The 144,179-nt window shown below is 35.6% G+C and overlaps 9 protein-coding genes, 1 non-coding gene and 3 pseudogenes across 15 annotated transcripts in view; 7 read left to right on the top strand and 6 right to left on the bottom strand.

Annotated features, from left to right (window-relative positions):
• Positions 1-2,102, bottom strand: part of XTH8 (xyloglucan endotransglucosylase/hydrolase 8) — a 4,128-nt gene extending 2,026 nt beyond the window's left edge. The window contains exon 1 of the mRNA XM_085740240.1: positions 1-2,102. This exon is cut by the window's left edge and continues 85 nt beyond it. Coding sequence (XP_085596366.1) covers positions 1-111 — 111 coding nt within the window. The 5' untranslated portion in view covers positions 112-2,102.
• A 19,077-nt stretch (positions 2,103-21,179) lies between these two features.
• Positions 21,180-21,259, top strand: TRNAL-UAG (transfer RNA leucine (anticodon UAG)). Its single transcript has one exon. It is a non-coding gene; the product is annotated as a tRNA-Leu (tRNA).
• Positions 21,260-36,218: 14,959 nt separating this feature from the next.
• Positions 36,219-37,998, top strand: LOC146958705 (thiamine thiazole synthase, chloroplastic-like). Its single transcript, XM_085740239.1, has 2 exons — positions 36,219-37,157; positions 37,722-37,998. The coding sequence occupies exons 1-2, from the start codon at positions 36,270-36,272 to the stop codon at positions 37,881-37,883; spliced, it is 1,050 nt and encodes a 349-aa protein (XP_085596365.1). The 5' UTR covers positions 36,219-36,269; the 3' UTR covers positions 37,884-37,998.
• Positions 37,999-62,882: 24,884 nt separating this feature from the next.
• Positions 62,883-64,343, top strand: LOC146958704 (Oligosaccharyltransferase complex/magnesium transporter family protein). The gene has a single exon (XM_085740236.1). It carries the CDS (start codon positions 63,005-63,007, stop codon positions 64,034-64,036), a length of 1,032 nt encoding a protein of 343 aa, XP_085596362.1. The 5' UTR covers positions 62,883-63,004; the 3' UTR covers positions 64,037-64,343.
• Positions 64,344-68,743: 4,400 nt separating this feature from the next.
• Positions 68,744-71,037, bottom strand: LOC146958703 (E3 ubiquitin-protein ligase RSL1-like). Its single transcript, XM_085740235.1, has 2 exons — positions 69,967-71,037; positions 68,744-69,157 (listed from the first exon to the last, which is right to left on the bottom strand). The coding sequence occupies exons 1-2, from the start codon at positions 70,938-70,940 to the stop codon at positions 69,085-69,087; spliced, it is 1,047 nt and encodes a 348-aa protein (XP_085596361.1). The 5' UTR covers positions 70,941-71,037; the 3' UTR covers positions 68,744-69,084.
• Positions 71,038-71,842: 805 nt separating this feature from the next.
• LOC146958702 (uncharacterized) lies at positions 71,843-72,250 on the bottom strand. Its single transcript, XM_085752452.1, has one exon. It carries the CDS (start codon positions 72,248-72,250, stop codon positions 71,843-71,845), a length of 408 nt encoding a protein of 135 aa, XP_085608578.1.
• A 274-nt stretch (positions 72,251-72,524) lies between these two features.
• On the bottom strand, positions 72,525-106,180 carry LOC146958700 (uncharacterized; annotated as a pseudogene).
• On the top strand, positions 88,440-90,380 carry LOC146958701 (uncharacterized). Its single transcript, XM_085741423.1, has 3 exons — positions 88,440-88,717; positions 88,856-89,074; positions 90,324-90,380. The coding sequence occupies exons 1-3, from the start codon at positions 88,574-88,576 to the stop codon at positions 90,378-90,380; spliced, it is 420 nt and encodes a 139-aa protein (XP_085597549.1). The 5' UTR covers positions 88,440-88,573.
• Positions 106,181-109,208: 3,028 nt separating the features above from the next.
• On the bottom strand, positions 109,209-110,684 carry LOC146958699 (E3 ubiquitin-protein ligase RSL1-like; annotated as a pseudogene). The gene is made up of 2 exons (XR_015024705.1): positions 109,760-110,684; positions 109,209-109,402 (listed from the first exon to the last, which is right to left on the bottom strand). The product of XR_015024705.1 is annotated as an E3 ubiquitin-protein ligase RSL1-like (transcript).
• Positions 110,685-113,971: 3,287 nt separating this feature from the next.
• On the bottom strand, positions 113,972-115,494 carry LOC146958698 (E3 ubiquitin-protein ligase RSL1-like). Its single transcript, XM_085740234.1, has 2 exons — positions 114,380-115,494; positions 113,972-114,245 (listed from the first exon to the last, which is right to left on the bottom strand). Exons 1-2 carry the CDS (start codon positions 115,231-115,233, stop codon positions 114,173-114,175), a joined length of 927 nt encoding a protein of 308 aa, XP_085596360.1. The 5' UTR covers positions 115,234-115,494; the 3' UTR covers positions 113,972-114,172.
• Positions 115,495-120,865: 5,371 nt separating this feature from the next.
• On the top strand, positions 120,866-124,643 carry LOC146958697 (CRIB domain-containing protein RIC1-like). 3 transcript variants are annotated; one of them, XM_085740233.1, is made up of 5 exons: positions 120,866-121,065; positions 121,208-121,426; positions 121,527-121,624; positions 121,816-121,921; positions 123,969-124,643. In XM_085740233.1, the coding sequence occupies exons 2-5, from the start codon at positions 121,369-121,371 to the stop codon at positions 124,118-124,120; spliced, it is 414 nt and encodes a 137-aa protein (XP_085596359.1). In that variant the 5' UTR covers positions 120,866-121,065; positions 121,208-121,368; the 3' UTR covers positions 124,121-124,643. The 3 variants fall into 3 exon arrangements, with proteins under 3 accessions (XP_085596359.1, XP_085596357.1, XP_085596358.1); XM_085740231.1 differs by having other exon boundaries at positions 123,921-124,643; XM_085740232.1 differs by having other exon boundaries at positions 120,868-121,065; positions 121,188-121,426; positions 123,921-124,643.
• A 3,930-nt stretch (positions 124,644-128,573) lies between these two features.
• Positions 128,574-135,509, top strand: LOC146958696 (homeobox-leucine zipper protein PROTODERMAL FACTOR 2-like; annotated as a pseudogene). The gene is made up of 10 exons (XR_015031334.1): positions 128,574-128,791; positions 128,893-129,052; positions 129,542-130,159; positions 130,372-130,473; positions 131,044-131,244; positions 132,658-132,838; positions 133,898-134,166; positions 134,650-134,745; positions 134,877-135,264; positions 135,351-135,509. The product of XR_015031334.1 is annotated as a homeobox-leucine zipper protein PROTODERMAL FACTOR 2-like (transcript).
• A 1,933-nt stretch (positions 135,510-137,442) lies between these two features.
• LOC146958695 (small ribosomal subunit protein uS8z/uS8w-like) lies at positions 137,443-139,944 on the top strand. Of its 2 annotated transcripts, none has more exons than XM_085740229.1 (4): positions 137,443-137,503; positions 137,617-137,754; positions 137,873-138,033; positions 139,635-139,944. In XM_085740229.1, exons 2-4 carry the CDS (start codon positions 137,622-137,624, stop codon positions 139,731-139,733), a joined length of 393 nt encoding a protein of 130 aa, XP_085596355.1. In that variant the 5' UTR covers positions 137,443-137,503; positions 137,617-137,621; the 3' UTR covers positions 139,734-139,944. The 2 variants fall into 2 exon arrangements, with proteins under 2 accessions (XP_085596355.1, XP_085596356.1); XM_085740230.1 differs by having other exon boundaries at positions 137,614-137,754.
• Positions 139,945-144,179: the final 4,235 nt, after the last annotated feature.

Genomic DNA, 144,179 nt, shown 5'->3' with positions numbered 1-144,179 from the left:
GTCTTCAAAAGATCCCTTAGACATAGCTGCTTCTGCTGAATGATAATAAGCAGCTACTATGGCTGCAAGGAAAAGAAGAATGGAAAATGAAGAAAAGGACCCTCCATCCATTTTGGGTAGGAGGAGAATTTTGGTTCAAGAGAATGGAGGGATTCTCTGCTTCTGGATCTCTGAACCCGAGGTTTGGAAGTTCAATAAATAATGTTAACTTTGAAAATGATTTCTGCACATACAGTTGTAACATCATATGCTATTGTTCCACTTTGTTTAGTTGTTTAATAAATTTGCATGTGGCAAATGTACAAATTTGTCCATTCACTTATAACATCGTGACCCCAAAGTCTACATGTATACAATAATGAAAATTGCTAGAGACACTCTAGATCTCAAATAGATTTTACTAGTATTTATCTACAAATAGATATTTTTTCTTTTGTTGAAATTGATGTAGATTTTATTAAACTTATGTGGAAGTATTGCTAATTGCATTTACTAATATAGACAATATATTATCTAACTTGCCAACAAATTAACTTGCTGGGTCATGAGGTTCATTCATATTGGATCAAGAGTAATTATATAAGTGAGTTGGACACAATATCTTAACTCAAAATTTTAAGATATTGAGTTTATAATGAATTCTCTTGTATATTGTTAAACAGTCATTTTTCCATCCAATGTAAGATTTATGATTCACACTTGACACAACGATCGCTTCCTCAAGTGTGAGTCCATCCATTCTTATGGATATACGCTTTTTCATCCACTTTCACCATAGTTTCGGAATCGTCAATAGGACATGACACCTGACCACCATTGTTGACTTCCGCCACAAGGAGTCACTCAAAAAATCAACTTTGATACATTTCTTGGGCATGAGAGAACCTAAAAGATTATCCGCAAAAAACCAAGAGTAACCACATTTAACCCAAAATATTAAAATATTGGATTCCCGAGTTTTTTTCCTCATGTTTTGTTCAACACTCATTTTTCTATCTAACGTAGGACTTCTAACTCACATTTATCGCAACATGATTGAAATTTTAAAAAAAATTATATAGTGTAATTTTTAGTAAGAATAAATAAATGAGGGTCGTGGAATTGATCATAGTAAGTATAGGAGGTGACGCATATACAAGACAAGGGTATATTGGTGAATGAAGAACGACAATAATGCAAATGGTAATGTAAAAAACAAATGTGGGAGTGGGACCTTAGCCAGGCTGCATTTTGCAAATTGCAATGGTTGACAAGACTAGAATCTAGAAAATGCACAAGAATTTTTATTAAAAAAAATAATTGCACAAGAATGAAAGTAGAGACGGTGTAGCGTTGAGGTTCGGTGATTAATGCATGTAAGAACGTGATCCATCGTTCTGAGCTGGTCTACCAATAATGCAAACTCATGAACCTCTCGCTTTCATGCTCGACAGATGCAAAACTAGGATAATTAATACTATCATTTTATATATGAAGTGAGAAGGTGACTTGGTGGTTTTTAGGAGGAACAGATTGGAGGGTAAAAAAGTCACGAGTTCAGCTACCTCACTAACAAAATAACAAAAAAAAAACATTGATTATTGATTAAAAAAACTAACATTTAAAAAAACCAATTATTCTATCAATTATCTATGTATTATCAAATAATTAAATGTCGTCCATAAGTCATGGTACAACTGACAAAAATATCAAAATTGTTAGGTTGAACGCCGTGATTGAAGTTCAAACGTCGGCCACTGCTTCCTAAAAGTTCTCCGTTGTTGAGCAATTGGTACATGGGGATAGTCAGAAGAAAACTGAGCAGGAACATGTTAATATGATACATTATTAGCAAAATAAGGAGAATATTGTGACAAATACTAAGCAACTGTCTAATAGGCATATAGTCATATGGAACAACATACCTCATCTGAGAGCACATCAGATTTTAGGCAATCTCCTCCATCCAAATTCAGTTTGACCCTATTTAAAAGAAAGCAATGTTTGATCAACATACCTCATCTAAGAGCACATCAGATTCAGAGGCGGTATCCTCCATCCAAATTCAGTCTGGCCCTATTTAAACGAAAGTAGTGTTTGATGACATTTACAAAATTGAAAAGTGTTGTTTTTGGATTTCCAAACTATTGTATTTGGATTTCCAAATTCTATTATCTACCGAAGTTGTTACTAGGTTGAGTCACGACCAGGTCGCTCTCTTTAAGACGTTTCGTGGCACTACCCAAAGTAGTGCAAGGTATACTATCAACCACGCCGCCTCCAGGATAAAACAAGCTCAGCTACAACTGTGCGGTTAACTACTGCACTGTAGAAAACCGTTCGAGAATTACACCTTCAAATATGGTACTAAGACCACTCTTTATTACTGAAACCACTTTAATATGGTATTATTACCATTCTATTATGGTGCTAAGACCACTCAAATATGGTGTTTCCACCATTCTAACCCTTAAGTTCTCCAAACTATCAATATGGTACTATGACCACTCAAATATGGTGTTACCACCATTTCTCTTCAAATAGAAAAATATTGTTATAATATTTATATACCGTTAAGATCATTCTTGATTCCGACGGGGCATTATTATTCCAAATAGGGACTATGATCTTAAAAGTACTCTTTATTCCGAAGGGACATATATTATCGAAGGGACTATGAACTTAAGATCATTCTTAATTCCGAAGGGACATTAAACCGAAAAGGGACTATGGTCTTAAGAACACTCTTAATTCCGAAGGGACAGAAAGGAGTAGAAAAAGGAGAATGACTTGTTAAACAAGTCGAAGGAGGGAGAAGAGAGGAAAGACTCGTCAACACAAGTCAAGAAAGGGAGAAGAGAGAAAGAGTTCCCGACAACTCAATGAAACTCTTTGGTGTGTGGAATGCATTATGTGAGTTCTCTATTTATAGGGAAAATTCACAACTAATAAGTGAGAAACTTTGGGAACAAGTAATATGAGAAACTTTGGGAACAAGTAACATATTGTTATACCCTAATTTTGGACCTAAAAATACTAACTCAATTTTTCTTTTCTTGCATTTCAAGCCATTTGATATGTCTCTGATCAATTGCATCTTTCTCTGTTTCCTATTTCAATATTACTTGCAAAATTTACATAGAAGGGTATTTTAGTCATTTCCTATGTTAAAATTTCTTTTGAGTCTTTTCAACTGGTTTGAATAAGTCCTTATTTCAATTCTATGTCAAAATCCATTTCAAAAATTACATTTGAAGTCATTTTGAGTCAGTTTAGCCCCTAGGGGCATTTTTGTCCTTTCATGTGTTAAAGCCCTGTTTAAATTCTAAAATTGTCTCTGAGTCTTTTAATTTTGCCTGTATAAGCTCTTGCTTCAATTCCCAGTTAAAAATCTTTTTTAAATTGCATTTGAGTCATTCTGAGTCGTTTTGGTCCCCAGGGGCATTTTGGTCATTTCACACAAAATTTCGACAGAGAGGGGTTACTTTAAAGTACCTCATTTAAGTAGTTGGTTCGTTTTAGTCCATTTTGTGTTTTTTATTGGTTTCACTTTACGTTTATTCCAAATTACTTCTTTTAATTCAAATTTTATTAATTTTTGCACCTTAGTCCTTTTTTTTTTATTTTGCATTTTGGTCCTTCAAGTCAAACTTTTACTTTCTAGTTCTTTTTGGTCAATTGCATTTCAGTCCTTGTTTTTTACAAATTGCAAAGTAGTCCTATTTTTTGTCCAAGTTTATTTTTCAGTCCTTTTTATTATTTTTGCAGATAGGTCCTTGTAATTTTCAGTTTTGCAGAAAGGCCCTCAAGCCAATTTTCAGCCAAGGACGAATTAGTTACAGTCCAGAACAGGTGTCAGCAAAATATTGGCTCAATCATCACACATGTCAGCTATAAATAGGCCACATCATCAATCACAGAAAAAGAGATCAATCACAACGTGCCAAATCACCACAAACACTTTTCCATTTCTCTCTCTTCTCCCAAACAGATCAAAATCGTAACCGTTTTCCCCAATTCTCCAAGAACACGAAGAACACAATGAAAAAACCCTAAGTTTCCAGAACAAAGAATTGAATCGAATTAAAACTAATTCGCTGCAATTCTCAGAGATTCGAGTTCGAATCTTCATCATCGAATTGATAGAACTGAAATTCAAGTACAAGATCGAAGAAATTGTGCGATCACAGTTCGAAGAAGTGAGAAGAAGAGAAATCGAAGCAGAATCAAACCAGTTCGAAGAAGAAGAAGATCAAGCACCGATTTATTTTCGGTTTCGAAGCTTACCAGAAGAATCAAAAGCTCGCAAGGATCTATTTGTTCGAACCTCCAAGCAAATTCAGGTAAACACGTAAGACCTTCTCGTTTTTGGTTATATTCATCATCGAAGGTTCGTGTTGAAAAAATGAACGGTGAATCCAAATGAAAAGCTTGAAAAGATTCGAACAAATTGAAAACCGAAACTCTAAAACACAAAATCATGAAGATTCACCGTTTATTTTTAACTCAGAGTTCAAATTCATCATTAGCAGAGAAAACGAATCAGATTAGGGTTCGATTCCAAGAAAGCTTCAAAAATCCGAAACGTTTCGAATTTGTGAAGGTTTAAAATCAAATCCGTTCGAATCAGTGTAGATCGAAACGTTCCGAATATCTTTCTTCAAAAAAAATCAAGATCAGAACGTTTCGAACATTTTTCTTCAAAAAAATCAAAATCGAAGTGTTTCGAACATTCTTCTTCAAGAAGTATCAAAATCGAAGTGTTTCGAACATCTTTCTTCAAAGAAATATCAAAATCGAAACGTTTTAGACATCTTTCTTCAAAAATGACAAGTTCGAAACGGTTTGAACAATATCCTTCAGAAAATAACAAGATCGAAACGTTTTGTGTCCAATCTATGCTGGTTTGTGAAATAATTCATAGTTTACAACTCGAAAGCCATGAAGGAACGAGCGAAAACGATGAGAGAAGATGAGAGAAGGCGAGAGAGAACGAGAGAGTCTGAAGAGAAGAAAGAGAAACTAGGGTTTGGAATGATTCAGACCGGTCTCCCCTGTTTTTATATTGGAGTGAACCGATTTGGTTCATTCGAACCGGTCTGGTTCACTCCTGGACCTTGTGTGCGCCATCAGATCTAGGGTTTTGCCTCCTGGGTTGATCCAACGCTCCAGAAGCCTTCTGGATGACCCAGACCCATCCTGCGTTTGGGTTTGGGCCTTAAGCCCATTGTTTTTCTGTGTCTTACGAATTTTCTTGCTATTTTCACACTTTTGTTTAATAATTACACCCCTGTGTGCCTAAAATTTTTCCATAAAAATCCCCAAAAAAAATCATCATGGGTTTCTTAATAGTTTTAGTTGTTCTTGAATGATTTTACATATTAATTTTGAACTGAAAGTATATGGAGATGTGTCTTGATACTCTTGTTAGTTTAATATTTTTCTTTCGATCAAATTGTGTGAAAAACCTCCAAAAATTGCTCATGTGTTTTTTTATCTTAATAATGTTTCTTGATATCAAATATGTTGAATCTTTCGCCTCTGAAATGTATGCAATTACCTTGAGTGGTGTAGTGAATTCTTGATATCTTGTGCTTTAAGTAACTTGATTTTTTTTGTTAGAAATAAAATGATAAATACACCTAAAATCTTGCTATGATTTCTTGGCTTGTTGTTTCTATTTGATTTCCATGTTATGGCTGAAGGAAGAATACTCTATAAAATTGGCCATAATGTAGAAATTATAGGCTCCACATTTGCCATCATTTTGTAGTAAATTTTTGGGTATATTTAGCATCTTTTTTTTTGTCAAATCTAGTTGCTTGTTTAGAGTCTTTTGATTGCTATAATAATCATGATATTCCTCTACATTGTGCTACTAACCTCTTATTTCTTAAGCATTCCATAGACATCCCTATCTCATCTCACATCCATCTTCATTCTCTTGCAATTTAATTTTCACCAAGGCTTGACATGTAAAGGTTTAGGAATTTTTGTGCCTTACTTTTATGCAATCTTTTTTAAATTTCCTGCAAGACCATAGAATGTATCTAGGCCAATGATGTAATAAGGACTATGGACTCTAATAATGTACACCGACACAAGCACCGACACATGCACACACATCACTTTAGGTATATGGCTAGAATATGCATGTTTAGATGTATGTTTAGGATTGTATGTTTAGATGAATGCCTAGGATTTACACTTAGAAAAATCATTTTTCCAAAAAAATATATGAACAACATCACTCAAATCTTTTTCCTAATAAACTTTGGGATCCAAATTCCCATTGATTTTCCCTTTCTTTTCTTAAATAAAATCTTAATGAATTTTAATCATACTTTGACTTTCTTTTGCAAAATAACTAATTTAACCTCACAATTTCACAATCTTATGCCCTTGAGGCCTCTCTCTCTCATTCTTAAAAATTCCAATTTTCAAACTTAAAATCAACCAACAAAAACAAAAACATTTTTGGAAGAGAACTACGGTGGATTTGATCCCTTAAAAGGGTACGTAGGCAAGGAATCAAAATTCCTTCAATTCAAATAAAATAAAAATTCAAACACATTCTTCTCCCTCCAATTCTTCACTTAGTAAACTCTTAGGTATAAATATCACTTTCAAAATAGCATTTAAAAATAAAGCGCGCGCTTAGAAAGTAAAGACGGTTCCTATAGGATACTATAGTCGTTATGGGTGCCTAACACCTTCCCGTAGCGAAAACAACTCCCGGACCTCGATTCTCAAGGGTTTTGCTTATTTTTCCCTTCCCAAGAAAAAATGAGATATCAAAGGTTAAAAAGGTTCAAACTTAATCAATGTTTGACACCCGAAAACCAAGATAAAACACATATTACTTTGCGATTAAGTAATTCACATATTAGATCTAGTACAAAAATATCTTAATTGAGTACTAAAATATATTAAATTTAGTACAAAAATATATTATATTATGTACCAAAATATTTTAGCAAAACTTGGGGACTAAGAAAGCACTTTCTAATAATGATTAAATTAATTATTTAATTTATCATTTCCAAATAATAAAATATATATCAATATATATTTTTTCTCTAGTGCTTATGTACCCCCATTAATTAGAGGTACACCCCCACTATATAAACACTACTAATGTGTGTGTTCCATCCGATGTGGGACTTCCACTTTTTTCAATTCACATAACACTAGTTCTACCCAACATGGGAATTTGTGTTTAGTCTTTTTACTCAATTTCCACACATGTTCCAACAATCCCCCACTTGAATTTAAAAAATGGTTTCAGAAGTAACGTCAAAAACGTCTCCATAAGATTTGCTAGTAAACAAAGGTGTCGCCTACAACTTGAACCTTTGCATAGCGAGTAAAATTCTGATTAACAAGAGTTGCTTACAGCATTGAACTCTATCTCAGACATAGAACCCACACACAAACCTTTTCATAAGGTGTATTCTAAAAGCCGGTGCGTTTATGGCCTTGCACGTGTATCCCGGTTTAACGAACGCTCTAGGTATTCTGCCCCGAATCCCATAGGAACCGGCCCTTAGTTCCACATTCGTATAGGTGAGTCTATCAAGAGTACTCCTGTAGCTATGTACTCCACTCCAAATAGAGTATAGATCTCATTAAGAGTTTCTATTATCTCATCCTTTTTAGCTGCAGGAATCATGCTTTCTTACTTTTAACATAGCATGTTCTATCACTTGTGACTTGTTATTACCCATTGAACCTATTTCTTGGGATCTCCAGTCATGTAGGTCGGGTTACCATCACTTGTGATCTTTGGGCATTAGTCCCATCCTATTGGATGTGTTTAGGACTTTCTTTTTAGTAATTCCTTTCGTCAAAGGATTGACTAATTCTTTATCAGTACGTACATAATCTACTTTAACCGTTCCTTTTGAGAGTAGCTAGCTCTCTAATCCTTTATGTGTTCATGCCTTAATTATTGTCTCTAACGATTCTCAATTTTTGTAATAGCTGCAGACTATCACAATGAATTAACACTTCTGGAAACGGTTTTATCCACTAAGGGATCTCAATTAGCAAGCATCTTGTCAACTCGCTTCTCCACTAGTTTTCTCTAGTGTTCTCATCTCAGATTCATTCCATAGTGGACTGAGTCAATATCATTTGTTTTAACAAACAACTCCTCTAGTGATGCTCAATATGCAAACACTAGTCGCTAAATATTCATCTGAAAGATGTTCTATTTTATATCTTGTACCATTTAAGCACAATAGGTTACTCCTAGTGAAGTAATCTTCGAGTCATAATCTTCTTAAGGCACCTCATGACTCTTTCTATAGCATGGCAATGCTTCTCATCCGTCTACTAGTAAACTTGCACAAGAGTTTTACGACATCGGCAATGTCGGGTCTAATACATTCAGTGGCTTACCTAAGGACTGCCAATGATGCTCGCATATTTTATTTGTTTAACTCCATCTCAAGTGTTCTTACACTTGGATCATAATATATGATTGCAAGTTTACGGTGAAATAATAATATTTCCTTAAGAACTTCAACTTTGTCTAGGTCTTTCTTATCAATGTTATTGATAAACAATGATTTCACATAATTCATAACATGAATCTTTAAATCAAATATGAGCAAGTCGTCTTTATAGAGACTTATGATCGTGCAAATATTATTTGTCACTTTCATTCACTTTATACTCTTTCGATAGCATTAGAATGTCAAAATTTTCATGTCATTCCTTAAGAGTTTATTTTAGACCATACAAATAATTATCTAACTTACAAACCTTGTTTTCTTGTCCATGAATCGCAAAACTTTCAGGTTGTTTCATATAGATTTCTTCTTCTAGTTCACCATAAAAAGAGGCAACTTTCACATCCATTTGGAGTACTATCGAGTTATGAACGGCGGCTAAAGGGACTAGTACTCTTATGGATATGATTTTGGTGACTGGTGAATGAATGTCGAAGAAGTCTATATTTTTCTCTGTCTAAAACCTTTGACTACAAGGAGAGCCTTGTATTCATCAACCGTACCATCAGGTTTTAGTTCCTTTTTCCAAAATCCAAATACAACCGATTGATTTTGCAACTATGAGACAAGTCAACCAAGTGTCATGTTTTGTTAGACTCTAGAAGATTCATTTCATCGTTTATTGCTTTTTGCCATAATTCAGCATCCAATGAGGATATAACTTCTTTAAGGCTTAATGAATCTTCTTCCAATGTATAAACCAAGTTCATACTCTTTAGCATTTTTAGCTTTCTTACCTCCTTGAGGTTCTATAACATCTCGTATGATGTTTTCATAACTATTTCTAATTACATGAATGTGATTAGATATAGTGCCCCCACTAGTTCTTAATTTTTAGAAGGGAATTTAGTTTACCCCCCACTAGTGCCCCCACTATTCTTTAATTTACAGGTGTACTTACTTCATAGAAATCAGCATCTTTTAATTCTATGATCACTTTAACATTTAGGTCCTAAAACCTATATGCTTCGTTATTTATAACATACCTAATGAATACACATTCATAGGCTCTACTAGTGAGTTTAACTCTCTTGGGGTCCTGAAGCCAAATATAGTCCGGACAATCCCAAGTTCAAAAATAAGACAAGTTGGATGGTCTTTTCATCAAAAATTTCTTAATTAGAATTTTTGTTCTTAGACTTGGGTACTCTATAAATTTCAATTTTCGTTATAAAAATTGAACATTCAAGCATATTAATTTTATTTTCCAAAATTCACAGTCATCAATAAATATGATAAAAACATCATTTTATCATTTCTAATTTACTTGTCATCAAATTCACACATATCATAATTTATTATGTTTAGAGATTCATATTCTCTAAATTCTGATTTATATGAACTTTTGGTTCATATTTCTTGACTGCAATAAATAAAATTGTCTAATCATATAACGTTGGAATTAAGTCCAAGTTACTCAAGTTTAAAATTAAACGCTTGTTCACACAATAAATTTTGATATGTCAAATATTAAAATCACACAACTAATAAAATAGAAGGAGAGTTTAATTTTGAACATACCATCAAAGGTGCAATCTTTTTGCACAAGAATGTATGGTAGACAAGTCTCTCTTTAAGTCTGAGTCAACTCAGTCTTATTCAGTAGAAATCTGAAATTCAGATTTTTTTCTTATTTTTAGAACATGCAACATGTCTATATACCCAATATGCCATAAAGTTTATGGCAATTCTTGTTATTGTTTTAAACAATAACTCACGTAAGTACGAGCCAATAAAAATACTTTATCAATTCTTGTTACTGTTTAGTAACAAACGGAACCAAACATTTTCTTTTCAGCTCACATCGCTTGTTACGTGACAGTTCGCATTTTTTTATTTTCAGCTCCAAACATTTTTTTTTGGCTCGTTTCTTTTGTTCTGTAACAAATAATTTGTTTTGTAACAAATTATTGTTTCACTATATGGCTTTGATTTCGAAACCATATTTCAAACAAATTCAACGTATTTGAATTTTTTGGTGTTGTTATTTAAAACAACAATCACTTCATCGTTTCAGTCAAAAGATGTATTTCTATAGCATGATTTATCCTTAATATATTTAAGGACAACTTAACCTTAATAAGTAACTTCTTCGGTAAACATAGTAGATCGAAGCGTCTTAAAAATGTTGTTTTTGGATTTCCAAACTATTGTATTTGGATTTCCAAATTCTATTATCTACCAAAGTTGTTACTAGGTTGAGTCACGACCAGGTCGCTCTCTTTAAGACGTTTTGTGGCACTACCCAAAGTTGTGCAAGGTAGACTATCAACCACGCCGTCTCCATATAAAACAAGCCCAGCTACAACTGTGCGGTTAACTACTGCACTGTAGAAAACCGTTCGAGAATTACACCTTCAAATATGGTACTAAGACCACTCTTTAATACTGAAACCACTTTAATATGATATTATTACCATTCTATTATGGTGCTAAGACCACTCAAATATGGTGTTTCCACCATTCTAACCCTTAAGTTCTCCAAACTATCAATATGGTACTATGACCACTCAAATATGGTGTTACCACCATTTCTCCTCAAATAGAAAAATATTGTTATAATATTTATATGCCGTTAAGATCATTCTTGATTCCGACGGGGCATTATTATTCCAAATAGGGACTATGATCTTAAAAGTACTCTTTATTCCGAAGGGACATATATTATCGAAGGGACTATGAACTTAATACCATTCTTAATTCCGAAGGGACATTAAACCGAAAAGGGACTATGGTCTTAAGAACACTCTTAATTCCGAAGGGACAGAAAGGAGTAGAAAAAGGAGAATGATTTGTTAAACAAGTCGAAGGAGGGAGAAGAGAGGAAAGACTCGTCAACACAAGTCAAGAAAGGGAGAAGAGAGAAAGAGTTCCCGACAACTCAATGAAACTCTTTGGTGTGTGGAATGCACTATGTGAGTTCTCTATTTATAGGGAAAATTCACAACTAATAAGTGAGAAACTTTGGGAACAAGTAATATGAGAAACTTTGGGAACAAGTAACATATTACTTTGCGATTAAGTAATTCACATCTTACTTACTAAAGCTTAACCCCTAAAGCTAACCCTAACCCTAATATTTTCCCCCCATTTTTCCCTCCACTTTTCTAAGCCATTGGATCTTGCTCATTTAGGCGCCATTCAATTTTAGCCATTGATCATATTTCATATTTATCTCTTCTATTTTCCGAAACAACTATTTCATATTTATCTCTTCTATTTTTCAAAACAACTATTTCATATTTATCTATTCTATTTTCCGAAACATCTTACTTACTAAAGCTTAACCCCTAAACATAACCCTAACCCTAATATTTTCCCCCCATTTTTCCCTCCACTTTTCTAAGTCATTGGATCTTGCACATTTAGGCGCCATTCAATATTAGCCACTGATCATATTTCATATTTATCTCTTCTATTTTTCGAAACAACTATTTCATATTTATCTCTTCTATTTTCCGAAACAACTATTTCATATTTATCTCTACTTCCGAAACAAATTGGCCCTACAACTATTTCATATTTTTCTATAGCTCTATTTTTTTGAAACAACTATTTCATATTTATCTCTTCTTTTTTTCCGAAAGAACTATTTCATATTTATCTATTGCCCTATTTTTCCGAAACAACTAAATCTAACCCTAACCCTAATATTTTTTCCCCATTTTTCCCTCCACTTTTCTAAGCCATTGGATCTTGCACATTTAGGCGCCATTCAATTTTAGCCATTGATCATATTTCATATTTATCTCTTTTATTTTCAGAAACAACTATTCATATTTATCTCTTCTATTTTCCGAAACAACTATTTCATATTTATCTCTTCTATTTTCCGAAACATCTTACTTACTAAAGTTTAACCCCTAAAGCTAACCCTAACCCTAATATTTTCCCCCCATTTTTCCCTCCACTTTTCTAAGCCATTGGATCTTGCTCTATTTTGCGAAACAACTATTTCATATTTATCTCTTCTATTTTTCGAAACAACTATTTCATATTTATCTCTTCTATTTTCCGAAACAACTATTTCATATTTATCTCTACTTCCGAAACAAATTGGCCCTACAACTATTTCATATTTATCTATAGTCCTATTTTTTCGAAACAACTATTTCATATTTATCTCTTCTATTTTCCGAAACAACTATTTCATATTTATCTCTTCTATTTTCCGAAACAACTATTGCACATTTATCTCTTCTATTTTCCGAAACAACTATTTCATATTTATCTCTACTTCCGAAACAAATTGGCCCTACAACTATTTCATATTTATCTATAGCCCTATTTTTTTGAAACAACTATTTGATATTTATCTCTTCTTTTTTCCGAAACAACTATTTCATATTTATCTATAGCCCTATTTTTCCGAAACAACTAAATCTAACCCTAACCCTAATATTTTCTCCCCATTTTTCCCTCCACTTTTCTAAGCCATTGAATCTTGCACATTTAGGTGCCATTCAATTTTAGCCATTGGTCATATTTCATATTTATCTCTTCTATTTTCCGAAACAACTATTTCATATTTATCTCTTCTATTTTCCGAAACAACTATTTCATATTTATCTCTTCTATTTTTCAAAATAATTATTTCATATTTATCTATTCTATTTTCCGAAACATCTTACTTACTAAAGCTTAACCCCTAAACATAACCCTAACGCTAATATTTTCCCCCCATTTTTCCCTCCACTTTTCTAAGCCATTGGATCTTGCACATTTAGACGCCATTCAATATTAACCATTGATCATATTTCATATTCATCTCTTCTATTTTCCGAAACAACTATTTCATATTTATCTCTTTTATTTTCCGAAACAACTATTTCATATTTATCTCTACTTCCGAAACAAATTGGCCCTACAACTATTTCATATTTATCTGTAGCACTATTTTTTCGAAACAACTATTTCATATTTATCTCTTCTTTTTTCCGAAACACTATTTCATATTTATCTATAGCCCTATTTTTCCGAAACAACTAAATCTAACCCTAACCCTAATATTTTTCCCCCATTTTTCCCTCCATTTTTCTAAGCAATTGGATCTTGCACATTTAGGCGCCATTCAATTTTAGCCATTGATCATATTTCATATTTATCTCTTCTATTTTCCGAAACAACTATTTCATATTTATCTCTTCTATTTTCCGAAACAATTATTTCATATTTATCTCTACTTCCGAAACAAATTGGCCCTACAACTATTTCATATTTATCTATAGCACTATTTTTTCGAAACAACTATTTCATATTTATCTCTTCTTTTTTCCGAAACAACTATTTCATATTTATCTATAGCCCTATTTTTCCGAAACAACTAAATCTAACCCTAACCCTAATATTTTTCCCCCATTTTTCCCTCCACTTTTCTAAGTCATTGGATCTTGCACATTTAGGCGCCATTCAATATTAGCCATTGATCATATTTCATATTTATCTCTTCTATTTTCCGAAACAACTATTTCATATTTATCTCTTCTATTTTCCGAAACATCTTACTTACTAAAGCTTAACCCCTAAAGCTAACCCCGTGAGACCCGTGCGATGCACGGGTCGGCGTTCTAGTATTAGATTAAGTAATTCACATATTAGATCTAGTACAAAAATATCTTAATTGAGTACTAAAATATATTAAATTTAGTACAAAAATATATTATATTATGTACCAAAATATTTTAGCAAAACTTGGGGACTAAGAAAACACTTTCTAATAATGATTAAATTAATTATTTAATTTATCATTTCCACAATGAAACTCTTTGGTGTGTGGAATGCACTATGTGAGTTCTCTATTTATAGGGTAAATTCACAACTAATAAGTGAGAAACTTTGAGAACAAGTAATATGAGAAACTTTGGGAACAAGTAACATATTACTTTGCGATTAAGTAATTCACATATTAGATTAAGTAATTCACATATTAGATATAGTACAAAAATATCTTAATTGAGTACTAAAATATATTAAATTTAGTACAAAAATATATTATATTATGTACCAAAATATTTTAGCAAAACTTGGGGACTAAGAAAACACTTTCTAATAATGATTAAATTAATTATTTAATTTATCATTTCCAAATAATAAAATATATATCAATATATATTTTTTCTCTAGTGCTTATGTACCCCCATTAATTAGAGGTACACCCCCACTATATAAACACTACTAATGTGTGTGTTCCATCCGATGTGGGACTTCCACTTTTTTCAATTCACATAACACTAGTTCTACCCAACATGGGAATTTGTGTTTAGTCTTTTTCCTCAATTTCCACACATGTTCCAACAAAAAGGCTTCGGCAGCAAAGAGATCCACACCTTTAAGGATGCAAAGGACACTTCTTTTACTACTTAACGAACAAAGAAGTCAAAGAAAACACAAGTTAAATTAGTACGAGCAGCCAAGACACGCAATACCCGTTTAACAGGTCTTCTTCCAATAAGTTCTCCATGAAGTTTCTTTATTGGAACTTTCGGGAGGAGACCAGCCTCCGAACTTTTAGGGTAAGTGGGATCAAAATTGGAACCTTATTACTCATGATAAAGTCTCTTACATATATTTCCCCCGTTTTACATATATGAGCATTGGGCATAGGATAAGTGGTTCTAAGGGATGTCAAACTAGTTGGGATGTCTTATATCCTCTTTGATGTCATTATGTTCATGGTTCAGAAGAAAAAAAAAATTCAAGATGGTTAGAATTGTCATGGTTTAAGATAGTTTCACTATTATTTTTCTAAATTTGGGATGGAGAACTTTTTTTTCTCAAAGGGGATGAAGAACATTTTAATTAATTAAAGTTGGACTAATGACTGATTTACAATTGTCTTTGGGAGCCTTTGAACTTTGTATTTTGTGGTTACAAGTCTAACCTCTTACGGACTTACCACAGAGTCTGGTAGGAGTTATTACAAAACTAGTCAACTAGTGAGCTTGCCTGTTGTGCAAGCAACTGTCTTTTAGGATTTTTCAGTTTTTCTGTTATATGGAAGTTAGAGTAGTTATGATTCACAATGTGTGTATGTGAACTAGCTATTAACAATTGTGTATATAAGACAATACAAGTGAATAAACAAAGCAGTGAAAGTGTGATTTCCAATCATAAACAATTCTCTCTAATCTTCTTCTTCAACCCAAATACAAAAGTGATTAATTAAGTGCAAACAAGAAAACTATAGTGAGTTTCATCTTGTTTCAACACGAGTCAACACTTCAAGTGTAAGTATCAATTATATGTTAATCACAACATAATTTTAAGTCATTGTCAAATAATGTTATATATAGTTTTTGACGTTAAAGGAAACACGCATTCAAAGCATAATTCCAAGAGGATGGATAACAAGCATTATTCTCTATCCACTTCAAAGAAAATTTCTAACATTAAAATCTGATCATCAGCTTGAAAAACCATCGAAGCATTGAGTAGTTGCAAAAGACAGTTCCAGCATCATGTGGACCTATCAACACCTTGTTATTCATTAGAAGGCATCTCTAGTATGTCTTTTTAACTTTGAAAACTTTGAAGCCAACATGAAGAAGCTAACACAGGAGTAAATCTCTTAATACTAAACAAAAATTTGAAAGTCTCTTCACATGTGTTGCATCATTCAGTAAGTGAAAAAAAATTCTTGATGGGCAATAATTTTGTCCTTGAATGATAGTAGCATCTAATCTCCATTTTATTCCAGCACTAAAAAGCTTTGCAAATTTGTTGTCATACCTACCCGGGAGATGACGTTGGTGCAATTTCTTCAATAAATAAGGCTTGTTTTTATATTAGAAAAAACTTTAAAGTGAATTATTCAAAATGAATATCCTGTTTGAAAGATTGAAATCCAACTTTTAATGATATCAAGTTATTTGTAAATTTTTAGTTGTGACAATTTTTTTAGGATGACTGAAGGATAACAACCTGCAAAACAATAAAACAAAAGGTAAAACCTGAGGCGTGACAATGTCACTGGACTAAGGAATTATCCGCAGAATTGCGCAACTCCCCCATAATACAACAGGTTCCTCTCGGCGGTAATCATACCGAGGCTATCAAGACACGAGAAATACACACACTCAATGACTCATGCACTTAGTATTTTTGTAAGAAAATAGAAGGGAGAAAGGAAGAGCAAAGTAATTTTTTTTTTTCTGTGTGTACGTGAATGCAAATTTTTATGATATTATATAGAAAGAAAAATATTTTTATGTTGGATAACCGTTTCTCCTCCATAAAGGCAATATAATATATTCATTAAATGTGAGAAAATTGTTTTCAAGGATTGAGCACACGTTTCAGATTTTCCACAACAGAATTACACATATGTGTACACCAAGTCAATTTCATTTAGCACATTTAAAAGCACATTGAAAAAAACCAATTAAGTTTAACAATATCACCTATTAAATAGGGAGATTAATTCAAAAGAAGTTACACAAATTTGGCAAAACAGAAACGTGATGACATTGACGATGTCAACAAATTTAATTTTCAAATAAAATAAATTAAATTAATTAGAATAAAATATAAATATCTTTTGAAATATCTAAAACATACAACAATCCCCCACATATTTCAAAAGTTTTAAATTAATAAAATATATAGCCTGAGTCACTTTTGAGTGTAATGCATCGGAACGGTGTAGCAAGCTATGGAACCCGTCCTAGATTAATGAGACTTAACACACAGTGAATTGGTTTAGCAAGCTATGGAACCCAATACACTTGATGTATGCTAGAGGTTTCACAATCACATTACACCCCCACAATTCTCGTGTAATCGCTGTGTTGCGCATTTAGGCCGTGCGCGTGTCTGGTTTTCATGAGTGCTCTAGAGACCCGCCACGGTCTCATGCAAGCGGCCCCACTTGACACTCATATAGGTGATTCCATCTAGTGCATATGCTACAACCACACACCACCCTAAAGGCTTATGGTAATCTTTAAAGGCATTAAAAGCCTAACCCTCAAATTTTAATTTAATTAGCACTTCTCATTTCATTGTCATAACACTATAGGAAAAGGACAAAACAGTTTAGTGCTAACATAACTAACAAGTGACTTGTTTTTCCCATTGAACCTTTTTCATGGGATCTCCAATCATAAAGGTTGGGTTCCCATCACTTGTCCTTTTCGAGTGGCATAGTCTCATTTCCTTCGTTTTCTTCCCGGGGTTTTTGTCTACGAACTCGTTAAATTCACAAATATTGACTAAGACGTCTCTAAGTCAATTAATCTCATATTTCGTCGAGTCTATAAAAATAAACTCGGTTTTCACAATAAATTTATACAAATTTGCTTATACGAAGTAAGCAACGACATATTCCTCAATAAAATAAATCTATTTATTTTATTGGTTAAAACTCAATTATCATCATTGTATTATTTGAACACAATGGTTTATCCTCTCTAAATAATATCACATGTGCTGTCAAATCAATTTCCTTAATATGGTTTATCAAGTCTACTTAGATAAATCCAAGTGACAACATCTTCACAAAAGGAAAAACTAAATCTAAAGATCAAGTTACTATCCAAGTCTACTTAGAAAATGTTCAACCAACAAACCCCCACATTGGATTAATATAATGCAATGTGTAAATTTATTGAACAGATTAACTTATGACTAGTGACAACACTCTAACAATGGAGAAAACAAATTCCCGTAAATATATATTTTCATGTAAACGAATTTTAATAAACATAATTTTTGTGGTATCTCATGATTATTTCAAATAGTATCGTTACAAATTCTCATTTGTACACATCACATTTAAAAACTACATAGAAATGATCATATTTAGTATAGAACTTTGCCACATCCTTCTCATACAAGGATAACAAAAGCAAGGCATCACGGTTTCCAGTTAAATAAGTTAATGCTCAATTCATTCCAATATATAAGAAATTAATTTTTCACTCCACTAGTGCCAGTGTATTTCTAAAATTAAAGCTAAACTTTCTCAAATCACAATAACAGATAACTTCACAACAGCCCACTTAAACATTGCATACTATGACATCCTAACATTAATTCACATATACTCCAAAATTTTCACAAAATTCATACATATACATATATACATATCATTGAGGTGACATCAAAATATATCAATATCATATGTATATAGGGTAATTCATTTTCTCAATACCACAATATATATTTTAAAATAGTCACTGAAATCATATACACCAAGAGAGGGAATCAAATTCTGAGCTAAGAAAAATTAACATGACATCACATATGATCAAATGAGCATTAAACCAAAGATTTATTACAATGAATAAAATCACAATAGAAACAGCTCCATCATTTAAAACTTCATTCTGTCGTTGCAAAGTATTTTTTTTTTTTTCAGTTCAATTTGTTAACACATGAATAAAAAATATTTCAATCACTAGACACAAATTAAATTTGGTTGCATCGCAGACCACTTAAACTTAGCCATTATAGTAATCTCAATTAAAAATAAATAAAACAAATGGAAGATTAGAATATCATCGTAGTCCAAACATATTCAACATATACACAATCATGATTTCAACACAAAAAATAAATACTGATTGAGAGGTTGAACGCTTAGAATATGTACCTGATTCTTGTGAATGGTTTAAGAGAAGAATGGTTTGAAATTACCGATGAATTCCGCAACATAGATTGCACTGTTTCAACTCCTATTTATCCATTCAGTGCAATCACAAAGACATTGCAATCCCTGATTCCTTTAGCGGGCAAACTTGTTTCCACCATTATAATCGTCTCCAGCCATAATTCCTTAGATTGTTGTTCGCGGATGACTGAAGGATAACAACCTGCAAAACAATAAAACAAAAGGTAAAACCTGAGGCGTGACAATGTCACTGGACTAAGGAATTATCCGTAGAATTGCGCAACTCCCCCATAATACAACAGGTTCCTCTCGGCGGTAATCATACTGAGGCTATCAAGACACGAGAAATACACACACTCAATGGCTCATGCACTTAGTATTTTTGTAAGAAAATAGAAGGGAGAAAGGAAGAGCAAAGTATTTTTTTTTTTTCTGTGTGTACGTGAATGCAAATTTTTATGATATTATATAGAAAGAAAAATATTTTTATGTTGGATAACCGTTTCTCCTCCATAAAGGCAATATAATATATTCATTAAATGTGAGAAAATTGTTTTCAAGGATTGAGCACACGATTCAGATTTTCCACAACAGAATTACACATATGTGTACACCAAGTCAATTTCATTTAGCACATTTAAAAGCACATTGAAAAAAACCAATTAAGTTTAACAATATCACCTATTAAATAGGGAGATTAATTCAAAAGAAGTTACACAAATTTGGCAAAACAGAGACGTGATGACATTGAGGATGTCAACAAATTTAATTTTCAAATAAAATAAATTAAATTAATTAGAATAAAATATAAATAACTTTTGAAATATCTAAAACATACAACAGTTACATCATTCAGTAAGTGAAAAAAAATTCTTGATGAGCAATAATTTTGTCCTTGAATGATAGTAGCATCTAATCTCCATTTTATTCCAGCACTAAAAAGCTTTGCAAATTTGTTGTCATACCTACCCGGGAGATGACGTTGGTGCAATTTCTTCAATAAATAAGGCTTATTTTTATATTAGAAAAAACTTTAAAGTGAATTATTCAAAATGAATATCCTGTTTGAAAGATTGAAATCCAACTTTTAATGATATCAAGTTATTTGTAAATTTTTAGTTGTGACAATTTTTTTAGAAGTAAAATCCAACTACGCACATTAGTTTTTGCAACAAAATAAAACTCCATATATTATCCACAATCTCAAATGTCCCCTCATGTGTAATATAATGGTAATTGTATGTGAAATGTCAAATTATAACAATATTAAGCATGGATAAAAAAAAAATAAAAAATAAAACTAGCAGTTGAAATATTATTCGTTAAAAAATTCATGTACAATGCACAAGTTTTAACTTAACTAACAAAAATGTCAAAATTGTCAGGTCAGTCACCATGATCAGAACTTGAACCCCCACCCTCCACTTGTGAGTTTAAGTTTTAATGATTATTTATCATTTCGTTTATCTACCAAAAAAATGCATACACAAATTGATTTATTTAAAGTAAATTGAAGTCAAACTAACCAACCGAAATTGGCACAGAAAAAACCGAATGTGAGACTTTGAGAAGGGCACGCTTCAAGGCCTCAAACCAACATCATTTAAAAAAATCATTCAATAACCTACTTTTAGAATTGTTTTAGAAATACCAATGGTGGATTGGTCTAAGTGATAAGGAACTTGTGCTTTTTAAGTCTGTAGTCATGGATTCAATTCATATCTCATGTGTATGGAAAACATTCCGTTGGTAGAGAAGAATACACATTATGTGTCTCACATGTTTTTTGACGGAGATTAGTAATTGTTAAACGGTGGTGAAAACTTTGTACCAATATCGTATAAAAAATAAATAAATTATTTCAGAAATAATTGGTCCACTAAAAATAAATGTTCTTATGTCTTTTGATTAAACCTTTACATTGGGAAAATTTTAATCTGAAGGGAAAGCATGGAATGAATGATGATGACTTTATTTATGGCGTGTTTAGTTTCTGCATTACATAATTGATGTGGTACAAAGATCAATATTGTTATCGTATTAGTAACTTGTTGTAGAAATCATAACATCAACAAGACAGTTTGGCCGAGTGGTCTAAGGCGCCAGATTTAGGCTCTGGTCCGAAAGGGCGTGGGTTCAAATCCCACAGCTGTCATTTTTTTGCTTTTGATTATTTCTTTTGTAGCCTTATTTCTTTTCTTTCGTTTTAGTATAATATTTTCTTTTTGTGAGGAGGAGCATAATATTCTCTCATTTTTTTAAGGAATATTCTCTTTAATTCTTGTTTATTTATATAAACAATAACTACCTGTTTCACCAACGATTTTATGTCTTACTACTAATTTGGGTTTTATTTTTGTATTATCGAAATGAATATTACTCAATCTGTCCTTTACTTCTCTTCAAAAAAAAAAAAAAATTGTCCTTTAATTATAAGTCTCTTTAAAAAAAATTGTCTCTAAGTATAAGTCTTTATACAAGTTACTGAGTGTATTCCTTAAAAAAAATTACTGAGTGTATTAGTGCCCCTATTATCTTTTCTTAAACACGTCAATTATTAATGCTAATAACTTATTTTTAAATATGAAAATTCAAATCAAATACAAATCAATGACAATTTAATAAGGGTTTTTCTAACCTGTGCAAGATTGCATGGATAAGGGGTGATTTAATGCACTAGGTTTCTTCAAATCTAATTAATGAATATTTTTTTGGAAAATTGACTTTTTTTTCTTCTATTCTCAATTAACTATAACACAATTAATTAGCCTGTTTATTCTCAAAAACTGTTTTCTCTCTCTCTCTCTCCAATTTTTTCTGAAAGGCTCGTTCTTTACAAATTACTCCATTTAACTCAAATTTTTAGCTGCTTTTACATTACGTGTGCACGTTTCTATGCCATAACCAGTATCATAGGATATGCCATTGATTTTGTTTTTTTTTTGTCAGGTGAGGTAGAGAGAAAATCCAGTTCTTCTGTGGATTAAAAAGCAATGGTGGATTGGTCTAAGTGATAAGGAACTTGTGCTTTTTAACGGCCTTTTGTATATTGAATTACCATCATCATCCTCTCCCATATTGCTATGCAATTTGTAATAATAGGACTAATTTGATGAAGCTCCGTGCTGGTTATAAGGATCTTTTCGTTGAAAAGCCTGGAGTCAATTCGTCCATCTGTTATACTCGTGAACAAAAAAACAACTATAGCCTCTTACATTCCTTTGCTAATTGCAACGCAGACATGGCAAGCAAAGCAAAGCATAAGCCTATAAATTGGTACATTAATAGAGATAAAACTCATTAAATAGAGGGAAAAAAAACAATTTTCAAGAAAAAGACTCATTAATAAGATTTGAAAAAACTCATAAAGTGATGCATTAAATCACCTCTTATCCTGTGCAATCTTGCACAGGTTAGAAAAACACATTTAATAAAATCCACACACAAACTAGACACATTAAATATACTTACAACTTTTTTTAATATGTGTGAAATTAGTCAAAGGAGCTTATAATAAGAGACAAAGGGAGTATATTCAACTCAACCACAACAGTCAACGAGTATATTATATGGTTCGTCTACACATAAACAACTATCTTTGTTTTAGACTTTTAAGTTTAATATTGAACAATTCGTCTTTGATGGAAGTTATTAACCAATTGTTTTGGTTTAGATCGATATATTTATCTCTTGCTTTATTCTATTTTTTTTTAGTTTGATTAATATTGGTTTAGATATAAACACCGCAACAAAATTAAAAATCAAACAAAGCCGCATTAGTTGACGAACAATACAGTGCCACACTCAGGTAGTAGGTGTTTAGGTGCAGCTGCTCGGACTTGGCAAGGTTTACAAACAGTCCAACTGTGTGGCAGTGTTTAGCTTGCAGTTGGTAGTGTTTGTTTTCTGTTTTTCTGTTGCATGTGTCCTGTTTTGTAGCTGTATTTTCTTTGGGTGTTTCCTGCTGTCTGCGCAGGTCTGATGGAGTTTTTCTCCTTCCTGTTAGCGGTTCCCTGTGCTGTTGTGGGGTAGCCTGCTACTTCTTTTTCTTTGCTGTTTTCGCTCCCATCCTCTTTTCTTATGAGGAGGGATGCATGAATAATATTGGCCATTCAAAAAAAAAAATACAGTGCCACACTCAGACGACAAAATTACGAAGAAGAAAACCTAAATTTATATGAAAATCACTTATTTAGATTTAAATAAAGATGAAAAGATGTAGATGAATGACTTTGAATAAAAAATTGACTCAAGTCCAACAACTCAACGAAAAAATGAAAAAGAGAATCTACTGAGAAAAAAAAATTAGGGTCGATTTGTTCATGTAAGAGAGTTGATTTTTGTAGTTTTTTTATAGAATGACAAAAGAAAAAGAAGAAAAGAAAAAAAATCCTAAAAACAGAGTTCAGTCTGGGACATCAAATCTCAACACTGACTTTAACTCCATGTACTTGCAGAAAAGTACGGTAAGGAATATGTACTTGCAGAAAAGTACGGTAAGGAATACTAGGATTCTAGGGTTTAGACTGATGATTAGATGCCTTGAGAAAGCTCTCAAGAGTGGTATTTATAGCCTGCTATGGGCTTGGGCTTTGGTTGCTTGGTTCCCAAGCAACAGGGGTATTTGTGTAATTCTGGGGTTTGTTGGGCGGTTTCTAGAGGTTTCTAGAAGCTTACTGAGGCGGCGCCCTTCAGGGGGCGCGCCAGGGCTCAGGAATCCTTCTGGAGGGCGCCCAGGCCCTTCCGGAGGGCGCCCAGGCCTTTCTGGAGGGCTTAGAGCCTTCTTTGGAGGGCTCTCATGCCCTTAGGAATGTGATGACGGTCCACAGCCCCCCAAGCACGAGTCTTGGGTCAAGGCGAAGTGATGACGTCATGCGAAGAGTCTTTCTGGGATCATTTGATTCATCTAGGAATATGATGACGGTCCACAGCCCCCCAAGCACGAGTCTTGGGTCAAGGCGAAGTGATTGATGATCCGAATTTGCTGTATGTTTTGCTTTGAAGGTGGTCGCCACGAGGCGACCTCGTACGTTCCTTGTTCGTGGCGAGTTTCCCGGGGCGTTCTTGGTGTATTCACGGACCTTTGGTATTCCATTAATCGTCGATGATCGCCACGTGTCGTGATCTTAACTGTGCCTGACACGCTTCCCGAGGCGACCTTTTGGTTTTCCTTTAAAAACGATTTTTCTGGGTTTTCATTTCTCCACTTCCTATTCTCCCGACGCTTTTTGCTGCCTTCTCCTCCGGTTCTCCACTTTCTTGCTCGTTGGTTTATAGCATCGAGGGTCTGCCTTCACCGCTCTCGCAGGTACTTTGACTACTCCCTTCATTTTTCCCTTTTTTGTATTTTTCGTTTAAAGAGCGACGACGTTTAGCATAGGATATGGTTTTAATCAGAGAGTGCGACGGTGAGGGGAAACTGATCCGTCCCAGTGATCCGATTGAGAAAGAAAATCTGAGGAAAGCGTGTCTGAGGCACGCTACTGGTGTTGATGGGGTTATCAACTGGGATGCTTATTACGATGGGTTATTCGGGGAGGAATTGTTTAGCGACCTTTCGAGCGAGTCAAGTGATAGTTCAGGTCATGATAGTGACTGTGTGTTTCTGTCTGCCACTTCAGGGGCAGCTAAGGAGGACGAGTGCTGGGAAATTCGTCCATTTCAGGGGACTTCTCGCGTGGAGGGAAAGAAGTTACCTTCTAGGCTAACAGGGATGTCTTTGTTTGCGGAGGAAGTGTTGTTGGAAGATTCCCTTTACGTTGATGTGACTGCTATGGATTCGTTTCGAAGTAAATTCGATATTTCTGCCACTGGTCGGGAAGAGGATGTGGTGTTGTTATCCTGTGACCCAGACGAACGCGTGTGTGACCAGGAGATGGCGGGCGAGGGGGACGAGTCTTACTTTGTCTATACTGCCGTTTTAGAGGAATTCGGCGTGAAAATCCCTTTCACGCCCTTCGAGATGGACGTTTTGAAGTTTCTAAACGTGGCGCCCACACAGATATTCCCAAATAGCTGGGCGTTCATTCGGGGTTTTGAAATTCTCTGCAAGTCGCTAGGTCTTGAGCCTTCTGTCGCCGTCTTTTTTTGCTTTTACGGTACAAAAGACGTCAATAAAGGGACCTGGATAGCCATTTCTGCTCATTCTGGAAAGAGACTCTTCCCCCCTTATGCGTGCAATTTTAAGAAGGAATGGCGGGATACTTTCGTTAGAGTGCAGGGGGCGCCTGGGTGTTCGACGGCTTCAGTTCTGGTAAACGGCGAACCAAAGTTCCCTCTTCGGTGGACCAGTGCCCCTCAGGCGGTTAGAGGGTATGACTTGGATGCAATGTCACCCTACGAGTATGAGCTAACTCAGTTTCTGGAGAAGGTTCCCTTGACAAATATCCATGATTTGTTAAATAGGGAGGGCGACGGCGTCCGCATGGCGGCTTATTTGCGTGAGTGTCCTCTAAAAGTTTTGCATTCGTCCTGTTTCGTCACTTTGTTTTGTTTATTCACCAGAGTTTGTTCCACTTTGTGCAGGCGAGATGTTGCCCCTGACTGGTGCCGAGATGAAAAAGTACTTGGCTGATTTGGATAGGAGTAAGAATCCTGACGGCTACGTGTCCAGCAGCCCAGCAGGCGTTTCGTTGAGGAGGCTGAAGAGGAAAGAAACCGGCAAAGGCGACACTGGCGTGATCGAGGTGGATGACCTCGAAGCTGTTGGTGGAGGAAATGCTCCTATTTCGGCGGCCTCGCCGTCATCTAAGAAGGCGAGGACGGGAAGAGGATCGAAGCCAAGCAGCAGTCGCCCGCCTTCGGGAAAAGAAATTGGAGGGACTTCTTTGAACGACGACGTGATGGACTCCTTCTGGCATTCCGGATTCGACATCCGCCGGTATAGTATTTATTTTTGTTTTCTTAAGCGTTGATTCTTTTTGGCCGTTAGGCTTTTGAACTCTAGTGACCTTACTGTTTGAGGATCTTGCAGGTATGTGAAGGAACAGGTACCCTTCACTAAGGTGGACGTGGAAGCCGGAGTGAAAGCTAAGTGTAGCGACCTGGTGGCGGATATCCAGACTGCGGCGTTGAGGACTATGCTGTTGAGCCATTGCCTGGAGAGCAAGTATGACCTGGTGGAGAAGAAGCATACTGATGCTACAGAAGATGTGGAGAAGTGGAAACACAAGTCTTCCGGACTAGAAAACCGTCTCAGGGATGCGTTGAAAGATAAAGCAGCCGCCGAGTCCGCCTTGGAAGAAATGAAGCAGGCTAAGGAGGCCGCAGAGGCAGAGAGGGACGCGGCGAAGGCTGCGCTAGAAAAGTCAGAGTTGGCGGTAGATGAAGGGCGGCGGGCTCTGGCGCTTTATTTTGAGGATGGTTTTATGCGCGCCAAGGATCAGGTGCTTCTGTTTAACCCAGAGGCCAAAGTTGATGAGCTTGACCCATTCAAGATTATTGCAAACGGCGAGTTGGTGGACGATGAATAGTTCTTGCTCTTTTTTATTTGCTTTTTATTTAAACTATGTTTTTTGGTCTGTAACTTGATATTGACGGCCTCTTAGAGTGCCCTGTTAAACACTTTTGGTTGCTTGACAATTTGTGAACGCTTTCTTTATGTCATGTGGTACTCCTTTATGGCCTGATATTCCGTAAGTGTTTAAATATTTTTATGACTCTACGTTGCGATTGTTTTTTGAATGGTTCTTCAGGAGTTGTTTCTCCAAAAAAGCGAAAGCTTTGGTGTTTTGTGTTACTTTTTTGATTTCGTCGCCCTAAAATGTCGTTATAAACATTTCGTTGTCCGGCGTTTACTCTTTCATCTTTTATTCTGAAGGGATGTTTTGCTTCCCATTCTTAGGGAAGATGTTTATACTTCCAACTCTGATGGAAGGCGCCTCCTATTCTGAAGGAGGACTTTGGGCTTCCCGCTCTGGGGAAGACTTTCACTTCCAACTCTGATGGAAGGCGCCTCCTACTCTGAAGGAGGACTTTGGGCTTCCCGCTCTGGGGGAAGACTTTCACTTCCAACTCTGATGGAAGGCGCCTCCTACTCTGAAGGAGGGCTTTGGGCTTCCCGCTCTGGGGGAAGACTTTCACTTCCAACTCTGATGGAAGGCGCCTCCTACTCTGAAGGAGGACTTTTGGCTTCCCGCTCTGGGGGAAGACTTTCACTTCCAACTCTGATGGAAGGCGCCTCCTACTCTGAAGGAGGACTTTGGGCTTCCCGCTCTGGGGGAAGACTTTCACTTCCAACTCTGATGGAAGGCGCCTCCTACTCTGAAGGAGGACTTTTGGCTTCCCGCTCTGGGGGAAGACTTTCACTTCCAACTCTGATGGAAGGCGCCTCCTACTCTGAAGGAGGACTTTGGGCTTCCCGCTCTGGGGGAAGACTTTCACTTCCAACTCTGATGGAAGGCGCCTCCTACTCTGAAGGAGGACTTTTGGCTTCCCGCTCTGGGGGAAGACTTTCACTTCCAACTCTGATGGAAGGTTAGTCGAGTAATTGCGTTGAAGCCGCCAGAGCCCGTATCGTGGTTGGCGTTGTGGAATCTTAGTGCTTTCAGTGTGCGTATTCTGTTTGCATAATAGAGAAAAGAGCCATAGATAAAAAAGGAAAGGGCGCCTCGTTAAAAACCCCTGCCCTTGCAGGGGAAAAGAGTGCCACCCTAACCCTGTATTATTGATAGAGTCGAAAGATAAGAGTTTGCAGTGGTGATTTTTACATCATCCTTATTTAATACATAACAAAATTAAAATGCAAAAGGAAAGGAATCTAGCTATAATAGTGACGCAGATTGGCCACATTCCAAGTGCGAGGTACGGCGTCTCCATTCAATTCTTCCAACTTATACGCCCCGTGAGCGTACCTTTCCCTGATTCTGTAAGGTCCTTCCCAGTTTGGGAATAGCTTGCCTATTCTGGTTGGGGCGACGACCTGCTTGAGGACTAGGTCGCCCTCTTTCATCTCCCTGGGCATCACTCTGGAGTTATATCGTCTAGCTGCTCTCTGCTTGGCTGCGAATTCTCTGATGTGTGCTTGCTCCCTGACCTCATCAATGACGTCCATGCTTACCGCCATACCTACTTCATTAGCTTTTTTTCAAAGAAAATAACGCGTAAATTTATAATAGCAATATGACCCTGCACCAAAAAATGTTAGTCGCCAGGCGAAAGAAGATAGATACCTTCTTCTGAAAACGTATCTCGCCTCCATGTGGGGGTGTCGATTTCGACAGGTATCATGGCGTCAGTGCCGTAGACCATAGTGAACGGTGTTTCCTTGGTCGTAGAATGAGGGGTAGTGTGGTAGGACCATAGTACCTGTACTTATTTTGGTCGATGCATTGTTTATACACAGTATAGTAGTAGTTTGAAAGAGATTGAAAATTTTGGAAAGTTGTGGTGAGAGAAAATTGATTTTGAAATTTATTCATACCTCATGGAGTTGTTCTGCCCACAAACCTTTGGCGGCTTCTAATTTCTTTTTGATCCCGCTAAGAATAACTTTGTTGGCCGATTCAGCTTGTCCGTTGGCTTGCGGATGAATTACCGAGACGAATTTTGTCTGTATCCCTAGGTTCTTGCAGAAATCCAACACCGTTGAGCTTGCGAACTGAGTTCCATTATCTGACACTATGCACTTAGGTAGGCCGAAACGACAGATGATCTTCTTCCAGTAGAACTTCTTTACTCTTTCCGCAGTTATCTGAGCGACTGCTTCTGCCTCGATCCATTTGGTGAAGTAATCCACTCCGACTATGAGAAATTTCAGCTGCCCTGGGGCGAGAGGGAAGGGTCCAACGATATCGACCGCCCATTTGTGAAATGGCCATGGTGAGTATACAGAGGTCAACTCCTGAGCTGGGACATGCTTCTTGTCAGAAAATCTTTGGCATTTGTCACATTTCTTTACGAAATTTGAGCTATCCTGAAGCATGGTGGGCCAATAGTATCCGGCGCGGAGGAGTTTGGCGGCTAGAGCCCGCCCGCCTATATGACTGCCGCAAACGCCCTCGTGTACTTCCAAAAGGACCAAATGTGTCTCGCCTTCTCCTAAGCATCGCAGCAAGGGAGTCGTGCGGCCTCTTTTGTAGAGTTTCCCAGAAACCAAAGTGAACTTGGACGCTCGTCTTTTGATTATCTGTTCTTCCTCGTCATCGGTTGGTGTGAATGACCCCGTCAAATATCTAAGTAATGGCTCCATCCATCCTCCTGTGTTCTCGTTGACCTGAAGCACTTCGTCCATCTTCGTGCTAGGTGTTGTGATTACTTCCTGGATAACTGTCCTGTTGTTGCCTGGTCGCTTAGTGCTGGCGAGCTTTGCCAACAAATCTGCTCTGGAATTCTGCTCCCGTGGCACATAAACGGCTTCGAAGAAGTGAAGTTTCTTGGCGAGACTCTGCACCTTGGTCAGGTATTTGGCTAGCTGCGTGTCCTTTGTCTGATATTCACCTGTGATCTGGCTTGTTACGAGTTGGGAATCACTCTTGGCTCTTAAATTTTCAGCGCCCATTTCTAGGGCGAGGGTCATACCGGCTACTAAAGCTTCATACTCGGCCTGATTGTTGCTTGCCTTAAATTCAAATCTGAGGGATTGCTCGATGAGGACGCCGTCCGGACCCTCCAAGATAACACCCGCGCCACTGCCTTTTAGGTTGGATGAACCATCTACAGATAAGAGCCATACGAAAGGGGGTTGCTCCTCTGCTGGGGAGGCGAGCTCTACTACGAAGTCTGCCAACACCTGGGATTTAATACTCCCTCTTGGTACGAACTGGACGTCATACTCTGAAAGCTCGATGGACCAAGCCACCATTCTTCCGGCCAAGTCAGGTTTTCCCAGCACTTGCCTAATTGGGTAGTCTGATTTGACGACGACTCTGTGACTTTGGAAGTAGGGGCGAAGCTTTCTGGCCGTTATGACGACAGCAAGGGCGAGACGTTCTATCTTCTGATACCGCAGCTCTGCTCCTCTGAACACCCTGCTGACGAAATAAATCGGCTTCTCTCCTGTTGCTGAATCTTCGACCAAAACTGTGCTCATGGCGTTGTCAGATACCGCCAGGTACAGGAAAAGAATGGCGTTCTGGGTTGGTCGCTGAAGGATGGGCGGACTGGATAAGAACTTCTTTATTTGCTGGAAAGCGTCCTCGCATTCAGGAGTCCATTCGAACTTCTCCTTTTTCTTAATGGAGGCGAAGAAAGAGAAGGCCTTGTCGCCGGCGCAGGACAAGAAACGAGAGAGAGCGGCGAGCCTGCCTGTGAGTTGTTGTACTTCCTTGATGTTGGTGGGGCTTCTCATGTTGATGATCGCCTGGCATTTGTCAGGGTTTGCTTCGATGCCTCGTCTTGTTAAGAGGAAACCTAAGAATTTTCCCGCCTGTACCCCGAAAGAACATTTTGATGGGTTCAGACGAATCCTATATCTTCGAACCTGGTTCAATATCTCCTCAAGATCTTCAGAGTGACTGTATCCCTCCTTCGTCTTTGCGACTAGGTCGTCAATGTATACTTCCAGATTCCGTCCTATTTGTGCTGAGAACGCGGTGTCCATAGATCGCTGGAAGGTGGCGCCTGCGTTCTTCAGACCAAATGACATGACTTCGTAGTGATAATTCTTTGTGCTTGTCATGAAGGCCGTTTTTGGAGCGTCCAGAGGGTCCATCCGTATTTGATTGTAACCTGAATAGACATCCATGAAACTTAGAGTTTTGTAACCTGAGGCGTTGTCGATCAGGTGGTCGATGTTAGGGAGAGGATAAGGATCTTTGGGGCACGCCATATTTAAATCAGTGTAGTCCACGCACATTCGCCACTTCCCATTTGCTTTCTTGACAAGTACAGTGTTGGCCAACCATGTCGGGTACTTTATTTCGCTGATAAAGTGGGCTTCAACTAGCTTTTTCACTTCCTCGTTAACTGCCTTTCTTCTTTCCTCGCCCATCTTCCTTTTCCGCTGTACTACCGGTTTCACGCCAGCCTTGATAGACAGGTGATGGCAGGCAATGTCGGGGTCCATCCCTGGCATTTCTGATGGATGCCAGGCGAAGAGATCTAGGTTCTTCTTTAGTAGCTTGATTAGGGTGATCTCCTCTTCAGGGGGTAGTGACGTGCCAATCTTTGTTGTATGGTGGGCTTCCGGTCCTATGGAGACCTCTTTCAGCTCTTCAGTGGGTTCCAGGCGTTCTTGCTGGAAACCGTCTCTGGGGTCTAGATCGATCATGTTGACCTCGTGCCTTACTTCGTTGCTTGACTTCTTTCTGGTCTTTTGCAAACGCAAACTGTTATGATAGCACTCCCTGGCGAGTTTTTGATCGCCTCGAATAGTTCCAATTTTTCCAGAGTCAAGAGGGTATTTCATTACTAGATACTTTGTGGACAAGAATCCGCCCAACAGGTTGAAGGCAGGGCGACCAATGATGATGTTGTAAGAGCTGGGCGAGTTTACGACGAGGTACCTGACTCGAATAGTTTTGGCGTGCGATCCGCTCCCGAAAGTTGTCTTTAAAGTGATGTATCCTCTCACATGAACCTGCTCGCCCGTGAAGCCCGCCACAGTTCCCCTGAAAGGTTGCAGCTGCTCTGGGTCTAGTCCCATTCGATCAAATGTGTCGTAGTAAAGAATATCCGCAGAGCTTCCTGGGTCTATCAACACCCGCTTCACGTCCCACTTGAAGATTTGTAACGTGATGACCATGGGGTCGTCGTCGTGGGGTATCACATCTCGAAAATCTTTGGGCGCAAATGATACCTCTGGTTCGTGCTTCTGATCCGTTTCTTCATATTCTTGGCATAGCATTACCTGCCTCACATATTTCTTTCGCGACGAACTTGACTCACCCCCTCCGGCGAAGCCACCTGAGATAGTGTTTATGGCGTGTCTTTTTTCGTCGTTCACTTCCTCCTTCTTATTATCCGTTTTTTGTTTATTCTCGCCCCTTCTGTCCCTCACATAACCTCTTAGCTTCCCACTTTGTATTAGTCGCTCGATTTCTTGGCGAAGATGAATGCATGAGTCTGTGTCGTGTCCTCGTACCTTATGATATTTGCACCATTTATCTTCATCTCTTCCCATGACGGGGCTTCGGGCTGGCAAGGGCTCTGGGATCAGTCTTGCTTCTAAGACCTCCTTCATGATCCGCTCTGGTCTGGTATTCAAGGGTGTGAAGTCCCTTTGAGAATATGGGTTGAACGGTCGCCTCTCCGGCCTTCTGTAGGGGGCGCGATCTCTGCCAGTTGCCGGTTGATAAGGTCGCCGTTCTGGATTGCTTGCGCGCTCCTTGGCGTCTCTGGCCTTCTTTTCTGCGTTGCTCTCCTCGCCCTTGATGTAGCATTCCGCCCTGGCTATAACTTCTTCCATGGAATCCGCAGGTTTCTGGGCTAGGGATTCGTTGAACTGCCCGGCCCTCAGTCCGTTTTGGAAAGCTCCTACGAACACTTCCTGATTGGGGTTGATTACCTTGATGGTTGTGTCGTTGAATCTGGCCAGGTAGTCTCTGAGGGATTCATTCTGCCCTTGTCGCACATTGAAGAGGCTAGTTGCTGGGACCTTGCGATGACGACTGGCGGAGAACTGTTGTGTGAGTTTCCTGGTCATGTCCTGGTAGCTGAGGATGGAGAACCGTGGGAGATTCATGTACCAGCGTAAGGCGGCGTCAGTGAAAGTACCTGCTAGTAATTTGCACTTCAAAGAATCGGGAGCCCCGACAACCGCCATGCGAGTATTGAAAGCCGTGACGTGCTCCATGGGGTCGTTCTTTCCGTCGAAGGTGGATAGGTGGGGCGGCTTGAAGCCCTCTGGAACCGGTGCGTCCCAAATTTCAGCGGATAATGGTTGTGGTTCAGGGTCATCTAGCTCGCCCTGGTGTGAGTCTTCTCTTTCTTCCAGTTGCTTTTGTTGCATGGTCTCCATCGAGGCCTGAAGGGCATCGTTGTGGTCTTTCAGCTGAGCGAGTTGGGTTCGCATGGATTCTAATTCTTCGGCTGTTGCCATGATGAGAGGCTTTTCTCTAAATCGTACGTGAGGTGCGACTTAGGTTGGTTGAAAAGGATTAGGGTTTCTAAATCGCAAAGGAGTTTTACGACTTAGAGGTCTCGTTTAAGGGTTTCTGAATCACGGTTTGCGATCCAGGAAAGTGGTCAAGGTTAGTTTTACCTCTTCCCACAGACGGCGCCAACTGTACTTGCAGAAAAGTACGGTAAGGAATATGTACTTGCAGAAAAGTACGGTAAGGAATACTAGGATTCTAGGGTTTAGACTGATGATTAGATGCCTTGAGAAAGCTCTCAAGAGTGGTATTTATAGCCTGCTATGGGCTTGGGCTTTGGTTGCTTGGTTCCCAAGCAACAGGGGTATTTGTGTAATTCTGGGGTTTGTTGGGCGGTTTCTAGAGGTTTCTAGAAGCTTACTGAGGCGGCGCCCTTCAGGGGGCGCGCCAGGGCTCAGGAATCCTTCTGGAGGGCGCCCAGGCCCTTCCGGAGGGCGCCCAGGCCTTTCTGGAGGGCTTAGAGCCTTCTTTGGAGGGCTCTCATGCCCTTAGGAATGTGATGACGGTCCACTCCAATTGGGGAGCCTGTCAAAAAATCACATCTAATCTTAAAGAGCATCCGAGTTTGACCAAAAAATATGCACAATAGTTGCTCACTTGAAGTACATATTGAAAAAAAAAGTGTTAGGAATATACTTCTTTAACCTAATAATCTTCACTAACAAAGAAACGTATACCATGAAAGTGATCTGGATCTTGAAGAAGACGGAGGACTTTTAAAAAATCTGCTTCATAAATAACTCGTTGATTAAACTTGTTGATTACCAACATCAAAACACACCACGATAAATCCTAAATATGAATATTATTTTGGCTTAAATATGGTATTGGTCCCTGCAAAATAGGCCAGTTTTGGTTTTAGTCCCTGCAAAATTTTTTTATAGGTTTTGGTCCCTGCAAAAATAGGTCAGTTTTGGTTTTAGTCCCTGCAAAATATTTTTATAGTTTTTGGTCCCTGCAAAAATAGGCCAATTTTGGTTTTAGTCCCTGCAAAAAAATTTTTTATAGTTTTTGATCCCTGCAAAAATTCAGGAAAAATGAAAAATTGAAAAAAATATTAAAAAATTCTGGAAAAATGAAAAATTAATAAAAAAATTAAAAAATTCTGGAAAAATGAAAAATTAATAAAAAAATTGAAAAAAATATTTAAAAATTCTGGAAAAATAAAAAATTAATAAAAAATTGAAAAAAATATAAAAAAAATCTGGAAAATTGAAAAATTAATAAAAATGAAAAAAAAATTAAAAAAATACGGAAAAAAATTAAAAATTCTGGAAAAATTAATAAAAATAAAAAACGATTAAAAAAATAATATAATCTAATAAAATGAAAAATAATGCTAAATTCTGAAAAAAAATAAAAAAGATTAAAAAATTCTGAAAAAATAAAATTTTGAAATTTTCTAAAAAAAATTAAAATTCTGGGAAAATTAAATTTTAACAAAAATTCTGGAAAAATTCTAAATAAAATTTTAATGAAAAATAAAAATTCTGAAAAAATTCTGGATAATATCTAAAAAATTTCGAAAATTTCGAAAAAAATTAAAAAGAGTAATCATTTTTAAACAAATGAAGTTTTTCAAATTTTCATTAGTATTTTTCGAAATTTTGATTAGTATATATTCGAAATTTCCCTTATTCTCGATTTATAAATACACAAAAGTTCCCGGTTTATAAATACACAAAAATTCCTAGAAAAAATACTAATGAAAATTTCGAAATTTCGAAAAATACACAAAAAACCTAAGCTCGGTTTATAAATACACATATTTTTTTCCCTTATTCTCGGTTTATAAATACACAAAATTCCCAAAAAAAATTTTGGAAATAAATACACTGAAAAAACTTAAGCTCGACATATATACTAATGAAATTTTCCAGAATTTTTATTAAAACTTCGAAAATTTTAATTAAAATTTCGAAAATTTCATTTTTCCAAAATTTTAATTTTTTTCAAAAAATTTCGAAATTTTATTTTTTCAGAATTTTTTAATCTTTTTTATTTTTTTCAGAATTTATCATTATTTTTCATTTTATTAGATTATTTTATTTTTTAATCATTTTTATTTTTATTAATTTTTCCAGAATTTTCAAATTTTTTCTTTATTTTTTTTATTTTTATTAATTTTTAAATTTTCCAAAATTTTTTAATAATTTTTTTCAATTTTTTATTAATTTTTCATTTTTCCGGAATTTTTTAATATTTTTTTAATTTTTCAATTTTCCAGAATTTTTTAATATCTTTTTCAATTTTTTTATTAATTTTTCAATTTTCCAGAATTTTTTAATATTTTTTTCAATTTTTTTATTAATTTTTCATTTTTCAAGAATTTTTTAATATTTTTTTCAATTTTTTATTAATTTTTCATTTTTCCAGAATTTTTTAATATTTTTTTTAATTTTTTTATTACATAATTGGGGTCAGGGACTATTTCCAAAAACAAAAATTTTGCAGGGACTAAAACCAAAACTGGCCTATTTTTGCAGGGACCAAAAACTATAAAAAAAATTTGCAGGGACTAAAACCAAAACTGGCCTATTTTGCAGGGACCAATACCATATTTAAGCCTATTATTTTTTGAATCAAAGGATTATATAGACTCTTAGTTGAGACTCTAGTCTATGTTGCTTGCAATCAACGTTACAAGCAATTATGCCATCAACATTCGATAAAGATTACTAGGATCTTTAAATCGGATTCATCTGACATTCTGATCTCAATCGGACAGATGAAAACGTGTTAAGCGCAGGACTACATGCAATTTAACTGCAGACAATCTAGAATCCTAAATTCCATATATGGCATTAATAAGAAACAGAAAGAGTATAAAATGTAATAAATAATTGATGTCCCTATTTGTGATGTGTATGTGGTGGCGCACATATGGGGTACTACATTGGTTGAGAAAAAGGCAATAAGAAATATCCCAGATATCAGATGTGTATGAACCGTTGAAATTCTATCTTCATTTCTCAAAAAGCATACACTTCACTTTCGTAGATTTTTCAGTCACACAATATTTCATAAAAATCTCACACCTCATCATCTCCTTTATAAAACCCATTCCACTCCACTCTACTCACAAAATATATCAACTCTCACTAAACCTTTTCTCTTCCAAAAATACCCCTAATGGCATCCATGGCCACTGCATCTCTCACTACTTCCCTCTCCTCAACTCCCAAATCCTCATTCTTCAATGGAAGACCAATTGCTACCCGCACCTCCACCATCATCAAATCCACCCCCCAAAAAATCACCATGTCACTAACCACACCCCCTTACGATATAAACACCTTCAAATTCGCACCCATCAAAGAATCCATCGTCTCTCGTGAAATGACCCGTCGTTACATGACAGACATGATCACCTACGCCGACACCGACGTCGTCATCGTCGGTGCGGGTTCGGCCGGTCTTTCATGCGCTTACGAATTATCTAAAAACCCAAACATCAGTATCGCCATCATCGAACAATCCGTCAGCCCCGGCGGTGGTGCATGGCTCGGTGGTCAGCTCTTCTCCGCCATGGTTGTTCGCAAACCAGCTCATCTCTTCCTCGACGAAATCGGTGTCGAATACGACGAACAAGAAGATTACGTTGTCATCAAACACGCTGCTCTTTTCACTTCAACCATCATGAGCAAGCTTCTTGCAAAACCTAACGTAAAACTTTTCAATGCTGTGGCTGCTGAGGATTTGATTGTGAAGGAAAACAGAGTTGCTGGTGTTGTTACAAACTGGGCTTTGGTTTCAATGAACCATGATACACAATCTTGCATGGATCCTAATGTTATGGAAGCTAAGGTTGTTGTGAGTTCTTGTGGACATGATGGTCCTTTTGGTGCTACTGGTGTTAAGAGGTTGAAGAGTATTGGTATGATTGATCATGTTCCTGGAATGAAAGCACTTGATATGAATACTGCTGAAGATGCTATTGTTCGTCTTACAAGGGAAGTTGTTCCTGGTATGATTGTTACTGGTATGGAAGTTGCTGAAATTGATGGTGCCCCAAGAATGGTAAGCTTTTTTATTTCAATTATTTCGGCACAAGCTTAATTAAATTTTTTGTTTTTGTGATATTGAGTTAGGATTAAGTTATTTGAACTTGTATAGTGACATAGTAAGTATTTGTGAATAGTAGCTTTTGAAAATAGTTTATACTATATCGTTTGATTGTAATTATCTTTCCTTATAGAAATAGTTGATACATGGACCTGTTTGGATTGGCTATTTGGGATGACTTATGAAAACAATTTATGTCATATTAACTTATTTTCATAAATTCTCTAACATATCTAATAAAAACAATTTATAGTTTATAAGAAAACAATTTTATTTTATCTTTTGCAATAGAGCTATTTATCCAAACACTTGCATATATAATAAGTGTTTATGCTATCAGCAGTTAATTAAACTTTTTATCTAAAGAGGCCTTATGATCTACAATTTTTTGTTTATAGGCTTGTTTGGGGGGTTTAGATATTTTTTTCAACTCCATGTTGGTTGGTTTTGATGCAATTTGGAGATGATAAGGAACGTTTGATTAAGATGTGCTAACGGTTTTGTTGGTGATATTTGTAGGGTCCAACATTTGGGGCAATGATGATATCAGGACAGAAAGCTGCACATTTGGCATTGAAGGCATTGGGGAGGAACAATGCAATTGATGGAACATGTGAATCTGCAAGTGAACCAGAGCTTATTTTGGCTTCTGCTGAATCACAGGACACTGTTGATGCTTAAGTTTACAATTAAGTGGATTTAGTTTTTAGTTGTTTGGATCTACAGTTTAATTTTAGATCCTGCATGTGGTTTGGATTCAATAATGAATAAAGAAAATGTGAATGATGTGACTGTATTTTCATCTATGTTTAGACAAACAAATTGGAAGGACGTGTAGTAGATGAAATTGAATGTATGAATTATTTAGGACAAGAGAAGAAAAGAGATGGTGGAGTTAATCTATCAACATAGTAAATGTCCAAGAAAAAAAAAAGAAAAAGGCATAGATAACAACTACGCAGTCCAAAATAAGAGCAATGTTTTGGAAATAAACTAGTATATGAGATTTACTAAAAAACATGTCATGTAGAAGACAAACCATATAGTATTTTACAATTGCACGGTGGGGTACACTACACTTACTAACAAACTAGGCTATCGTCCTCAGTGAGCAAGCCTGATAATGAGAGATTGATCCTATTGCTAAGAATGAGAATCTAGTAGATGAATAATTTGAAAGTACGTACTCCACATCATGTTTTCGAAGCTAATGAAAATTGATTCTATTGCTAAGAATGGGGATATAGTAGACGTATCATTTTTTTTAAAGTACTCCACATATGTGCAAACATTTTGCAAGTTTTAACAGATTTATATGAAATTTGAAATTCGGCTTTAACTATTGTAGATATCAAAGATGAGCAAACTCTGCCACTATATTCTTGAGCAACTTTTTATTGTGAATTTAATAAGGTTAGAACAAAACTTACTAAAATTCACAAATAAATTTACACTTCATCCCAAATCGCAAATATTTTGTCAGAAAAGACTTTGATCAAGAATATGTGAATGAGATGGCTATAACTGTATTTTCATCCGTGTTGAGACAAACAATCTGGAAGAACAAATAGTAGGTGAAAAAGAATTTATAAATTACACCCTCCGGTCACTATTATAAGCAAAAATCTATTTTTTAGGTCTATTTAATAAATGATGTATATAGTCCATTAAATAGACCACATACATCATTTATTGAATGAATCTAAAAAATGAAATTTTGCTTATAATAGTGACCGGATGGTGTATTTAGGACAAGAGAAGAAGAGAGATGGTGGAGTCAACCTATCAACATGTATCCAAGTAAAATCATGCCATAGATAACAACAAAGCAGTCCAAAATATGAGCAAATATTCTGGAAATAAAGTAATAAACTATGACATTATTGATATAGTACTTGTTTGTCACTTAACCCATTGAATAAATATCTCCATATTTTTGGACATTTCTTGCCTGCTTACTATAACATGTCCTTTTGAAGACAAGCCACGAATTTAAGAATTACTATATGGTGGGGTACAATTAATTAAGAGCATTGTTATTTATTTAGAGAGTTTTTATCAAGAATTTATCAAGAAAAGGTATGAACCAATTAAATTTGTTATTTGACGGAAATCAAGGGAGGTAATGGTGTGTAATTAAGAAAAGGTGTTAACAAATACATTGTCTTAAAATTTTATTGAGAAATTTTGTCACTGTATCTATCATTTCCCTTTAATTAATTAATGAGCTTTGCTATTTGTAACAAAAACATGTTCCAGAATGATTCGCGATGCACCAGCACCGTTGGATATCCTTTTGAAATAATAGATAACTGGTTGTCACAATACATGGGTAGTTGAATAAAGATTTGGCTTAATTACAATACATGTCGTGGTGTTATCGTGATAAATAATGTCGCAATAAATAGCTTTTTCCTTAATAAATTAGGCGATCGTATTCAGTCAGCAGGCCTTCATCTAATGAAGATTGATCTTATTGCTAAGAATGGGAATCTACTAGGTGAATACCTTAAAAGTACCTCACATGAAGATTGATTGATTTTGTTGGTAAGAATAAGAATATAGATGAATCCCGAATAATTTGAAAGTATACGTTTGTGCCAAACTTTTGGATATTTAAAGGATCACTATTTAGCATCTAAAGTTATTTATACTTAGAGGATATTTTGGCAAATTTCACTGTTTTGCATCTCAAATTATTTATACTTAAAGTATATTTTGGCAAATTTCACTATTTGCCAAAATATCCTTTAAGTACACAATGATCTTTTAAGTTTGAGAAAATTATCCATACGTAGACTTTCAAATTATTCGGGAATTCCTCTATATTCTCATTCTTACCAAAATAATCAATCAATCTTCATGTGAGGTACTTTCAAAGTATTCACCTAGTAGATTCCCATTCTTAGCAATACAATCAATCTTCATTAGATAGAGACATAGAGTCGTGGTGGATGTGGACCGGCAATTAGCAATTCTCCATGCCTTAGCTGAAATCCTCTTTCAACATGATTTGGATCATAATCATTGCTGATCAACAAACTGTAGCAAGTTTACAGATCTAACGTTCTGGAAAGTTTCACTTTCTAGCAGGCTGGATTGCTCACACTAATAAGAAAATTGTTGACCATACTTGCAATATTTCGGGTCCTACGACTAGAATCAAGGAAAACTCCGTCATTTTAACAAGGAAGTCTTTGGTAATATTTTTAAGAGGGAAAAACGGGTTGAGACTCATATTGTTCACCGTCAGTTGGATATCTATTCGTCATCTGACCTCATTCGGTCGAAACAATTTTGATGTGGTGGAGCTAATGAAACTATCTTCCATACACTTACAGACTGCTCTAAGGTCATGCAAGTATGGAACAACTTAGATTTTGCATCTCAAATTCATTTTCATGAGGATGATATGTATATTTGAAAGTAAAACATTACAGGGATGATATGTATATTTGGACCAAAGTAACCACAGATGTTGTTCACTTCGTTTCCATGAATATTTTTGAAATAATTTTTTTTTATAATTTTTTGGCTAAAGTGCAACTTTGGCCCCCTATCTTTCAAAAAGTTGCGATTTTGGCCCCCTAAGTTTGAAAACTACAATTTTGGTCCCCTATGTTTTAGCCCCTTTGCATATTTGGTCCTTTTGGTCAATTTTGACCAAGTCAACGCATACGTGGCATGCCACGTGTGTAATTAATTAATTAAAAAAATAAAAAATCGAAAAAATCAATTTTTAAATTAAATAAATGAAAAAAATAATAAAAAATATTAAAAAATTCTGGAAAAATGAAAAATAATAAAAAAATATTAAAAATTTTGAAAAAAATGAAAAATAATGAAAAAATAAAAAAATTTAAAAAATGAAAAAATATTACAAAAAAATGAAATAAATTCTTGAAAAATAAAAAATATTAATAAAAATGATTAAAAAAACGAAAAAAATTTCACAAAAATTCATGGACAATTCCAAGAATCACTTATTCGAAAAAGTAATGTCATGGAAACATTCATTTCCCTAAAGAAGAAATATGTACCAAATTTGTGGCCAAGTTGTATTCTCGTCGGTGTTTTTGTGTATACTTTTTTCGTTTCCTTGCGCCTTTAGAATGTCAAATTTTCAACATTAGAAAATTCTGTAAAAGATTCTGGAAAAAATTTGAAAAAAATAATGTCAAATTTTTCAGATTTTTTAAAAAAATTTCCGTATTTTTTTTGAATTTTTTAAAAAATCTGGAAAATTTGACATTATTTTTTTCGAATTTTTTCATTATTTTTTAATTTTTTATTATTATTTTTTTCATTTATTTAATTTAAAAATTGATTTTCTGTATTTTTTTCATTTATTTAATTTAAAATCTGGAAAATTTTTAAATTTTTTCATTTTTCCAGAATTTTTTATTATTTTTTTATTATTTTTTTCATTTATTTAATTTAAAAATTGGTTTTTTTTATTTTTTTAATTAATTAATTACACACGTGGCATGCCACGTATGCGTTGACTTGGTCAAAATTGATCAAAAGGACCAAATATGCAAAGGGGTTAAAACATAGGGGACCAAAATTGTAGTTTTCAAATTTAGGGGGCCAAAATTGCAACTTTTTGAAAGATAGGGGGCCTTCTAATTAGAGCTGTCAAAACGGGCTACCCGGCCCGCGTCGGGCCGGCCCATGACGGGCTCGGGCTTTTGCGGGCCGGGCCAAAAAGGCCCGGAAGATAAACGTGCTCAAAAAAATTTGTCCAAACCCGGCCCTTTGCGGGCTACGGGCTTTCGGGCTAACCCGGTTATTTAAAGTTTTTAATTAAAAAATTACACTAAAAAATACAAATCAATGCTAAACTTCACAAATTACCAATGTTAATTTGTTATGTGCCAAATATTACATTTTAAAACAAATTTCTAATAACAATATTACATTTTAAAACAAATTTCTAATAACACATAACATAGAAGTCTAACCATACTTTCCAGTTCTTAGTCTAACCATATAAAAATGCATTACTGAACCATTGTGGAAACTAGGAAACAATGTCCAAGCTCTCAGTCTAGCAATATAACTACTGTTAAAGGAATTCACAATATGTGAAAATTGACAAATAAAAATGCAAACGAATTAAGAACTTTGTAAATTGAAAAAATGAAACTAAACTCAACTTATATCGCATACATACAATGACTTTGGCATCTTTGTCTTGCCTCCTCTAAATGAAGATTGTGCTTGGTTTGAATGTCTTGCATCAGAATCGGAATGATTACCATTTTTAAGATACTCACCATACAACCTAGTCAAATTATCCTTCACCATTTTTTTTTCTTGGGCTGGGCTGTAGGAAATTATAAATTATAATAATAAAAAATAATTATAAAATTAACGGGCCACCCGTGGCCCGGTCGGGCTGGCCCGCATCGGGCTCGGGCCTCAACGGGCTCGGGCTAAAAAGGCCCGGTTTTAAACGGGCCTAATTTTTTATGTTCAAACCCGGCATTTTTCGGGCTTTTACGGCCCGGCCCGTTTTGACAGCTCTACTTCTAATAGATAATTAAATATATTAACGAATAGTATTTATTTATAGGGTTAAATATGTTCTTAGTCCCTATAAATATGTCAACTTTTCGTTTTAGTCCCTCTAAAATTTTCCTTCGACTTGTAGTCCCTCTAAAAATTTTAATCACTACTTTTGGTCCCTATTTTTAATTTAATTTTTGTATTTTTTAATGAAAATGTGCAGAAATGTGTAAAATATTCTAAAAAGAATTAGATTTTTTTTTAACAAAACACAAATGAAATATGAATTTTTAACCGTAAAACATATAAAAATTCATATTAAATTCATGTTTTGTTAAAAAATTCTGAATTTTTTTTGGAGTGATTCTTATAATATTTTGAATTTTTCTGAAAAATTTTATTAAATAATACGAATTCTACATATGATTTTACTTTAAAAGAGGGACCAAAAGTGAAAATTGAAAATTTTATAGGGACTAAAAGTTGAAGGAAAATTTTAGAGGGACTAAAACGAAAAGTTGACATATTTGTAGGGACCAAAAACATATTTAACCCTTATTTATATTTGAAATTGATTGATCTACCATGCTTCAGACACGATTGAAACTCATTTGCTCTATTAGATTAGGACATCTATTTTGTTTGGAGTATTTTGTTTGGAGTATTGGCAGCTGATATTTGATTTGTTCAATTTTCCAAGTGAGTTATATCTTGAGGATCAAAGATGAGACAATAATATTTCTTATCAAATAATATATTTGAACTTCAGGTTCACATTTTCAGCTGCTTATTATCTCCCCTAATACTTGAAAAACTATATAATCGATCTTATCAATTATTTCTATGATCCTTCAGGATGTATCACTAAAAAATTCTTTAATAATTCATGGAAAATAAAACAAAGTTGTTTAAGTTCTTCAAAAAATATACAACAAATTTAAACAATAAGATTAATTCTCTAAGCATTCCTTCATGATTTAACTCTTTTGATGAATTCTTTCTGAATTCACATAAAATAATACTGAGTTCTTAAGGAACAACACTTTTGAATTCTCTAGGAATTCATATTGAGTTCTTCAGAAACTACTTAATAGATCTCTTTAATTTTATAATATGAGATCATCCTTGTACGATACTTCAGAAATGCATATGGAATAAATAAACACAATAATATAATACAATTCACATAATAATGATTTAATGTATCTATAAAACATTGATTCCAATTGATGGGATTGTAACAAAATTGTAATATTATAGCCTATAATCATTATAAAAAAAATTAAAACTTATTTGCAAAAGAAAAAAAATTGATTAAGAAGAATCGTATACCGTAAGCTAGTGTTGATAACATAGTATAAAACTAAAGAAGTAGTAACATGAACAGATAGAAGTGAAGAAGAAGAGACAATATTATGTTATTCTCTTCTATATTCTAATATGTTACATGTGAGCGCTGTTTACAGAGAAATACAATAACTTTGGAAACAAGCTAAATAGTCTAGTATTATAGCACATTAACCCATTTGCTATATTTACATCCAATTATAATATTTATAACATTATTTCTATTATCTACTATATTATCAAAGTTAATGACGATAAGTTTTATTTAGTATATTTAAATTTTTCACAATATTATCAATGTAATTATGTTTTATTTAATCACCTCAATGTTAAACAAATATGCACAACTTTGCAATCTTGATAATCTATCTGTCTAAACAATAAAAGGTTAACAATTCTAAGGTTGCAACTAACATGCTCATCCAACATTGTTTTAACCTAATTTAGTTGTGTTTGTTCCTATTCTCTTGCACACTTTTAGGATGTGCTGTTGGTTTCATATTTTGTAGTAAGAGAAACTATCCACTGATAACAAAAGATGAGCATGCCAGAAGATGCGCCACAAGATGCGCATTTAAAATTGTCAGGTTGGTATATTATTACACATTACATATAGTAAAAAAGGGAGGTTGTGGGACAGCGCAGACAGTAAAAAAATGTCACTTAGGTTAAAGTTTTAGTGGGTTCATTTTTGTCCATTAGTCAGGATAAAATTAAATGAAAAAAGAAGAATTCTAAGTTGAAAAGTAGAAATAATATTCATTTTAAAATATAATTTATCTGCTAAAGATTAAAGGGGGAATATAAACTAGATATTTTGTTTTGGGTTTTGTGATTGTTGCTGAGACTGCCTAGGTGGGAGGGCTGCTTTTGTTGTGATCTGTTGTTCCCCTATTTTTTGGCTTTTCTGTTAGGGCATGGCTTCTTGTTTCGTGTAGTTTCCTACTAGTGAGGTGTTTTTGCTGTGTTCTCTTTAGTTGCTAGCAAGTTCCTGCTCGGATTTGTATTGTTGCCATACACCCCTTGCACGTCTTGTGTTGGTGTTGTTTTAATAAAATTTGCCATTAAAATAAAAAAACCAAATTAGAGTTTAGTTAAGTAGTATAATATGGACTCCTATTGATTTGCTAGATTTGTGTAATACGTAGATTCCTTTAAGAGATGGGATCTACGTGAAGTATTAGATGGAATATTTGTGGGATTTTAGCTTCATTCTAATGTTAAACAAGTGATTTTGATCGATGGTTATTTTTTTGTCAAGAATACAGCGAAAATCATGTTTTTCTTTTACTCAATGCAAAATAATGACATAATTCACGACACTCATGCATTCAATGTAGTGTTAAAGGGCCTTTATCGAAATAAAATTGTGTGAAAAAATAACTGAACTTTTAAAAGAGATGCGTTCAAATGGTCTTACCCCTAATGTCATGTCTTATGGTACCATTATTGATACATATTATAAAACGGTATGTATTTCTTATGCATGAGAACTTTTGAAAGAATTGAAGAAATTTAGCATTAAGCTAATTTAATGGTGTATAATTCCATAATAATCAGTTTGATGAAACATATCAAGTTCATGAGGCAATTGAATTCTTTAAAATAATGAAAACTGATGGAATAACAACATATGCATATGCATATTCTACTTTTATCGGGGGTTAATGTCAACATGGAGAGAATTTTTGAGGTCTAATCTTTTCTTGTTAAGCCGGTAATTGATGGAATTGATTTTGATTTTGTGGCATATCATAAAGTTATAAATGCTCTATGCAAACAGACATAAAAGACACAAAATTTGCAACGAGTGCAGTTAAATATTAACAGTATTTTGCATATAAAACAAAAAATATTTAATAAAACCATTATATTAATGTTTATATATGTTATAAATATTCATGAGTTTTGAAAACTTTCAACAAAAAGATATTTAATACAAACACTACATTAATATTTTTCTTTTAAAACTTTCAACAAAAAGATATTTAATACAAACACTACATTAATGTTTTTCTGTTATAAATATTCATGAGGTTTGAAAACTTTATGATATCGGTACAAAAATTTTTGATACATTGCAAAAATTTGATTGTGTTTTGCATATAAAACAATTTTTTTAATAGAAACACTACATTAATTTTGATATTTTAAAAAATAGTCATTAGTTTTTAAAATGTTATCGTATCAACTTTCTCTATTGGTACATACAAGTATAAACACATAAAATACACAAACGACGCGATGAAAATATTTAATGATGTTTTGCATACAACATAACAAAAAATTGCAAATAAACAATACATTACTGTTGATATTATGAAAATAATAACGAGTTTTCAAAATTTTATCATATCAATTTTCTCCTATAACATAGTGTTTCACAATTACATTGGTAATATTTGCTTTTGCAAATATAAAGAAATAAAATTTGCATGGTTCATTGCATAAATTGAATAGATTTTTGCACACAAACAAATATTTAATAGAAATATTACATTAATGATGATAAATTTTAGTTAATATTTTTAAACGTTTCATATTATTACCAATATAATTGTTTTTGATGTAATCACCACAACGTTAAACAAACAAGCACATCTTTAAAATCCTGATAAACGCTTTGTCTAAACAAGGAAAGATAACGAGTCTAAGGTTAACCTGATCTTGTTTTTTTTAACTTTCTTATGAAATGTTATATTCATATTGAACGCATGACATATACTCTCTCAGTCTTTTCTGAGATTATCAAACTAGGTTTTACACCTTTAAATTTCACCCTAAACACACTATTGAAAGGGTATTGTATGAGTTAACAACTTGATAATGCTAAAAGATTATACGACTCTTGTGTTTGGGGTATCAAAGGGGTAGTTTTGACCATGGAATATTAATGAGTGGTCTTTGTAAAGGTGGTCAACTACAATATGCTATTAGGTTAATCCAAGAAAAAAAGGTTTCTCCGTATTTAGTAATGATGAATATTGTTTTGAATAATTTGTGAAAGAGTAACATGGTTAAAGAGGCACATATGAGTTCTACAGACAAATTATTGAGTATGGTATATTTTCATATGTATACACCTACAATTCACTAATTTAAGGGAGTTGAATGGCTAAACAACTTGACCAGACTTTGAAATGCTTCAAGGAAATGATATTCAATAACATCAAACCAAATAAGCACACTTTTGGAATATTGATGAACATTTTGTCTAAACAAGGAAAGCTTAAGGAGACCAAAGTTGTGTTTAACATGCTTATTCAACATGGTTTTAAGTTAGATTTAATTAGTTATACAACTTTGATTGATGGTTATTTTCTTGTTAAGAATGTAGAGAAAACAATGTTGATTTTTCACTCGATGACAAAGAATGAGATATTCTTGATACCCATGCCTACACCATAGTGTTGAAGTGTCTTTGTAAAATGAATTTGTGTGTAAAAGCAACTCAACTTTTAAAAGAGATGCATGCAAATGGTGTTACACCTAATGTCATATCCTAAGGCACCATTATTGGTACATATCCTAAAATATGAGATTTTTCTTATGTATGAAATCTTTTGAAAGAAATTGAGGATTTTGGCTTTAAACCCAATTTGATGGTGTATACTTTCATAAAAAATAGATTGATGAAACACCATCAAGTTGATGAGACAATTGAACTATTTAGATTAATGAATAACAATGAAATAAGAGTTGGTACATATACGTATTCAACAATTATTGGGGGATTGTGTAAGTCAGGAAGACTCGATGAAGTACAACATATTCGTGTGGAGTCGGTAATTAAAGGAAATGATCTTGATAGTGTGACATATCACACAATTACAAATGTTTTATCTTAGGAGGTCTATGTTAGATAAGTTTGCTTTCTCTCTAATTCATTATTCATTGAGACTTGTGGTTCACTCTAGAGTTACATTTTTTTTTATTTCGTATGTTTATAAATGTAATTGTAATTTGTTTGTGGGGCTTACTTACATGTTCATAGAAAAATCTATGGTACACAAAATACTGTGACATATTTATGGTCAGATTAGTGTCGCATATCTATGGTACACAAATCTTATTTTGTATGTTTGATTTTTATATCTAGCAATTGTAGTTTGCAACTTTGAACAATATGCAAAAGCTACACTTCCCTTTTACTATACATAGAAATAACGACTCTATGTTCACTCTTTGAAAATTGTTAAGCATTTAAACTTACCTAACTATCATCATCGTCGTAATCATCCATTCCTCAATCAATAATATTATAACTCAGTAATAAAAATTATATAACATGTTAATAATCCTATAAAAAAGAGTGAGTCATTTTAACGTTATACTTTCACTCTTTTTTACAGGGTTATTAACATGTTATATAATTTTTATTAGTGAGTTATAAAAAATACCATAGTAGTAAAACTGCCCCCTTATAGAGATTCATTTTAACGTTATACTTTCACTCTTACACGGTTATTAACATGTTATATAATTTTTATTACTGAATTATAAATTATATAACATGTTAATAACCCTATAAAAAGAGTGAAAGTATAACTCAGTAATAAAAATTATATAACATGTTAATAACCCTATAAAAAAAGAATGAAAAAATACCATAGTAGTAAAGCTGCCCCCTTATAAGAGTCATTTTAACGTTATACTTTCACTCTTTTTTAGAGGATTATTAACATTTTATATAATTTTTATTATTGAGTTATGCAACCATAACTCAATAATAAAAATTATATAACATAACTCAATAATAAAAATTATATAACATGTTAATAACCCTGTATAAATGGGGCATGAAATTATACCCTACTATATTATCCGCATCAATTACTTCCATACTATAATCATCATGATTCATAATTATTCCTTTGATTACAACATTTATCTTTGTCAGTATTACTATGTTTTATTGGTCATTGATGCATACTGCGGTAATGATACACTGCTTTGAAGAAAAGTCTTTGACCTTCTTTTAAACCTTGTATTATTGTGCAAGTGTGCGAGAGAGAAAGCCTTTAATTTTTAGCGTTTGGCTTATCTGAAGCGCAAAGTGTAGTTATGAATGAAAAAAAAATCAAGCGAGTTGGTTTGATAAGTCCATCCATATATCTCTATTAAGTTTATTATATGACCCACTTAGCACTCCACTTCACGTATAAACTTACAACTCATGATAGAGAACCCGCTGTTTAGGAAATAACATGGACTTTATGAAGGTGAGAAAAACACAAGAAGGGGGGTTGAATTGTGTTTTGAAAAAATTCTTCGTTTCTCTAAGCAACTGAATACACTGATCAGAAGCTAAGTGAGACAGCTTCTGAAGTGATGATCAGAATCTAAATGCAGCGGAATAAAACAGAGAGAGAGAAGAAGAACGACACAAAGCAATTATACTGGTTCCTTCCACAAACCGGAAGTAGTCCAGTCCCCCTTGCACTTCCAAGGAGATTTCACTATGAGTAATATCTGATTACAAATGCTCAAGCACACAAGCAAGAGACTTCCAATGCTCAAGCACACAAGCAAGAGACTTCCTTTGCTCAAGAACACAATCAAGAGACTTCCTAACTAAACAAAATTACACAGAAAATTGTTTAAGGTTGAACACTTGATATACAATCAGAGGTGCTCACAATACAAATCAGATACAGACTCAATGGACTTAAGAATTTCTAAGATATGACTTTGAGACACAGAAATTCTAAGTGAATGCAGAACAATTTCAGCAGAGGTTTGGTACTTGTGAAAATCTTGTGAGTCTTTCGTTCAGCGTTCTTGCATTACCAATTCTCTAGGTCTTCACTCCTTTATATAGAGGTGTGAAAGAGACGTTGTGAAATTGCCAGCACACCAAAGAGTCGTTGTTGAAGCTTGATCTTTCACCAATGATCTTTTGCCTGATTTGGTTGTTGTCCTATGAAGAACAAATTTGAAAACCATTCCTTATCCAAAGGAACATCTATGCAGGCGAGACCGTATTCTGGAGCTGTTTTCTTGTCTTGAAGCGCAGACACAAAACAGAGTAGTGGAGAACGTGGTTGTACAATTCGTACAAAGTACAATGTCAACGCTTTCGTCCAAATTGCAAACACACGCCTTCAAACACCTTTGAAATGACCGTTGCAAACTCCACTAATCCTTTGTTTGTGTTTTCGAATCCAATAGACAGCTTTTGCAATGATAAATCTTCAATTCTTGATCCTTTGCAAATCCAGTTGATATTCAGCTTCTGGTGAAATGGCTTCTGATGAGGCAGCTTCTGATGATGCAGCTTCTGATGGTTCAACTTCTGATGAGATGACTTCTGCAGCTTCTGATGATGCAGCTTCTGATAATGTGGCTTCTGGACCTCTTGTCTTCAGAAGCACTATTCTTCAGGAGCAGCTTACTTCAGGAGCGCTATTTCTTCAGGAGCAGCTTGACTTCAGGAGCGCCTTTTCTCTTCAGTAGCAAGTTGCCTTCAGGAGCGTCCAAGCTTCAAATTTTTGTTGTTTCCATAGCTCTTTATTTGCTCATTCAGAACCAATGATGATGTAACTTTATAATTATGGTCCTGTACACTTGAACAAATATTAGCTAGTCCAATTTACAATTTTTAATACCTTGTTATCATCAAAACTCTTTAAGGTTCATTGTTAAACACATTTTGTTCCAACAATCTCCCCCTTTTTGATGATGACAAACAAAAGTATTTAAAATTGATCAATTGTTGTTAATCTAATTAACAAGTTGACTTTGGGGTTCTGAGGTTTGTAAGCTCAGAATCTGAGGTTTGTAAGCTCAAACTCCCCCTGAGTCTGATAGTCTTTAAGGTGAGGTTTGTAAGCTCCCCCTAAGTTCTATCCAGGTTAATTAAATTCATTTTTCGCGCAATAATATTATCAGAGCTTAAAACCAAAATTGAATCATTGAAAGAATTAACTTATAGATAAGAAGAATGGTTCAATTAATTTTACTTGAATTTTGATACTCCTTCTTTCGTTCATAGCCTATACCAATAAGGTAAAAAAAAATGATAGAAGTTTTTCAAAAAATTCAAATGTCATTAATGGGGCTCAGAGCCTTTAAATACTTGTCACATATACTCCCCCTTTTGTCATTATCAAAAAAAATGAAATAAATTTAAGCATGAAAGACAAAAAGATATGAGAAAAACTCAGACATGAGAGAGTATACTAAGCAAAGAACTAAATAAATCAGAGCAAAACAAGTAAATTTAAAATATCAGAAGCAGCTAAACAGTCAGAATCAGTAAGCATTCAGAAGCAGGAGAACTAAGACAAGATGGTTTCAGAAGCAAGGACTAAGAAATTTTAAAACAAACAACAAACAAAGAAAAACACTAGGGTGTGCAACTAAGGGTTGGTTTGTTGTTGTTTCTTCATCTCTTCCATTTCTTCAATCTTCTTCTTCAACAGTTCTTCAAGTTGTTGTTGCCTCTGAAGAAGAGCTTGTTCCCTTTCTTTAGCTTCTTGCTGCTGCTGTGCCATCTGTTTCTTCAGAAGCTTACACAGCCTTGCTTCTCTGGTCAAGTAATCCGTTTCAAAGAAGAAAGGCTGGTTTGCCAGGAGCAGTGTAGAGCTTCTTACTCTCAGACTCTGATTCACATGCTCCATTACCCTTCTGACTGAAGCTTGCTTGACTCTGATGCATTTGGCCTTGATTTCTTCAATAAGCCCAGCTGCCCGGTTCTGAAGAGATGCCCAGGAGTCTTCATATGCACCTGTGAGATCAATTGTCCTTCTTTGATCCACCAGATTGTGCATCTGACTCAAGATTGTCAGAAGCTCAGAATTAATATATCCAGATTCCAGGATGTTTGTGGGTGGATGTTCAAGGATTTCAAGATCAGAATCACTGATTTCTAAATCTTGAATAGGGTTAGGAACTGGAATGGTAAGGTGTGTTTGTGTGTTTGAAGATGTAGGCTGGTCAGAAACAATGTGTGTGGTGGAGGTTGAGGCTTGAACGTTGACTAGAGAGATGTCAACATCCATGGGAGTTGGTTCTGGAGAGTGTTCAGGTAAAGGTTGAAATTCAGTTTCAGTTGGTGGTTGTTGTGGTGAAGTTGTTGTTTGAGTGTTGAGTTGGGGGTCAGTGGTAGCTATTGAAGGTTGTGGGGGTGTTGTGGGTTTTTGTGGTTCAGGTGTTTGTTGATGTGGGTTTTCTGAAACAACATTTTCAGAAGCGGCTGCTTCTGGAGTTGTTTCAGAGGCCTTTTCTGAGGTTTTGTTTATGGGTAACTCACCTGAGTAGTGGAGAGCAAGATTGTCTAAGACAGAAGTGTCTTCTATTGGTTCAGGTACAGATGGTGAAGAGGGTGAAGTGGGGATAGAGGTGACTGGAATCTGGATTACCTGATCTGCAGGGCCAACTTCAGAAGTGATAGTACTAGGTTCTTTCAGAACCGCTTCTGAAGCTTTAACAGCCACTTCCTTGACTTCTTCAGACTTCTTCTTGAAAAATTCATCACAATTCTCCAGACCTGAAGCCTTGAGCCTTTGATCCCTCTCCAAATTGTATTGAGCTTCTTTCCTTTTTAACTCAGCTAGCATCTGAACAGCTTGCCCATCAGCTTCTTTCTCCATATCAGAAGTTACTTCAACCATTGGAGTGAAGGTTAGTTCAGATGCCTTCTTCTTGTGCTCATTTGCCTTTATCCCATCAAGAACTTTATTCAGATGCTCTTCTGTGATGATGGACTCTGATCTGCCCTTACTTCTTTTTATGGGAATAGAAGCAGCCCTAATTTTCTTCTTCTCCATTCTTTCTGCTAACTTATCAGCAGCGTATTCCTTAGCCATCTTTTCCATGGCTGGAGTTACTTCAAACATAGAGTTTTTCAACTCAAGAGGAGCTTTCTTCTTCTTCAACTTGGGATCAGCTTCTTCTTTCTCTAACTCGTCCAGAGCTTCATCCAACTTCTCTTTATGGTAGACAGTTTCAGTCTTTCCTCTCTTTCTCTTAACAACTTTCAGTTGCTTGACCTTGTCAGCAGCAGCTCCAGGAGCACTTTTAACTTTCTTCACTTTAACAGGAGCAGCTTCATCCTGAGTGCTTGCATCTTCCTCCAAGATGTACTCAGCTACTAAATTGGCTAAGATTTCAGGGTTGCTTTCCTTAAAGATGGGAGGAAAGTCCCTGATTATCTCAGTCTCAGCAGTTGTCATCTCTAACCACTTTTCATCTTTAGGGGCTTCTTTGAAGAACTTCATAGAGTGTAAGCTCCTGCTACTGATAGTCCTTTCAGCAGTGGAGACTTCGAAACATTTATCAGAAGCACTCCTTGTCCTTTTTAAGAACTCCAGCACCCTTCCTTGATGAAAGATTTCAGACAACAATCTCCCATAGGGTACTTGTTTTCTTCCTCTTGTAATGCTTTCGTTTATGGCCCAGCAGAGATGATCCATTACATATCTTGGGAAGTTTATCTTTTCCAGAATAGCCATGAAGTAAATTGCTAGCTTCTGTTGATTGTTAGGTTGGTCAGATCCTCCTGCTCTTTGAAAGAAGCAATCATTACTGAATTTCACCAACATCCTGTTGTGAATCTCCATTTCAGATGGCTTTGCATCTTTCTTCCCACCCAAAAGAGTGTTGTAGTAACCTTGTAGCAGGACATCTTCCTTCCTGACTATTTCTTGGAATCTTCCCTCTGCATGCCTTCTACAAGCTTTAGCTATAACTTCCTCAGTGATGGTTATAGGAATGCCCATCACTTCAGACCTTATTTCTAAGCTGTCAAATGATGTAGGATTCATATCCATGACCATTTTCCCTTTCTTTGACCCAGCTTGTTTGCTTACAACTTTTGCAGGCTTTTCATTGTACACTTCAGCTTTTAACCAAAAGTCCTTGACCAAGTTCACATATGTTGGCCCATTTAGCATCCTGAAATACTCAGACAGCTCCTGTGTCTCTATCAATCCTTCCATGTTTACTTCGTACTTCTTGAGTGAAGTAAAATCCACCGGTGACTCTATTTGAACTATTAAGGATTCCCATGGAATATCCATAGTCTTCTCTTTGTAAATGGACCCAGATTCTGATACGCTTTGCTTGTTTGATGTAGATTCTGAAACTTTTGAGCTTGATGATGCCATTTTATGATTGACGAAGATTTGAAGAAGATGAAGATTTTAGGGTTCTAAGTTTGAGAGAATGCGCTTACTTCGCAGGAGGTTTGAGAGCAAATGTGTTTGTTGTGAGTGAGTAGTGTGTGAATTGACAAAGTGTTAAAAGTAAAACGATTGCAATTCAAAAGAGACAAACAAACATAACATTAATGACAAAATTGGGGGCGCGTGAAAAGTACTTTCAAAGCTATTAAATCATCATTGCCCTTTTAGTTATACACCAACACATACAGGCCACGTAAGAAGTTCACAGAGTAACTACCAGGTTAGTGGGCCAGAAGTTACTTTAAAAAGTAACTCCCAACGTTTCCACTAATTCAACTATTCAGAAGCAACAAATCCAGCTTTTGGACTTCAGATGCTGACGTCATCATCAGAAGCGAGTTTTCCTCAGAACCTCAATAAAGAGCTTCTATTGGACTACCGCTTCTGAACTAACTTCAGAACCTAAAATCCTATTCAGGAGCAAGCAAGCATTTAATCAGATACACAGTGCATGTTCAAATTTTTCTTTATAAAATCAAATCTTTCAACAGTTAAAGGCTTAGTAAATATATCAGCCCATTGATTTTCAGTATCAATGAATTGTATATCTAAAATTCCTTTTTGAACATAATCTCTGATAAAATGATGTTTGATTTCAATGTGCTTCGCTCTTGAATGCAAAATTGGATTTTTAGACAAACAAATAGCAGCAGTATTATCACAATAAATGGGAATACTGTTAGCAGTTATCTGATAATCTTCCAACTGATGTTTCATCCAAAGTAGTTGTGTACAACAACTAGCAGCTGAAATGTATTCTGCTTCTGCTGTAGACATAGCAATAGTTGTTTGTCTTTTGCTAGCCCAGGATATAAGATTATCACCCAGAAATTGACAATTGCCACTGGTTGATTTTCTTTCAATCCTATCACCAGCATAATCAGCATCACAGAATCCAATTAGCTTATAATCTAAGGATTTCCTATAAAGGAGTCCAAGATTAGTTGTTCCCTTCAAATACCTGAAGATTCTCTTGACAGCAGTCATATGAGATTCTCTAGGATCTGATTGGAATCTTGCACACAAGCATACACTGAATAAAATGTCTGGCCTAGATGCAGTGAGGTATAACAAAGAACCAATCATACCTCTATACAGCTTCTGATCTACTTTAGCTCCTTCATCTTCTTTGCTCAGGTTGCACGTAGGATGCATTGGAGTGTTCATCACTTTACAATCTTCAAGTTTGAACTTCTTCAGAAGCTCCTTTGTGTACTTTGATTGATGAACATAGACTCCATCTTTGCATTGATTGATTTGAATGCCCAGGAAGAACTTCAGCTCTCCCATCATGCTCATTTCAAATTCATCCTGCATTAACTTAGAAAATTCCTTGCAAAGAGATGCATTAGTAGAACCAAATATTATATCATCAACATATATTTGCACAACAAGAATATCTTTCCCAAGGGTCCTTCTGAAGAGTGTAGTGTCAACCTGTCCTCTCTTAAAATCATTTTTGATTAAGAAATTACTTAGTCTATCATACCAAGCTCTGGGAGCTTGTTTCAAGCCATATAGTGATTTCTTCAGTTTAAAAACATGGTCAGGATATTTAATATCCTCAAATCCAGGAGGTTGCTTAACATACACTTCTTCTTCTATGACACCATTGAGAAATGCACTCTTGACATCCATCTGATATAATATTATGCCATGATTAACTGCATAGGAAAGAAGTAACTTGATTGCTTCCAATCTTGCAACTGGAGCAAACGTTTCAGTGTAATCAATGCCTTCTTGTTGACTATACCCTTGTGCAACAAGTCTGGCTTTGTTTCTTGTTACTTCACCTTGCTCATTCAGCTTGTTTCTGAATACCCATTTTGTTCCAATAATGTTCTTGTGCTGAGGTTTGGGTACCAGATCCCACACATCATTTCTTTGAAATTGATTCAACTCTTCTTGCATAGCTAGGATCCATCCATCATCTGAAAGTGCTTCATCAACTGTTGTAGGTTCAATCATTGAGATTAGTCCAATCATTGACTCTTCTTGTCTGAAATGTGATCTTGTTCTTCTTGGACTATCTTTGTTTCCAATGATTAGCTCCTCAGGATGTGAAGACTTGTGTTTGAATGTGTTTCTGGGAGGATCTTCTTGATGTGAGTCATCTTGTGCTTCATCAGAAGCAGCTTCATCTTGTGCTTCTGATGTGGGTTCAGCTTTTGGACTGTCTTCAGACTCAGCTATCTGATCAGGTTCTGGAGTAGCTTCAGGAACCTGTATCTCTGCAAAACTTTCACCTTGCTTTGAAGTTTTATCTTCAAGCTCCTTGTCATCAAATTTAACGTGCATAGATTCTTCAACACAGAGTGTTTCTGAATTATACACTCTGTATGCCTTTGACCTTTCAGAGTAACCTAAAAAGATTCCTCTTTGGGCCTTGGCATCAAATTTCTTTAGGTAGAGCTTGTTGTTCAGAATGTAACATGTACATCCAAATTGATGAAAGTAAGAGATATTGGGTTTTCTTCCTTTAAAGAGTTCATATGCTGTTTTCTCCAAAATAGGTCTAATATAGATCCTGTTTTGAACATAGCATGCTGTATTCACTGCTTCTGCCCAAAAATGTTTTGGTAAATTGTTTTCATGAATCATGGTTCTGGCCATTTCTTGTAAAGTTCTATTCTTTCTCTCTACAACCCCATTTTGTTGTGGTGTTCTGGGAGAAGAGAATTCATGGAAAATTCCATGTTTTTCACAAAAAGCTTCAAATGGCTCATTTTCAAATTCTCCACCATGATCACTTCTGACTTTCAAAATTTTTGATTCTTTTTCAGATTGAATTTGAGTGCAGAAGCTACTGAATACATCACACGCAACATCTTTACTCTTTATGAATTTCACCCAAGTCCATCTGTTGTAATCATCAACAATGATTAATCCATATCTACTTCCATATAAGGATGCAGTACTCACTGGTCCAAATAAATCAATATGGAGTAATTCTAAAGGTCTTGAGGTTGAGACAATGTCTTTGGTTTTAAAAGATGATTTCACAATTTTCCCTCTCTGACATGCACCACAGAGTGCATCTGAATGATAGTCAATGTCTGGTAGCCCTTTCACAAGTTGTAACTTACTAAGCTTAGAGATTAATCTCCAGTTAGCATGTCCCAACCTTCTGTGCCACATCCATTTCTTATCATTCACTGATAGTAGGCAAATCACCTTCTGATCAGCCAGTTCAGAAAAATTGATTTTATAGACATTGTCAACTCTCTTTCCCTTGAACACAATGGATTTGTCTTCCTTGTTGATTACTGTACAGTTGGGTTTTTCAAAAAGCACATCATAACCATTATCACAAAATTGACTAATGCTCAAAAGGTTATGTTCAAGACCATCTACCAACCATACATTATTAATTGAGGTAGAGGAATTACCAATAGTTCCTGTACCTATGATCTTGCCTGACTGGTTGCCTCCAAATTTCACATTTCCTCCCTCTTTCATTGTTAGGCTGAGGAACATGGACTTGTCTCCTGTCATGTGTCTTGAGCAACCACTGTCTAGGTACCATGATCTTTGCTTTGGCACTGCTCTTAGACATACCTGCATCATTGACATTTTTAGATTTAGGTACCCATTGTTCCATGGGTCCTGGAAGGTTAGTACTTAAGGCTTTACTCTTCACTTCTTGTACCTTGTGCTGTGAGTTGGGTTGCTTCTGATTAACCATCACCTTAGGTTTTGGTACTTCAGAAGCAGTAACTGTCTTCTTCTGAAACTTAGACTTCAGAACCCCAGATTTTGGTTTCACCAGACTCTGAGGAATAGGTTCTGATCTTTTCAGGATCCTAACCTTTGAAGTTTTGGAATCAGATTTGATCATAGCCTTTGACTTAGAGTTCTTTGGCTTTGAAGTAATCTTAGCCTTAGAACTAGAAGCTTCAGGTTCTGATTGAACAACAGTTTCCAACTCAGCCCCTTCTGGTACAAAGAATGTTTTCAGACCTTCCTTGATGCATTCGCAACAAGACTTTAGATTGGTTTTCTCCAGTTTCACCTCTGGAAAACCAATTCCTCTGCCATTGTTCTTGTAAATGCTATAAATCATAGAAGCTACCCTGCTTCTGTCAATGCCAGATATAATGAAATCTTCAAGAGCAATTTCATGATTACTTAAAGGTTTTTCATTACACTTTTCTTGTAGCTTCTGACATAAGAACCTGAGCTGGTCTTCATATGTTTTACACATGAAGTCAAAGCCCCTAAGTCCTTGTTCAGAAGCTTTCAGATCCAATAGAGTTGATTTTTGCTGTTGTACCAAATCAGCATATTTTTCTTTTAAATCCTTCAACTCATTGGTTCTTACTTCAAAATGTGTAAGAAGTTCTTTAAGTGACTCAACAAGTTCATCTCTGGGAATTTTGGAATATACCTCATTTTCATCTTCTGAGTCTGAATCTGATCCAGCTTCTGAAGTTGCTGTTGCTACCAACCCAACAGCTACCTTTGCATCTTCATCAGCTTCCTCTTTATCAGATCCAGATTCACTACCCAAATCATCCCAGGTTGCCATTAAACTCTGCTTAATCTGCTTCTTGAATTTGCTTGGTTTGAGTGTAGACCTCTTTGACTTGTCCTTTGACTTTTCTCTTTGAAGATCAGGGCATTCAGCAATGAAGTGTCCAGGCTTCTTACAGTTGAAGCATCCCTTCTGATCTTCTTTCTTTGAGCTTCTGGAGTTACCCCTTCTGGAGAGAAACTTTCTGTTCTTCTTGGCCAGATATTGAAGTCTGTTTGAGAGCATGGCCATTTCAGCAGCATCTGGTTCAGAATCTGAACTTGACTGTTCTTCCTCTTCAGATTCAACCACTTTGAGAGCTTTTGATGACTTGCCTTTGGATGGAAGAGCTATTGATTTACTCTTCTTAGTAGACTCATGTTCATTAAGACTCAACTCATGAACTTTGAGAGAACTAACAAGATCTTCGACACTTAAAGTGTTTAAATCTTTAGCTTCCTCAATGGCAGTCACTTTTGGTCTCCATCTGGCAGGTAAGCTTCTGAGAATCTTGCTTACATGATCAGAAGCAACATAGCTCTTCTTTAGAATCTGTAGCCCAGAAACTAAGGTTTGAAACCTTGAGTACATCTCCTCAATAGTTTCATCATCCTTCATCTTGAATAACTCATACTGATGTACAAGCAGGAGAGCCTTTGCTTCTTTGACCTTCTTGCTCCCTTCATAATTTGAACAGAGAGAAGCAAACATAGCTTTAGCAGTGGATTTGTCACTCATCTTCATGTATTCTGCTTTGGGTATGGCAGTGACAAGAGCTCCTCTGATAATATGATGCTTCTTGTAAAGTTTCCTCAGTTCTGGAGTATGTTTCTTTCTATCCACAGCAGCTCCTTCTTCATCAAGGACCAAATCACCAACACCATCTTCCAGAATATCCCATAATTCTTCATCAAGGCTCATGATGTAACTGTAAAAGTTGGTCTTCCACCAAGAGAACTCTTCAGCATCTCCATTGAACTTTGGAACTTTTCCAACACTGGTTTTCTTACTATCACTATAATCATGTGAGACATTTTTATAGCCAGTATCACTAGAACCAGAACCATTAGGAGGGGGAGTAGTCATGTTTTTCTCAGATCTTTGACTGTTGCACGGTTAAGTGTTACACAACAGACCAAGGCTCTAGATACCAATTGAAGGTGAGAAAAACACAAGAAGGGGGGTTGAATTGTGTTTTGAAAAAATTCTTCGTTTCTCTAAGCAACTGAATACACTGATCAGAAGCTAAGTGAGACAGCTTCTGAAGTGATGATCAGAATCTAAATGCAGCGGAATAAAACAGAGAGAGAGAAGAAGAACGACACAAAGCAATTATACTGGTTCCTTCCACAAACCGGAAGTAGTCCAGTCCCCCTTGCACTTCCAAGGAGATTTCACTATGAGTAATATCTGATTACAAATGCTCAAGCACACAAGCAAGAGACTTCCAATGCTCAAGCACACAAGCAAGAGACTTCCTTTGCTCAAGAACACAATCAAGAGACTTCCTAACTAAACAAAATTACACAGAAAATTGTTTAAGGTTGAACACTTGATATACAATCAGAGGTGCTCACAATACAAATCAGATACAGACTCAATGGACTTAAGAATTTCTAAGATATGACTTTGAGACACAGAAATTCTAAGTGAATGCAGAACAATTTCAGCAGAGGTTTGGTACTTGTGAAAATCTTGTGAGTCTTTCGTTCAGCGTTCTTGCATTACCAATTCTCTAGGTCTTCACTCCTTTATATAGAGGTGTGAAAGAGACGTTGTGAAATTGCCAGCACACCAAAGAGTCGTTGTTGAAGCTTGATCTTTCACCAATGATCTTTTGCCTGATTTGGTTGTTGTCCTATGAAGAACAAATTTGAAAACCATTCCTTATCCAAAGGAACATCTATGCAGGCGAGACCGTATTCTGGAGCTGTTTTCTTGTCTTGAAGCGCAGACACAAAACAGAGTAGTGGAGAACGTGGTTGTACAATTCGTACAAAGTACAATGTCAACGCTTTCGTCCAAATTGCAAACACACGCCTTCAAACACCTTTGAAATGACCGTTGCAAACTCCACTAATCCTTTGTTTGTGTTTTCGAATCCAATAGACAGCTTTTGCAATGATAAATCTTCAATTCTTGATCCTTTGCAAATCCAGTTGATATTCAGCTTCTGGTGAAATGGCTTCTGATGAGGCAGCTTCTGATGATGCAGCTTCTGATGGTTCAGCTTCTGATGAGATGACTTCTGCAGCTTCTGATGATGCAGCTTCTGATAATGTGGCTTCTGGACCTCTTGTCTTCAGAAGCACTATTCTTCAGGAGCAGCTTACTTCAGGAGCGCTATTTCTTCAGGAGCAGCTTGACTTCAGGAGCGCCTTTTCTCTTCAGTAGCAAGTTGCCTTCAGGAGCGTCCAAGCTTCAAATTTTTGTTGTTTCCATAGCTCTTTATTTGCTCATTCAGAACCAATGATGATGTAACTTTATAATTATGGTCCTGTACACTTGAACAAATATTAGCTAGTCCAATTTACAATTTTTAATACCTTGTTATCATCAAAACTCTTTAAGGTTCATTGTTAAACACATTTTGTTCCAACACTTTACCTTGGATTACAACATTTATCTTTGTTTGTCAGTATTATTGTGCATTATAATTTGTTAGATAAATATTTCGCATGCTCTTTCACTGTGATCAAATCAAAGTCCTTATGCTTTATTGTTGAGAAAAAAATGATGTACTATTTGATGTAAATTTTCATCTATAAATTGAAAATTACTGACACAACCCTCATTGTTTTGGTCTTTTTTTCTCCACAACTTTCCTTCCAGTCATAACGCAAGTACTATTTGATCATCCTTTTTTTAGTGTTAATATGACTGAATTCCGACAAAGCTCCAGACCTGCATGAGGGGCCAATAACTTGTGTAATGAACTACTAAGAACCTTATGTTGTAGACGACGTATACACTCTCGTGTTTGTACACTTATGCTCCAAGGGTTCGACAATCATGATGAAATCTAGAACACGCGGCTATGACATATTTAAAGTCTAAAATTTCACACAGTCACACCACCCTTCCTGTAGTTATACCTTGAAAGTTTTCTTTGGACTACTCATGAACAATTTAGGGAATGCATAGAAAATCCACGTTAAGCAAGTTATTATTCACCACAATTCGTCCACAAACCTCAAAACAATGAAAACTACGTGGAAAAACATGATGAAAACAATAAAAAACAAAATGAGGAGCATGATGAAGACAATAAAGAATAAGAAGAAGAAATAGTTCCTACCAAATCACAATTCATCGAAGAACCTCAACTATGATTTTTTTTTTTTAAGAACATTCTAAATTACTAAATGGTAATCAAGCGCTGAAAAAGCAAGGTTCAAACTAACAGGGAAATGTTAGCGAGTGCTTTCGGGACTCTATTTAAACATTTTAAACGGTAAGTTTTTTTTATAAAAAAACCCTGTATTCAATACATTGAAAATTGTAATTATTGACTTTTTAAAAAAATAATGACTTTTTCCTCAAAAAAAAATAATGACTAAATTTAAAATTCTTAAAGAATGCATCAGTGATACTCGTTAACAAGATTCAAACTAATACCGAGAAGAAAAAAAAACATAAGGTTTAATCATAAGGAAAATGGTAATTATAAAAAGTTCTGCACCAAAGATTAAATTCAAATATTGAATTATAAGGAAAACGGTAATTATAAAAAGTTCTGCACCAAAGATTAAATTCAAATCTTGTCAAAAAAAAAAAAAAACAATTAAATTCAAATTTTTCTTTCAAAAAAAAATTAAATTCAAATTTTTAGATACGAGCAATTATAATTGATTGATGGACTAAAAAATCTCTAAACACTAATATATACGAATTAAATTGATGGACTAAAAAATCTCTAAACACTAATATATACGAATTAAATCCATATACATTTACATTTAATTCGTATACAGATTTAATTCATAATGTATACGAATTAAATCCATATCTACATAAAAAAAAAACACGAATTAAATCCATATCCGTAATATACTTTTGCAATAAAAATTGAGAAAAGGCCAACGTGAATTTTACAAAAATAATATCTTAATTCGAGAATTATGACGTGTTTTTGAAGGATTGAAGTGGAATTTACCAAAAGTCTTCTCCAAATTCCACACTCTCACATTTCTGCGTCTTCCCTCTCCTCTTCCTCATCCCAATCACAAAACCCTTCACGAATCATGGCTTCGCATTTCAACCTTTCACCAATGTCACTGTGCATTCTCATCATCGTGATGTTCTCTCTCTGCTTCGCAAATTCATCAAACGAAGAACGAACAAGCGAGCTTCTATCCATTTCATCAAGATCCGATTCAGGAATAATCCATCTCAACGACCAATCCATCGCTCGTTACTTAACCTCCATCAAAACCCCACGACCCTATTCTATTCTCATCTTCTTCGACGCTACTCAACTTCACGACAAATCTGAACTCAAACTCACCGAACTTCACAAAGAATTCTCCATCGTCGCTTCTTCTTTCATCACCAACAATGCAAACTCTTCATCTCTTTCAAAACTCTTTTTTTGTGAAATCGAATTCAAAGAATCGCAGCTCAGTTTCTCTCAATTCGGTGTTAACGCTCTTCCTCATATTCGTCTTGTGGGTCCTAATCATGGGTTAAAGGATTCTGAACATATGGATCAAGGGGATTTCTCCAGACTTGCGGAATCAATGGCTGAATTCGTCGAAGCGAAAACGAAACTCTCTGTGGGACCAATTCATCGTCCTCCGATTTTGTCTAGAAACAAAATTATTCTCATTGTTGTTGTGGTTTTGATCTGGTTGTCGTTTTTTGTTAAGAAGCTTTTGACTGGAAAAACATTGTTGCATGATCCTAGGGTTTGGTTGGCTGGTTCTGTTTTTGTTTACTTTTTCAGTGTTTCTGGTGCAATGCATAACATTATAAGGAAAATGCCTATGTTTCTTCAGGATCGTAATGATCCTTCGAAGCTTGTGTTTTTCTATCAGGGATCTGGAATGCAGCTTGGTGCTGAGGGTTTTACTGTTGGATTCTTGTATACACTTGTGGGTTTGCTTTTGGCGTTTATGACTCATGGTCTTGTTAAGATCAAGAGTGTTCCAGTGCAGAGGGTGGTTATGATTTTTGCTCTTTTGGTTTGTTTTCTGGCTGTGAAGCAGGTTGTGTTTTTGGATAATTGGAAGACTGGTTATGGGATTCATGGGTTTTGGCCTTCTAGCTGGAACTGAATTTTGAGGCTTGGCACAGTCTATTTGATTTCTTTTCCTCTGAAACTTGAGAATTTTTGGGTATGTAAAACTATGCATTCCTTCTAAAATTTAACAACTTTGCCAGAGGTTATATGTAGCTTATGTTATGTTATGCTAGAACTTTGCCAGAGATTATATGTAGCTTGCCGTGGCCCTTTTGTGTTAGTGACACAAATTTTAGCTAGAATTTGAGTATTTGAAAAGTTTTATAATCTGGGGAGTGCATTTTGTTTGGATGTGTTATGATTAGTAGTAACTGGAACATGTCACATTTTATTTTTCTGAATTTGTCCTGTTAAGTTGATTGTTATATCTTTCTTAGACGCGCCCTTAAAACTGAATGTTTGGACGCTTGTCTTTTTGTGCAAGTGTGTGAGATGTAGATACAACTCACACCAGAGTGTCTGAAATGCAGAGTGTAGCTATGAATGAGAAAATCAGGGGAGTTGGTTTTGATAAATCCATAGATCTCTATCAAGTTGCTTATCCTGATAAAAACTGACCCACTTAGCACTTCACACCAGAGTTTACTACTTGCACTTTAGAATATCCTATTTCTGCTTTCTCTCATATAGATTTGACAAAACAGAAGTTTAGGTCATACCTTGGCTTACGACATTAGTCTTTTGCAGTATCGCGGTGCATTTTAATTTGTTAAATAAACATTTGATACGCTCTTTCACTGATGTTCAAATCGAAGTCCTTGTGCTTTACATTGAAATTGATATACTTTTAGACACTTCTCTTAAATTAGCAGTCCCACTGTGGTTATTTTCACAAAAAACTTTGTTATACTTTTGGTTCGATAGTCAAAGTACCTGTCCACTTTTATGGTTTAGAAGATCAGACTGTGATCATTTCCAAGGTCATGCATGCATACCGGTGGTATGATACATTGTGTTGTAGAAAAGCCTTTGACCTTTGTTTAAACCAAAAACTGAATATGCCGAGACTTGTATTATTGTGCAAGTGCGGGAGAGATGAGCCAGTAATCTCTAGGGTTCGGCTTATCTGAAGTGCAGGGTGTAGCTATGAATGAAAAAATCAAGGGAGTTGGTTTTGAAAAGTCCATCCTTATATCTCTATTAAATTTCTTACATGACCCACGTAGCACTTCACTCCAGAATTTACTACCTGCACTTTAGAATATCTTTAAATCTGTTGCCTCTAATGTAGATTTGACAGAACCAGGTATTTAGGAAATAATACGGACCTACCTTGGATTACAACATTTATCTTTGTCAGTATCACGGCATTATAATTTGTTGGATATATATTTCATATGCTCTTTCACTGATGATCAAATCAAAGTCCTTATGCTTTATTGTGACATGGATATATATTTTCTTTTAGTTAATCTACTTCTCCTAAATCATAAGTCAAAACGTTGCTATTTTGAAGAAAATCTTTGTTATAATTTTGGTTCAACAGTCAAAGTACCTGTCCACTTATATGGCCTAGTACATTGGATTGTATTAATTTCCATGGTCATGCATGCTTGCACCCACTGGACCTTTTTTTAGTCCAAAAACTGCTTTACATTGCTTGTTATTTTGTGAAATTTCTTTTAAATCTGGTTGTGCTGGTTGTTGGATAGAATTTATAATAATTCCCCTGCTAAACTGCCTTTTAAAGTTAATGTTTGGTTCTCAGACTTAGGCCAATGGGTTTGATAGATAATCCAAGTTTTCCTTTTTCACACTTTTAGTCTGTCTGTTTGGTTGAGTAGGTAGAAAATGGGAAGGTGAAAAATAACAAATTATATCACCCAGGGTAATATACCTGGAACTTCCATTAATTTACTATTTTAATAATATTCTTACTTCTCTAAATCTTGCAAACATCTATTTTTACCAAGTTAATTCCTGCTGTCTCATGATGTAAAATCATTTGCATTTTGCATTCAAAGGCTCTCACCTTCCCACTTTCAGCCCACTCAACCTAGCAAACTTTTAATAACAAGCGCATCTGCACATATGACTTGGCAGTGAGTGAAAAAAAGTGGGCAGCATCATTTTGGTGGTTAGTTCTAGTGGGAATGGGATATTTGGAAGCTCAATTTTGATCTCTTGCTGAAGAATCAGCCTATGTTTGGTTGGGCGGTGGCATAGACATAATCGTGTCCCAAGGCTGGCGAAACATGAAAAATTAGAAGCTTCAAAATTTGGAGCTGTAGCGAAACACACAGTGGGTGGAATATCCCACTGTAATTACAATTAGACATTTAAAAGCCATAGGAACAGATAACAATTTCTGATACATAATCTATACGTGGGTTTGGAAATATATTCCGTCTTGAATCTTCTGAAACAAACCTATTTAATCTTGTGTTAAATGGTCAACATATTGTTAGTGTTGGGTGTTGACTTTCAACATGCCTTGGGAACTTAAGCTGGGTCTGAAAATGGAATTTGAAAGATTCAAGTTCAAGCTTTGGTTTTACTGGTTTTGTTGATTCTTTTTTTCTAGTAATGTTATGAATATGCACGTCACTTCTAATTGCTTGGCATAATTGATTTCATGTTAGATTTGACTAGTCTGTATAAGATTATCTCGGCAGAACATGGTAGTGGTTTCCGGACTTTAGTTGGTAAACCTAACTATTATTTTGATCAAAACATGTTTCTGAATATAGCATACCCTTTGCAAGAAGACACATCCATTTTTCCATGCAGCGTGTAATGCGATTCATTGTTCATTCAATTTATTCTCAATTGCCTATTGTTAAATGGTTTGTTTATGCGCACTTAGATTGCCTTCTGCTTCCTCCGTCCTCCCTTATATCTATTTTCATTTCATTGCTTTCCCTTCTCTTGCCTTTTCCTCACGAGTTTAATATTTGGTGAATGGTGATTCACCTCTAAGAAATACTTAGTGGTGCATATAGTTTCACTCACAAGAACTGGCCACACTTACTTTTGGATAGAATCCCCCTCCCCCAAAATAAAGACTTGCATCTATCCAATTTTTTTCACATGCAATTCAACTGTAAACTTCAAAAAGAGTTCAGTTTTTGGTAGTCTCATGTAAACAACAAAATCCCTCATGGAAACGAGAAAGTTTACGTGTTTCCTGATAGTTTTTTTTTTTTTTTTTACAGTCAGAAAACTTCATTCATTCAAAGGCAAAAAATAATACAATCGATTAAGAGTTGGGACATTCTCCACACCCATAAATTGAGATTAGACCTAACAATCAAGATAGTAAGATACATCCTAACGATACATCTATAAAGTTCAGAAAACAAAAAGGCAACAATACTCCAAAAACAATACCCTAACAACCAGACTAATTCCTTCCACCTATGGTCCAAGATCACCAAACTTTTGAGATCCATAGTCTTTGATGTCATCCAACTCCGGAAAAAAGATTGTGTTGTTGTTCGCGCATATTGACTATAATTGGTCTCTGTGATAACCAATACAACCATACGTTGAAAAGTCCTATGTGAGGCTGAGAGGATGTTGAGTTTGCTGATTGTCGCCATGAATTCCTTACTCAAAACAAAATACTGATAAGACGAATCCTTCACTAGCATTTCAACAAACACATGGCATATTGAGTTTTTTTAGTTAATCATATTGAGATTTTTAGTTAATTAACCATATTGAGATTTTTTTCTCTCCATCTCACTATTTTCATATCACATGAAGTACATGGTGCTTGTTTGAGAAAGGGAATTCTTGATTTCCTGTCTCTTGGGTAAAAGCACATAAGCTTTTGATAAATCCAGAGCTTTGTTTGTTGCACGACACCTTTGTTACACCCTGTGATAGTACTAATGGATTTCTTTTATCTTACCATTAGATGTTGTTTTAAAGAGTATTTGCAAAACCAAGCAACTGAGCTCGAGTAGAATTTGAAAATTGCTCTTTAGGCACATATGGTTTGCTCAGACACCCCCGAACTACTCAAAATACCTCCAACGGTAATTACCGTTCAGTGCCGAAACGGCAATTAAGTGCTGTTTAGTTCCATTGTTCACGTGAACACCACAGAGATCCATACTCATTCTTTGAGTTTGATTGATGCAACAAATTTTATCGGTTCTGCAATTAATTAAAAGTACCAACCACGATGATGGTGAATAGGTAAGGTAAGATGCAACAATAATAATGTGAAATAATTAGAAAACGAAAATAGTTGATGGGATTGTAGGGATGGGGAAAGAAGAAGTAGCAGAAGAAGATTACCAAGAAAGAAGTCAAGATGAAAATAATCAGAAAAAGAAAATGGTTTATTGGATTATAGAGATGGGGAAAGAAGAAGTAGCAGAAGAAGATTAGCAAGAAAGAAGACAAGATGAAAATGACGTTTTGGAAAGGAACAGAGTATGGAACAATGGAATTGAACGAGAACAGTAATTAATTGTCGTTGGAGTATTTTGGATAGTTAAGGGTGCCTGTGAGCAAACCATAGGTGCCTAAAGAACAGTATCCGTTCATGAATTCCATCAAGAAAGAATTATTTAAGAGAACCTGAATTTGATTCATTGCTACAACAATTCTTGGTCAGACTTTACTTACCTTTCGGTCAGACCCTAGATTATGAGAGTTCCTTTCCCCTGAAACTTTACTTACCATCTTATCCCTTGTTTTTTTTTTTTTTTTTGTGAATAGAATCTTATCCCTTGTTAAAAACAAAGGATTAATTGCTAGAATGAGAGTCAAGCCAAGAGACAATGGATAGGTAAACGAGCACGAAACTTAATTGCTAGATACAGACAATATTGTTACTGCTTAGTTGTTGTTGATTTCATTTCTTAATTACAAAAGAAAGTAATAGTGTAGCAAGTAAGATCAAGACGTGCATGATTCACGGTAAGCAATAGCAATAGCTACTTAGCACGTACACTTTCAAAAGAATCACGCAACATATTTTTCTTGCAAAACTTCTTACTAAACTAGAAATCCTGGACATCTAGACTTGCTTATATTCTGTAATCTGTTTTTCTAAACAGTTACAAACTTCCCCGATACATATCAAAACAACCACAAAAAATATATTTCATCCTTTCTTGCATCTATTTAATTTCTTTGACAACCACCATGAGAAGATGTCCATTCTGCACCGCAAGCATAGCAAAACTCAAATTTGCACCTGCAAACAAACACCACCCTTATTCAGTTATTCACTAATTCAAGTCTAAAAATAATTTCTTAATTATCTTTTTGGTCTTTTAACCTCCTTATTTTTGGAAGTTCAAGTTGGTTCTTAACTTTAAAAAGTATCAATTTGGTTCTTCAACTTGACTGTGTTAACTCATGATGGTCCTTCCTTTTAATCAAAACATTAAACAGTTAAACCCACTCCCCATAATTTCAAGCTAGACTTTTTTTACTAATAAAAATGATCGATATTGATCTTTGGAGCACTTGTTTCATGAAACGAAACCAATCCAAATAGCTCCTGCCAAATGACTTATGTCAAGACTCTCATCTCATACGTATCTTCCAATGCCACACCAAAAAGGAATTCTATAACACCACACTGGAGGACACAAACCACTACGATAATAGTTTATGTACAAGGGGTGTCCTAAATCTGGACAAGGAGAATGATTTTACAAACCTTAGATTTGAAACAAGAAGACCTTCACTAGTTTAATTCACCATGTATACAATAACAATTTGAGCTAAGGGGTTGGGTAGTTAAACTAATTTGAGCTAAGGGTTAAGAAATTGAGAGTACATAGTTCAAGTTATGGCAAAGATAACAACTAACATAACAATAACAATTAACATATTAACATTTGTCATTCAATGACAAAATTAACATAGTAAAACTAAAGGACTAAAGTGACACCCAAAAAGATGACAATACCAAAAACAAACACAATTTAAAAAAAAAAAATCAATCATTCTTTCGTTTGATTTTCTTATCTGTTTCCGAAAATAGAACAAACTGACCTGCACGTAATATGCAAACATCCATCCTTTTTTTCAACATAGAACCTGCATCTTGGACACCTTTTCCACTTTTTCTGATTAGCCAGCTCCCTCACAAGGAGATCTTCCCTTCCTCTTTCATCCACATTCATTGTTTGAAACTCCTCACAACCAACCCCAGGATGCCAAGTGACACGACACCTTGCACAGAACAGCCTATGACAAAAGGGACACTCAGATTCCCTAATATCTTGTCCATCTTCATTTTCATCTAGCATCATGGCAGAGCAATCCTTAAAGGGGCAATAGAACTTAGGAACAGCAAGAAAAAAAGCCTCACACAATGCATCATTCCACCTATCAATCAACTCTTTTGGAAGCAATGACCTGCAAGATTCAAGCTCTAACACACCCTTGCAGTTCAAACCAGGACAAGACACGTTTGTTATGTTGTCTTGGATTTTTGTAGCCACTTGTTTGACAACACATTCAGAACAAAATGAATGATAACAACTCAGGTTTATAAACATTTCATCAGTCATTTTTGTTTCCGCACAAATCTCACAAACAGTGATTGAATCTGTTTCTTCGGTAACGACCTTTGCCTGTTCAGTCTTAACAACAGTGTCAACATCAACTACCTCTGATGAAGATACTACGCAGAGCAATGAAGGTGATGTGGATGAGGATGCATTTTGGGAAATAACGAGTGACTCCATAAGGGTTTCGTTGAACAGTAACTCATCATCGACAGTTTCTGATGAAGATGCTACACACGGAAACAATGGTGGTGGTGAAAAGGAGGACGAGGATGAGTGGTTTTGGTGAGAAGTGATGACAGAGGCCATTATGGTTTCTTGGAACTGTAATGCTTCAGCGTACTTGTCATCGGAGACAGGGACGTTATGGTCAATTTCATCGTCGGAGACAACGGAGAAGTAAAAGTCGTCTACGGTGTCAAGGTCAAGGAATGAGGAGGATGGTTGTTGCGCCATTGGTGTAAGTTTTTGGGAATGGGATTCCCTGCTGTAACAGCAGGGTGCTGTAACAAGTTTTTGTGTGTTTATGTGGCTCCCTCCATTGTTTTGTTTTGGGGAAATGGGGGAGGAACGAACGAGTTTATTAAAGTGGGGTGAGTGTGAAAGCTGACTATATTAAAGTGGGGTGAGTGTGAAAGGCTCAAAGCTGAGTGGAAAGAAGCTGTCGTTTTGATGGGAAAGGGCGCAGAGAATTATTTCATTCCTCAGTGGGTTAGTTATGTTGGGGTCCAGCCACAATAGCAACAGTAATGCACCAATGGAAAATGTTGAATTTTTATCCACTAGCATGGCTATAGACAATGAAAATTGCGGTTGACACGTATGCAAAGGCCGAGAAACACATGTAAAAGGCGAAAATAACCTTCAGTAGTTAACTATCGAGGAAAAATTAAATCGGCTGCAGTTAACTATCGGAGTTTTCCTCGACAGTTAACTGCTGATGCGTCCTGAAGCCAAGGAAGAGGCACTAGCTTCATTTTCTAATCCTGTGATGTGTTTCAAACACAAAACACAACATATTGACCTGTTTTTTCTACACGCAATGGTTCAAATCACAAAACAAAATTGGCGCAAATGCACAACTTAATTAAACCAACATTTTTACCATTAAATAAAGTAAAATATCCCAATGAAAATAATGTCGTCAAAATACGAACATACAAACCAAAGTCATCAAAATACCAAAACTAAAAAACAAGTCCTAAAAAACGAACTACAAGTAATCCTACTGTTGGTCCTGGTCCTGCTGATGTTGTGCCTCCTCCTCGGCCTATGGCCTCGCCTCCTGGTAATGATCGGCGCGATCTGCTGCCTAACATCATGCAAGGCCGCATACAACTGCTGAGGGGTCATGCTCATCACCCCTGACCCAAAAACGCATCAGCATGGGCAACAACGCCGCTAACCATGTCATAGGTATCAGGCGAGCTTCTCGCCTTGTACCGCTCCCACTGCTCTGCAATGATCTGCTCCTCATTTGGAGGCCTCAGAATGTCTCCCGGAAGAAGTGACAAAATCTGAGGGTGAGACACAACGGCGTACCATCGTACATAGCCATCTGTCATACGCCATGTATGCTCTTTTGCATGCTCACCCCAATCGGCCGCCTTAAGTGTGTGAGTGCAGAAGTCGACGAAGGCCTGCACAATCTCAGCCGGTGACAGCTCTACAATCTCAGACGGTTGTCTAGGGATGGTATGGACGTATTCGTACTGCCTCAAAACCCTCTCGGGCAAGTGACGGTACACCCTACGATCACCGCACATAATCAAGCAATGACCGATACGTGACCCCCCCCCCCCCCCCCCTCTCCATGACCCTTATGGAAATTCCACCTCGCCGCAACAGGTAAATTTTCAACATAGTCGGGGTTTGGATCAACAACATAAAACTTAGGAAAGTGCGCCAAAAATCATGCCTGCACAAACCAAACAAATCACGTTTATAAATTATTACGCACGGAAAATATAACAAAAAAATAATATATAACAAAAATAAAAGTTAACAAAAAAAATAATATATAAATTTTCTTACAGTGAGCAGTGTCACGCTTCCCCCAATTTGCCTGTCTCCAGGCAAACAGGCCTCAGCTAACTCACTGTATAGGTATGCAAGTGTCATCCCTCCCCACGAATAATTACACATCCCCGCGTAGCCGTCCTCCATGGTCGTCTGATAGACCAACTCGATGCGTTTGTTGCTTCTATCCCAAAACAACAAGCATCCAACCAAGTAGAGAAGGTAAGACTTCACACAATAAGTCATAACCCTCTCCAACTCCACAGCTCCTCTGGATCCTCTGTATCCGCCAAAATGTTAGCCCTACCAAGGCTAGTCGTATATAATTCCCTCAGCTTTGGATAACTAATGTACCCACCATACTCTTTATTACAAATTTTCTCTGCCTCCCTCTTCGACGCACCCAAGTGCTTCACCAGTAGTGCCTCTTCCTCATGTTTCAACATCTTCTTTGGATGGCTCAACATCCGCCCTTCAATCTGAACATGCATAAGACATGCTGAAGGTGAGAAAAACACAAGAAGGGGGGGGGGGGGGGTTGAATTGTGTTTTGAAAAATTCTTCGTTTCTCCTAAAAACTGAACACACTGATCAGAAGCTAAGTGAGACAGCTTCTGAAGTGATAATCAGAATCTAAATGCAGCGGAATAAAACAGAGAGAGAGAAGAAGAACGACACAAAGCAATTATACTGGTTCCTTCCACAATCCGGAAGTAGTCCAGTCCCCCTTGCACTTCCAAGGAGATTTCACTAAGAGTAATATCTGATTACAATTGCTCAAGCACACAAGCAAGAGACTTCCTTTGCTCAAGCACACAAGCTAGAGACTTCCTTTGCTCAAGAACACAATCAAGAGACTTCCTGCTCAAGCACAACTGCAAGAGACTTCCTAACTAAACAAAATTACACAGAAAATTGTTTAAGGTTGAACACTTGATATACAATCAGAGGTGCTCACAATACAAATCAGATACAGACTCAATGGACTTAAGAATTTCTAAGAAATGACTTTGAGACACAGAAATTCTAAGTGAATGCAGAACAATTTTAGCAGAGGTTTGACACTTGTAAAAATATTGAGAGTCTGTCGTTCAGCATTACCAAATCTCTAGGTCTTCACTCCTTTATATAGAGGTGTGAAAGAGACGTTGTGAAATTGCCAGCACACCAAAGAGTCGTTGTTGAAGCTTGATCTTTCACCTTTGATCTTTTGCCTGATTTGGTTGTTGTCCTATGAAGAACTAATTTGAAATCCATTCCTTATGCAAAGGAACATCTATGCAGGCGAAGCCGTATTCTGGAGCTGTTTTCTTGTCTTGTAGCGTGGACACAAAACAGAGTAGTGGAGAACGTGGTTGTACAATTCGTACAAATGTCAACGCTTTCGTCCAAATTGCAAGCACATGCCTTCAAACACCTTTGAAATGATAGTTGCAAAATTCCACTAATTCTTTGTTGTGTTTTCGAATCCAATAGACAGCTTTTGCAGTGATAATTCTTCAATTCTTGAATCTTTGCAAATCCAGTTGATATTCAGCTTCTGGTGAAATGGCTTCTGATGAGGCAGCTTCTGATGATGCGTCTTCTGATGATGCAGCTTCTGATGATACAACTTCTGATGATATGACTTCTGGACCTCTTGTCTTCAGGAGCACTATTCTTACTTCAGAAGCGACTTTAACTTCAAGAGCGCTTTTTCTCTTCAGTAGCAAGTTGCCTTCAGGAGCGTCCAAGCTTCAAATTTTGTTGTTTCCTTTGCTCTTTATTTGCTCATTCAGAACCAATGATGATGTAACTTTTTAATTATGGTCTTGTACACTTGAACAAATATTAGCTAGTCCAATTTACAATTTTTAATACCTTGTTATCATCAAAACTCTTTAAGGTTCATTGTTAAACACATTTTGTTCCAACAATCTCCCCCTTTTTGATGATGACAAACAAAAGTATTTAAAAATTGATCAATTGTTGTTAATCTAATTAACAAGTTGACTTTGGGGTTCTGAGGTTTGTAAGCTCAGAATCTGAGGTTTGTAAGCTCAAACTCCCCCTGAGTCTGATAGTCTTTAAGGTGAGGTTTGTAAGCTCCCCCTAAGTTTTATCCAGGTTAATTAAATTCATTTTTCGCACAATAAAATTATCAGAGCTTAAAAAAAATATCATTGAAAGAATTAACTTATAGATAAGAAGAATGGTTCAATTAATTTTACTTGAATTTTGATACTCCTTCTTTCGTTCATAGCTTATACCAATGAGGTAAAAAAAATGATAGAAGTTTTTCAAAAAATTTCAAATACCATTAATGAGGCTCAGAGCCTTTAAATACTTGTCACATATACTCCCTCTTTTGTCATTATCAAAAAAAATTGAAATAAAAGAAAATAAGCATAAGAGACAAAAAGATGTGAGAAAAACTCAAACATGAAGAGAGTATAATAAGTAAATAACTAGACTATCCAGGCAATCAGAATCAGAATCAGTTAAGCAATCAGAACCATTAAGCATTCAGAAGCATTGAAAAATAACACAAGACAATTTCAGAAGCAAAGACTAAGAACTTAAAACAAACAACAAACAAAAGAAAACACTAAGGTGTGCAACTAAGGGTTGGTTTGTTGTTGTTTCTTCATCTTCTCCATTTCTTCAATTTTCTTCTGCAACTGTTCTTCAAGAAATTGTTGCCTCTGGAGAAGAGCCTGTTCCCTTTCTCTAGCCTCTTGCTGCTGCTTTGCCATCTGTTGCCTTAGAAGCTTAAACATCCTTGCGTCTCTGGTCAAGTAGTCCATTTCTGAGAAGAATGGCTTGTTTGCCAGGAGCAGTGTAGGACTTCTGACTCTGAGACTTTTCTTCAGATGCTCCATTAACTTCCTGACAGAAGCGTCCTTGCTTCTGATGCATTTAGCCTTTATATCTTCAATAAACTCAGCAGCTCGATTCTGAAGTGATACCCAGGAGTCTTCATATCCGTTGGTGAGATCAATTGTCCTCCTTTGATCCACCAGATTATGCATTTGAGAGAAAATAGTGAGTAGCTCAGCATTAATATATCCAGATTCCAGGGTGTTTGGGGGTGGTTGTTCAAGAATTTCAGGATCAGAATCACTAAGTTCAAGGTCTTGAACAGGGCTAGAAACTGGAATGGTGATGTGTTGAGTTGGGGTTGAGGTTGATGGCTGGTCAGAAGCAATGTGTGCGGTAGAGGTTAGGTCTTGGACATTGACTTGAGAATTGTCAATATCCATGGGAGTTGGTTTTGGTGAAAGTTCTGGTTGTTGATTAAGTTGAAGGTCAGTTTCAGTTTCAGTTGGTGGTTGTTGAGGTAAAGTTGATGTTTGATTGTTGAGTTGAGGGTCAATGGTTGCTACTGGTGGTTGTGGTTATGGGGGTGATGTGGGTTTGTGTGGTTCAGGTGTTTGATGATGGGGGTTTTCTGAAACAGCATTTTCAGAAGCATCTGCTTCTGGAGTTGTTTCAGAGGCTTTTTCTGAGGTAGATTCAACATTCTCTGGAGGAATCATGTTGAGCGGTTGAATGTTAAGGGGTTGAGGGTTAAGGCGAAAGATAGTATCAATGACTCTTTCTCTCTGCTCAGCCATTTCAGCCAACTTCTCATTAATTATGTGACCAACTGGTTCATAAGTAGTTGACTGAGAGGGCTTTTTGTTGGTTTTGGTTGATGTTGACTGGCTTTTTACTGGTTTTTGAAAAAGCTGAGCTAAGGATATATCATCATCAGAATCATCAGAATCTGATAATGATGAGGATGCGGAATCTGATGATATATTAATTACCTTTTCTGGTTCAGGATCAGAATCCTCTTGAGCAGACTCACTGGTCATCAGCATCAGTTGCTTGGCTTCTGAAACTACAGACTCTTGTAGCTCAGCAGCAATTTCCAAGACTTTTTCAGCTTCTGCCTTCTTCCCTTGTAAGTCCTTTAACTCCAAATCAGAAGCAGCTTGAGCTGTCATGGTGATATGAGGAAAATCCTTGGTCCTCCTCAAGGCTGGCTTCCTCTTCCTCTTTGGTATGGCTAGTTGTACAGGAGCAATACCAGAACTTAGGACTACACAAGAGTTGTTGTCTTCAGCTACCTCTTCAATTGATGGCATTGTAGAACCACCAATCTTAAGCTTGTCAGAAGCAGGTCTTGCCTTCTTAGCAGATTCTTCAACCTTCAGATACTCTTCTTTGGTCATTTTCCTTTTAGCTCTTCTGCCTTTTGCCAGAGGCACAGTACCACCATACATTTCCTCAGGTACCTCATCCAACCTGATGACTTCTTTGGTTGCCACATAATGTTCCTTGATGTACCTCATCTGTACTTCAATAGGATCCTGTTTGCAGATGGGTGGAAAATCCCTCATAAGATCAGACAAGACATGAGATTCACTTAGATCAGTTCTAAGTTTGGTGACCTTGCTGATCAGCTTCATATTCTTGAGAGTTTGAGCATTTATGAATGCTCCAGTCTTTGTATCCAGCATCTGATCTGTGTAGCCTTGAGCTCTGCTTAAATTGTCCAAGACACCTCCTTGATAGAATATCTCTGATAAGAGTCTTCCATAAGGAACCCAGGGCTTGGTTTATCCTGCAGCTGACTCTGTTTCAGACACTCTACCAAGTACTTGAACATGTATTTGGGCACGTTCACCTTTTCCTTCTTGATGAGGTGCTGGAGAAAGACCTTCTGAGCCAAATTTGGTTTCTCATTATCACCACATGGAAACAAGTCCTCATTCTGAATCTTCAGAAACATCTTAGTTTCCATGTTTAATTCAGCATATTTCTTCTCCCTCTCGGAATTGTATATAACCAGGTTAGCTTGTTTTCTCCAAATGCGTTTTTCAGCAGCACTTGAAAGATCAATTCCAGAGTAATATCCAGACGCTTCAACCTTAAGAACAACTTCTATCTGCCATTGAGTAATTCTTATTGGAATACCGCAGATACTTGATCTGATTTCATCTTCAACAAACGGCGCAAGACCCATTTCTTCTCTTGTCTTCCCTTCTAATTCAGGATACATTAACACCATCTGACTTTCCTCAGCTAGGGATGCCGCTCTATTGTAAAATTTTGCTCTTACCCAGAAGTGTCTAACCAGAGCTTCATATGTTGGTCCATTCAACATTTTGAAGTAATGCATGAGTCCTTGCTCTTCATAGTAGCTTCTGATCCAACACTTATGAAAAGCCAGAGAATCAAAATCCACTGGATTCTCTATCTGAACTTGTAAATCCCATTCTTCCAATTTCATGCTTCTTCCTCTGTAGTCATATTCAGGGACCATTCGTGAAGTAGATACTGAACCTTCTCGTTGCGAACTTGATGATGCCATTTGATGATTGAAGAAGATTTGAAGAAGATGAAGATTTTAGGGTTCTAGGGTTGAGAGAATGCGCTTACTTCGCAAGAGGTTTGAAAGCAAATATGTTTGTTGTGAGTGAGAAGTGTGTGAATTGACAAAGTGTTAAAAGTAAAACGATTGCAATTCAAAAGAGACAAACAAACAGAACATTAATGACAAAATTGGGGGGCGCGTGAAAAGTACTTTCAAAGCTATTAAATCATCATTGCCCTTTTAGTTATACACCAACACATACATGCCACGTCAGAAGTTCACAGAGTAACTACCAAGTTAGTGGGCCAGAAGTTACTTTTAAAAAGTAACTCCCAACGTTTCCACTAATTCAACTATTCAGAAGCAACAAATCCAGCTTCTGGACTTCAGATGCTGACGTCATCATTATCAGAAGCGAGTTTTCCTCAGAACCTCAATAAAGAGCTTCTGATGGACTACTGCTTCTGAACTAACTTCAGAACCTAAAATCCTATTCAGGAGCAAGCAAGCATTTAATCAGATACAAAGTGCATGTTCAAATTTTTCTTTATAAAATCAAATCTTTCAACAGTTAAAGGCTTAGTAAATATGTCAGCCCATTGATTTTCAGTATCAATGAACTGTATATCTAAAATTCCTTTTTGAACATAATCTCTGATAAAATGGTGTTTGATTTCAATGTGCTTAGCTCTTGAATGCAAAATTGGATTTTTAGACAAACAAATAGCAGCAGTATTATCACAATAAATGGGAATACTGTTAGCAGTTATCTGATAGTCTTCCAACTGATGTTTCATCCAAAGTAGTTGTGTACAACAACTTGCAGCTGAAATGTATTCTGCTTCTGCTGTAGACATAGCAATAGTTGTTTGTCTTTTGCTAGCCCAGGATATAAGATTATCACCCAGAAATTGACAATTGCCACTGGTTGACTTTCTTTCAATCCTATCACCAGCATAATCAGCATCACAGAATCCAATTAGCTTATAATCTAAGGATTTCTTATAAAGGAGTCCAAGATTAGTTGTTCCTTTCAAATACCTGAAGATTCTCTTGACAGCAGTCATATGAGATTCTCTAGGATCTGATTGGAATCTTGCACACAAGCATACACTGAATAAAATATCTGGCCTAGATGCAGTGAGGTATAACAAAGAACCAATCATACCTCTATACAGCTTCTGGTCAACTTTAGCTCCTTCAACTTCTTTGCTGAAGGTGCACGTAGGGTGCATTGGAGTGTTCATCACTTTACAATCTTCAAGCTTGAACTTCTTCAGAAGCTCCTTTGTATACTTAGATTGATGAACATAGACTCCATCTTTGCATTGATTAATTTGAATGCCCAGGAAGAACTTCAGCTCTCCCATCATGCTCATTTCAAATTCATCCTGCATTAACTCAGAAAATTCCTTGCAAAGAGATGCATTAGTAGAACCAAATATTATATCATCAACATATATTTGCACAACAAGAATATCTTTCCCAAGGGTCCTTCTGAAGAGTGTTGTATCAACCTGTCCTCTTTTAAAATCATTCTTGATAAAGAAATTACTTAGTCTATCATACCAAGCTCTGGGAGCTTGTTTCAAGCCATATAGTGATTTCTTCAGTTTAAAAACATGGTCAGGATATTTAATATCCTCAAATCCAGGAGGTTGCTTGAGATACACTTCTTCTTCTATGACACCATTTAGAAATGCACTCTTGACATCCATTTGATATAATATTATGCCATGATTAACTGCATAGGAAAGAAGTAACCTGATTGCTTCCAATCTTGCAACTGGAGCAAACGTTTCAGTGTAATCAATGTCTTCTTGTTGACTATACCCTTGTGCAACAAGCCTGGCTTTGTTTCTTGTTACTTCACCTTGCTCATTCAGCTTGTTTCTGAATACCCATTTTGTTCCAATAATGTTCTTGTGCTGAGGTTTGGGTACCAGATCCCACACATCATTTCTTTGAAATTGATTCAACTCTTCTTGCATAGCTAGGATCCATCCATCATCTGAAAGTGCTTCATCAACTGTTGTAGGTTCAATCATTGAGATTAGTCCAATCATTGACTCTATTTGTCTGAAATGTGATCTTGTTCTTCTTGGACTATCTTTGTTTCCAATGATTAGCTCCTCAGGATGTGAAGACTTGTGTTTGAATGTGTTTCTGGGAGGATCTGCTTGATGTGAGCCATCTTGTGCTTCATCAGAAGCAGTTTCATCTTGCGCTTCTGATGTGGGTTCAGCTTCTGGACTATCTTCAGATTAAGCTATCTGATCAGGTTCTGGAGTAACTTCTGGAACCTGTATCTCCACAAAGCTCCTTGTCATCAAATTTAACGTGCATAGATTCTTCAACACAGAGTGTTTCTGAATTATACACTCTGTATGCCTTTGACCTTTCAGAGTAACCTAAAAAGATTCCTCTTTGGGCCTTGGCATCAAATTTCTTTAGGTAGAGCTTGTTGTTCAGAATGTAACATGTACATCCAAATTGATGAAAGTAAGAGATATTGGGTTTTCTTCCTTTAAAGAGTTCATATGTTGTTTTCTCCAAAATAGGTCTAATATAAATCCTGTTTTGAACATAACATGCTGTATTCACTGCTTCTGCCCAAAAATGTTTAGCCAAATTGTTTTCATGGATCATGGTTCTGGCCATTTCTTGTAAAGTTCTATTCTTTCTCTCTACAACCCCATTTTGTTGTGGAGTTCTAGGAGAAGAGAATTCATGGATGATTCCATGTTTTTCACAAAAAGCTTCAAATGGCTCATTTTCAAATTCTCCACCATGATCACTTCTGATTTTCAAAATCTTTGACTCTTTTTTAGTTTGAATTTGTGTGCAGAAGTTACTGAATACCTCATATGCATAATCCTTACTTTTCAGGAATTTCACCCAAGTCCATCTGCTGTAATCATCAACAATGACTAATCCATATTTACTTCCATATAAGGATGCAGTACTCACTGGTCCAAATAAATCAATATGGAGTAATTCTAAAGGTCTTGAGGTTGAAACAATGTCTTTGGTTTTAAAAGATGATTTCACAATTTTCCCTCTCTGACATGCACCACAGAGTGCATCTGAATGATAGTCAATGTCTGGTAGCCCTTTCACAAGTTGTAACTTACTAAGCTTAGAGATTAACCTCCAGTTAGCATGTCCCAACCTTCTGTGCCACATCCATTTCTTATCATTCACTGATAGTAGGCAAATCACCTTCTGATCAGCCAGTTCAGAAAAATTAATTTTATAGACATTGTCAACTCTCTTTCCCTTGAACACAATGGATTTGTCTTCCTTGTTGATTACTGTACAGTTGGGTTTTTCAAAAAGCACATCATAACCATTATCACAAAATTGACTAATGCTCAAAAGGTTATGTTCAAGACCATCTACCAACCATACATTATTAATTGAGGTAGAGGAATTACCAATAGTTCCTGTACCTATGATCTTGCCTGACTGGTTGCCTCCAAACTTCACATTTCCTCCCTCTTTCATTGTTAGGCTGAGGAACATGGACTTGTCTCCTGTCATGTGTCTTGAGCAACCGCTGTCTAGGTACCATGATCTTTGCTTTGACACTGCTCTTAGACATACCTGCATCATTGACATTTTTAGATTTAGGTACCCATTGTCCTATGGGTCCTGGAAGGTTAGTACTTAAGGCTTTACTCTTCACTTCTTGTACCTTGTGCTGTGAGTTGGGTTGCTTCTGATTAACCATCACCTTAGGTTTTGGTACTTCAGAAGCAGTAACTGTCTTCTTCTGAAACTTAGACTTCAGAGCCTCAGATTTTGGTTTCACCAGACTCTGAGGAATAGGTTCTGATCTTTTCAGGATCCTAACCTTTGAAGTCTTGGAATCAGATTTGATCATAGCCTTTGACTTAGAGTTCTTTTGCTTTGAAGTAATCTTAGCCTTAGAACTAGAAGCTTCAGGTTCTGATTGAACACCAATTTCCAACTCAGCCCCTTCTGGTACAAAGAAGGTTTTCAGTCCTTCATTGATGCATTCACAACAAGATTTTAGATTGGTTTTATCAAGTTTCACTTCTGGAAAACCAATTCCTCTGCCATTGTTCTTGTAAATGCTATAAATCATAGAAGCTACTCTGCTTCTGTCAATGCCAGATATAATAAAATCTTCAAGAGCAATTTCATGGTTACTTAAAGGTTTTTCATTACACTTTTCTTGTAGCTTCTGACATAAGAACCTGAGCTGATCTTCATATGTTTTACACATGAAGTCAAAGCCCCTAAGTCCTTGTTCAGAAGCTTTCAGACCCAATAGAGTTGATTTTTGCTGTTGTACCTGTTATACCCTAATTTTGGACCTAAAGATACTTATTCAATTCTTCTTTTCTTGCATTTCAAATCATTTGATATGTCTCTGATCAATTGCATCTTTCCCTGCATTTTATTTCAATATTGTTTGCAAAATTTACATAAAAGGGTATTTTAGTCATTTCCTGCATTCAACTCATTTTAATCTTTGAAAATTGTTTGAGTCTTTCCTTGTTTCAATCTCATGTCAAAATTCATTTCAAAAAAAATATCAGTTAGGTCATTTTTTAGTCAATTTAGCCCCTAGGGGCATTTTAGTCATTTCCTGTGTTAAAATTTCTTTCAGTCTTTTAAAAATTTGGTTGAGTCCTTTCAAATAGTTTGAATAAGTCTTCATTTCAATTCTATGTCAAAATCCATTTTTAAATTGCATTTGAAGTCATTTTGAGTCAATTTTGCCCCTAGGGGCATTTTAGTCTTTTCATGTGTCAAAGCCCTGTTTAAATTCTAAAAAATTGTCTCTGAGTCTTGTATAAGTTCTTGCTTTAATTTCCTGTTAAAAATCCACTTTAAAATGTCATCTGAGTCATTTTTAGTCGTTTTAAGCCTCCAGGGGCATTTTGGTCATTTCACATAAAATTGCTGATTCATTTTAATCTGCTTTGTTGTTTTTAATCGTCTCGCTTTACGTTAATTTTCATTTTTACTTTTTCAATTCAATTTTAGTTTTAATTTTCATTTTAGTCCTCGCACTTTTGTTATTTACATTTTAATCCCTTTTAAGTTTGTTAGAGTCCAAGTGTCATGTGTCCAAATGCTATTGGTCCTTAAGAGTTTGTTACAAGTCTAGTGCCACATGTCTCTATCCTATTGGTCCAAGGTCAATGACTTAGCCTATAAATTGGTCAAAGGGTCAATTCATTCATTCACCAATCATTTTTTACATTTTTTCACAAAAATCACAAAATAATAAAATAAAAAGCAATTTCTTTCTCCTTTCTCTTCTCTCACGTAACCTCCCTCACCACCACCATAACCAACACTTCCTCCACCACTTCCACTACCACAACAAACTACAACCACCACCTCAACCACCCTAACAAACTCTAACAACCTTCCTCCACCACCTTTAACCACCTTAACCACCATAACTACCCCAAATTCACCATCATTTCCTTCCAAACCCCATCAAAACCCTCCCAATTATCCATTCTCCGATTTCCTTTTCAAAATTGCATTCCTTCCAATTCAAACTTGTTCCATAGAAACCGAATTCATACGGCAGCAATTCGCAATCACAATGAACACCACTTGGATTTTCGCGAGTTCCGGCGAACGGTGAGAAGAAGACAACCGAACTGTTCTTCGTGGATCAAGAAGTTGCTAGTTCGAAGCTTCTTGAACGAAGCAGTGATTCAACAATCCAGGCCAGAATCACAAACACGAAAGAAAACGCGAAGACTGGAACGAATCAAAGCTGAATTCACGAGAAGAAGAAGAACAAGGAACTTTTGCACCGTTTCTTCATCTGGAGCCTTCCCTCCGTTTGCTTCACAAGGTAACATCATCCTCTCTTTCCCTGCATCGATTTACACCTGTATCCTCTTTCAATTTGTGATTTGTGATGAAATTGCCACTTGAAACCAACCTTTAAAAATCCAGATCGGTGTTATGATTTTGCTCAAATTCACCTTGTGCTGTTTCTATGTTTGAGATTGCGTTTTTGAATGAAATTTGATGTTGATGCATGGTTGAATCTGGCTTTGATAACATGCTTTTGTGTCTGCGAATTTGAGAAAGAAAATGAGAGGGAGTATGCGTGAGATAGGAAGAAGAAGGAGCATTTGTTTCAGAGAAAAAAACGTGTACCCCTTTCCTCCAATATTATATGCTTAACCCATGGCTTTTGACCCGCTTTAGTACCCATAATCCATGGATCTACCCGATCCAGCATCTTTTTGGGCCCATAACTGTTTCTTTGTTGTTGCTGCGTGTTGTTGCTGTTCACACCCCCCTGTCCTGCATGTTTCTTGCTATTTTTTGCTATTTGCACCCTTACTTGCCCAAATTTCTTCACAAAAATTTCTAAATATTTTTCTACGTATTCTTGATATTTTTCTTAACATTTTTGTGACATTGTTTTGTGTTAAAGCCTGAGAAAAGTATTTGAAGCATTTTTTTCTTATTTTTGTTAGAATTGGTAATTTTCTTGCACTTTTTAGCCTAAAAAATCCTTTAAAAATTCCAAAAAAATTCCTATGTGTTCTTAATCACTTTCTTGATATTTTTGTGATATTTTCATATGTTGAATCTTAGTTAAAAAATGTGTGGTATTTTCTTGTCAATTGGTTGCTATTTTTGTTAAAAAATTGTGAAATTTTATGTGTTTTTGTGTTTAAAAATTCTCTAAAAATTCCAAAAATTTCATACATGTTTCTTGATAGTTTTGTGGTATTATTGTGATAATTGTTGCATGTTAAAAATTGACAAAAATAATGTGGTTAATTTCCTTACTATTTTGTGATATTTTGTGCTAAAAATTGATGAAAATTTGCTCGTTTCCAATTCCAATCCTTGATAAATGTTTGTGGTTCATGATGGATGATTTTATGAGGTTTTTACTACTGTTTGAATGTGTTTTTTACTGGACATGTGCATGTGATGATTGGTTGCTTGCTTGGCAAGTTTTGTTTTGTGAATAAATGGTGCAAATAGGTCTAAATTCACATAAAAATGCAAAGTTTACGATGACACTTGGATCCTCATTTTAAAACCTGGATTTTTATGCCTTGAAAGTATGTTGAATTGTGAGGATTATAGGTCATACTCAAGCCTTGCATTGGTGATGATATTTTGGGCCTATTTCACATTGTTTTTGCTTGTTTTTTATGTTAATTTTCATTACTTTTGTTATGATACCTTTGACTTGCTTTATATCTTGTGCTACTAACACTTTCATTTCATGTTTCATTCATCCATAAGCATTCCCATTTCATTCCCATCTCTTTCTTCACTTTAATTTCTTGCACTTTAAGTTTCAATTTCATGCAAAAATTAGAATGTAAAGATTTAGGAATTCTTGTAATATTTTACTTTCATGCTTTTAATTTCTTGGCAAAGAGGCCATAGAATGTATCTAGGGTGTGATGTAAAGGACAATGGACTCTAATGATGTACACCGACACAAGCACCGACACATGCACACACCTCACTTTAGATAAATAGCTAGAATATGCATGTTTAGATGTATGTTTAGGATTGTATGTTTAGATGAATGCCTAGGCTTTATACTTAGAAGAAATAATTTTCCAAAAAAATATGAACAAATTTCACTCAAACCATTTTCAAAATAAACCTTGGGATCAAAATCCCACTGAATTTTCCTTTTCATTTTCTTAATCAAATTTCAATGAAAATAATCATGTTTGGACCACATTTTGCAAATGACTAACTCAACCTCACAATTTCCTAACCTCATGCCCTTGAGGCCTCTCAATCTCCATTCTTCAAAATCCATTTTCAAACTTAAAATCAACCAACAAAAACAAAAACATTTTTTGAGAGAGAACTACGGTGGATTTGATCCCTTAAACGGGTACGTAGGCAGGGAACAAAATTCCTTCAATTCAATTAAAACAAAAATTCAAACACATTCTTCTCCCTCCAATTCTTCACTTAGAAAACTCTTAGGATTAAATAAACACTTTCAAAATAGCATTTAAAAATAAAGCGCGCGCGTAGAAATTAAAGACGGCTCCTATAGGATACTATAGTCGTTATGGGTGCCTAACACCTTCCCGTAGCGAAAACAACTCCCGGACCTCGATTCTCAAGGGTTTTGCTTACTTTTTCCCTTCCCAAGAAAAAATAAGATATCATCGGTTTAAAAGGTTCAAACGTAATCAATGTTTGACACCCGAAAACCAAGATAAAACAGCTGGCGACTTCACTGGGGAGATTCGAGAGTTACGCCTAGTCTTTATTTCCACGCTTGCGCTTGTATTTTTTACTTGTTTCTTTTACTTGCTTTCCTATGTGAATAAATGTTTAATTTCTTGCAAACGTGTGGGGTGAGAATATCAAAAGTCCTGCACCCGGGCTGAGTGAACTTAGGATTTAGGAGGGATATAATCGACAATTCATTCCGGGGGTTGCCTCGTGTTTTGAATTATGCGATCAATCCCACATAGCTGAGGCATTTTAGGGGTGATGTTGTCGGCGCGTGTTGTCGCGTTTAGGCACTTTACTTCTAATTGTTCTATGACGCTATGAACCGTAGATAAACCAAACCCATCCATGGCCATTGTTCTAGGATGTAGTGCGGAGGCTAAACCGAGTGTTGTCTCGAGTTTTAGTTGTCACGCGATACTACACTCAAGTTAGACCTTCCACGGATAATCATGGAGCGAGTGTTGTCTCGTGACACCATGATATACGTCGGAGAGGTTGCAACTTGGGAACCTTTTTAGAACCCGGTTACTATATCCTAAAGCCCTAGATTCACCGGACACCGTGTCCACCCGTGACTCCTCGACTTTGAACTTTAACCCACCATGTTTTCTCCGAACTTGAACATAATCATGCATTCATGCATACATGCATTCATGCATAAACTTTTGTCATGCATTGTTATCGAAGGGCTTAGACAAATTGAATTTGTAAACATTGTAGGAATGAAGATGACTAAGTCCTACAAGTTCAAGGAAGTGGATTTGGCTAGTTTGAGAGATTTGGCACTCAAGGTTGAGGATCCGACTGGTTTCCGACATCGTTACGGGGCTTTACTTCCTATTCTTCATACCAATGTGGATGAGAAGCTTGTGCACACTCTAGTGCAATTCTATGATCCGAAGAATCGGTGTTTTACTTTCCCAGACTTTCAGTTGGTGCCTACTCTAGAGGCTTATTCTCACTTGATGGATCTATCTATTGCTAAGGGGGTACCTTTCTCGGGACTTGAGAATCCTCCTCCTCCATTGGTTATTGCTAAGGATCTCTATCTCAAGACCACCGATGTCTCCAAGAATCTTGTCACTAAGGCTCGCATCCGAGGGTTCACTTCAGAGTATCTTCTTGGGAAAGCTCACCTCAATACCACTTGTCAGGACACTCTTGAGGCTATTCTTGCACTTCTCATCTATGGGCTTATTCTCTTTCCGAATCTTGATGACTTCGTGGACATGAATGCTATTATGATCTTCCACTCCAAGAATCCGGTTCCCACTTTGCTAGCTGACACATACCATGCTATTCACGATCGTTTCGGCAAAGGTCGTGGATACATTCATTGTTGTGTGCCTCTCCTCTATAGGTGGTTTATTTCGCACCTTCCGGAGTCTTTCCACGTCAACCCGGAGAATTGGTCTATTTCACAGAGGATTATGGCTCTCACTCCCAATGAAGTGGTTTGGCTTACTCCAGCTTCTAGGGTTAAGGAAATCATCTTTGGTGGTGGAAAGTTTCTTAATGTACCTCTTCTTGGTACCCGGGGTGGAATCAACTATAACCCGGAGCTTGCTTTGCGACAGTTTGGTTTTCCAATGAAGGATAAACCCATCAATCTTGCTATGGCTCCCTACTTCTTTCACTACTCCAATGCTCCCACCGGCATAAAAGAGGATTTCATGGAAGCTTGGTCTAAGCTTCGGAAGAAAGAGGTGAAGCATATGGGTGTAAGGTCCGGTGTTGCTCATGAGGCCTATACACAGTGGGTGATAAACCAAGCTGAGGAGATAGGTATGCCTTACCCCTCTATGAGATATGTGTCTGCATCTGTTCCTACCATGCCTTTGCCTCTACTCCCACCTACCCAGGAGATGTATCAGGAGCATCTAGCTATGGAGAGTCGGGAAAAGCATCAGTGGAGAGCTCGATACTATGAGGCTGAGAACTTGATCATGACTTTGGATGGAAAGGATGAGCAGCAGACTCATGAGGTCTTGACACTGAAGAAAGAGTTAGCTAAGGCTAAGAGAGAGATTGAGGAGAAAGATAGATTGCTTATGAGAAACTCCAAGAGGGCTAGGGGTGCCCGTGACTTCTATGCACGATACTGCGACTATGAGTCTGAGTCTGAGGATGATGCTTCCACTTCCTATGCTTGAGGATTTCCATTTCCTGTTGTTATTTCCATTTGTTTATGTCAGAATTGTCTTGTAAAACTATATGTTGGTTGTTTGTTTCCCGTTCATTGTTGTTAGTAATGTTTACAAGTTTCTAATCTGTCTAAAAACCCTTCGATAACATAAAAAAGAGTCTTTTTGCATATGCATCAACACACTTCATGCATCATATGCATCCATTGGTCACAAAAAACTTCTCTCGTGCTCATTGCCTCCTGGTTTTGTCCGCCGCAGTCTGAAAAGTGGCTCGTGTTCGCAAAGTCTACCAACCAGATAGAATTCATCAGACAAGATTTCACAAGAGAAGGATTATGGCTAACTTTGAAGAAGAAAATGCTCAGCTCCGTGCCGAATTGGCTGCTATGAAAGAAGACTTGGCCAAGGCTCATGACGCTATGTCCACTATGATGGCTGCACAGGAACAACCAGCCACTTCTATTCCAGTTACTGCTGAGGTGATTCCCTCTATCCCACTATCTACTGTGGCTACTGATGCTCGGTTTGTTATGCCCAATGGCCGTCCTTATGGGCTCCCACCTTTCTATTCTCCTAATACTGCTGCTGGTGTCTCTGGCTTTGCTGGTCAAGGACAGATTCCTGTGTCCACTGCTATGCCTCAGGTGACTACCGTTGTTACCGACCCTATTGTACACACTGTGCAACAGGTGATTGATGTTGACACTCCTCGTGGACAAGATCCCGCAATAGAAGCTATGAAAAGACAGTTGAGGGAGTTGGCTGGAGAACTCCGTGAGGTCAAGGCTAGCCGAGGAAACAATGGTGCTCCTACTAAAGCTCGTGATCTATGCTTGGTATCCCGATTCGAGGTTCCTAAAAAATTCAAAGAGCCAGAATTTGACAAATACAATGGCACTTCTTGCCCACACAACCATGTTATCCGGTATGTCCAAAAGATAGCTAACTACGCAGACAATGATGCACTGATGATCCATTGTTTCCAGAGTAGCTTGACAGACGATGCAGCAGATTGGTACACTAGCTTGAGCAAAGACAACATCCACACTTTTGAGGAACTCGCTGCTGCTTTTGAAGGACAATATGAATTCAACACCCGTCTGAGGCCAAACAGGGACTCTCTTAAGGCCTTATCTCAGAAATCAGATGAAACCTTCCGTGAATATGCTCAGAGGTGGAGAGGGGCAGCTGCCCGTGTTTCTCCACGACTTGATGAGGAAGAGTTGACACAGACATTCCTGAAGACTCTGAAGAAGGAATATAAGGAGAGAATGATAGTCTCTGCCCCAAACAACTTCTCTGATATGGTCACAATGGGAACTCGTCTAGAGGAGGCTGTCCGAGATGGTATTATTGTCCTTGAGAAGGGTGAATCTTCATCCAGTGCACCGAAGAAATATGGTAATGGTCATCATAAGAGGAAAGAATCTGACGTAGGGATGGTATCTGGTAACTCATCTGCAGCAGCCATGCAACTACCTTTGCCCTATCAATACATGCAGTACTCTCAACATCCTTTCTTCCCACCGTTCTACCAGCAATATCCTCTGCCCCCGGGTCAACCACCAATGCCCGTCAATGCCATTCCTCAGCAAGTGCAACAACAGCCTCCTGCTCAACAGCAACAGCAGCAACCACAGGGTCCCCGACCCAAACCTTCCTTTCCACCAATACCAATGTGGTATGGTGAGCTGCTCCCAACTCTACTGGCCAAGGGACACTGTGTCACTAGACCAGGCAAGCCTCCGCCTAACCCATTGCCTCCCAAGTTCCGACAGGACCTAACATGTGCATTCCATCAGGGGGCTCAGGGCCATGATGTTGAGGGTTGCCTTGCTCTGAAATATATTGTGAAAGACCTGATAGAAAAAGGACGGTTAACTTTTGAGAATAGTGTTCCGCATGTTCTTGACAACCCGCTTCCAAACCACGCTGCTGTCAATATGATTGAGGCTTTTGAAGGGGTCCCCGTTCCTCAAGAGGATCCAATGTTGGATGTCCGCAATGTCGTTACTCCCTTGGTACCGTTACATGTCAAGCTCTGCCAGGCTTCTCTGTTCAATCATGATCATGCTTCCTGTTTAGGGTGTCTGCAGAACCCTATGGGCTGTCGTGTTGTGCAAGATGATATCCAGGGACTGATGGATAACAAACACTTGATTGCTAGTGATGTATGTGTGATCATCCCAGTGTTCCATGACTCTCCTGTTGAAAGTACGTCTCAGACAAGAAATGTTGAGCCTTTGGTGATCAGGTTACCAGGTCCGGTATCTTATACCTCTACCAAAGCGATTCCTTACAAATACAGTGCAACCATGATTGAGAACGGAGTGGAGGTGCCTCTGATATCTCCAGCTGCAGTTGATAATGTTGCCGGTGAAGTTACAACTCTGAGAAGTGGAAAAGTCCGTCCACCCTTGTTTCAAAAGAAGGGGGTGACACCCATTGCCACAATAACTCCACCAGTCGCTCCTCCTATTGACAAAAACCTCGGGCCATCAGGCCAATCTATTGAAGAATCTAATCTGGACGAAATTCTGAGACTTATCAAGAAGAGTGACTATAAGATTGTTGACCAACTGCTGCAAACCCCATCAAAGATATCCATCTTGTCTCTGCTCATGAGCTCGGAAGCTCACAGGAAGGTGTTGATGAAGATACTAGAGCAAGCTTATGTTGACCACGAAGTCTCTGTGGATCAGTTTGATGGGATAGTGAGTAATATTACCGCCTGCAACAACTTAGGATTTGGTCACGATGAACTCCCCGAAGCAGGGAAACACCACAACTTGGCTCTACATATCTCAGTACATTGTGGATCTGACATGATATCCAATGTGTTGGTAGACACTGGATCGTCTCTGAATGTAATGCCTGAATCCACACTAAGGCAGTTAAGTCATCATGGAATTTCTCTGAGGGGTAGCAGCTATCTGGTTAAAGCTTTTGATGGATCCCGCAAAGATGTTCTCGGGGAAGTGGACTTGCCAATTACCATTGGTCCTGAGACCTTTCAGATTACCTTCCAAGTCATGGACATCAATGCTTCCTACAGTTGTCTTCTCGGTAGACCCTGGATCCACGACGCTGGAGCAGTCACCTCTACTTTGCATCAGAAGCTCAAGTTCATAAAGAATGGTAAGATTGTCACTGTGCATGGTGAGGAAGCATACCTAGTTAGCCAAATATCATCTTTCTCTTGTGTTGAAGCAGGGTCCGCTGAAGGGACGTCGTTTCAAGGATTGACTGTTGAGGGTGCAGAACCCCGGAGGGCTGGTGCTAGCATGGCTTCGTTGAAGGATGCCCAGAAGGCTGTCCAAGCAGGGCAAGCTGCTGGCTGGGGCAAAGTGATTCAGATTCTGGAAATCAAGCGTAAAGAGGGCCTTGGATTCTCCCCAACCTCTGCTATTTCAAAGGGAACCTTCTACAGTGCTGGGTTCATCAATACTATTACTGAAGATGCTGCTGGAAGTAGTTATGTGCCCACATTTGTCATACCAGGAGGCACTGTGAGAAATTGGGAGGCCATTGATGTTCCCTTAGTCATGCATGCTTCCATGTAATGTGTTTTGTTGCTCATGTCTTTTGTTTTCAAAATAACAATCCTTTCGCTCTGCCCAAGGCGAAAGTGATATCTTTGTAAGGGCGTGTTTGTTTCGGCATTGCCGTTAACCAATAAAAAGTTGTCGTCTTTCTCACGACTCTTTGTTTTTTACTTTTTAGTGCCTTCTTCTTGGAAATAATGGTAATGCCAGAAAAAACCAAAACATTTGTTATTTTCTTATTAATTTCAAAAATCTGCATAAAACTTTTTTTCTAAAATCATCCCAATCATATTATGCAGATTGAACCATAATAAACCCGTTGAACACAGTAACCCTATGGTTCATCCAAATTTTGAATTCCCTGTATATGAAGCTAAAGATGAGGAAGATGATGAAGAGATACCGTATGAGATCACTCGACTGCTTGAGCAAGAAAGAAGAGCCATTCAGCCTCACCAGGAAGAAATTGAGCTTATCAACCTGGGTACTGAAGAGAACAAGCGAGAGATCAAGATTGGTGCTGCACTTGAGCCAGAAGTGAAAAAGAAGATCACTCAGCTTCTCCATGATTATCCAGATGTCTTTGCATGGTCCTATGAAGATATGCCGGGTCTAGATCCCAAGATTGTGGAACATCGGATTCCGACAAGACCTGAATGTCCTCCCGTCAAGCAGAAATTGAGAAGGTCTCGTCCAGACATGGCTCTTAAGATCAAGGCTGAAGTACAAAAGCAAATTGATGCGGGTTTCCTCATGACGGCTGAATACCCTGAGTGGATTGCCAACATTGTGCCAGTACCAAAGAAAGATGGGAAAGTTCGAATGTGTGTTGATTACAGAGATCTGAACAAAGCCAGTCCAAAGGATAACTTCCCATTGCCTCATATTGATGTGCTTGTCGACAGTACCGCTCAATCCAAAGTGTTCTCTTTTATGGATGGTTTCTCTGGTTATAATCAGATATGAATGTCTCCTGAAGATAGAGAGAAGACGTCCTTCATCACTCCGTGGGGAACATTCTGTTATAAAATGATGCCGTTCGGCTTGATAAATGCTGGTGCTACCTATCAAAGGGGTATGACCACTCTGTTTCATGACATGATTCACAAAGAGATTGAAGTATATGTTGATGACATGATTGTGAAGTCAAGTGATGAAGAGCAGCATGTTGTGTATTTGAAAAAGATGTTTGAAAGATTGAGAAAGTACAAGCTGCGGTTGAATCCTAAAAAATGTACATTTGGTGTAAGATCTGGAAAGTTGCTAGGCTTCATTGTCAGCCAGAGAGGCATTGAAGTTGATCCTGACAAAGTCCGAGCCATCAGAGAGATGCCGGCCCCTCAAACTGAGAAGCAAGTCAGAGGTTTCCTCGGACGTCTGAATTACATTTCAAGATTCATATCTCACATGACTACTACTTGTGGTCCAATTTTCAAATTGCTCAGAAAGAATCAGCCTGTTGTATGGAATGATGAATGTCAGGAAGCTTTTGATAGCATTAAAGAATACCTGTTGGAACCACCTATCCTTGTCCCGCCAGTGGAAGGAAGGCCCTTGATCATGTATTTGTCAGTGTTAGATGATTCAGTGGGTTGTGTTCTCGGTCAGCAAGATGAGACTGGTAAGAAAGAGCATGCTATATACTATCTGAGCAAGAAGTTCACTGACTGTGAGACTCGGTACACAATGCTTGAAAAGACTTGTTGTGCTTTAGCTTGGGCTGCCAAACGCCTGCGTCATTACATGGTGAATCACACAACTTGGTTGATATCCCGAATGGATCCAATCAAGTACATCTTTGAGAAACCTGCTGTTACTGGAAAGATCGCACGTTGGCAAATGTTGTTGTCTGAATATGATATTGTGTACAAAGCTCAGAAAGCAATCAAAGGAAGCATCCTTGCTGAGCATCTTGCTTGTCAACCTCTTGATGATTACCAGCCGATTAAGTTTGATTTCCCTGATGAAGAGATCATGTATCTGAAAGCGAAAGACTGTGAAGAACCACTGATCAATAAAGGGCCGGATCCCAATAGCAAATGGGGATTGGTGTTTGATGGTGCTGTTAATGCTTATGGTAAAGGAATTGGAGCCATCATTGTAACTCCGCAGGGGCATCACATTCCTTTCACCGCTCGAATAACTTTTGAATGCACAAACAACATAGCTGAATATGAAGCATGCATCTTGGGCATCGAAGAAGCCCTTGACCTGAGGATTAAGCACCTTGACATCTATGGAGATTCTGCACTTGTTATTAATCAGATAAAGGGTGAATGGGAGACTCATCATGAGAAGCTGATCCCATACCGTGACTATGCAAGACGTCTGTTGACATACTTTACAAAGGTTGAGCTGCACCATATCCCCCGGGATGAAAATCAGATGGCTGACGCTCTTGCTACGTTATCTTCCATGTTTCGTGTCAATCACTGGAATGATGTGCCTGTAATCAAAGTGCAGCGTCTTGATAGACCCGCTCATGTGTTTACTATTGAAAATATGCCAGGTCAAGCTAAGGAAGATGTGAATGATGAAAAGCCTTGGTATTACAACATCAAGCAATTCTTGCAGAATCATGAATATCCACCTGGTGCTTCCAACAGGGATAAAAAGACTTTGAGAAGATGGGCTAGCAGATTCCTTCTGGACGGAGAAATCCTATACAAGAGGAACTATGACATGGTCTTGTTGAGATGTGTTGACAAACAAGAAGCTGAGAAATTGATGCATGATGTACATGACGGTACCTTTGGGACCCATGCTTCGGGTCACGCCATTTCAAGAAAACTGTTAAGAGCCGGCTATTATTGGATAACTATGGAGCGTGACTGCCACAAACATGCTAAGAGATGCCACAAATGTCAAATTTATGCTGACAAGATTCATGTGCCTCCACATGCTCTCAATGTTATGTCTTCCCCATGGCCTTTCTCTATGTGGGGCATTGACATGATCGGAAGAATTGAACCTAAGGCTTCCAATGGACATCGTTTCATTCTAGTGGCAATTGATTACTTCACCAAGTGGGTTGAAGCTGCCTCCTATGCCAATGTGACCAAGCAAGTGGTTGTCAAGTTTATCAAGAATAACATCATCTGTCGATATGGTGTTCCCAACAAGATCATCACTGACAATGGTTCCAATCTGAACAATAGTATGATGCAAGCTTTATGCGAAGAATTCAAGATTGAACATCACAACTCTTCTCCTTATAGACCTCAGATGAATGGTGCAGTTGAGGCCGCTAACAAGAACATCAAGAAGATTATTCAGAAGATGGTCACTACTTACAAAGACTGGCATGAAATGCTACCGTTTGCCTTGCATGGTTACCGTACTACAGTGCGCAGTTCAACCGGGGCAACTCCTTTCTCTCTGGTATATGGTATGGAAGCAGTTCTGCCTCTGGAAGTGGAGATTCCATCTCTTCGAGTAATCATGGAAGCAAAGTTAACTGAGGCTGAATGGTGTCAAAGTCGGTATGATCAATTGAATCTGATTGAAGAGAAACGTATGGATGCCATGACTCATGGACAGTTGTATCAAGTGCGGATGAAGAATGCTTTTGACAAAAAAGTCCGACCTCGAGAATTCAAGGAAGGCGAACTTGTATTGAAAAGAAGGGTAAGTCAACAGCCTGACCCAAGGGGCAAGTGGACACCTAACTATGAAGGTCCTTATGTTGTCAAGAAGGCTTTCTCTGGTGGTGCTCTGATTCTTACACACATGGATGGTGTTGAACTCCCAAATCCTGTCAATGCCGATATAGTCAAGAAATACTTTGTCTAGAAAGAAAAGAACAGCGTGGTAGGTCGAAAACCCGAAAGGGCGGCCTAGGCAAAAATGCGCTTCCCGGTGGATCGAAAACCCGAAAGGGCGATCCAGGCAAAAGTTAGGGACAAAAAAAATGAATATGAAAGAGCTCGCTGAGATTGTACGCAACTCAGGCAAGAATGAGCGCCTCGATGAGCCGAAAACCCGAAAGGGCGGTTCATGCAAAAATGAGGTTGATAAAAGACAAGTAACTATATCTGGCAAATCACCATCACCCCTTGGGGCATCTGCAACTGTCAATGATCGTCTTCATCAGAGGTTTCTGTACTTGTGAATTCAAAGTTTCTATGAAATGTAGCGGTCACCGTGTTCAATGTATCACCAACCAATAAAATTACCATTTTCCAAGCTTTGTAAATCCGTGAAGTCATGCCTTTGGCTGACTTTCACTCCTCTACATCAATTTGAGCATGTGCTATTGTTTGAAACTCTATTTTCTTTTTCTTTCTACTTTCAATGCTTTATACAAAACATTTTCTTTCCATTTGATAATGTCAATGTCTGAAACAAACATCTTGTGAAAATTAAAACATTTTTTCTGTCTATTTTGAAAGCAAACTTGAGCAACAGGGTACATTTCAATGAAACATGCATGAATGAATGAATATCAATATCTCTTTCAATACATGTTACAAGCAGGCTACTCCCCAGGATGATCCGTGGTCAATGGCAAGAATGGAAAACAGAATGAAAAGAAAAATGAAAATGAAAATAAAAAGCTCGCTAAGTTGAAAACCCGAAAGGGCGGCTTAGGCAAAAATGAGCACCCCGCTGATTGACAACCTATGAAGGCAATTCAGGCAAAAATGGGGCAATGAAAAGAATTTATTCCCCGGTGAATCGAAAACCCGAAAGGGCGGTTCGGGCAAAAGCGGGATTGAAAATATGAAAAGAAAGAATATTGAAAAAGCATTGACCACAGATGCGAACATCCAAAGTTTACCCAGCACTGACACGCCTAGCAACGGCGACCTGTATCCAAGATCTTTCCAAGGATCCCTCCTTTACAAGTTTTATTGCCCTCAACCATGGTTTTGATACGTCTCTCAACGACGATCTCTCCCAAAGAGGTTTTCCCCTGTGAATATGTTGCAGCACGAGCCACTACGTGCCCAATCTTCCAATGTTTTGTCTATCTCTGCGAAACTTTCTCTGTCAAATTACAAGCCAATCATGCATTTCAAGCATTCATACATGCATAATCATGCATTTTATGTGCTCATACATCCAATAATGTTGCTATACCATACATACATGTTGCATATCCAACTGTCAACTGTCAAATTCAATGCCAATTTCAATTTCAATTCCAAATGTCAAACTCAATTCCAATTTCAATTCCAACTGTCAATTTCAATGTCAAATGTCAATTCGAAGCAATTTTCAATCTCCAATTTCAATTCCAATCTCAATGTCAATGGCAATATCAATGTCAATGTCAATATCAATGTCAATTTCCAATGTCAATGTCAATGTCAATGTCAATGTCAATTCCAATGTCAATGTCAACTTTCAATGTCAAATGTCAATATCAATATCCAATGTCAATGTCAATGTCAATATCCCAATGTCAATGTCAATGTCAATATCCAATGTCAATGTCAAATGTCAATGTCAATATCCAATGTCAATGTCAAATGTCAATGTCAAATGTCAATGTCAAATATCCAATGTCAATGTCAATGTCAAATGTCCAATGCCAATGTCAATGTCAATGTCAATGTCAATGTCAATGTCAATTTCAAATGTCAATGTCAATGTCAATTTCAATGTCAATGTCAATATCTACTGTCAATGTCAATGTCGATGTCAATTTTCAACTCAAATCAATGTCAATTTACTCTTGGGCCAACAAAAATGGTCATGTCTACTTTCAAATCAAGTCAATGACAAGTTACCCTCAATTGGTATCTTGTTAAACCAGACTTTCAATTTGTATCTTGATTACTGGTCAAGTGCAAGGTTCAATCCAAAAAGAACCACTTGTACCTGCTTATATGTCTATGTTTCCGGTCAAACGGCAAGTTCGATCCAAAGAACAGTTTGTACCCTTTGCTTATGTTTTGTTATCAGTCAAACGGCAAGTTCGATCCAAAGAACAGTTTGCACCTACTTACATGTTGTGGTATTGATCAAGTGGCAGGTTCGATCAGAACAGCTTGTATCTACCCTTTGTTTGTATCTCCGATCAAGTGGCAAGTTCGATCCAAAGAACAGCTTGTACCTATCTTTTGTTTGTATTTCTTGGTCAAGTGGCAAGTTCGATCCAAAGAACAGCTTGTACCCATCTCTTGTTTGTATCTCTTGGTCAAGTGGCAAGTTCGATCCAAAGAACAGCTTGTACCCATCTCTTGTTTGTATCTCTCGGTCAAGTGGCAAGTTCGATCCAAAGAACAGCTTGTACCTGTCTATTTGTTGCCCGTTCTTTCTACCTTGATGTCTATAAATCCCTTGGTGGTGTGACACAGCCCGTAGATTCCGGTTCGATTGTCTTGCATTCATAAATCAAAGTATTGCATGGCATTCATGTCTTTGAAAATCTGAAAACGTATTTTTATGTCCAAAAGCAGTGCAAATGTTAATATTTAAGTGTCTTCGTCCCGTCAAATCAAAGACTTCGTCTCTTGACTCTCCGGACAAAGAAACTTAAATAGGGGCAGCTGTTATACCCTAATTTTGGACCTAAAGATACTTATTCAATTCTTCTTTTCTTGCATTTCAAATCATTTGATATGTCTCTGATCAATTGCATCTTTCCCTGCATTTTATTTCAATATTGTTTGCAAAATTTACATAAAAGGATATTTTAGTCATTTCCTGCATTCAACTCATTTTAATCTTTGAAAATTGTTTGAGTCTTTCCTTGTTTCAATCTCATGTCAAAATTCATTTCAAAAAAAATATCAGTTAGGTCATTTTTTAGTCAATTTAGCCCCTAGGGGCATTTTAGTCATTTCCTGTGTTAAAATTTCTTTCAGTCTTTTAAAAATTTGGTTGAGTCCTTTCAAATAGTTTGAATAAGTCTTCATTTCAATTCTATGTCAAAATCCATTTTTAAATTGCATTTGAAGTCATTTTGAGTCAATTTTGCCCCTAGGGGCATTTTAGTCTTTTCATGTGTCAAAGCCCTGTTTAAATTCTAAAAAATTGTCTCTGAGTCTTGTATAAGTTCTTGCTTTAATTTCCTGTTAAAAATCCACTTTAAAATGTCATCTGAGTCATTTTTAGTCGTTTTAAGCCTCCAGGGGCATTTTGGTCATTTCACATAAAATTGCTGATTCATTTTAATCTGCTTTGTTGTTTTTAATCGTCTCGCTTTACGTTAATTTTCATTTTTACTTTTTCAATTCAATTTTAGTTTTAATTTTCATTTTAGTCCTCGCACTTTTGTTATTTACATTTTAATCCCTTTTAAGTTTGTTAGAGTCCAAGTGCCATGTGTCCAAATGCTATTGGTCCTTAAGAGTTTGTTACAAGTCTAGTGCCACATGTCTCTATCCTATTGGTCCAAGGTCAATGACTTAGCCTATAAATTGGTCAAAGGGTCAATTCATTCATTCACCAATCATTTTTTACATTTTTTCACAAAAATCACAAAATAATAAAATAAAAAGCAATTTCTTTCTCCTTTCTCTTCTCTCACGTAACCTCCCTCACCACCACCATAACCAACACTTCCTCCACCACTTCCACTACCACAACAAACTACAACCACCACCTCAACCACCCTAACAAACTCTAACAACCTTCCTCCACCACCTTTAACCACCTTAACCACCATAACTACCCCAAATTCACCATCATTTCCTTCCAAACCCCATCAAAACCCTCCCAATTATCCATTCTCCGATTTCCTTTTCAAAATTGCATTCCTTCCAATTCAAACTTGTTCCATAGAAACCGAATTCATACGGCAGCAATTCGCAATCACAATGAACACCACTTGGATTTTCGCGAGTTCCGGCGAACGGTGAGAAGAAGACAACCGAACTGTTCTTCGTGGATCAAGAAGTTGCTAGTTCGAAGCTTCTTGAACGAAGCAGTGATTCAACAATCCAGGCCAGAATCACAAACACGAAAGAAAACGCGAAGACTGGAACGAATCAAAGCTGAATTCACGAGAAGAAGAAGAACAAGGAACTTTTGCACCGTTTCTTCATCTGGAGCCTTCCCTCCGTTTGCTTCACAAGGTAACATCATCCTCTCTTTCCCTGCATCGATTTACACCTGTATCCTCTTTCAATTTGTGATTTGTGATGAAATTGCCACTTGAAACCAACCTTTAAAAATCCAGATCGGTGTTATGATTTTGCTCAAATTCACCTTGTGCTGTTTCTATGTTTGAGATTGCGTTTTTGAATGAAATTTGATGTTGATGCATGGTTGAATCTGGCTTTGATAACATGCTTTTGTGTCTGCGAATTTGAGAAAGAAAATGAGAGGGAGTATGCGTGAGATAGGAAGAAGAAGGAGCATTTGTTTCAGAGAAAAAAATGTGTACCCCTTTCCTCCAATATTATATGCTTAACCCATGGCTTTTGACCCGCTTTAGTACCCATAATCCATGGATCTACCCGATCCAGCATCTTTTTGGGCCCATAACTGTTTCTTTGTTGTTGCTGCGTGTTGTTGCTGTTCACACCCCCCTGTCCTGCATGTTTCTTGCTATTTTTTGCTATTTGCACCCTTACTTGCCCAAATTTCTTCACAAAAATTTCTAAATATTTTTCTACGTATTCTTGATATTTTTCTTAACATTTTTGTGACATTGTTTTGTGTTAAAGCCTGAGAAAAGTATTTGAAGCATTTTTTTCTTATTTTTGTTAGAATTGGTAATTTTCTTGCACTTTTTAGCCTAAAAAATCCTTTAAAAATTCCAAAAAAATTCCTATGTGTTCTTAATCACTTTCTTGATATTTTTGTGATATTTTCATATGTTGAATCTTAGTTAAAAAATGTGTGGTATTTTCTTGTCAATTGGTTGCTATTTTTGTTAAAAAATTGTGAAATTTTATGTGTTTTTGTGTTTAAAAATTCTCTAAAAATTCCAAAAATTTCATACATGTTTCTTGATAGTTTTGTGGTATTATTGTGATAATTGTTGCATGTTAAAAATTGACAAAAATAATGTGGTTAATTTCCTTACTATTTTGTGATATTTTGTGCTAAAAATTGATGAAAATTTGCTCGTTTCCAATTCCAATCCTTGATAAATGTTTGTGGTTCATGATGGATGATTTTATGAGGTTTTTACTACTGTTTGAATGTGTTTTTTACTGGACATGTGCATGTGATGATTGGTTGCTTGCTTGGCAAGTTTTGTTTTGTGAATAAATGGTGCAAATAGGTCTAAATTCACATAAAAATGCAAAGTTTACGATGACACTTGGATCCTCATTTTAAAACCTGGATTTTTATGCCTTGAAAGTATGTTGAATTGTGAGGATTATAGGTCATACTCAAGCCTTGCATTGGTGATGAGATTTTGGGCCTATTTCACATTGTTTTTGCTTGTTTTTTATGTTAATTTTCATTACTTTTGTTATGATACCTTTGACTTGCTTTATATCTTGTGCTACTAACACTTTCATTTCATGTTTCATTCATCCATAAGCATTCCCATTTCATTCCCATCTCTTTCTTCACTTTAATTTCTTGCACTTTAAGTTTCAATTTCATGCAAAAATTAGAATGTAAAGATTTAGGAATTCTTGTAATATTTTACTTTCATGCTTTTAATTTCTTGGCAAAGAGGCCATAGAATGTATCTAGGGTGTGATGTAAAGGACAATGGACTCTAATGATGTACACCGACACAAGCACCGACACATGCACACACCTCACTTTAGATAAATAGCTAGAATATGCATGTTTAGATGTATGTTTAGGATTGTATGTTTAGATGAATGCCTAGGCTTTATACTTAGAAGAAATAATTTTCCAAAAAAATATGAACAAATTTCACTCAAACCATTTTCAAAATAAACCTTGGGATCAAAATCCCACTGAATTTTCCTTTTCATTTTCTTAATCAAATTTCAATGAAAATAATCATGTTTGGACCACATTTTGCAAATGACTAACTCAACCTCACAATTTCCTAACCTCATGCCCTTGAGGCCTCTCAATCTCCATTCTTCAAAATCCATTTTCAAACTTAAAATCAACCAACAAAAACAAAAACATTTTTTGAGAGAGAACTACGGTGGATTTGATCCCTTAAACGGGTACGTAGGCAGGGAACAAAATTCCTTCAATTCAATTAAAACAAAAATTCAAACACATTCTTCTCCCTCCAATTCTTCACTTAGAAAACTCTTAGGATTAAATAAACACTTTCAAAATAGCATTTAAAAATAAAGCGCGCGCGTAGAAATTAAAGACGGTTCCTATAGGATACTATAGTCGTTATGGGTGCCTAACACCTTCCCGTAGCGAAAACAACTCCCGGACCTCGATTCTCAAGGGTTTTGCTTACTTTTTCCCTTCCCAAGAAAAAATAAGATATCACCGGTTTAAAAGGTTCAAACGTAATCAATGTTTGACACCCGAAAACCAAGATAAAACAGTACCAAATCAGCATATTTTTCTTTTAAATCCTTCAACTCATTGGTTCTTACTTCAAAATGTGTAAGAAGTTCTTTAAGTGACTCAACAAGTTCATCTCTGTGAATTTTGGAATATACCTCGTTTTCATCTTCTGAGTCTGAATCTGATCCAGCTTCTGAAGTTGCTGTTGCTACCAACCCAACAGCTACCTTTGCATCTTCATCAGCTTCCTCTTTATCAGATCCAGATTCACTTCCCAAATCATCCCAGGTTGCCATTAAACTCTGCTTAATCTGCTTCTTGAATTTGCTTGGTTTGAATGTAGACCTCTTTGACTTGTCCTTTGACTTTTCTCTTTGAAGATCAGGGCATTCAGCAATGAAGTGTCCAGGCTTCTTACAGTTGAAGCATCCCTTCTGATCTTCTTTCCTTGAGCTTCTGGAGTTACCCCTTCTGGCGAGAAACTTTCTGTTCTTCTTGGCCAGATACTGAAGTCTGTTTGAGAGCATGGTCATTTCAGCAGCATCTGGTTCAGAATCTGAACTTGACTGTTCTTCCTCTTCAGATTCAACCACTTTGAGAGCTTTTGATGACTTGCCTTTGGATGGAAGAGCTATTGATTTACTCTTCTTAGTAGACTCATGTTCATTAAGACTTAACTCATGAACTTTGAGAGAACTAACAAGATCTTCGACACTTAAAGTGTTTAAATCTTTAGCTTCCTCAATGGCAGTCACCTTTGGTCTCCGTCTGGCTGGTAAGCTTCTGAGTATCTTGCTTACATGATCAGAAGCAACATAGCTCTTCTTTAGAATCTGTAGCCCAGAAACTAAGGTTTGAAACCTTGAGTACATCTCCTCAATAGTTTCATCATCCTTCATCTTGAATAACTCATACTGATGTACAAGCAGGAGAGCCTTTGCTTCTTTGACCTTCTTGCTCCCTTCATAGTTTGAACAGAGAGAAGCAAACATAGCTTTAGCAGTGGATTTGTCACTCATCTTCATGTATTCTGCTTTGGGTATGGCAGTGACAAGGGCTCCTCTGATAATATGATGCTTCTTGTAGAGTTTCCTCAGTTCTGGAGTATGTTTCTTTCTATCCACAGCCGCTCCTTCTTCATCAAGGACTAAATCACCAACACCATCTTCCAGAATATCCCATAATTCTTCATCTAGGCTCATGATGTAACTGTAAAAGTTGGTCTTCCACCAAGAGAATTCTTCAGCATCTCCATTGAATTTTGGAATCTTCCCAACACTGGATTTCTTACTATCACTATAATCATGTGAGACATTTTTATAGCTAGTATCACCAGAACCAGTAGGAGGAGGAGTAGACATGTTTTTCTCAGATCTTTGACTGTTGCACGATTAAGTGTTTCACAACAGACCAAGGCTCTAGATACCAATTGAAGGTGAGAAAAACACAAGAAGGGGGGGTTGAATTGTGTTTGGAAAAATTCTTCGTTTCTCCTAAAAACTGAACACACTGATCAGAAGCTAAGTGAGACAGCTTCTGAAGTGATAATCAGAATCTAAATGCAGCGGAATAAAACAGAGAGAGAAGAAGAACGACACAAAGCAATTATACTGGTTCATTCCACAATCCGGAAGTAGTCCAGTCCCCCTTGCACTTCCAAGGAGATTTCACTAAGAGTAATATCTGATTACAATTGCTCAAGCACACAAGCAAGAGACTTCCTTTGCTCAAGCACACAAGCTAGAGACTTCCTTTGCTCAAGAACACAATCAAGATACTTCCTGCTCAAGCACAACTGCAAGAGACTTCCTAACTAAACAAAATTACACAGAAAATTGTTTAAGGTTGAACACTTGATATACAATCAGAGGTGCTCACAATACAAATCAGATACAGACTCAATGGACTTAAGAATTTCTAAGAAATGACTTTGAGACACAAAAATTCTAAGTGAATGCAGAACAATTTCAGCAGAGGTTTGGCACTTGTAAAAATATTGCGAGTCTGTCGTTCAGCATTACCAAATCTCTAGGTCTTCACTCCTTTATATAGAGGTGTGAAAGAGACGTTGTGAAATTGCCAGCACACCAAAGAGTCGTTGTTGAAGCTTGATCTTTCACCTTTGATCTTTTGCCTGATTTGGTTGTTGTCCTATGAAGAACTAATTTGAAATCCATTCCTTATCCAAAGGAACATCTATGCAGGCGAAGCCGTATTCTGGAGCTGTTTTCTTGTCTTGTAGCGTGGACACAAAACAGAGTAGTGGAGAACGTGGTTGTACAATTCGTACAAATGTCAACGTTTCGCCCAAATTGCAAGCACATGCCTTCAAACACCTTTGAAATGATAGTTGCAAAATTCCACTAATTCTTTGTTGTGTTTTCGAATCCAATAGACAGCTTTTGCAGTGATAATTCTTCAATTCTTGAATCTTTGCAAATCCAGTTGATATTCAGCTTCTGGTGAAATGGCTTCTGATGAGGCAGCTTCTGATGATGCGTCTTCTGATGATGCAGCTTCTGATGATACAACTTCTGATGATATGACTTCTGGACCTCTTGTCTTCAGGAGCACTATTCTTACTTCAGAAGCGACTTAACTTCAGGAGCGCTTTTTCTCTTCAGTAGCAAGTTGCCTTCAGGAGCGTCCAAGCTTCAAATTTTGTTGTTTCCTTTGCTCTTTATTTGCTCATTCAGAACCAATGATGATGTAACTTTTTAATTATGGTCCTGTACACTTGAACAAATATTAGCTAGTCCAATTTACAATTTTTAATACCTTGTTATCATCAAAACTCTTTAAGGTTCATTGTTAAACACATTTTGTTCCAACACATGCGACATCCTCCAAAGTCACGGTCATCTCACCCATGGGCATGTGAAAAGTGCTGGTCTCGGGATGCTACCTCTCGCATAGAGTCATTAACAAAGCATGAGGCACAGTGGCGTAGCCCAAGAAAACCAAATCATGTAACCCACTCTCCCTAAGCGGACCCCAAAACCATTCAGCATTCTCGTTTGGACGTCCGAGACTCAAAATCTTAGCGCCATGATTAATCGGTTTTACAAAACGGAACTTACGACATTGAAATAATAGAAAAATAAACATAGTTTAAACAATGTAAACATTTAACTAATAAAAATAAAACTTAACAAATGCGAAAATAAAAATCACAAATTTAATTTTCCGCATATAAAAGTTGAAAGAAAATATAAAGAAAATAAAAGTTGAAAGAAACACACATATAAAAGAATTAAAAATATAAAGAAAACATATAAAGAAAACAATAAAAGAAACACACATATAAAAGAAACACACATATATAGAAAACAATAAAAGTTGAAAGAAAGAAAATATAAAGAAAATAATTAAACATAAAGAAAAGAATTAAAAAAAACACATAAAAAAGTTGATATAATAATTAAACAAACACACATATAAAGAAAATAATTAAACATAAAGAAAACACATTTAAAAAAATTACACTTACGTTCTCTGAATTATACCAAAGCGGCAATGCCACATGCTTGGCATAAAAGTGCAGCAGAGATATGTTTTCCGGTCCTCCAGGAAAGGAAGGGTGCTTAGGTAACACCTCTGGGGCAGCCGCTGCTGCAATGTTATCCTCGTCTGCTATATGTTGCTGCTCTGGCATATGCTGCTGCTCTGGCATATACTGCTCGTCGCACCCACCATCAGTGACATCATGGTGATCCTGATAATTCACATACTCCATCTCCTGGGTCGGATCAACCACCTGCAACTCTTCAGGTTGTGCCTGAGAAGCCTCAGGAGGCTGAGAAGTCCTTGAACCATCCACCCTCCGACCTCTTCCCCTCTTTGGGATATATGAGTTTCTCCTCTCCTTCTCCTTCCGTAGCTTTGTGTCTGAGCACGCCTACCACCAATCATCTTAGATGGACCAATGGGGTCCTGATCGGCCATATCTACACAAATTTTTTAAAAATTAACATCATTTCCATAACCTAATCAAACACATTAAACCTAGACTAAACATAAACATTAACATTAAACCTAAACTAAACATAAACATAATCAAACACATTAAAAGTACAACATTGAACATCATTTCCATAACCTAAAATCATTCATATAATCATCATTACAATAAAATTTATGTCCATCATTTCCATCATAACTTAATCATTTCTATACACTTAATCATTTACATCATAACCTAAACACACTAAAAAATCAATATACACTTAATCAAACTATAATTAACATCATTTCTTACATTTCCATAACCTAAACTAACTAAATAATCAATATAATTTTCATTGAGGTATTTGATCAAGCATTTTGTGTGCAGAGTATAAAACATATTCAAGTTGTGTCCATTTGCCACCATTCAAAGCCACATTATCATTTAAACAACATAGGCAACAACTAAATTCATTTATCAATTCATAAACTACACATGCAATCATCAAATTGTCAATTTTAAAATCAACCCTAACCACATGCAAACTACTCCAATTTTTTTAAAAAATAAACCTAAACAACCTAACATTATCATTAAAATGATTGATACAACTTACTTGTGATAATGTGCGGTTGATTTACTTGCAATTCGTGAAAATCGCTTTGGTGAAGATTGGAAAGAATTTGAGAAGTTTGGAAAAGTTTTGAAACTGTTATGTGTTTGTGTTTTTGCTTCTGTTTATGTTCAGCACGCCTCTACAGTTAACTACCGAGGTTTTCCTCGGTAGTTAACTGCCGCCGGTTTTTGATTTCCTCGGCAGTTTACTGCCGAAGGGGCATTTACGTATTTTACTTGTGTACCTCAACCTTATGAAACGTGTCAACAACAATTTTCATAGACAATAGCTTGCGGTGGTAAAAATTCTACCATGTCAGTAACAAATTGACAAACTTGGCAATTGGTAACTATTGTCAAAGATGGTGCAACAAGGATTGAAAAATAAGAACCAAGCATTTAATGCACACGGTTCAAAATCCTCTATAAATAGAGAAGAGTTTCAGCAATAAAACACATACCACAACACAACACAATCCTCACTCATAGAGAGTTGAGAGAAAAATATAGAGTTCCTCATAAGTGTGTGATAGAAAAATATAGTGAGCCAATTTGTGAGAGTTGTATCTACAAATTGAGATACATAGTTAGGTCCACCTGAGGGTGAAGATTTGTATTCCCATTATTATTATAGTGGAGATTTAAGAGGCCTACGGGTCCCGTGGTTTTTCCTTACTCACATTGAGAAGGTTTTCCACGCTAAAATTTTGTTGTGTGTCATTTTACGTTTCCGCTAAAGTTCCTATTTTGAGTTCACGGAGGAGGGAAATTATGCAGACATTTCCCAACAGTGGTATCAGAGCACTCGTTGCTCTGGGACTCTAAGGTGTCATATCTGCAAGATAATTCTTAGTATGCTCTGTGGCTGCAACATTCTTTGATCTTCCACATCAGAAAAGAAATTTCTTGTCGCTAGAAATAAAGTGAGGTAGTGATATATTGCATGCATAGGAGTTCTAGCAAGGAAAGACTTAGTATTTAAGTGTGTCTATTGACCCACCTCTCTTACCTGGGAACTTTCCTGGTGCACTATTCATGAACTCATATTTATTCTAGTATACGATACTAGTCACATTGGTTAAAGAAATTATTTCCTGTGTAACTCAAGATGGATGGTTCAATCAGCCATGATGGTGATATGTTGAAGCTAACTACTGACAATTACACATATTGGAAGCCAATGATGGAAGACCACTTGTATTGCAAAGACTTCCATGAGCCAATCACCTAAAAAGATAAACCCAAGAAGAAGACCGCTACAAAATGGGAGACGGAGAATCGGAAAATAGTGGCTATGATCCGAAAATACATTGATCGAAGCTTGTTCGAGCATGTATCAACTTATACCAATGTGTATGAGTTATGGATGAAGCTTGAATCGTTGATTCAAAAGAAGACGCCCAGAAATAAAGCACACTTTGTTAGAAGACTGGTGAAGTTAGAGTACTCAGACAGTCAAAACAATGGTGACTAGTCTTAAGAAACGACCGTCTTTGAAAGGAAACAATGTAAAGACGGTCTTTAAAACGACCGTCTTTTAATTATTTATGATTTTTATGATTTTTATTTCTTCAAATATTGTTAAGAAAAAACATTTATACCTCAACTTTACCCTTTTGTTATTTTTTTTTTGAAGAATACCCTTTTGTTATTTTGTAATCCCTCTCATTTTTTTTTAATTCTGCGCTGAGTTTCCATTCTTTGTGACCTGACATGGCGACATCTTTATCACTTTCTCAGGGTGGATATTATAAAATTAAAACATTTAAATATTTATTAAAAACTAACAAAATGTAGAAAAACAAATTTGAATTCAAAAATATTTTTGTAATTGTTTTAGTTTTTAATGAGTTATTTTAATGTTTCAATTTAAAAAAAGGCTAATGCTTAACACAACGAAAACCCATTTCACTAGTGGCATGGCGAGCAAAAGTTCCACAACGTTTGTTGAATGTTTCGAAAAATTAACCACATAACTTGCGTGAATTCCAGACAGTAACAATATTTGATTGGTCTAAACAACTTTCGGGAAGTTTTCGGGAACAATTCTTTCCCTTTAAATAGCACTGCTCGGAACAAAATCCATGATCAAGTTATTTTAACTCAGTGTAAACTTGGCGAAAAGACGAGTAGGCCGTAAGCATTTCACGAAGATTTCCTTCACGTTGCGAATTCTCACAAAGGAATTTGTCACGGTGGATTTCTTCATGTTGAGCCAAATCTACGAATGTGATGTCATCATGGTAGAGGCTTGAAAGTAGGTTGTAGGATGAGAGGTGAAGCTTGAGGTTGAAGATGCGACAGCGGAGGAAGAATAGTGAGGATATTTTTCTGAATTGTTGAATCTAGGTGAAGGTGAAATTAGGGGGTACATGCTTACTATGTTTTTATCACATTTCCTTCATTTTTTGAGATCTGAGATCTTCCAAAGAATGAAGAGAGCAGAAGATGAAGAAAAACTTTTTGAAAATAATTATTCAATAATAAAGGCTGAGATTTTCCCGCTTAGCTTTTCTTAGACTTGCTTGTAGTCTTCTTTCTAAACTTTTACAACCATCCCATATCCTTAACAAACTAACCACAATTAATCTATATGAATCATCATGCTTTCTTAAATCTAATTTCTTTGACAACCACCATGAGAAGATGTCCATTGTGCTCCGCAAGCATAGCAGAACTCATATTTGCACCTGCAAACAAACACCAACCCTAAAACAGTTATTCACTTATTCAATTCAAGTTGGTTCTTAACTTCTAAAATTGTCAATTTGGTCTTCAACTTTACTATGTGTTAACTCATATTGGTCCTTTCCGTCCAAACCGTTAAACCAACCAATAATTTCATACATGGAGTTAACATAGTAAGAAGACTGAAAATACATTGCAATAGTCATTTTCTAACCCATAAACAAATTAGTGAAATTACCCCTTTGATGAGAAACTTGCACAATCATTTTTAAAACACATGCACCATTTTATTTTATTTTATTTTATTTTATTGCTTTTCTTATATTTCAAAATAAAGAGTGACAATTGTGACTAGATACCTGCATGTGATATGCAAACAGCCATCCCTTTTTTCAACATAGAACCTACATCTTGGACACCTTTTCCATTTCTTCTGATTAGCAAGCTCCCTAACAAGAAGATCTTCCCTTCCTCTTTCATCCGCATTCAATTTCTGATACTCCTCACAACCAATTCCGGGATGCCAAGGAACATGACATCTTGCACAAAACAGTCTATGACAAGAAGGGCACCCAGATTCCCTAACATCTTCTCTTCCTTTATCCTCATCAAGCAACATTGCAGAACAATCCTTAAAGGGGCAATAGAACTTAGGAACAGCAAGAAAAAAAGCCTCACACAATGCATCATTCCACTTATCAATCAATTCTTTAGGAAGCAATTTCCTGCAAGATTCAAGCTCCAACACACCTTTGCAATTCAAACCAGGACAAGACACATTTGTTATGTTGTCTTGGATTTTTGTAGCCACTTGTTTGACAACACATTCAGAACAAAATGAATGGTAACATATTTGATTCCTGAACATTTCATCAGCCGTTTTTGTTTCGGCACAAATCTCACAAATGGTGATTGGAGAAGACGGTTCAACTGCATTGATGACAATGCCAACATCAACAGCCTTTGATGAAGATGCTACGCAGTGCAACGGTGGTGACTGGATAAGTGTTTGATGAAACTGTAACTCTTCAGCAACGGTTTTGGATGAAGATGCTACGCACCGTATGGTGTTGGTGCCAAGAAGGAAGAGGATGAAGGGTTTTGGTGAGAAGTGATGACAGAGGCCAATAAGGTTTCTTGAAACTGTAATGCTTCAGCGTACTTGTCATCGGAGACAGGGACGTTAGGGTCAATTTCATTGTCGGAGACAACAGAGAAGTAAAAGTCGTCTACGGTGTCAGGACCAAGGAATGAGGATGAAGATGATGATTGTTGTTGTGCCATTGTTGTTTGTGTCTATGCTTCACATTTCTTGTTTTTAAGGAAGGAACGAGTTTGTAACGCGGAGCGTGAAAGAGAAGATGAAGATGCGTGAAAGAGAAGATGCCGTTTTTAATTTGAAAAGGCGCATAGAGAGAATAATTAACTTCTTAGTCAAGGATAACTTTAGTTAGCAGCGCCTTTCAATTTTCCAAATCCATTATTAACTCCTCGTTGGTTGATACATACTATTATACCAGTACTCCCTCCGTTTCTTTTTATAAGCAAATTTTACTTTTAGGTTCATTCAATTAATAATGTATGTGGTTCATAATATGGACCTCATACATCATTAATAGAATGAATTTAAAAAGTAAAATTTGCTTATAAAAAGAAACGGAGGGAGTACCATTTTGCCATAATGTGAATCGGCAACATTAATATACACCTTCAAATTTTTATTTTTTTTTTTGAGCAAAATATACACCTTCAAATTGGAGTATCGTTTTGTTTGAATATTTTATTTTATAAATTAATTTGTTATTTACTATAATTTTTTAAAGGGTGGTGATGCTTACAAATGTTTTAAGTACACAAATTTTTAAAGCAAAAAATGATAATTTTGCTTGGAAATGACAAATTTTGAACTTTTAAAAAGTTGACTAAAGTTGAAAACAGAACTTTTCAAAACAATTTCTAAATTTGTTTCTTTAGCAAGTGATCTAAAAACAGTACTCCCTCCGTTACACAATTATTATCTCTTTAGCATTTTATTTTTTTCTCAAAATAATTGTAACTTTACAATACCAATGCATCATTTATTATTTTTTTCCACTATTATACCCTTATTTATTGAATTACATCCAACTAACTACTCCACTAACTGCAATTAATAAGGGTGTTTTAGTAAATGCTACTAATTTTACCATTGAAATCAACACAATTAATCATTTCATTAATAACCGCACACAAACCTTAAACGACTAATACTACGAGACGGAGGGAGTATTTAACATTTTTCTTTTTTAAATTAGCAAACCTCGTCAAATATCTTGTTAAAATTAAAAAAGTTCAACAAAAACTCTACAAGATTAAAATGTTTAGTTTAATGGTAAGAAGATACTCCATCCACTGATGCTCCCTTGGATTGGGACATCATTCCCTCCTCTCATCCTAAATCTATTTGATGACAAAATCAACAAAATATTCATTCTACCATATCATTAAAGTGTAATGTAAATACTCCAACAATGGTATGAAGTTTTTGTTGGAAAAAGAGGAATAGGAAATTAGGGAAAGATAAAATCTTTTATGGACACCTACATTTTAATCTTGTACGAAAATATGATTAATTTAATTTGAGTATATGATTAATTCAATTCACATAAAAAATTATCGTTCATATGAAATTAACAACCGTATTTTGAATGTGATTAATCACGTACATATAAGGAACTGAAGAGAAACTAAACGGGAAAATAAACACCACTGTAATCATCAACTAGAACTTGAACTTGAACTATCTCTTGAGGGGCTTATTATAAACTAAAGTTCTCATAGTAGTAGCACATCTCGTATTAACTAGGATATCCGCACATCTTTTGTTTCTCGATACACATGAATAATTTTAACACTCCAACTTTAATCTAGAATCTGTTTGAAATTCCTTATGATACACCCACCATCCAAACAAGCTTCCCCTTTCACCATCATATTCCAACTTTAATCTAGAATTTGTTTGATCTTTCTTGTGATACCATCCAAACAAGCTTCAATTCTCCTTTTACTATCATTCAAACTTCTAGCCACCACCAGGAAAGCAAGCTGAACTTTCAAATTTATCACTCCACATCCTCTCACTAAACAAAGACCTTCCTTGACTCCACCTTCCACTATCGTCTCGAATCAATCCTCCACAACCCGCCAATCTAGCCGTTTGCTTCAAAGCACCATCGGTATTAAGGCAAAAATCACAGTGCATATTCTAGTTCTAGTTATATTTGAGAGAGAGGGAATTGTAGGTAGGAAAAAAAAATCTTACTCACTTACATGGAAATCGCAATTGATTATGCACACTCCTTTTATAGCAAAGCTAGGTAGTCACTACCAACAAATTGAAAGTGTAACCAACTAATCAACTAATTATGTATTCTGAATCACAAACTCAACACACCCTTTGGCCTTATATTCAAAATCACTTATTGAACTAAACTTAGCAACACCGCCAATTCTACCTTTATTCACTTGGTCACAGAGAAATCTGAATTGACTCTCATTGTGTTTACTACTACCATATGAAACTAGGTTCTTTGTCAGGCCATATAATGCATGACAAGCAACATAAGAGACAGGTTGACAAGACAATCACTAGTTAGCACTTCTTGAAGAACCAAGAGACTGAGGCATTTAGAAGCTTAAACATATAGCCAATGGTATTTTTCCACTCGACTTTATCATAACATCAGTCATAACCAGAGTATCAAATTAATTCTAGGCTCGTATGATCTATAACCATTTTAGAAATCATATATTCACCAAAATCCACTCTTCCTTTTAGTGACTACTATATGTGACTGTCTCTGAACCTCCATGAATCTAGTAATCAACTCAACACCAAATGTGATTTGTGGTTTACTATTGCACAGGCATCTCAAGGATCATACAATTTGTTTTAACAAAGTGCCATTGACTCCCTCTCCATCACAATCCTCCACCAGTTTCACATTTGATTGCACAAGGGTGTATACCGGATTAAATTGAACTTTTTGTACCTTTTCAATACACATCTGCATTATATCAGTTCTGATGTACTACTGCCCCCTTGCTAGTAACAAAAAATTACATTCCCAAATAGTATGATAGCATACCCAAATCCGTCATATCAAATTCTAGATTCATGGTTACCTTGAATTCCTCAATGTCATCTAGATTACTTATAGGTATACAAGTAGGTCATCAACATCTTAGCTTTGTTCTGCACCCTCACATAAACACCATGAAACACTGCACAATGGGAGAATCCTTGCTGGAACAAGAAAGAGTCTATCCTTTTGTTCCAAGTCTTTGGTCCTTGTTTAAGCCCACTATAAAGCTATTTTCAGCCTATACACCATGTCTTTGCTTCGATGGATCCGTTTCTTTGGAGTAGTCTAAACCAACTCTTTGGAGAAACCTTTTTCCCGTCTTTTTGTACTTATCAATAAATCATTTAGGCTTCGATGGATCTACTAAACATTCTAACTTGGCCTCAGTCTATGTAAGACAAAGGACAGTATTGAAATGATTAATACATGAGGGATCAAGCCGAAGTATAAAGCAAACATAAAGAACTATAAACTCAATTAAGTCTCGGTCTCTGACTCAATTGCATACTTTTTGTTGAATGCAATGGACATCATTGACTTACTAATATTATGTCTATCTTAACATAACAAATTTACCCCTTATTATTAAACACAAACAAAATGAACAAGCATATAGCAGCAATGTCGTTGACAATTATTTAAATCTATTTAACTTGGTTGGCAACCACCGTGAGTAGAAGTCCATTGTTCTCCACAAGCATAGCAAAACTCAAACCGGCACCTGCAAACAAACACCACCCTGTATTCACTAATTCAATTCTAAAAACAAATAACCCCCGCAATGATCAACTATATAATCATGTTTAACTGCATAATCACAAACAAGAGTTGCAAATGTGACTTAGACTAACTTACCTGCAAGTAATATGCAAACAACCTTCAGTTTTTTCAACATAGAACTTGCATGTGGGACACCTTCTCCATTTTTTCTCGTTAGCAAGCTCTCTAACAAGAAGATCTTCACGCCCTCGTTCATCCGCATTCAATGTTTGATACTCCTCACAATCAATCCCGGGATGCCAAGGAACATGACACCTTGCACAAAACAATCTATGACAAAAAGGGCATTCAGATTCCCTAATATCTTCCACCCCTTCATTCTCATCCAACAACATAGCAGAACAATCCTTAAATGGACAGTAGAATTTAGGAACAGTCACAAAAAGAGCTTCACACAATGCATCATTCCACTTATCAAACAATTTTTTAGGAAGCAATGGCATACATGATTCAAGTTCCAACGTACCCTTGCAATCCAAACCAGGACAAGACACTGTTGACATTTTTTCTTCGATCTTTGTTTCCACTTGTTTGATGATACATTCAGAACAAAAGGAATGGTGACAATTCTGATTCTTAAACATCTCTTCAGTTCTTTTTGTTTCCGCGCAAATCTCGCAAATGATGATTGACGGTGAAGATTCATTTGACTCTTCATCGGTCACGAGTTTTATTTGCTCTGTGTTGAGAACAATTCCAACATCAACAGTTTTTGATGAAGATGCTTCGCAGAGTAATGAAGGTGACGGTGGTGGTGATGAACAGGAAGAGGCAATTTGGGAATGGGAATTGGAAGTGATGAGTGAATCTGCAAGGGTTTGTTCGACCTGTAAAGCTTCAGCGTATTCGTCGAGGTCATCTTCATCATCGTCGTCGTCATCATCATCAGAGATATCGGGAACAATGTCTTGTTGCTGCTCCTCCTCCATTGGTGTGTGCTCTTGCGGTGTTTGGGGGAAAATGTGGAACGAATGGATTTGAATTTGATTGTTACTGTAGAGAATAATATCGTTAGTGAAACCTAGATTTTTTAGCGTGGGGAAACATGAAGTGTCCCTAGAAATTGGAAATGTTGTTGAAGGGAAGTACAGTCCCCAAGACAAGTCTTTTTGCCTTTGGATTGTGACTAACTGGCTTTATTGTCTTGTTAATTGGCTTTCGAGAATTGTTCTTCTCTCTTGTGTTTTTGCTCATTCACATGCCAACGCAAGATAAATCACGTTGAAAAATGTCAAAACATGAGGGAACTCCCGTTGAAAAAGTCGTGAGTTAACTCACGTTGGGCATAAGTAAGAAAATAAGCAATTTTGGAAGGGAAAAGAGCAATTCTTTTGTTGTTCTATTAGTTGGTTTTTTTTTTTTAACTTTAAAATATCTGTGATTAAATCCCTTTTGGTTTGTTTTTTTTTTTAACTAGACTAGAATGGGTGCACGTTAGTTGAGGGAAAATTTCTAACTGAATTTAACGTGGCTTTGCCAAGCAGAAGACTGAGGAGTGGCAATAGCTACAATTAGTTCATGAACTGAACGTTAGTTTGATATTATATTTGGCATTGTCTCTAGCCATGAAACGTTGCTTTATTAAACTCTTTGTCATTCCCTAAAACATTAAAAATACTTTTAATTTTTGGTAGTTTGATTGAAATCCTTCTCATTTTTACTTGCTGTCTAGGTGTATACTCAAAATTTTATGTATATGGTTAATCGTTAAGTCCACCTATATCTGTAAGTGTGGTTTATATTTGTGATGCATTCATCTTCGACTCTTCGTCCAGTATGGGGATAAAATGAGTTTTCGGTCAATGGTCAAACCAAATGTCACTCTTATCATATAACTTGTAAGTAGGTTAACGCCAGGGAACATGTAAACTGAATTCATTACTTATTGAAAAGAACAAGGGACTAATCTCCCGAGCCTTGTGAAGAAACAAATTATTATTAATGAATGAATACACAGAGCAATTGAAAGCCACTGTTATGCTTTACAATGAAGCATGAACTTAGGAATGATATGAAATTCTATTTTTCATGTTGAGTGAAGCTGTAGCATATGTACGTTTATTGGCTGAGTGAGTCTTGATCACATCATATAGTAATTGATTTAGTAGACATTGCGATGAGAATTGGACTTTTTTCTTTATTTACAATTACATGTATAATTAGTTGTTTTTTGGTTTCTTTCTGTCATTATTGTGTGAGTTTTGTTTGTTTAGCCTAGTTTTTTGTTTGCCTTTAATTTTACTCATTTGCTTCATTTTTGGATGGTTGACTTGCTTTGTGTGAAGTGTTGAAATGTATTTATGCTCTTTTGTTTTTTCTTTTCATTGTTTTCTTCTTTTTTTTTTTTTTCTTTGAGAAGTTAGCAAATTTATTTGTAAATTTTTGTTTTGAAAATGATGTGAACATAATTGGTGCAGGCAGCAGAAAAGAAATTTTGTACAATTATGAAGGTAGAAGGAGAAATTTGGTGAAACACAAATGCAGATGGATGAATTTGTTGCATTTATAAAGGTAAAGGTGAGAATTGTTAATTCCATTACTAATGTGTATTGTGTACTATATATTTGATTGGTACTTACATTGGAACAATGTTGTTTGTTGTGGCAGGGACTTGAAAACTTGTGAGTTCACTAACGATGATGCCATTAGTGTTGTTAAGGTTGGGGGAGGTACTTACAAAACTGTAAATGTTGATAGTACGGAGTGCGGAGAATATTCTTAGCATGGACCTGAAGTGGTTAAGCCCCCATGAAGTAAGAAAACTTGAGTTTGCAAGCCAAGATATGGCTTATGAGTTCTACAACCAATATGCTAGAGTGAATGGGTTTGTTGTCCACAAAAGCAAGATCCTTCTAAGCAAGGAAGTGGTAAAAATGCTTTATAGTATCCACATTAGTTGACTTGGTTATATTTTATTGTCAGACCATTGATGAAGAAGGTAGGCTTGACCATTTGTTTTGGTGCGATGGTATGAGGCAAATGGATTATAAAGTTTACGATGATGTGTTGATATCTGATGGAACATATTGAACGAACAAATATCATTGTCTATTAGTTGTGTTTTTTTGGAGTTAATAAGTATAATCACAATTTTATATTTACATTTGGGTGAGAATGGGATGGAATCGACCCCTTCATCTTCAAGTTGTTGAAAAACACCTTTTCCACGCCGTCATCATCAAATTATAAGTGCGAGATAATATTGTCAACCTTGTCTTCTTAAAAGATATGAAGCGGATAAATGCAGACTTTGCGACTTTTTATTTTTTGTTCAAAAATTAGAGTATTGCTTCTTTTAGGTACTCTGCGGCGGCGCACTGAATCAATCGTTGATTCTTACACATGCTGTCTGGTTGATACAACATGATCTCTATTATCACAAGGTTGCTCAAAATGATGAACAATGTTGCATCAACCATCATTTGGAGCAAACTTGTGATAATATAGATGATGTTACATCAACCAACCAATGCAAAAATCAACAAACCCAATTTGATTCAAAGTCCTAGAGTACTTACATGAACCAATACTTCAATTCCAAAACAAAACAAAAAAATCGTCAAATATGCAGTTGTCCGTTTTAGATCTTAAAAGACAATGTTAACAACGTTATCTTGTATTTATCATCGAATGATGATGACATCGAATATGAAGCTTGACAACAACTTGAAGATGAAAGAGTTAATTCCATATCATTCTCACAAGTAAGGAGCAATAAAATTTGTTCATTCCATATGTTGCACTGAAGGCCAACACACCACCATAAACGTTGTAATCCATTTGACTTAGATCGTCGTACCAAAACCGGTGTTCAAGCTTTCTATGGTCGTCAAAAATTAAAATTAAAATTAAAAAATTATGTATTTTTATGTCATTTTATATTTACAATAGCTAAATTTATCAAACATATTAACTTTAATTTTACTAAACTGCTCTATATCACTTTTAAATGAACTGTTGAGATAATAAAGTTGGTGAGGAAATTGCAAACCTATCCCTTAACAACACAACTGTAGCATCTACACTTGGAAAAAAATCACGTTGTTTTATCAAGCTTAACATTGATGCTTCATTGCCCCTCAACAAGCAATATATAGGTCTTGATTTAGCTTTCGAAATAAGAGATGAGAGTCTATACAAAGTAAAAACAAAGTTACATACACTATCTATATAAGGTTTGTGTTACTCGAGCACGAGTTTTACTAGGATTAGGCTAAAAAACGAAGTTACATACACTAGTTATACAAGCCTTCCCATTCTAATTCTCTACAATGGGTCAATCAAGCGTAACCACCTAACCAATACATGATTTTCCCAGCATCAAAATGAACACGATGGTGTTGAGTTTGCTTCTTGAATTGAACAATTTTTTTTATCAGACTTTAGTTTCCTTTCCACCAAACTCCTAATTAATAGAGCTCATTTTCATTTATTTTGATAAAGAGCTTCTTTTCATTGGGAACCAACGAATTAACGTACGAAAAAAAAAACAAACACAAAGGATAAAATATAATAGTACATGATTTGAATTTGTTAATTTTTAATATGCGTTCATTAACATATGAGTCAACTTATCAGGAGATGAAACTCGTATAACTTACGAGTTAAATAGGTCAATTTGTGTAAACCAAAATATATATATATAAAAAAAAACGTATAATTATTTTGTAGGAGTGTTAAGAATATTCTATTTTTAATACTCACTCTTTTATTGTATGAAAATAACGAGTCTCACACTTTAAAAATGAATCTTCATATAAAATAGTAGAACCTGCACCGATTTCACAAAAAAAAGTAAAAGTTGAAAATAGAATGTTCCTAACTCTTGTTAATACGGATCATTTGTTAGACACGATATGCACAATATTAAGCGTTATGTTGTTGGTGGATAGCAAACTCTATATTTAAATCAATTTACTTTCAACAAAAAAAAAACTTTTTACTTCTTGCTCCTCCATCCTAAAAAAATATCCTTTTACTTCTTGCTCCCTCCATCCCAACATGAGTGACTTTATTTGACTATGTGCATTATTTATAGAGGACTAATATGTGGTACAAGGCTATATGTTTATCAATCCAATGAACTCGAGGTGTTTGAAATTTAATGACTATAACTTACTTTTGTGGAATAAACCCATGGTGAGGTACTATGAAGCCCCGATACGGATACGGATACGGGTACGATACGATACGGGTACGCGAATACGTCAAAAATTTGAAATTTAGGATACGATACGGCTTGGATACGTTTACAATTTTTTTTAATATATATATATATATATATATTAGACATAAACGCACAAAAAATAAATAGCGTGAAATCTTAAAACTAATTACACCAAGTCAAAATACAATGGACCATTCACCAACTAAGATAGCATCCTTTAAACCAAAACATACCATATAAACAACCTGCACCATGATGATACTAAGGTAGTATGAAGATAGTCACCATTTTCAAGTAATGGTCAATATAATGATCTCAATTTACAAAAATTAATACTTGTGATCAAAATACAAATAAAAATTTCAAATAAAAATTAAATTAAATTAAATCATTCGTATACTTCTGGGATACGTATCCGGGAGTATCCTTAACGTATCCTTAAGGTATCCAATATATTTTTAAATAAAAATTAAATTAAATCATTCGGATACTTCTGGGATACGTATCCGGGAGTATCCGCGGAGTATCGGTATCCGATACGTATCCGACACGGGTACGGCACCATTTTGGAGTATCCGGGCTTCATAGGTGAGGTATGAATTTTGGTCAAAGTAATGGCCAACATACCTTCGTCGATTTTTGCACCCTCTATGGTTCGTACCATGCATCATTATTTTTAGGAAAATGTTAACTTGTGCCCTAAGGGCACATGATAAAGATCTAAAAATAGAATTAAAAAATAAATATATTGAAAAGATAGGTTTTTAAACTTTAAAGATTTATAAATGCACAATTTTTAAAATTAAATTTCTACATTAATTTTTTTTTATCTTATACCCTTAGGGCACAAATTAACAATATTTTTTTTTTAATTTGGATATCCTATGCGTCTAATGGATAAAAACATATCTAAATTAGAATTTAAATTCATCCCCTTTTTTTAAGGAAAATTCATCCCATTTATTATTTAAGCTTACCATACTATATTTCTCATACATTGCACGAGGTTAGTACACTAATTTACATACATATGCACTAGACAAACATACCCATTAAAACAATCATTAACTTGCCTTTTTTAGTATATATTTAAAAACAAAATTTTATTTCTTATATGGAATTATTAAACTGCCTTCCATTATCGAATCATCACTGTCCTATTTTATTTTAGATTTTTTACCATATATGGTAAAAAAAATTATCACATCACCTCTCAAAAAATAAATTTAACAAGGCTGCATTTTTTTTTATCTAGATTCAAAGTGAGAACCTATTCCCTTTAATTAAGCTGACAAAAAACTCTTACCCTCTTTATTAAATTTTTGTCCTTTTTTTACCTGTCCTTTTCTTCTCTCTCTCTCACTATTTATTCACAAGATTGCAAACTCCCATTCATGGTTACCCACCTTCTCTTCTCAACCTCCTTCTAGAGTCAAACCCTTCTTCCACCTCCTACTTTCACTTTCATACCCCCCACTAATCAAAATCTCAACTTTCACACACCCATTTCATATTTTCTTCCATTCCATTCCATTTCATATCCATAGATTTTCCTTACCTTTACATGTTTCAACATGAATTTCAAAACCTGCAGGTACTATACTATACTCTACTCTAATGTATTTTACTTTATTCTATGTCATTTGCTCTCTTTTTTTCCGTAGAAATTATCATTTTTCATTTTGAGCATATTCTTTGTATTCAATGTATATTCAGATGCTTATCTTTACTCACAGGAAAACAAAAAGAGGTTGCTGAATCACATCACATGCAATGAAACCTTAGTTGATACTCTACAACGTTATTGGAATTGAGTATTATATATATAACAACAAAGCTTAGTTCATTTTGTGTCTTTACTTTATACGGCATTATTATTGGGATTGTGATCTTCACCATGGCAACCACGTTTAAAGGAATTTGTAAGAGTTTGAAGTACATTACTCAGATGTTTGGTAATAATTTTTTGTAACTTTCGTACCAATTAATGTGTTTAATGTGATTTCTGTGTTTTGTTATTGTTTGGACTAAAATATGAAATGGGTCTTTTCCCAGTTGTGAAGGAGCGAGAGATGGAAATTGGGTACCCGACGGATGTTAAGCATGTGGCTCATGTTGGATGGGATGGTCCCTCAGGGAATGGACCCAGTTGGGTATGGTGTTTATATAGATTGGTTCATAACATTAAGCATTTTATCTCTTTTTTTGTTTCTTATGTTGCGTGCATGTTTGGATTCACGGTGAGTTTGGCAGAATCATAGTGTCATCGTGGTTTTGCTGAACTCGCCATGATTCCAGACATTTTGTATATTATTTTGTTAACTCTTTTCTTCCGTGATTCCAGATGGATGATTTTAAAAAAGTTCCTGAATTTTCGACATCAATTGGTAACTTGGATGAAATTAGAGACTCTGATCCTATGGCTGTCACTTCATTATGGTCCTCCATAGGTATGCTTTGCTTCTTGTACAAATGTATTGTCCTTTACCGGTCAATTAGTCGAAAAAATGACTGTGTTTTATTATTGTTGTGTGTTTTGGATATGTTCTTGATAAAAGTGTGAGGCTTTCTAAAAGCTATATATGTTCTTTGCTCCCTTAGAAAGAGTTTGGCTGTTCTGTCACGAGCAAACTTATCTCCAACAAAGAGAATCTTATGGTTCTTTGCTTTACACAATTAACACTGTTTTTTTAAGTGTGGTCCACACCAGAATGCTTGTTAAGTACATGTTTTGTTGGTACTTTGGTTTTCCATGTGATAAGCTTTATCAATATGATAAGTTAAACCTTAAAAAAAGAAGAGAAATTGCAATTGCAACTATTTATCTAAAAAAGTTCTATTAAAAATTTGATAGAGATGGAACCATCACTAGTAGACATTGCTGTCACGTTCTAGTATGAATCATAGTTACAGAATTCGTAGGATTCACTAGAGAACCGCGAATTGGTTCGCGCGAACCGGTTCGCGGTACTTCCGCGTACTGATTTGCTCAAATTCGTCGTGAAATTCGCGTAAGCAAGCGTACCAAGAGTACCCATTGAAAGATCCACGAAAAAAGAATACAAGTATATCCAGACTTTATTTTATGAAGAGGAATAGAAGTAATAGATGTAGATCTTGAGTGATGTTACGAGGTTAGAGGTTTCTGGAAGAGTGATTAAAATGGGTTAAAGAGATGGAGGAGGCGGCTGTTTTGTTTCAAGGAGGAAGAAGATGATGAATTAGGGTTTCTCTCTTGCTGGACATATTTTTCTATTGGGCTTGGGTCAATTTGGCCCACAATAAATTGCAAGCTACTGTCTAGTAATTTGGCCCAGATTTTCACTAGGTTTTTTTAGAAGAAAAATAACTTAAAAATTTTACTTTTTATCCCCGCACGTATTGAGGCGTACCGAAGCTCTATACCTCCACACGTACCGAATTCTTCTGATGTCGCGTACCGCGTACCCAAACCCGTACCACGTACCAAAGCGAATTACGAATTATGTGACTATGGTATGAATTGGTGAATAATGCAATCACCGCCTTCCAACTAGCCTTGTATTTATGTAGTCATGATTGGATGGATGTTTAAAGGTGATTGATAGTCTAGCCAAGAAAAACAATCAGCTTTGCACCTTAAGAATTAGCCATGACTGTGCTGAGATACTTTGTCTTTCTTGAAGGGGAAAGTATATGATGTACTGTGTTACTATAAAAAAACAATCTATATATTCCAAGGGTGGGTCTAGTGCCAAATTTGGAGTATCTGACTAAATAACAGTTGAGAAGTTTTTTTTTGAAACAACAGTTAAGAAGTTAACATGAAACAAGGTTGCGATATTCTGTTTGAAAGATGACAGTGGCACTCAGGGCCGGCCTAAGGGTAAGGCCACTAAAGCCCTAGCTTTAGGCCCACCAACAAAAATTTATCTGTCTTTAGTTTTTATAAAGAAAAATGCTCCGTATGCAGACAAAAAGGTCGCATATTTTAAAATTTACTTCAGGCCTCATTGATTATTGAAAATTATTGGGTTGGCCCTGGCGGCACTCTGCATGGATGCAGCGGCACTGTGCATGGATGCAGCAGTTCCATATGCTAAAATTTGTGTTTAATAACTCCAGAATTTAGGTTTCAAAATATACTGTTTAGCTTCATGATGATTATCCTTTTCTGAAGGCTCTACGCATTTTCCGCATGTTACCTTCGACTGTGGTCACCATACAATACTGATTAAATTCTCATTATATCATAAATAAATGCATTGCGTCGTACCATGGACAAATTTATTTATTTCCAACAATTGCATTGTGATTACATTTCCTTCCATTTCTAGGATGAGAATCATGAGCAATAGACACGTCATATATATTTTTACATGTAAAATTGTTTGAATGAAAATCAGATCTTATTTGTTATTTGGATCCATGCCAGTTCCTATTCTTAATGATACCTATTCTTGTGCACAGAAAATCAACAATCATCAAACATTTACAAAGGCATCTCATCTGCTGCAGGGGATCCTCATATTGCAGAGAAGCCTAAGCAGAAAAAGGTTAAGTCAACTTCCTCTTCCTGGTCACCATCATCTTCATCAAGACGATCAAGAGCATCAAAATCAAAGGCTACCTTCAATGAGAGAGAAGCAATACCAATTGCTCTGGTGTAGCAGATTCAAGACTAGGAAATTAGAGAGATATTTGGCATCACCATATGAAACAAAGTATTCCTTCCCAGTAACCAGGGAAAGAAAGATAATAAATATGGCGGTGAAAGTTTTCCTGGCTTCTAGTTAGTAAATTATAATCTAGTCCAGTGGGAGTAAAACCAAATTATTCGTTTGCAGACAAAATAAATCAATGAAAAAAACACTAACGTGGTTATTCACTTATTCTGGGAAGGAAATTTGTAATGAGTGTTTGGGTTTCTCCAAATCATATGCTGACCTTGAACTTATAAGCTGTGTCGTCAATTTTGAAGATTTAAAGGAATGGCATGGTGGTGTTTAATAGTTGTATGTCCGTCCTGTGGCATGTTTTTTCTTGTTTATGAATTATAATAGTCCATTTTGAGCATGCACTGAGGTGCTCAAAATATGGAAATGGTATTTGCAGCGTTCAGATGGACCTTGTAGAGTTTATATGTGCATTATATGTTGTGACACTAAATGATAAGTTTTGCTATTTTACCCATTTTAGTATTTGAAAGATATCCAGATGATTTTCTCATTTGTTCATAGATACTGTATTTTTCCGAGTAAGATCATGTCTTCACAGTCACATAATCAGCTCTTCTTATTGTGGCAGGTTTATGGGCAATTTTAATTTGCATGTCATTATTTTGTTACCTATATAAGTAAAATATTGTATTGTTATATGAGTGATTAAGGTTGAATCATATTTCTTCAAAAAAAAAGGTTGAATCATATTACGCATTTATTTTGATTGCAGGTGTATTTTGAACATCTTAAAAACGGAAGTGCCTCTAGCATTCACATGCGCCCATTGTCAACATAATTCTTGAGAAAGGGAAGAATTGGAAATGATAATATACATAGATTCAATATTATTTTTAGCATTTTTTTGTACATGTTCTCTCTCTGTTACAATTGCTTATTACATGAGTTTTCCATCTTCTTGTTAGCAATTTTAAGTGAACATAATTTAAAAAAGAAAACTGAAATATTATAAAAAATAAAAGCATACTACTAAAGTTTGAAGATTTGCAAATCAAGGTCTATGGTTAAATTAATTAAGTAGTTGTAATGGGCTACTGATATAAGATTGATTATTAGTGAAGAAATTTTTGTAATGATTTTTATCATAAGATTGATTAGAAGTCCACTCCAAACCATTCAAATGTGTCTTACAAATGTTTATTTTAGGATTTTTATCATTTTATTATTGTTTTATAGATGCGTCTTTATTCTTTTTTGTCTTGATCATTCGGTTGTATGAGGAAACGGGCTTTAATAATCTCTGCTTTGAACAAGAGGTAACTAAAACATCAAATATTGTTTCAACTATGGTTTAAATTTATATTCTCTCAAACAATTCGTTTTTAATTAAAGTTCATTAATAAATTGAGATCGATCACATGGTTTAGTTGCATCCTTATATCAAAATTCATATGTGACTTATTATGCATGTGATTTAATTTTTCAAAAAAAAAATGCATCTTCAAAAATATATTTACGGTGAAATTAGCATATAATCTACGTATAAATAAATTCGTACTTCAATTCAATCCACAGTTAATGCGAATTTAAGATCCAACCATATGTAATTGTGTGCAGAATGTCTTCTTTGATGATTGTATAAGAACATCTTCAATGTTACAATCTTAAGGAGCCCGCTTTATGGAGTATAGTGTGGGTCAGTAAATGTCAACTCGAATATATGCAGTATTCAATTTTTACTTCAGCAAGAGATTTATTCAGTAATGTTTGAAGGTGGGAGGAGAACTATTGTGTCCATGTATATATTGTCGTGATTTTAAAGAAGTTGAGAATTGTAGCTTCAATCACACGTGTACTACCACCAAGAAAATAAACGTCTGCAAAATTTCTTAACTTACAAATATCATTTCCCTCTTCAATATATCATATTGTCCCTCACACTTTTACGCTTTCAAATGCATGAAAATAACATTTTAATTTTTTTTTGAAGGAATAATATTTTAATTTTATGAAGCTTTTTTTTAGGGGAACTTCTACGGTACACTCGTAAATTGAGGTGTACCGGTAGTCTTGTTTCCTAAATCTATAAATTAACGATCAATTTTATGAAATAAATAGTTATTTGTCGGCATTTATATTTTAGAAAATATCATTTTATAAGAAAAACACATCATTCATTGTTTATAAGAATCATAGTAATTTTTTTACATATTATCGTATAAAACAATCAAAATTCTCTATTATGAACGATAAAAATTCAATTTTATTTCGTTGACGCTTTTGGTAAATAAGATTTAATCATTATATTATAAATGATAAAAAATAATATTTTTCTTCAAAATGTCAACTTGAATATATGCATTATTCAATTTTTACTTCAGCACGAGATTTATTCAGTAATGTTTGAAGAAAAATATTATTTTTAGAGTATGTACCGATACACTTACATATGTTGGATGTACAGTAGAATTTGCCTTTTTTTAGAGTCACGTGAATACGAAACCTTCAATAGATTTATGGAGCCAAAATCACATATTTTATTGTTAAAAAAACGTATAAGCAATTCACATTAAAGATACTCTCATAGGAATGTTGGATTTTTTTAGCATAGGTCTAAATGGAAGAATGTTTTTGCACTTTAAGCTTTTAGTGGTCGAAGTTTGAGATTCATGATAAAAAAAAACCTAAATCTATTCAATTTCAAACTCACATTTCTCATAAACAATTTAATATTTTCTATTTAATGGTTCATTTGTGAGTTTCGTGCCGCATCTTTATTTCATAAGGTAAGATAATCTCTAGGCCTCCATCAAAACTCTTTTTCTCTTAGACCATCCACAACAGAGTACCTAAATTAAGTGCTTAAATGGGTACATCTTGTGCGGGGTGATCCACTGTTGTTTATAATATATCATTTTAGTTTGTTAAAAAAAAAAGTGCTTAAATGGGTCTTTTATGTCCACATCATCAATTTTATGGTAATACTTAATAAGCATCGGATCCACCCCAATCTTAACCCATTTTTAAATGGGTCTTTGATCAAACCTTAATCCATTCCCTCATAAATGTCCGGACCCACCCCAATCTTAACCCTAACCCGCCAAAACCCCTTTAACCATTGACTTAGCAAATGAGCGTACATCATCCTAAATGAAAAAAATTATATTGTGACGAAATGGAATGGAAGCTAAATGATAATTAACATGTGAGACATACGTTACCCCTTCGTGAATTACATTGAAAATGAAAATTTATTTATGTAATACATCTCATTTGAAGCATTGTAAATGATAACATTTATTGATATGCATTGAAAATAGACTAACATTTAATTCATCGAAAAGTGGCATAAAATTACCCTCATTGTAAATAGATTAACATTTAGGGCCCGTTTGTTTTAGATTTTAAAAAAATGGATTTTTCTTTGTATTTTTAAAAATGGATTTCTTTTAAAAATTTACTCAAAAATAGTAAAAGATATTTCAAACTCATTTGATATGAGTTAAAAAATAGATTTTGACATTAACTAACTTAAATATTCATTGTTCGAGATTTTACATACTAAAAATCACATATTTTCTCAAAATGACATCTTTCAAAAATTATTTTTATGAAAAGCTATTTGAAGTAGCTTTTTTTAGAGATTTTTTCAAAATTTTAGTATCCAAAAAAAAAATTATAACCAAATGATGAAATACTTAGAATGACATTTTAAGTTAAGCTATTCAAACAAATTTTTCATTTGAAGTTTTTCTTGAAAATTTCTTTGTTAAAAAAATTATAACAAAAACATATTACACTACAAAAATCTATTTAAAAAAGAGCAATAACAAACGGCCCCTTAATTGATCTTATTTTTTATTTTTTTCCTCTCCCATGATTTTCTCTCTGAAATTTAGAGAGAGATATACACAACATGTTGAAAGAGGGAGAAAGAGAGAATGAGAGAAATAAAAGGATCCAAATCCGCTTTAATGGTCAAATTGTTTGTAAAATATATAGGTAAAATATTTTCTTTTAAATTTCATTAATTAAAGTCATAAATTATAGTATATTGTAAACTAAATTAAATATTCTGCTAATTACATTTAATGCATTCATAATATTAAATTTTATTTTTAAATTTTTTAATCCATGTTTTTGATTGACTAATATTAACTTTGCTAGTAACCCACTAAAAAAAACTTTAGTAATCCATGTTTTTCTTTGACCAAAATTAAATTTTTGTATAAATGTACTAAAATGTATTACCCCTTTTCTACTTTATCTTTTATGAATTCTCCTCTTCCTTTTGTCAAATAAAGCTTGAGAGCATTAAGGTTGAACCCATCCTTCAAAAGTTAATTATACCCTCAATTATCTTAACGACTAAGAATCATATGCATAATTTTAGGGTCCAATTTAAGTAATGCCCAAAACTCGAGAGACTTGAATTGAAAGGAAAATGGTTGAGGATGAACAACAAACAATGTCACACCAAAATGTGGTTGATCATCCTCAATCAGTACACCAACAACAATTTCGAGCCATGCCAATCAACATCACTTCTTCAATCGGTTATTTGGAAAGATGTAATCAGAACCAAAATTCTAGAAATGAAGCTCTTTCTTCCCTTCGAGACCAAGATCCTAACCACCATCAACAAAGAAGAAGTAACTTTCGGCACTCGCAAAAACAGATTCAAGAAATGGAATCGTAGGGTCAATTGTTCCAATACTCTTCCTTTTTTTAGATAATTAAACATATTTTCTTGTGTTGTTTAGTTATTTTTCTTACTTAACATCATCAATTTGTGATGTTTTCATGTTCTTCGAGCAATGCCCTCTCCCTAATGGCAAGCAAAGGAAACAATTGAGTTGTGAGCTAGGTCTTACACCTACGCAAATCAAGTTCTGGTTTCAAAACAAGCGCAACCAAATTAAGGTAAAGGATAATGAAAACCCTTTTGAAATGTGAGATCTTACATGCACGGTGAACCCTTAAAAATAAATTTGTACTACCTCCAGTCTCAATTATAAACAAAAAATTATTTTTTAATTCATTCAATATTTATTTTTTAATTCATTCAATAACTAATGTATTTGGTCGTAATACAGACCAAATACATTGGTTATTGAATGAATCTAAAATGTAAATTTTTACTTATTTTGGTGGTGGCCAGAGTTTGAACCAAGGACCTATCATATTTTATGCATTATTCATACCAACTGAGTTAAGCTCACGATGACGTAAACTTTTACTTATAACTGATACCGATGGAGTACGTCTTTAAATTTTATTGTTACAACATTAATGTATTTTCATTTTGGTTACAAAAAGAGATTGAAGTGCGCACACTTTGGATTGACGTAAATAAAAACCAAATTGTGTCATTATAATTTGATGATTCTTTGAGCACATATATGCATGCAGACACAACAGGAACTTCACCAAAATGATCTTTTGAGGGATGAGAATGAGAAGCTTCGTGCTGAAAATGAGATCTATAAGGGGGCACTAAAAGACTCTTTATGTCCAAATTTTACTGATCCAATTTCTATTGGTGAAATGTCCTCTAACGACAATCAACTTAGAATTGAGAATGCTAGATTAAAGGTTGAGGTATATATGCTTTTAAATTGCTTATTTATAGTCGCTATTATAAAACAATTTATTTTTTTAATAATATAATTTACCTCCAGTGCACTGTGTATATAAAATTGCTTTTATTTCTCATTTTCTTGTATCTCTTCAAGCATGATAGAAGAATTATATTGTGATGGGTCCCTCTCAATTCCTAATGATTTTGACAAAGCAACGATTGTAGAACTTGCTGTGGTTTCTATGGAGGAACTCACAATGTTAACTCTTGCTGGATCCCCTTTATGGATTTCTACCAATGACACTGAGATTCTAAATGAAGTTGAATATGTTAGGGTTTTCCCCAACTTAATAAGTCTGAAACTCACAGGGTTGAAATCTGAATCTTCAAGAGAGTCAATTATTGTTACCATGATTCATATTAATCTCATTGATATTCTTATGGATGTGGTTAAGTCTGAAACTCACAGGGTTGAAATCTGAATCTTCAAGAGAGTCAATTATTGTTACCATGATTCATATTAATCTCATTGATATTCTTATGGATGTGGTGAGTAGCAAGATGTCAATAATTTTCATAGTCATGCTTATTAATTAATCTCATCCAACAATTTTTATGTGAATAAAATAATAATATGATTTTCTATTGGCAATGATTTTAGAGTCAATGGGCAACTATGTTTCATGGGATTGTCTCAAAAGCATTGACACTTGAAGTTCTATCACCTGGAGTGTCAGGGAACTACAATGGAGCCCTACAAGTGGTATGTGAATAATGTTATCCTTTTTTATTTCAGTTGTTTTCAAGTTATATATCTAGAGCTTTTGAAAACATGCTCTAAAAAACTTATGAACATATCATAACTTGTTTTTGTAAGTTGAAATATTTAGAGTCAAAAAATATATTTATCTTTTTATCTCTTGTTCTTAGACTTTTAACCACACAAAACGAATTTATGGCCCCACTTATAAACGGTTGTTCATACCATCTCTTAACCCTATCTCCCAACACTATTTGGCTTGATGCATAGATAGACGATGGGTGGTCAAATAACAAGTGACCCAACCGATCTTGAAAGAGAATCTAAAACCATCTAAGAATTTGTGGTTGATCTAACATAGCCCCCAAAATCAACTTTAAAAAACAATTTAGTGACGAGATGATTGACCCTCACTCTTGAACACTTGTTTAGGCCACCTCTCAACCAATGTCATACTTTGTAACATTTCGATATAAAAATAACTTAAACATAAATACTTATATAACAAACGTTTATGCTATTAACACTAAATTATGTTGTTTAATTTTATCTAATAAAAAATTCCTATTTCAGATGTCAGCTGATTTTCAGGTTCCTTCACCACTGGTTCCTGCTCGTGAAAGCTATTTCGTTAGATATTGTAAGAAGCACCAAGAAGGGATATGGGCAGTGGTTGATGTTTCCTTGGATCACCTGCAACCAAGTAGTAGTATATTGACACGAAGACGACCCTCTGGTTGTTTAATTTAAGAACTACCAAATGGTTGTTCAAAGGTATGTCACAATGTTTTATTTGAAACTAATATTAGAATTGATTGTATTGTATGATGTTGAGAATGGTCCTTAAATCTCCCACCTCAGCCACCATGCAAACCATATATTTAACAATTTACATTTTTTAGTTATTTAAAAATTAGGCTTAATACATGCTTTGGTCCCTTAACTTATTTTCGGATTTCATTTTGGTCCCTTAATTTTAAACTGTCTCAATTTGGTCCCTTAAGTATCTCTCCGTTTACCAAAATGGTCCCTTCCGTTAATTTTCTGTTATGTTTAATAAAAAAAGTTAAATGTGGTACACGTGTCATCTTCTTAACCATTTGATCTTTTTTCTGAAAATACAACCATTAGATCATGCTTGTCTATTATATCTAATTGTACACCACCACCACCAAATTTTTTTTCAACTTTCTTCATCTTCTTCCCTCATTCTCTTCATCATCTTCATCACCATCTTCAAACCTTCATCAACAAAAACCCAGAAAAAAAATAAAAGAGTTTTTTTTCAAATAAAATCCATAATCAAACATCAGCAACAAAAGCTTCAACATAAACATCATATCATGAGCTAATGCAATTATAACCCAGAAAATAATCTCTCTTCATCTTCACCAGCCTTCAAAAAATTCGTGAAACCAAAGGATGAAGAAGACGATGACAACGAGAAGCGTGACAAGCTACACCGGCCGTGAATAACATTTTCTGGGTTTGACAGTTATTAGATCTGATGCATAGCATTTTCGAAATCTCAAACCTCAAATCTGACAGTTATTGAGGTTGACAGTTATTAGGGTTAACGGTGTTGATGTTGTGTATTGTGAATGTTGTTGATTTTGAGAGAGAGAGATGGGGATAAATTTGACATGTGGATTGAAGGAGATTGTTGTTGGTGTAGTTGGGAGATTGGTGAAGGAGACGAGATAGGAGGAAGAAGAAGGTGAAACACACCGGAGCTTAACATCGACGGCATGGCATGCGTGGAGGAACAACGATTTTTTTTCTGGGTTTTTGTTGATGAAGGTTTGAAGATGGTGATGAAGATGATGAAGAGCATGAGGGAAGAAGATGAAGAAAGTTGAAAAAAATTTTGGTGGTGGTGGTGTACAATTAGATATAATAGACAAGCATATGATCTAATGGTTGTATTTTCAGAAAAAAGATCAAACGGTTAAGAAGATGACACGTGTACCACATTTAACTTTTTTTTATTAAACATAACAGAAAATTAACGGAAGGGACCATTTTGGTAAACGGAGAGATACTTAAGGGACCAAATTGAGACCGTTTAAAGTTAAGGGACCAAAATAAAATCCGAAAATAAGTTATGGGACCAAAGCATGTATTAAGCCTAAAAATTATTATCCTTCAATTTTTTTTTTACCAAAATGAATTGTAACATCTATTTAGGTTACATGGGTGGAGCATGTAGAAGTGGATGAAAACACAATAGTGTCAAATTCATTCTATAAATCTTTAATAGCTTCTGGCCTTGCCTTTGGAGCTAAGAGATGGGTGACCTCATTAGATAGACAATGTGAACGTCTTGCTTGTTCAATGACCAACAACATACCTGTAGAAGACCATTGTGGTATATATTTTTAATTCTCTTAATTTCAGTTCACTTTTCATTCGTGTTTTATTCATTTTCAATCCATCTTTTTTAAGAAGTCAAACTAATCCACCGAAATTAGCATTAAGAAAAATCAAACATGAGACTTTGTGAGAAACACATTCTAATGTCTCAAGCCAAAATTTTAATATACTTATAGGAGAAATATTTAATAATCTTCACTTATAAAAAAAAAAATTCACTTACAAATTTTTAAAACAAATTTAACATTAAGATACTTTGAAGAAGAAAAATAAATATTATTTTTATTGTTTTTGAAAATACATTCTTTCTCTTGCTATCCTTCTTTATTTTTCCATTATAATTATTGACCATTTCCATCTACTTATTTGCAATTTAAAAAAACATAGATTTTACAAAATTGAAAATCGAAAAACTATTTTTTGTTTAAATATGAATTTAATCCATGCAATTATAATTATTTTTTGTTTTAGTGCTCTCTAAGGTTTTGTTGTCTGGATATAGTCTTCGATGTCAGTTTATTGAGCCACATAGGGGAATTTATTAGGACATATACGACATCATGGGTTAAAAGCAACAATTTTTAAATTTACAAGGACTAAATCTAAAAGACACTTAGAAGCACTGATAAAAATAACTATAATTATATAGACTGAATTCATATATTTTTTTAATTGGGTAGCTCCACTTTTGTCTTATTCATTTTTTAAGTGGGTATTTTTTTTATTTTTTTTAACCCATTTGGGGTTGGCCTAGTGGTTGGCTTGAGATCTTGAAGTTTGCTCCTCCAGAGGTCTCAAGTTCGATTCTCTTTTATGCCAATTTCGGTGGTCTAAGTCCATACAGAGCTTGCTCTGTGGCTTTAAACGGGGCCCCCGCAAGTGGGCGGTGGGATTCGTCCCCTCGGATTAGTCGATGGTGGGATTGGTCCCCTCGGATTAGTCGATTATTGGATCGGATATCGAGTTTTTCAAAAAGTGGATAATTTGTTTTAATCTTACACTCAATTACGTAATATGACTAAAGTGTAATACATATATCATATATGCAATACAGTGGTAAATAGTCTGCAAGGAAGGAAAAATTTGCTGCATTTGGCAGAGAGAATGAAAGTATGTTTTTATGCTGCTGTTGGTTCTTCTGTAGCAAGTTGTTGGGAGGTGTTAACATCTAATTGTAACGATGTAAGGGTCATGACCAAAACAAGTATTGGTGAACCTGGAACACCTACTGGTATTGTTCTTAGTGTTGGAACTTCTATTTGGCTTCCGGTTCTTCCAAGGAGGCTTTTTGATTTTCTTGGAAGTCAAAATTCAAGAAGTGAGGTATGATATAGCATTTTTTAAATACCCATGACATATTCATTAATTTATAATGATGCCAATAAATTTAGAGCTGAAATGGTATTTGATTTGGATAATAGAATTATAGATGTCATATTGTACCCAAAAAAAAAATTATAGATGTCATAGTATTGTTTTTCCATACTAATTATCAACAAATGGATTTTTTTTACTATAATAATATTATTAATAACGGTAACACGAATGATCATTTAAAAAATGTTTCATATATGATTTGAACTTCATCCCTTGATATTATAATATTATAAAGTCAAACTCATATCATTAAGCTAACGCCATGTCTTAGCAAATGAAATGAATCTCAACAAAATCACAAGTGTATCCAAAGTTGCATTTTATAAACTTATATTAATGATTTGATTCTTTCATTTTAGCCTTATATTGAAGCTAAGTGGCTATTTTTTTATTTCTTTGAACTTGCGAACATTTTGTTTAATTTTACAGTGGGATGTTCTTTCCGTTGGAGGTATAATTAAAGAAATGGAACACATAACACATGGTCGTGATCTTGGAAACTATGTCTCTTTATTTCATGTCAGCGTAAGTAATTGGTTTATCACATAATTATCTAATCCAAGATTATATATTCTAGTTAACTTATAGCCTAACTTTCTCTCAAATTTTATTTTTTTCACCTAAAGTTCCTTTTGGTAAATGTCAATTAATTGCAGAGGGCTAATTGCGACCAAAATAATATGGTGGTACTTCAAGACAATAACATTGATGGTACATGCTCACATGTTATTTATGCTCCGGTTGATATTGGTTCTGTGAATGCAATCTTAAATGGTGGTGATCCAAATTTTGTTGCCTTGCTTCCCTCTGGTTTTGTTATTCTCCCCAATAGGGCACAATTGAGAAACACAAGACCTATGCTTAATTCTGTTGAACTTGGAGGTTGTCTATTGACAATTTCATTTCAATTTTTAGTTGATCCAAGTCCAACAAGAAGAGTAGAAAATGACTCAATAGAATTTGCTGTCAAATTAGTTAAGAACACAACCGAACGGATCAAAGTAGCATTGGTCGATAGCAACACCTAATTCAATGCTCAAGCCAGTAAGTAAATATACGACCAATTTATATACTGATGAAAATTTATTTACAGTTATTGACAGTTTATGATTAATGTAGTTTATTGATAGTTTATGTAGCTACAAGAACAAAGAGAAGGTGAGCAATAGACAAATTGGCAAGAAGAAAAACAAGCCAATGAGTACACCTTGAAATAGCTGAAATTGAAGGTTATCAAACCGTCTTGAAAGGATCATAGACTCAAACATTGACTTACTCAAATGAATATGAGGGTATATGCAATTTTATGAAACTTTTGCGGAATTTTGATATTATTTTGTTGTAACTTGAAGAAAACTTGTAATGTTATTTGTGTCTTTTTTACTTCACTGGAGATTTCAACGGTTATTTTCCTGTTGTGCTTCTTTTATGCAACCTTTTTTTTTTTTTGTTATTTCAATTACAATTGCAAATTACATCTTTTGATAAATTTAGAGATCTCACCTAACTCATTATAAAAAATGCTAAATGGTGTGAATTTATTTTCGCACAAGAGCAATGAAATGACTTGAAAACATTTGATTTGTTTGTTTTCACTTTCATTATTTGCAAATTCAATTTCAATTGAAAACTACTTCATCATTTTTTTTTTGTTTGTTGAGAAAGATGGACACGTTATTGCATTTAGCTGTATATAAAAAGAATAAAATACTTTTGAGAAATAAGATTAAAATAAGTTTCTTTCCTTCATAAACCCACTTGGGTTGGCCTGATGGTATTGACTTGGGTCTTGGGAGTGTGCTCCTCCGCAAGGTCTCATGTTCGATTCTTCGATTCTCTCAATGCCAATTTAGGTGGGCTATTTAGCTTCTTTTTCAATGGGAGTGTGCTCCTCCGCAAGGTCTCATGTTCGATTCTTCGATTCTCTCGATGCCAATTTAGGTGGGCTATTTAGCTTCTTTTTCTTTTTCAATGGGAGTGTGCTCCTCCGCAAGGTCTCATGTTCGATTCTTCGATTCTCTCAATGCCAATTTAGGTGGGCTATTTAGCTTCTTTTTCAAAAAAAAAAAAAAGTTTCTTTCCTTCATAATATCCAATATTGTTCCATTCTTGTGAATTGTTTTTCCTCCTGTGAACTGTTTATTCTATTGTTGTGGATTGTTTCTATTTTAATGGGAGTTAACTAATTTTTTAAATTGATAATTTCAATAATATCATAAAAAGAGGTATGTTATTTGAACAATTTTTTTTTCAGCCGCTAGTTCTTTTGTTTTTCTTTTGTCTTTGTTTCGCTTTGTAAAAAAAAAACAATCTTTTTTTCAAGTGTTCAGACAAACACTTTTAAGAGTTTTACATCTGTTTGTTTGTTCAAAAAAAAAGTTACAAACAATTATTTTCATGAAATTTTGATTAAATTTATTTTGATTTTGATTTAAGTCATATATTTTTTTTTTCACTTTTATAGCTAGTGTAACAAACTATATTTATCGTTCTTTTTAAAAAAAACTATATTTATCTTTTTCGATGACGCCAACAATATAACAAATATAATATAAATTCTTATCAAATAGTAGTAAATATAATATAAATTTTCATTTTTTCTGAATGACACCAACAATAATATAACATTTTTATAGACAAGTTTGTTTAAAAGTATAATTATAATTGAAAAAGCTGTCCTAAAATCATATATTCCCTTTATAAATAGCATATATAAAATATTGTTATAGTCATAAATTACATATTTAATTTGTATACACCTACAATGTATTTTTGTTTACAATATTTCCAAAATGTTTCTACAAATATCAACTTCTTTTGAAAAAAAATCACTTTATATAAGTTGACTTTATGCATTTGTTAAAAAGTTTGACATCGCTAGTGTACATAAATTAATCTTGTTTTTCTTTCACACATCAAAAAAAAAAAATTAATTGTCTAAATTTTATAGAAAGCTAAAATTTAAAATTATCAAGAACATATTTTTAATTATAAAAAAATAAATTAAGATTATGAAAAATTCCATAAAATTAGAAAATGAAACATTAATTGTGATAAATAAATTGTAAAATTAGAATTTTCATAAAAGCAGAGGGTGAGAATTATGTGCGGGATGTAGCAAACATCATCAGTTAATAAAGATATAAGATATACTTGTAACAATAGCCCATTTAGGCCCAATAGTAAAACCGAATAAAAACCCGGACTCCGTTCTTCTTCTCCAACCCTAATTCCGCCAGTGCCTCAACGCAGAGACAGTGTAGCAGCTTACACAATTTCTCTGGTAAGATCTAGTTTTCTACCCTTTCTGAATTTCTTTGATTTGGATATGTTATTTAGAACTGAACTAGTCACTTTTATGTTAATTCTGATTTTGTTTATTGAAATTTTTAACAGAAAAGATGGTGAGGGTTAGTGTTTTGAACGATGCACTCAAGAGCATGTACAATGCTGAGAAACGTGGAAAGCGTCAAGTTATGATTAGGCCATCCTCAAAAGTGATTATCAAATTCCTTATGGTCATGCAAAAGCATGGTATGTGGTTGGTTTAACTTATTTATTGTTTGATTCATGTAGGATTAGGCTTTGTTACTGGTGTTGTTACTTGTTTATCTTTTTTATGTGATAATATTGTATACTCTTGTGGTTGTAGGATACATTGGGGAGTTTGAATATGTCGATGATCACAGGTCTGGCAAAATTGTCGTCGAATTGAATGGTAGATTGAACAAGTGTGGTGTTATTAGTCCTCGTTTTGATGTTGGTGTCAAAGAGATTGAAGGATGGACTGCTAGGCTTCTTCCCTCAAGACAGGTCAGCTAAAATGCCGAGTTGTGTCTTATAAATCTGATATAAATGACCATAAAAATGATAGTAGTTTGATAGTTTAATTTACATGATGGCTTTTACTGCACAATATGCGTCTCAGGGCCTGTTTGGATTAACTTATTTGAGCTTATCCTTTGACATAAGTTTTGTGGGACTGTTTGGAGAACTTATGAAATCAGCTATGGCAATTTTCCCAAGCTTTCGTCAGCTTTTTTTCATACGTTCTTCAGTATAAATTATAAAAACAGCTTATAGCATATACAAAAACAATTTAACTTTTTATTCTATCTTTTTCTATAAAAAATAGCTTATGTAAGCTTATGCATAAGAGCTTTTCATGATATGTGCTTCTGCTACAGGCCTTATTTAAGTTTGTTTTATAGTTCCTAACTATCGTGTGGTCATTCTTTTGCGCACCACATTGACGTTGGAGTCTTGATCTCAAATTTGAGCTTAGTTCATTGTTTGTTTGTTTCCTTATTATGTGGAAATAGAACAAAGTTTTCTCTTTCTAATTTATTTGCTTTTGGTTCCTGGAATACCTTTATATTAGGCCTAATAGGCTTTTAAAACTTGGGTTGGTTAGTAGGCTTTTAAATCTTGGGTTGGAATTGGAGAGGGGTTAACCAGAACAATCCGGCAGTGCTTCTCTGACTTATACTTCATATATTGGAAATCACTGTAGTATGAATTGTCCCAGATGTTTCACTCACTTAAGGGACTAGTTGGATAAAATGAAATCCTAATCATGAATCATTTCTAATGACAGCATTTAAATTCAAACTGTTCTTTATGGTTGGGTGTATAATTTTGTCTCCCACTCTATGCATACCGACTATTTGACTATCATCTATCTAGTTTACCCTTCTTATCATGCTTTAATGGGGTGGACGTAGAATATTCATTGGTCTTTTCATTTTTGTACAAACAACTTAAAAACACGACTACTGATTTTACAATATGTGCTACCCATCCCATCTTTTAATATTTTCATTTGGGGAAATAGTCACTTTGGTCCTTGAATGAGTGACGAGTAGTCACAATAGTCCCTCAATGTATCGAAATAGCAAAATAGTCCCTGATTGTGCACTTTGTTAGTCAAAAAAGTCCTTGATATTAAAATATTTCATTAATAATGTCATATTAGTCCTTCAATAGACTTACTTATTGTCATATTAATCCTTATACGTACTTACTTATTGTCATTTTAGTCCTTATATCAAAAGAGTTATTGTGAGTATTAAGGGGTTATTTAAGCTTTAGGGACTATTTTGACTAACAAAGTGGACAATCAGGGACTATTTTAGAATTTTGATACATTGAAGGACTATTGTGACTATTTGCTACACATTCAAGGACCAAAGTGACTATTAACCCTTTTCATTTATATTCAAAATATATCTTGCCTTTTGCAACCATTATTCAATTGTAATGTTTATATACTTGTCGGTTTATTTTACACGTAGATGCAAACTGAACTCTGAAGTTGCTATCATCATCTGGCAAACCATCGAATGTTATGTTGCTTGTTTGTTTCATTTGATCTTTCTTGTGGTCCCTAACTATTGGTTGCTAAAATCATGCAGTTTGGGTATATTGTCTTGACTACCTCTGCTGGTATCATGGATCATGAAGAGGCCAGGAGAAAGAATGTTGGTGGTAAAGTGTTGGGTTTTTTCTATTAGGGTATGAAGATTGCATCCAATTTCATATGTTGAGAATTTTGAGTGTTTGTGATGGAATTCAGTTTTTTTTTTTTACATGGATATTGTAATCTGGATAGGATTGTAAGCTTTTAATTTGCAATTTTGTACTTTTGTGCTAAATTGAATTTTGGGTAATGTTGGTCTGCTTATGCGTTGCTTTTCTAAGAAACTATTATGCTCTTGGTCCCTAGCTTGTGTTTCAAAATTGTTAGATTTTTTAATTACTCCAAATAATTCTTTCGTTAGTCCATTTGTCATGATTAAATGGCCTCTGCTTAAGCATACCAGGTATGAGTTCTGCAATATCTCTCCTTCAGCTATCCTATATTAGACTCGAAATCACTAAGACATGTTCTGAAATGCAACGCTCTACTGCATGCTAGCTTCAAACCATGAACTTCTCTAATGTCAGCCTCTAAGGCTGTGTTTCGTTTGGTGGTGGGTTACACTTTTTCGCATTCCAATGCAAAATTAGGCGTGAAATGAAGCTCCAAATTGGAGCTTTGGGGCAAAGTGCAAACACACGTTGGGTGAGGTACCCACCGGCCACCGCCAAAGCAAACACGCTATACAATTGAGCACACCAGGCATATTGATACGTTTGATTTGTTTGTTGAATTTGGTTTCCATTTTCACGTTTGTATTGTTTAAGATTAGTGCCTTTTATTAGTCAAAAATCATCGTTCTTTTGAGTCAAAAAAGGACTTGACCTTTTAAACTTGTGAATATGAAATGTATGTATTATCAATTGAGTTGCCACTTGCCACCAATAATTTATATTACTGTATATATTTCAATAAACTCGTCTGTTTTAATTTAATTTATTCAATAAGCAGGCTCAACAAAAATTTTAAGAGGTCATATCTACATAGTCAGATCTACATAGACATCCACATATTTAAGTTCGACTAAAATACTGAAATTGCAAGGTCATATCCACATAGTCACTACTAGAGATCTAAATTTTTATTATATTAACTGGAAAGAAAGGAACCGTCAAATTTATCGTGAAAAAGACAACAACGCCACAACTTCTCATAGTAAAGAAGCACTAATTGTTCAGCAAAAACTGCAAAGTCTAAAAATAAGTGTTGGGTACATTGAAACGGGTTAGACTATCGTAGCATAGCGAATTAAGATTTGAATTTTGACAGGGAGATGTTTCTAATACAAATTTAAGATTTCAATACAAATTTGAATTAAGTTATTTAAGATTTGATTTATTAAGATTAATTTACAAACCCCTCGAAAAGATTGATTTAAGAAGACAAATAAATGAGGTAGTTTATGCACTTACAAGAGTAGTCATATCTCTAGCTAGCTTTCATCTTTATAATGACATTCCCACATTGTATTTAATATGTTATTTTGTAAGGGTAGGAGGTGATGCAGGATTAAGGATGGAAATATGTTTGGCCATTTGACATGGGTTTACGGCCTTAATATTTTATTAGGCTCTGGAAAATCAATATTTTTTTATTTTGCTTAAGGCTCTTTTTTATTTTTTTATTTTTGAATAAAATTTAAGTCTCTTTTTTATTGAAAGTAATCTTATTTAAGACATCATATAATATTAATTATACGCATCTCTCTTAGTCGAAAACCAAATTTACTTTCAATCGAAAATATCAAATTCAATGGTATCTAAAATGTTTTTTGGTTGGAACGAAGAGCTATACTTAAAAAAATATTAGAAATTTTTTTACTATTATTATTGTTGTTGTTGTCGTTATAAAAACCACTATCCTTAACATTGGTTAATTGCACTGTTTGTCACAGTTGTGCTTGAATAATTGATCATTTGTTTATGGAGCACATATGGGCAAGATAAATTTGGTATCTTATAAGAGTTTGTTTTTCACAACTAAAAGAAGTCCCCTGATTCATTTTCTATTGCATATGGGCTAAACAAATTAGGCAAAGTTATTTGGACGAGGTAATTAGCATGGTGTTGTTTACTTTATGTTACGAAATATAGTGTGCATGCAGTAAAAAGGAACTTTGAAGGCCACGAGATGCCTAGTTAATGGGTTGTGGTGCGGCGGTTTCAAGCTTAAACTGGCTTCATTTCTGTGCTCAATTTTAGCAAATAACATTGATGAGTTGCAGATTATGTTTGCGTGTGATGGTTTGGCCTCTCACTGATTAGTATAAATTAAACATTGATCCAACTGGACTGGTTTAAGATGGCAGTTGGGGATTATCAGCGGTGATCAAAGACGACCCTGGTGTGGTAATGGTAGCCTATTGCAGAAAAAACCATATGCATAACGATTTAGACCAAGTGAATGCAATGGCTTTGAGGATTGGTTTACAATTCTCAAAGGATATGCTCTTCTTAAACTTAATCATGGAATACTCAACTAATACAATCAACGTCATTGTGGATAATCAACTAACTCACTCTTATATGGGTTTTGTTCTTGCTTAGTTAGATGTGTGGGGGCTTACCTTGTTGGTGATATACCCATTACCAAGGTCTTGGAATTAGTATATATATGGGTAAAAAATGAGTGAATAATACGTGTAGAAGATAAGTATAAACGGGTTATGAGATCAGTTCTGGTCATGAGTCACTAAAATGGCCCATGATCTCGGTCGTGTATAACTTTCATTTAATCTTTTATCATAGAAAGTTTTACCCTACACCTCTACATTTATACCTTGACCCCAACATTTAACTTAAACTACCTAATTTACCCTTTTATATAAAATAAAAGGTCGTCAGTTTTTCACTTGTTCACCCTACTTTTCTCAAAACGCTTTGCACCCTCCTTTGCCTTAGATTTTATTTTTCTTTTACCGGAATGGACTCTTGCAATCGGATTGTTACCGGAAGCGTTGTCTCCCAGAATCGACTCTTGCAACCAGATTGTTAATGTAATCATTGTGAATTGCAGGTTTTTTTATGGTTGTATCTGTTCTCTAAATCATTGATTGAGGTTTTTGGGTTTGCCATGGTTACTAAGAATTTCAGAAATCGAAGTATTGATTTCACGGAATAGTTTACCAACGCAATTGAAATTGTTGTCGATTCAAGTTATTATTATGTTTTTTTGTTAATAAAAGAAAGTCAACATTAGAAACTTTTTCAGATTCAATTTGTTACTATTTTCTAATTTGCAATTGTTTTTTAATAACTGTTTTTTTTATTAATTCTTTCTCCTTTAATCAAGTTAGGTTGTTATTGTTTTTTTAAAAGTCAGAAACCTATTGTATTTAGGATTCAGGTTGCTGTCCGAAAAAGATTTACAATGGCTTCTGGTAATGTAAACATGTTTCCGGAGCAATGGCTTCCTAACGCCCATCCTTATGTTTTGGGTCTGATACCTGTTCTTAGTCAAAAATCAGGTTTTCGGGCTACTTGATCGGATTGCTCCAAAACTTCCCCAGAAAATCAGAAAAAATTCAAGGACCATGACTCCCTTAGAAGGGACGTCTTACGGGACTCCGCCCCTCAAAATGCAAAATTCCATCGTTTAGACCAATTTTTAATTTTTTTAAAATTTTTCATATTCTCAGAAAAATCCAAAAAAAATTGCATTAGTTTTATTTGATTTTTAGAATTTTTTGGTGGTATTTTTATGATTTTATTTGATAGGTTTTTAACATTTTTTTACTTAGTTTTTTTGTTGTTTTTAAAAGCAACACTCAAAACTGCTGAAATGTAAGAGAGTCTGATGGCTGATTATTCATAAAAATTGTCCGGATTTTAGAATCCGAATTGTGAAACATGAATTCGGATTATGAAATCCAACTGCACAAGGATATTTTTGGAAAATTTACAGGGTGCGGGAGAAGGTCATGGGGTGGGAAAAGTAATACTCAATAGTTAATGTTTAAAATATCTTGGTCCACAACTTTTCAAGCATGAGGCCTCAAAGGGACCAAATGCTTGAGGTAAATCAAACACTCATATTCACGCACAACTCTTTCATTGTTGCTCCATTATATTCTGAAAGGTATTTTTTTAATTTATTTTCATATTAAATATTTCGCCTTCTGCTCTGAGCGACGCTTGTTTTGTTTTTTTCATATTAAATCTTGAAGCCTAATGACAAGATAAAATAGAATTAAAAGGGGTCATGGTGAAATTGTAACAAATCAAGATTCAATAGATTTCATCTTTAGTATTATATGGATTTTAGTTCTCTGTGTCATTTGGAAGGAAGGAAATTGAAGGATTTGTCAACAGAAGACTGATCTTATTCAGGCTTTGAGTGAAAAGGTTAAGTTGCAGACTAATTGGTGGTTAAAATCGTATTACATTTTATTCGATTCTTATTATCTTCTTCGGAGGCAGAATCCGTTGTTTTGCTTAAAAGCTCTGTTGTAATTTTATTTTATGTTGTTGTGACTTTCGGTTCTTGTTTTGTGAATTATTTTGATTGTTAAACTATTCTGACACACCTTGTGCTAGGTCAA

The sequence above is a fragment of the Medicago sativa genome, chromosome 1, assembly GCF_051527215.1.
Source record: "Medicago sativa cultivar Bolivia chromosome 1, Bolivia_mono, whole genome shotgun sequence".
NCBI lineage: Eukaryota > Viridiplantae > Streptophyta > Magnoliopsida > Fabales > Fabaceae > Medicago > Medicago sativa.
Note: the sequence above shows the minus strand (reverse complement) of the source record. Positions and strands in the feature narration are given on the sequence as shown.

Excerpts from the sequence above, each read along its gene's own strand:
- LOC146958705 (XM_085740239.1), top strand. The coding sequence starts at position 36,270 with ATGGCATCCATGGCCACTGCATCTCTCACTACTTCCCTCTCCTCAACT. Across the intron at positions 37,158-37,721 it reads TTGATGGTGCCCCAAGAATG|GGTCCAACATTTGGGGCAAT; the intron begins GTAAGCTTTTTT and ends TGATATTTGTAG.
- LOC146958704 (XM_085740236.1), top strand. The coding sequence starts at position 63,005 with ATGGCTTCGCATTTCAACCTTTCACCAATGTCACTGTGCATTCTCATC.
- LOC146958703 (XM_085740235.1), bottom strand. The coding sequence starts at position 70,940 with ATGGCGCAACAACCATCCTCCTCATTCCTTGACCTTGACACCGTAGAC. Across the intron at positions 69,158-69,966 it reads TGTTTGCATATTACGTGCAG|GTGCAAATTTGAGTTTTGCT; the intron begins GTCAGTTTGTTC and ends GTTTGTTTGCAG.
- LOC146958702 (XM_085752452.1), bottom strand. The coding sequence starts at position 72,250 with ATGTGCGGTGATCGTAGGGTGTACCGTCACTTGCCCGAGAGGGTTTTG.
- LOC146958701 (XM_085741423.1), top strand. The coding sequence starts at position 88,574 with ATGGCTAACTTTGAAGAAGAAAATGCTCAGCTCCGTGCCGAATTGGCT. Across the intron at positions 88,718-88,855 it reads CTATTCCAGTTACTGCTGAG|ATTCCTGTGTCCACTGCTAT; the intron begins GTGATTCCCTCT and ends GGTCAAGGACAG. Across the intron at positions 89,075-90,323 it reads AAGCTCGTGATCTATGCTTG|GGTGTCTGCAGAACCCTATG; the intron begins GTATCCCGATTC and ends CTTCCTGTTTAG.
- LOC146958698 (XM_085740234.1), bottom strand. The coding sequence starts at position 115,233 with ATGGAGGAGGAGCAGCAACAAGACATTGTTCCCGATATCTCTGATGAT. Across the intron at positions 114,246-114,379 it reads TGTTTGCATATTACTTGCAG|GTGCCGGTTTGAGTTTTGCT; the intron begins GTAAGTTAGTCT and ends GTTTGTTTGCAG.
- LOC146958697 (XM_085740231.1), top strand. The coding sequence starts at position 121,369 with ATGGCAACCACGTTTAAAGGAATTTGTAAGAGTTTGAAGTACATTACT. Across the intron at positions 121,427-121,526 it reads GTACATTACTCAGATGTTTG|TTGTGAAGGAGCGAGAGATG; the intron begins GTAATAATTTTT and ends GTCTTTTCCCAG. Across the intron at positions 121,922-123,920 it reads TTCATTATGGTCCTCCATAG|AAAATCAACAATCATCAAAC; the intron begins GTATGCTTTGCT and ends TCTTGTGCACAG.
- LOC146958695 (XM_085740229.1), top strand. The coding sequence starts at position 137,622 with ATGGTGAGGGTTAGTGTTTTGAACGATGCACTCAAGAGCATGTACAAT. Across the intron at positions 137,755-137,872 it reads TATGGTCATGCAAAAGCATG|GATACATTGGGGAGTTTGAA; the intron begins GTATGTGGTTGG and ends TTGTGGTTGTAG. Across the intron at positions 138,034-139,634 it reads GGCTTCTTCCCTCAAGACAG|TTTGGGTATATTGTCTTGAC; the intron begins GTCAGCTAAAAT and ends AAAATCATGCAG.